Source organism: Vitis vinifera, chromosome 14 (assembly GCF_030704535.1).
Source record: "Vitis vinifera cultivar Pinot Noir 40024 chromosome 14, ASM3070453v1".
NCBI classification, from domain to species: Eukaryota; Viridiplantae; Streptophyta; class Magnoliopsida; order Vitales; family Vitaceae; genus Vitis; species Vitis vinifera.
In genome coordinates, this window is record NC_081818.1 from 15,915,537 (window position 1) to 16,059,715 (window position 144,179).

General features: G+C 36.3%; 4 protein-coding genes across 6 annotated transcripts in view; 2 read left to right on the forward strand and 2 right to left on the reverse strand.

Annotated features, from left to right (window-relative positions):
* Positions 1-5,428: 5,428 nt before the first annotated feature.
* On the reverse strand, positions 5,429-80,866 carry LOC100265647 (DNA repair protein RAD4). The gene is made up of 15 exons (XM_019225141.2): positions 80,688-80,866; positions 80,415-80,453; positions 80,207-80,328; positions 79,658-79,975; positions 79,465-79,557; positions 76,609-76,701; positions 76,399-76,500; positions 50,130-50,179; positions 45,760-46,533; positions 26,354-26,457; positions 26,088-26,257; positions 25,809-26,003; positions 25,513-25,665; positions 6,877-7,086; positions 5,429-6,371 (listed from the first exon to the last, which is right to left on the reverse strand). Exons 1-15 carry the CDS (start codon positions 80,728-80,730, stop codon positions 5,979-5,981), a joined length of 2,859 nt encoding a protein of 952 aa, XP_019080686.1. The 5' UTR covers positions 80,731-80,866; the 3' UTR covers positions 5,429-5,978.
* Positions 80,867-108,098: 27,232 nt separating this feature from the next.
* LOC100257009 (THO complex subunit 4D) lies at positions 108,099-122,711 on the forward strand. The gene is made up of 7 exons (XM_002276461.5): positions 108,099-108,429; positions 109,153-109,404; positions 110,229-110,369; positions 110,452-110,520; positions 111,209-111,399; positions 115,960-116,010; positions 122,310-122,711. Exons 2-7 carry the CDS (start codon positions 109,207-109,209, stop codon positions 122,467-122,469), a joined length of 810 nt encoding a protein of 269 aa, XP_002276497.1. The 5' UTR covers positions 108,099-108,429; positions 109,153-109,206; the 3' UTR covers positions 122,470-122,711.
* Positions 122,712-123,229: 518 nt separating this feature from the next.
* LOC100262118 (uncharacterized) lies at positions 123,230-127,933 on the reverse strand. The gene is made up of 5 exons (XM_002276350.4): positions 126,773-127,933; positions 126,596-126,654; positions 126,387-126,515; positions 124,854-124,989; positions 123,230-123,847 (listed from the first exon to the last, which is right to left on the reverse strand). The coding sequence occupies exons 1-5, from the start codon at positions 127,469-127,471 to the stop codon at positions 123,515-123,517; spliced, it is 1,356 nt and encodes a 451-aa protein (XP_002276386.1). The 5' UTR covers positions 127,472-127,933; the 3' UTR covers positions 123,230-123,514.
* A 16,172-nt stretch (positions 127,934-144,105) lies between these two features.
* The window catches only part of LOC104881541 (selT-like protein), a 6,920-nt gene continuing 6,846 nt past the window's right edge, over positions 144,106-144,179 (forward strand). For all 3 annotated transcript variants that reach the window (XR_009467698.1, XR_009467699.1, XM_059742815.1), the window contains exon 1: positions 144,106-144,179. This exon is cut by the window's right edge and continues 133 nt beyond it. Coding sequence is in view for 1 of the 3 variants with exons in the window: in XM_059742815.1 (XP_059598798.1) it covers positions 144,136-144,179 (44 nt within the window). In the remaining 2 variants the exon portion in view is untranslated.

The window sequence follows — 144,179 nt, forward strand, 5'->3', positions numbered from 1 at the left end:
AACCACTTCGGATACTCAACCGCTGATATAAATCCAACACTGAGTTGTTTCTGAATCTCCTCTTTCACCTATAGACTCCAACATGGGTGTAGTCACCTCAATTTTTGCTTAACAAGTCTAACATGTGACAGGATGGGCAGATGATGTTGAATTATAAAGGGATCAAGGCCTGGCATGTCCTCATATGACCATACAAAAACATCCAAGTATGACTTGAGTAAATGAATAAGTCTATCCCTCTCATCTGTGGATAGGGGTAAACCGATCTTCAACTCTCTAGGCTAATCATCTGTGCAAAAATCAACAATCTCAACATCCCCTGTAGCAGGTGAAACTCTCTCATTTATGGGATCGGAGTTATGATCAAAAGAGTCTCTATCTGAATTGGGTTGTGTAATTTCATCATTTATATAAAATATCTGTGAAGTGGGTGAATAAGGTGTAAGTAATGAAACATCATCACAAGAGACAGACGAATATTCGTAAATGCTCAAATTTATAATTGAATCATCAAAAACATAGTTAGAGCAGGTGACAAATCCCGATAGAATGTCAAATGAAAGAGGTGGGTCCTCATAGTCAGACGCTCCCTCAATTGGGCTAACAATGCCCTCATACATATCAACAATAGGAATAACAAAAGCAAAAAGCTCAGGAGCAAGAACAGTCCGATCCCCCTCAGCAATCTCGAATGACAAATACTCCAAAAAACTCTAATGGCGAGAAAGGCTCTCCCTGAACTGCGTCAAGAAACTGACTAATACCTAACATGTCCATCTCATCATGATACTCATCATGAGGAACTACTCCATCAATCATATCTGCAAGCTCAATGACTATCCCATAATCCGTAGTCTCATCTTGGTGAAGCACTTAGTCTAAATTAGGCTCTTGAGTGTGTAATTCAAGTTGTTGCTAGAAGCTGCACATTTTAAGTGTGCTTACTCAAGGTATAATTTGAGTTGGCATTCCCAAGGTGTAAAATTTAGGCTTAGCTCTTCTTAATGCACAAGCAATAGTGCACTCCACTTAAGTGCTCTTTTTGTCCCTGATGCATTGGAAGTGGGCTAAACATGCCTCAATCCTACAAAATTCTCACAAAACACATTAAATGAATTTTTCTAAGGTATTAACAACAATCTAAAGCAAAGCATGTCATAAGTGCCTCAAACACACTAAAATTAGCTCTCAAGGAGCCATCCTAGTATACTATTTTGAGTTCTCATCATGATATTGAGTCAATTTCGTAATTGGATTATGAAAGAGTCAATACTTTCCTATAAGTCCCAATGGTCGCCATTCGAACTTCCATTCCTTAATGACACATTTGTTAAGGGGTATTTGAGTTCTTTATGCACATTTGTGTAAGGAAAATCTAGTAAATATGCAAGGTGTTTTGCAAGTGCTTGTGAATGGTCTCTTTGAATAGGGCTAATTAATTTATTAGAGCCCAATAAGGTTAATGAATCAACTAGGACCCAAGTAGACTAGATTAAGTGACCTAAGTCTAATATGGGCTCAATCACTTAAGCCCATAAGAAGCCTATATAAACTCTCCTTATAGGTTTAGGGTTCACTCTTAATAGTTTAGTCTTCCTATTCACTCTAGAGAGAAAAGAGCCCTAGCCACCATCCTTTTATATGGTTTCCTCCACCTTAAGTTCCTATATTTAAGGAAGAGAGTGATTACGTGGAAGATATCCTAACCTACTAGATCCATATTCATTCTTCACCGATAGGAAACAATCTAAGAACATCCAAATCTAAGGTAAAGCACTCTAAACTTCCATATCTAAGGTTTTTATGCTTGTATGCTTCCGCTTGTTAGATCTAGAGAGCCTTAGGAAGTTTTTTCATGCACTTAATCTGTTGGGGGCTAGGAATGGAGTAATTCAAGGATTCTCAACATTCATAAGGGAGTTTTGATAAATATGCAAGGTTGCACAAGAGCTTATAAATGCTCTTTCTAATAGAAACATTAGATTACTCCATTCCTTGACCCTAGATCTCGTATGTGCATGAAATCTCATCCTAGATGTAGAGGAATATTATGGCAATAAAAATCATGACATGTTCTAGATGTTGATGTTAACATTACATACCTGAGATCTAGATTTTCCCAAACCTAATCCAATTGATTAAGAGAACTTTTTGAAGACGTGGTTGTTGTAATAAGTCTCACGAACCCATTGATCTTCTATCGCGATGACTCTCTCCTTGAATCTTAACACTAAAGGATTGGAATCATTTGGGAAGGTTAATAGCTAGGGTTCTCTCTCTAAATGAACAAAAATGTAAGACCAAAGCTCTAACCCCTAAGAAAGGTATTTATAAGCTTTCATTAGCTTAAGTGACTATTGTGAATCTCCTATTAGTTCTTTCCCTAACCCTAGATCTTGTAGGGTACATGCAAACTATCCTAAACTTCTTTAAATCTAATGTAGTGGGAACAAATGGCAATAAAAAAAAACCATTATTAACCATAGAGCTAGAGATATAGTACTCATATTTGTAATTTGGATGTTCCCAAATCAAATCCAAGCTTATGAAAATGTCGAAAGCACTAAAGAACTTGTCTAGTTAAGAGTCTTCCACCTAACCTCTCCTTTCATGGTTTCCAACAAAAGAAAAGGGTAGTTTCTTTCTCTTTCTAGAAGGTGGTTAGGGTTCCTCTCTCTTGAAACTAAAAAATGAGCAAGAAAGTTGAAGCCTTAACCCCTAAAAGGGGTTTGATTCACCTAATCCAACCCACTTAGGTCATAATTAATTAATTAGTCCTAATGGACTCCAATTGATTAATTAACTATTTCAAAAACTCAATTCATAAGATCTAGTGCAACCTTGCATTTTTTCCAAAACGACTTTATGCACACTTATGAATTATAAATACCTAAAATACCCTCAAAGCGTACCATCATGAAATAGGAGCTCGAGCAGGGCCTATTGGGACCCATAGGAAAATACATGTTCTCTCATAATCCAATGCTGAAGTTGACTCAACACTCTAATAAATAAAGTCAACCACACTCCAATATCTTATGAAATTACAAGCAAAGCTCAAATTCATAACCTACTATTCATTGTATGTGTCCCTATAAACCGATGTTTGTAATCTAATAGAGTAGTGTTATTAACCCGTCAACATTATCTCTCCAATCCTTAAGTTACAAATCCTACTTATTATATGATCAATTGATATACTTTAGCTCCAAGGAGCATATGTCAAATTCTACTAAAGGAATTACTACAACTACAGATTTCATGATCTCATGTCCTTTAAATCACCCAAGAGGAAACATTATCTCAATCCTATGAGAAATCATGTTGCCTTTATTAAGAATACATGTTGTCATCAATAGTTACCCAATCCGTAGGGATATAAGACCACTTTAAGGTCTTATCCATAGGTCAAAGCCTCCTATTGATTTCAACATAAACTCAATATTCTCTTAAGGTTGAGAGTTCGTGCAATATAGTATCTTGGTGAATCATGACAATTGATAGTCTTACGTCATGATTCCTCATAAGTCATGTCTAATGTGTAACCATACACATTAGTGCCCTAACCATGAGTAGAATGACTTGTAAGGAACCTATGACTTGTATCTTTTGTGCAATTCTTAATGCACCTAAGTCACATACAATGCAAGTGATATGAGTTGAATGATCAAATCAATGTTCATGCATAAAAGGGATTGCTAGGGGACAATGAAGTATAACTTTATTATATCATGTCTTACTTTTAAATGCTCAATCCCAATAGTGGCTTGTGCGTGCCTTGGGCTTAAGTCACTTAATCTAACCTAAAAAAAAGTCTTAGTTAATTAATAGCAATCAAGCTCCAATTAATCAATTAACCTAGTCTAGAAAGATCGTTCACAAGCTCTTATCAAAATATTTACCAAAATACCCCTATGCACACAAGTAACTAAAAACTCATACAACCTTCATAAAATCATGTCATCAAGGAATATGAGTTTAATCAGGGACTACTAGAACCCATATGAAAATACTAACTCCCTTAGAATCTAATTCTGAAGTTGACTCAATAGAGTCAACTGCACTCTAATATCTTATGTATACTACAACAAGACACCAAGTGCTCAAGTCCATGACCTGCTATCCATTATACACATTCTTCCTATGAACCGGTATCTATAATCTAACAAGGTGAAAGTTATCAACTTCTCAAGATTAACTCTACCCTCCTTGAGTTATAAATCCTCCTATTATGTGATCAACTAACATATCCTAACCTAGAAAAGCACATGTCGATTTCCACCTAAGGAATTACTACGATTACAAATTTCCTTATCACATGTTCTTATGATCACCCATGGGGTCATACTATCTCAACTTTCATGAGATATTATAGTACCTTAATATTAATATTATTCTTAAATAACTTACCCAAAAAAAAAATAATAATAATATATAATATAATAATTTACAAATTATTGTTTCATTCTAATAATTAAAAATATAATTTTTTTTATATTTTTATTAAATGGATTTCATAAATTCATTACTAGTTTTACAAATAAAATTATTAAGAAAATATTATAATTAAAATTTATTTTCATAACTATTAAAAAGCGAAATTAAGGCATGTCATAATATATCATGCTTTTAGCATATTTATATTGTGAGTACAATACATAAATGTTGTACCTACATTTTGTAACAAATCTAATAGCATTAAAAACATTGTTTTATTCTACTATATTAGTAATATCAATGCATTTTTGTCATACCTTTAACTTGGATATAATATTAGTTTTTTAAAAATGTTCATAATAAAATTAATATTATAAAACTAATATCATAAATATGAATGAGGTTTTAAAAATAATTTAATTAGTCTTTATAAAGCATGAAAGGCAATAATAATAATAATAATAATTTTTTAACAAAGTTTACAAGTCTTGAGAATTAAAAAATAAAAATTATCTTTTTTCTTTGTAATAATAATAAAAATCTAATAATATTATTTTTAATATCATATTAAAAAACATGAATAAAAAGGTGAAAGACTCAACTTTCCCAATCAAGGACTTAGCAAGAATAGATAACATTCCCTCTTAAAATTGTGCAACATTGGCTTTTTGTTCATATTCCAAGCAATGTTTCAATTGAATTCCGCTAACAAACAAGTATTTTGGAACTTGAATCAGGAGAGAAACATATAACATTTTTTTCTGCGCACCAAGCACATAAAATCAGATGACACATAGTATGTGTTTGGTATATGGGAATAAGAATAACAATTGAAGAGAAATGCAGGGAATTCATAATTTGATATGTGGGAATAAGAGTGAAAATTGAAGAGGAATGGAGGGAATTCATAATCCCATGAAGAAGATAAGAATCAAAATTCATGGCGATACATTTTTTAAATTCTTATTTTCTTAAAAACAATCCAAACATATGAATGAATAGAAAATGAAATTCATTCTCATTCTTATTCTCTATTCCATTCCAACATTCTAAATATGGCCATAGGGTAAAACACCACAGGGACAGTACAAAAAAACTGGAGGATAGTAAGGCTCAAAAGACGGGGCACCAAAACAATCATTCATCCAACTGATTCGGTTTTGTTAGGGCCCATACTGTGATTGTGTCACTTCAACCATTAATCTATCTAATAAAATCCACCCTTTTACCTCCATTCCAAACAACTAATACACCTGAGAGCATAAAAACTCTAATATACATATCAAGGACAAACAAAAAATGAAAAGAAATCATCATCAGCACATCAATTTTCTCTTTTGGTTCTTGCTCTCCCAACTGATCAAGTAGGATTATATACTCAGCTAAGAGAAGATGGCGAAAAAAAAAATAAACAAAAAAACAGCTTTCTTCTGTTTTTAACATGGCTGCACTAAGATAATATCACAAGTTCATGCTACCAACTACAGCTCAACCTTGGGCACCATTTTGATTTATAAGCAAACCCGTATTTAGTAAAGGTACTACAACTCCTCCACTTGGATTGAAAATCCACAACCACATCGCTTTGTCCGCACCAAGTTCTCTTCATCAAAACCCTCCTCTGCTATAAATACATGCTCATGGTCTTCTCTGAATACCATGGATGGAGGATCTAAATTAGTATCCTCTACGTACCCTTGCTGGCATTCAAGAAACTGTCTGTCATTGTCACGACCCTCAACCTGCCAAGACGATCTATTATTGACTTTTTTTATGCCATTGGAGGTATCTGATAGCAAACCATTCCCATAAGAGTTGTTTAGCCTTTGGCGGATTACAATAGATGAAAGAAGCTGATACCACCTAGAAACAGCATGTGCTTCAATCCCTCTCTTCTCTTCAGCCTGTCTTCTCTCTTCTTCATCTGCATATACCTAATAAATAATTTTGAATTCAGACACTTTTTTCAGGAGTAATTTGATATTTCACTTCATTAAAATAAAGGAAAATTCTAGAAGAAATTTGGGTGAAACAAAGGCCACACATCTTAAGAGGACAAAAAGTGGAGGCTTATGTTTCATCTTGTTATAGTTTGTGTAATTCAGGACACAGAAAATTATGTCAATATATGAAAGAATTCATGACATTCATCAACAGTATCCAAAATCATTGAATATGTGAAATGAAAGTACAGCGAGCTCTACATACTTGATAAGAAAAACAAGGAACAATTCAGATTTATATGCAAGAGAAAAAAAAGAAGATAAATTTCTTAAAATATTGCTCATTCCAGATCTTAATTTAAAAAATATATATACACGTCAAAATATATATATATATATATATCAAAAAGTCAAAAATCAAAATTTTCAAGAAACCTAATGCATTCAACAGTTTTGGCATAAGTAATGCACTCGCAAAGTTGCAAATAAATCTTACCTCTAAAATTGTATCCTTGAACTCAGCACATACCACGATACCATCAAATACAGGAATAGATCGACCATTTCTGAATTCAAATCCAACCATAGCAGGGGCAAAATCAATTTCCAGCTTCTTGGCAATGGGAACAACCCTTGGAACCCTCAAGTGCACGGTCCCTGGGGGAAGACACTTTTCTGACCATACATCCACTTGACCCCACTCATTCTAGAAGTCAAATCCAGTGTTCAGCAGTCATAATTTAAGTATGAATATACATAAAGAAACAAACCACATCCAAAGAGAAATGGTAAGTGAAGAATGTATTAAGTGAGCACTCAGAAGTTCCTTCCAGGTATCAGAATATCAGTAAACCAGATAACAAGATGAAGGTATTGAAAGTGAGAATATTCTTTATATAAATTGTTATATATAGATATGATCATAATAAAAATATAAAGTTCCCTCGTATATATACATATCTATACGTGTGCCCGTGTGTGTGTGTATAAGCCTCACATACCAGACAAGCATCATGTTGTCAAAAGTGCATATGGAACCAGATCAACTCCTTAACACACAGACATTTTTAAACAAAATATCAACTAGCAATGGTAGAAAAATAGCCAAATTACATGCAAACAATAACAATACCAACAGAACCAGATGTGATAACAAATGAAGAAGTTAAGGTTCACAACTGAGAACAACTTATGATGGTAACCCTGCTAACAAAACTCATTGCACACCTACTATTGGAACAACTTGACATAGTTAGAAAACCATGGAAAAGAAGAACTCAATATAATACATCTAGCCAACCATAAATCCTCCTGTGAATGCATTTCCTACAATGAGATCAGGAAGGTATACTTCTACTACAGAAGCAAGAAAGTTACAAATGCAAATTCATTGTAGGGATCAACTAGTGTAGATACTCTGAACAGCATAATCATACAACTTCCACTTAGAAGGCTCAAGCAAAAATTCTCCCCTTTCCACCCATGCCATGAGCTTTCTCCAGTCATAAGGAACAACCATGAGCTTCGTATTGAATTCCTTATGTATTGTACTCCCCATAAGTTTGCTAGAGTTGTCAAATAACCCTAGACGTGCAATTGTGCACACATGATGAGTCATTTACCAACAAGAAGGATTTGACTGATCTCCTCGGTTGCCTCCAGCTAATGGTGGAAGCCCCTTTTTTCCAAGGTTAATAAAAAAAATAATAGGTGATTTCAACAACTGTTATCTTAGGAAACCATGTTAAAAGAAAAAACAGCAAAAATAAATAAAAAAATAAATCAAACAAACAAACAACAAGGAAAATAAAACCGTGAAAGGTTTTTTTTGGATGAACTCTTATTTTTTGTTCTATCTTTCAGAACATAGGCTACATTCGTTTAAATAACCAGCATATAGATAATTCCTAGGCTAAAAATAAGGAAACTGAAAAACAAATCTGATTCTAATCCTAATCTGAATAAAACTTTGACTACGTACAAAAAAATGAATTCAAATAATTCCTCAAATCAAGGAACCTATCCATTCTAAAATTTGAGTCCAATTTGAACTAGTCTAACCAAACTAACTTTCCAACACTCCCCCTCAAGTTGGGGCATAGATGTCTATCATACTTAACTTGTCCACATAATTTTCAAAGTCTTCTCTTGGGATCCCTTTAGTTAAAACATCAGCAATCTGGCTTTTGGATGGCACATATGTCATGCATATTTTCCCTTGCTCAATTTTTTACTTGATGAAATGTCGGTCCACCTCAACATGTTTTGTTCGATCGTGGTGGACTGGATTGTGGGAGATGCTTATAGCTGCCTTGTTGTCACAATACATCATAGCTGGGGGATGAATTGTAATCTTTAGTTCTTCTAATATTCTCTTGATCCACAAGACTTCACAAATTCCATGAGCTATCAATCTAAACTCAGCTTCAGCACCACTTCTCGCCACCACATTTTTTTTTTTTACTTCTCCATGTGACGAGATTTCCAAACACAAATGTACAGTAGCTAGATGTTGACCTCCTATCTTCTATAGACCCCGCCCAATCTGCATCCATGAAGGCCTTTATTTTGAATTGGTCGTGCTGTCCAAAGTGAAGTCCTTTTCTTGGGATTCCTTTGAGATATTGCAGTATTTTATAGATAGCATTCATGTGTGCTTCATATGGAGAATGCATGTACAAACTAACTGTACTTACTACAAAAGCAATATCCGGCCTAGTGTGAGAGAGGTAGATGAGCTTTCCAACCAGTTGTTGATATCTTCCTTTCTCAACTAGATCCCCTTTTTCAGCCGGGTCTATCTTGTGTCTTGAATTGATCGGAATGTCATTGGGGCTGCAACCAAGCATCCCTGTTTCCTTGAGAAAGTCTAAAGTGTACTTTCTTTGAGAAACAGAGATTTCATTTTTATTTCTAGCAATCTCCATCCCTAGAAAATACCTTAGTGCACCAAGGTCCTCCACCTCAAACTCCTTAGCTAGGATCTTCAAAGCTTCAATTTCTACATGATCATTGCCTGTTAAAATCATATCATCAACGTAAACTATGAGAACAATTATTTTACCCTCATCAGTAGATTTGTAAAACATGGTATGATCCGAATGTCCTTGAAGATAGCCATATCGTTTTACTACTCTTGAGTCTTTCAAACCATGCCCGGAGCGATTGTTTGAGACTATAGAGAGCTTTCTTCAATTGACAAACTTTATTGGAGCTTCCTTGTTCAAGTCCTGGTGGTACATCCATGTAAATCTCCTCCTCTAATTCCCCATTGAGAAAAACATTTTTTATGTCCAGCTACTAAAGAGGCTAATCTAGTTTGCAACCAAAGAAAGAAGAATTTGGATTGTATTCAGTTTTTCCACCGGTGCAAAAGTCGCCTAGTAATCTATCCCATAAGTCTAAGTAAATCCTTTAGGAACCAATCTTGCCTTGTACCATTCCACCGAGCCATCAGATTTGTATTTTACTAAAAAGACCCATTTACATCCCACAGTTCTTTTACCTTTCAGTAGGGTAACAAGTTCCCACATTCCATTTTTTTCCAAAGCTTTGACTTCCTCCACAATCGCTGCTTTCCATCTTGGATCACCAAATGCTTCCTGTACATTTTTTGGAATTTCTATGGAAGAAAGGTGAGAGGTAAAAGCCAAAAAAGATGAGGATAATTTATGATAAGAGACAAAATTAGATATGGGATGAATAGTATAGGATCTAACACCTTTCTTAAGTGCTATTGGGAGATCTAAGTCACTAGGCACTGGGTCTACAGGAAGTGAGGAATGTGAGGTGGATGAAGAATTATCCAAACCTGATTCAGGCATTATCTCCGGTCTGGCTTCATGGCAAGGCATGAGTGCATCAGGTACTATACACCTCTTTGAGTAGACTTTGAATTGTGGTGTAGACTAGGCCGTTGGTGGCAATGCTTTATCTCCCCCTACATTTGACAATCCATCATGTATTGGAACTATTGTTGGGTTCAATTGAACAAAAGGAATGGATGGAGAGATTTGAGTAGACATTGGACTGGTTGCTGGGAGTGGACTGGTTGTTGGACTGATTGCTGAGAGTGTAGGCACCGAAAAAGGAGATTGTGGAATTTCCCATGACAAAGCTTCTCTAGAATTCTCCCCCTGAAGCGAAGTGTAATAGGGCTACTGTTCAAAGAAGGTTACATCTTTAGAGATGTACAGTTTCTGATTAACAGGATCAAAACATCTATATCCTTTTTTAGTTGCTGCATATCCTAAAAATAAGCATTTTATAGCCCTAGGATCAAGCTTACCATGATTATGTGAATGAACATGTACAAAAGCAATGCACCCAGAAATTTTAATTGGTAAATCTTGGCAAATTCGGGAATTTGGGAATGAAGCAAGAAAAACAGCAATGGGAGTTTTTAAAATTAAAAATTTTTGAGGGCATCATATTGATCAAATATGCTGCTGTAAGAATGGCATCCCCCTGATGTAGTTTTCTAACATTCATTGAAAATAATAAGGACGGAGCAACTTCTAAGAGGTGTCTATTATTTCTTTCGGCAACTCCATTTTGTTGTGGAGTATCTATCTACACATGATTTTTTATGAATAATCCCATTAGATGATAAAAATTCTCCAAGAACAACATTTATATATTCACTACCATTGTCGGTTCTAAAAATTTTAATGGATGTTTGAAATTGATTTTTGATCATTAAATAGAACCTTTTGAAGGTTTGAAAGACTTCAGATTTTTCTTTAAGGAGGTAAACCCAACAAATTCTTGAACGATCATCGATGAAGGTAATGAACCATTTTGCACCATCATTGTCCCCAAAGATCACTATGTATGAGAGTAAAAGGTTTAGAGGACCTGAAAGGTTTAGCAAGAAATACTAATCTGGTATGGTTCGCCATTTGACACACTTCACATTGAAAATTGGACAACTTTATTTTTGAAAAGTTTTGGAAACAAGAACCTAAGATATGGAAAACTAGGGTGGCCCAATCTATAGTGCCATAACATTATTTCATGATCAAAAGGAAAAGATAAAACATTGCTACCAGCAACAACGGCTTGTCCTTGCACAACTTCACGGTCATCAAAGCAGTATAAACCTTCACACTCACATGCACTACCAATTGTCTTCCCTGAAGCTAAGTCTTGAAAAACAATAGTAGTAGAAGAAAATTTAGCTACACAATTGAGATCTCTAGTGAGTTTACTAATGGAAAATAAATTACACAACAAATTTGGGACATGTAAGACTGATTCAAGAGAAAAAGTTTTTATCAAGGAGATGGTTCCTTTTCCAACTACTAGGGTATATGACCCCATCCGCAATTCAGACTTTCATATTACCAGCACATGGTACATATGTTGTAAATGAAGTAGATGACCCTGTCATGTGATTTGTAGCTCCGGAATCAATGATCCATGGTTTACAAGAATTGGCTAAGGCACTAAATGGGTATTGAGTTCTACCTGATTATGCTAGAGAGCAAGATGGTGAGGGATCAGCATTTGGTGAACCTGAGACAGAAGTGAATGCAGTTTGTGGATTAAGGAGATGTTGCAAGACCTCCAACTACTCCTTGGTGAATGGTGAAGTGGTTGTTTGGTTGTTGAGGTTCTCAAATTCACTGTGGTAGGCTTTGGAATCGCGGTCGGGTCTCGGGTTTCTCCCAGTAGGCGGCTTCCCATGGATTTTCCAGCATGCATCTCTTGTGTGGCCTCGTTTCCGACTATGGTCACACCAAGGACGATCACCCTTTTTTCCTGGTTGCTAGTCATTTTGTTGAAAAGTCTCCCCTCCATGAATAACCAAGGCAGAAGTCTCAGATTGGCTGGATTGTTGTTCTCCTAACATCACTTTTCGCCTACTCTCTTCCGGTCGCACCTCAGAGAAGATCTCTCTTATAGATGGCAGCAACTCTTTTCCCAGGATTCGACCTCGAACCTCATCGAGTTCCTTATTGAGTCCTACCAAAAAACCAAATTCCCTTTCTTTTTCGAGAATCTTGCAATAATAGGCACTATCTTCCGCACACTTCCACTCCATATTAGAGAATAAATCAAGTTCTTGCCATGCATTTTGAAGGATATTATAGTATTGTGTAACACAATAACTACCATGTTTAATATCTTTCAACTTAGTCTTAATTTCAAACATTTGAGCAGCATTACCTAGATCTGAATAAGTCTCTTGGACTGCATCCCATAGGTCCTTGGCAGTAGGAAGAAAGAGGTAGGTCTACCCAATAGCTGCCTCCATGGAGTTGATTAACCAAGCCATTACCATGGAGTTCTCAGAATCCCAGGTTTGGTACGCAGGATTTTTTGGATTGGTTGCTTTGTTGGCACCTGTGAGATAGCCCAACTTTCCTTTTCCTTTGATGAACAACTTCACCGGTTGTGACCATTGAAGAAAATTACATCCATTTAATTTATGGATCGTAATTTGCAGGGTTAGGTTCTCTGTACTGCCAGATTTGTTGCTGGAACTTGTAGTTGTGAATTCCCAGGCGGTGCATCAGATTCCTCCCTATGAATATAGCCTGTCATAGTAGTCTTCACCATCCTTTTTTTTTTTTTTTTTCCTCTGGCTCCAATACCATAAAACCATGAAAGGTTTTTTTGGACAAACTCTTATTTTTTGCTCTATCTTTCAGAACATAGGCTCCATCCGTTTAAATAACCAGTAGATAGATTAATTTCTAGGCTAAAAATAAGGAAACTGAAACAAACAAATAAATAAATAAATCTAATTCTAATCCTAATATGAATAAAACTTTGACTACGTACAAAAAAACTAGAATTCAAATAATTCCTCAAATCAAGGAACCTATCCATTCTAAAATTTGAGTCCAATTTGAACTAGTCCAACCAAACTAACTTTTCAACAGAAAAAAAAAACAAACATAAACTTTTGGGTAAAATTATGTCTAAGAGAACCTAAAAGTAAGAGCTACAAAAGTTGTGCAAGCATGGTAATAGCTGAAGTAACCACATGTGGAATCAAAATTGCTATGTAAGCCATTTGACCAATTGATAAAGCAAAAATACCAAGAATGCCATTAAATGTATGTCTAATTGATGTACAAGCAAAATACACTCAATGTACAAGACTCTTTCACTCAATGTACTAGGACTGCATGTGATTGTGGAATATGGTTACTAGTACTTAAGAGTTGCAGGATAGCCTCAATGACCCACAATCTAAATGCAATTTTAAAAGCAAGTGAAATGCATTTCTAATTGATGTTCGAGCAAAATACACTTAGTGTACAAGGTATTTTCACTAAACGTACAAGACCTGCAAGGCCTACAATTTTGATTGTGGAAAATGAACTAGAGGGTTTGTTTATGATGATCAACCAATTTTCCTAAAAGCTTAAACTTGTAGGATTTTGTTGAGAATCTCAATCATATCAGAATTTTTCTGATCTGGTTGTTATCTATTTTTTAGGAAAATATGTTACTGTTTTTTAGGGATAAGTTGTTGCTGTTTTTTAGGGATAGGTTGTATATTTTAAATTCACTTGGTTCCTAGAAATTGGGTGTACAGCTGTAGATTTAGTTTGATTTGTTGTAGTTTTTTTATAAAACGAAGTGTGTTTCCCTTCCTTATTCAATTAATATGACATTTTTTTTTCTTTGCTACATGGTATCAGAGCCAAGTTAATTGGCTATTCCCTTTCTTTTTCCTCTCATTCTTTCCAGTTCTATTCTTCTTCCCTTTTCATTTCTATTGCTATCTCTTTACCATGTCCAGAAATTTCTGAATCTACTCCTTCCATTACTATTGGTTCCAATTCCTCAAAATTACCCATATCCAATTCTCATTCCCACTCTATCTAGATCACCACAAATCGCCTTAATGAGAACAATTTTCTCAAATGGTCACAATCTGTTCGGATGTACATTAGGGGTCGAGGCAAAATTGGTTATTTGACTAGTGACACCAAAGACCCAACAAAGACAAACCCCAGCTATGCCACTTGGGATGCATAAAACTCCATGATCATGGCATGACTAGTAAATTCCATGGAGGAGGAGATTAGCTCGAATTATATGTGTTATCCTACTGCCAAAGCACTATGGGATAACATTATTCAAATGTATTCAGACCTTGGAAATCAGTCCCAAATCTATGAGTTACAACTCAAACTAGGTGATATTTGTCGAGGTGAGAATTTGATTACCAAATATTTTAATATGCTTAGGGGTTTATGGCAGGATCTTGACTTATTCAATGACTATGAGTGGAAAAATACGGATGATTGTAACTATTTTAAGAAAATGGTAGAAAATTCACGGATATTCAATTTTTTAGCTAGGCTTAATGTTGAGTTTGATGAAGTTCGGGGTAGAATCATTGGTTGGCAACCTCTCCCTTCTCTAGGTGAAGTGTTCTCTGAAGTGTGTCGTGAGGAAAGCCAGAGAAATGTTATGCTTGGGAAGAAGCTCTCTAAGCCTCTGGAAAACTCAACCTTATTAGGCACTGCAGCAGCAGCTTCTCGCAATCCTAATAACTAGCATCGTCCAAATGACAAGCCAAGAGTTCGGTATGATCATTGTAATAAACCATGCCACACTCGTGAAACCTGCTGGAAATTACATGGGAAGCCAGCTGATTGGAAGCCCGTTGAATGCAAGACTAACAAGCAAGGCGACTCTAATCGTTTCCCTGCTAAAGCACATGCTGCCTAGACACCCTCATTGAGCAAAGAACAATTAGACCAACTGCTACAACTGCTAAAACCTGCTCCACTGACTCTTGGTACTCCTATAGCATCTCTAGCTCAATCAGGTAGTCTTTCGTGTGCATAATCTCTTTCATTATCCGCACCTTGGATCATAGATTCAGGTGCCTTTGACCACATGACTAATTTATCTCATTTTTTTATTTCTTATACACCTTGTTCTCGAAATAAAAAAGTACGTAGTGCAGATGGAAGCTTATCTTCTATTGTTAGGCAAGGCTCTATTCGTTTGTCTGATAAGATTGTTTTACAATTCGTTTTACAGGTTCCAAAACTCTCTTGTAATCTCTTATCCGTAAGTCGTTTATCTAAGAATTCTAATTGTCGTGTTGTTTTTTGTGCCTCTCTTTGTGAATTCTAGGATTCGAACTCAAGGATGATGATTGGCAGTGCTAGATTGATTGGCAATCTCTACTATTTTGATGACAACTAGTTTGAGAATAAACAAGCTCAAGGTTTTATTGGTAGTATTCATTTAATCCTTGTGCATGATCAAATAATGCTATGGCATAACAGATTAAGACATCCTAGTCTTTTCTATTTAAAACATTTGTTTCCAGATTTATTTAAAGGATTGGATTGTACTTCTTTTGATTGTGAAACTTGTTTTTTGGCCAAAAGTCATTGCAATTCTTATAAAATAAAACTGTATTGTGCCTCAAAGCCTTTTTATTTGATACATAGTGATGTTTGGGGTCCTTCTAAGATTACTACTTTAACTGGGAAAAAATGGTTTGTGATGTTTATTGATGATCACACATGCCTATGTTGGCTTTATCTAATGAACTCTAAGTCTGCGGTTGCAAAACTCTTTCAGGATTTTTATTCTATGGTTGAAAACCAATTTCAAACCAAAATAAATATTCTTTAGAGTGACGATGAATGATTGTTTAGGTGCTGCTAGAGAAAGGTATTTTACATCAATCAACTTGTAAGGACGCTCCTCAACAAAATGAAATTGTAGAACGTAAAAACAGACATTTACTTGAAGTAGGTAGGGCTCTTAATATTTCATATGAACGTTCCTACACACCTTTGGGGGGATGCAATTTTAACAAGTTGTTATTTGATTAATAAAATGCCTACAAGGGTTCTAAACTATGCAACACCTTTACAAACTCTTAAGAATACTTTTCCAAACACACGCCTCACGTCAGATTTACCCTTAAAATTTTTTGGCTATACAGCATTCGTCCATGTGCCAACTCATCTTCAATCCAAATTTGATCCAAGAACCGAAAAATGTATTTTCCTATGTTATGCTCCTAATAAAAAAAGGTATAAGTGTTTTAATCCTACCATTAGGAAAATTCATGTTAGTATGGATGTCAACTTTATTGAAAATATTCTCTTTTATAACAAAACTACTCTTTAGGGGAGAGCTCTAATGAAGATTAGTTTTGGCAACAAGAACAACCAAAACATAGTATTTTTCTTCCTGAAATAAATCAAAAAACAGATGTTTTAATTAGTGAAAAAGGAGAAAATATTGATTTATCTATGCCAAATAAAACTGCATCACAAACAAGGAGAGAAACTCTACAACCTATGTCCACTAAGCTTCGTGTTTATACTAGGCGCAAGTTTAATTCTAATACTGGGAATAATCAAGTCAATCTTGAGTATGGTCAATCATCAGCTCCTAGTTCTCAAAATCTAGGTAATCTTCCTATGGACTCCACTCTTTTACCTATTTTTGATCTTGATATCCCTATTGCAATCCAAAAAAGAGTTAAGAATTGTACCAAATATCTCATTGCCAAATATCTATCTTATCAAAGACTCTTAGGAAAATATAAAGCTTTCACTTCAAATATCTCTCACTTATTCATTCCTAGAACTATACAGGAAGCACTAGGACACTCGGAGTGGAGATCAGTAGTTCAAGAAAAAATGAATGCTCTTTTGAAAAATAGAACATGGGATATTGTTGATTTACCTAAGGAGAAGAAGACAGTGGGATGCAAGTGGGTTTTCACAATCAAGTGTAAGCCCAATGGTAGCATTGAAAGATATAAAGCAAGGTTAGTAGATAAAGGTTTCACACAAACCTATGGAATTGACCACCAAGAGACCTTTGCAGCTTTTGCAAAGATCAATTCTGTTGAAATAATGCCAAAGTTAGGACTTTAATTTAGGAATAAAAAAGGAGAGATCATTTAAGATATTTCCTTATGATTTAGTTTCCTAATTTTAGGAGAGAATTAAGCTAGATTGATTTTTTTCTTATTCAGTCATTTGTGTATATATATGTGTATGGTGTGTACCGATTAAAGATCAATAAAGGAGTTCAGAAATTCTTCATGGTATCAGAGCCAGTTTTCTGAAACCCTAATCCCTTCTGGCCACCTCTTATTCAGGCCATCACTCCTTCCGGCCAAATCTCTCTGGCCATATCTCAATCCGATCATCTCTCTCTCTCTCTCTCTCTCTCATTCCGGTCATCAGTCCCTGTTCTCAGAGCCAAGGGAGAAAACGCTTTCCGGTCAGTCGAATCGTCGTCAGAAAACACTCACCGCCGGCAACTTTTCCGGCGAACTTCCGGCGAACTTTCCGGCGACGGTTTTTTCTACACCGCAAGGAGCGCCTGGAGGAGATCTCCAATTTGTCCCAAAGCACCGGAACCAGAAACCCATCCACGCGCAGCCCACGCGCGTTTTTCCGGCCGGCGACTGCATCTCACGCGCCGGCGCGTGAGACACTTTCCGGCGACGCGCTTCCTCCTCCAGGCTCGCCTGACGCCGACCAGCCACCCTTCTTACCTGTTTGTACAATCTGAGCCCTGCACGTGCCTCTTTTGGGGTTCTTTTGCTTCCGCGGGCCCTCTGATCAGATTTTCCGGCGTCCTCCGGCTATTTTTTCTCAACTCCAGTCCCTGCACGTGCCTTGGGAAGTGTTCTTCTACCTTTCCGGTCCATGACAAAATACGGAATGGCATCATCACAAGTATCCAGCGTCACGTCACCAGAATCAGGGGGCAGATCTGAAATTCCAAACCTTGGTGGCAATGATTCCTCTCCTATTCTCATCATAGGACACAAATTAAATGGTCATAACTATTTACAGTGGTCACAATCTGTGTTGCTGTTCATTTGCGGTAAAGGAAAGGATGAGTACCTCACTGGAGAAGCAGTCATGCCAGAAACTACAGAACCGGGTTTCAGGAAGTGGAAGATTGAAAACAGCATGATCATGTCATGGCTTATCAATTCCATGAACAATGACATAGGCGAAAATTTCTTGTTGTTTGGGACTGCAAAGGACATATGGGATGCAGCCAAAGAAACTTACCCAAGTTCTGAAAATACTTCAGAACTGTTTCAGGTTGAATCAGCTCTACATGACTTCCGCCAAGGAGAGCAATCAGTTACTCAGTATTACAACACACTCACAAGGTATTGGCAGCAACTTGACTTATTTGAGACTCACTCATGGAAATGTTCGGATGATGCAGCAACATACAGGCAAATTGTGGAACAAAAGAGACTGTTCAAGTTCTTCCTAGGACTAAACAGGGAATTGGATGATGTTAGAGGCCGAATCATGGGCATTAAACCCCTGCCAAGTCTCAGGGAGGCTTTTTCAGAGGTTAGGCGTGAAGAAAGTAGAAAGAAAGTGATGATGGGATCAAAAGAGCAACCTGCCCCAACATTGGATGCCTCTGCCCTTGCTGCTCGGCCATTTAATAGTAGTGGTGGAGATCGTCAGAAACGGGATAGGCCTTGGTGTGATTATTGTAAGAAACCAGGCCATTATAAGGAGACTTGCTGGAAGCTTCATGGCAAACCGGCTGATTGGAAACCAAAGCCACGGTTTGACAGAGATGGCAGAGCACACGTGGCTGCCAACTCTGAGAGCACATTTGTTCCCGAGCCGAGTCCATTCAACAAAGAGCAGATGGAGATGCTACAGAAATTATTAAGCCAAGTTGGCAGTGGCAGTACTACCGGTGTAGCCTTCACTGCTAATCGAGGAGGAATGAGGCCGTGGATAGTAAACACAGGTGCTTCTGATCACATGACAGGAGATGCTGCCATTCTTCAAAATTACAAGCTAAGTAATGGTCATTCATCCGTCCATATTGCTGATGGTTCAAAGTCAAAAATTGCCGGGACAGGTTTTATAAAACTTACTAAAGACTTATATCTTGACTCTGTCCTCCATGTTCCAAACTTGGATTGTAATCTTTTGTCCATTAGCAAATTGGCTCGTGATCTCCAATGTGTTACTAAATTCTATCCAAACTTGTGTGTTTTTCAGGACTTGAAATCGGGGAAGATGATTGGCAGTGCTGAACTGTGTTCCGGGCTCTACCTCCTTTCATGTGGCCAATTCTCAAACCAAGTCTCTCAAGCAAGTTGCGTACAGTCTCAGAGTATGTCAGAGTCTTTCAATTCTGTGTCAAATTCTAAGGTCAATAAAGATAGTGAGATTATAATGTTACACTATCGCCTTGGTCATCCTAGCTTTGTTTACCTTGCAAAATTGTTTCCCAAATTATTTATCAATAAAAATCCAGCATCTTATCACTGTGAAATTTGTCAGTTTGCAAAGCATACTCGAACAGTATATCCTCAAATCCCATACAAACCTTCGACTATTTTCTCTCCAGTACATAGTGATGTGTGGGGTCCCTCCCGGATAAAAAATATTTCTGGCACTCGATGGTTTGTGACATTCGTTGATGATCATACTCGGGTAATATGGGTTTTCCTTATGAAAGAAAAGTCAAAGGTCGGGCACATTTTTCAAACCTTCAATCTTATGGTTCAAAATCAATTCAATTCCAAAATACAAGTCCTCAAGTCAGATAATGCAAAGGAATACTTTACTAGTAGTCTCAGTACTTATCTTCAAAATCATGGCATTATCCACATAAGTTCTTGCGTTGACACCCCACAACAAAATGGGGTGGCTGAACGCAAGAATAGACATCTCTTGGAGGTTGCCCGGTGCCTTATGTTTTCCTCTAATGTTCCGAACTATTTCTGGGGGGAAGCTATTCTCACAGTTACCTATTTGATTAACCGTATGCCATCCAGAGTGCTTACCTTTCAATCCCCACGTCAACTTTTCTTAAAACAGTTTCCTCACACCCATGCCGCCTCTTCTAATTTACCACTCAAAGTATTTGGTTGCACGGCATTCGTTCATGTGTATCCTCAAAATCGTAGCAAATTTGCTCCTCGAGCAAATAAGTGCATTTTTCTAGGGTATTCTCCAACCCAAAAAGGGTACAAATGCTATTCTCCAACCAACAAAAGATTTTACACCACCATGGACGTCTCTTTCTTTGAACATGTCTTCTTCTATCCCAAATCTCATGTTCAGGGGGAGAGCATGAATGAACATCAAGTTTGGGAGTCTTTTCTTGAGGGTGTACCTTCTTTTCACTCAGAGTCACCAAATCCTTCCCAATTCGCGCCCACTAAGTTGTCCACACCCATGCCGCCATCAGTTCAGCCAGCCCAGCACACAAATGTTCCTTCTCCCGTGACCATCCAGTCTCTCATGCCTATTCAACCTATAGCCCCACAACTTGCTAATGAGAACTTACAAGTTTACATCAGGAGGAGGAAAAGACAGGAATTAGAGCACGGATCACAGTCAACATGTGGCTAATATATTGACTCCAATTCAAGTCTTCCTGAAGAGAACATAGGTGAGGATAGGGCTGGAGAGGTGTTAATTCCCAGCATTGATGATTCTACTTTGCCAATTGCATTGAGGAAGGGTGTTAGGAGATGTATAGATCATCCAATTGGGAATTATGTTACGTATGAAGGGTTATCACCATCTTACAGAGCATTTGCTACTTCTCTTGATGATACTCAGGTTCCCAACACAATACAAGAGGCATTAAAAATTTCAGAATGGAAGAAGGCAGTACAAGATGAGATTGATGCACTTGAGAAGAATGGGACATGGACTATCACAGATTTGCCGGTTGGGAAGAGGCCTGTGGGGTGCAAGTGGATTTTCACCATAAAATACAAAGCAGATGGATCAGTCGAAAGATTCAAGGCTCGTTTGGTAGCTAGAGGGTTTACACAATCCTATGGGATAGACTATCAGGAGACTTTTGCTCCTGTTGCAAAACTGAACACTATCAGAATCCTTCTCTCATTGGCTGTCAATCAAGATTGGTGCTTGCAACAACTGGACATAAAAAATGCATTTCTAAATGGGGACCTAGAAGAGGAAGTCTACATGGAAATACCACCTGGTTTCGAAGAAAGTATGGCAAAGAATCAGGTTTGCAAACTCCAAAAATCCTTGTACGGCCTTAAACAATCTCCTCGAGCCTGGTTTGATAGATTCACAAAAGCAGTCCTGAAGTTGGGCTACAAACAAGGTCAGGCTGATCATACTCTATTTGTCAAGAAGTCTCATGCCGGGAAATTGGCCATATTGATAGTCTATGTCGATGATATTATTCTATCTGGGAATGATATGGGGGAGTTACAGAATTTGAAGAAGTATTTTTCAGAAGAGTTTGAAGTTAAAGACCTTGGAAATTTGAAATATTTCCTTGGTATGGAAGTGGCTAGATCAAGGAAGGGAATCGTAGTCTCTCAAAGAAAATACATACTCGATCTTCTTAAGGAGACCGGTATGCTTGGATGCAAACCAATTGATACTCCTATGGATAGTCAGAAGAAACTTGGTATCGAGAAAGAAAGTAAACCGGTAGACAGGGGGAGATATCAGCGGCTTGTCGGGCGCTTGATTTATCTCTCACACACTCGGCCAGATATTGGCTTTGCAGTGAGTGCTGTAAGTCAATTCATGCACAGCCCCACTGAGGAACACATGGAAGCAGTCTACAAGATTCTTAGATATTTAAAAATGACACCAGGGAAAGGCCTATTCTTCAGAAAGACAGAGAACCGTGACACTGAAGTATACTCAGATGCGGATTGGGCAGGAAACATCATTGACAGGCGGTCCACTTCCGGATATTGTTCTTTTGTCTGGGGAAATCTTGTTACCTGGAGGAGTAAGAAGCAATCAGTTGTAGTCAGAAGTAGTGCAGAAGCTGAGTACAGAGCTCTTGCACAGGGAATCTGTGAAGGGATTTGGATAAAAAGGGTTCTTAGTGAATTGGGACAAACGAGTTCATCTCCAATTCTGATGATGTGTGATAATCAGGCAGCTATAAGCATAGCAAAGAACCCCATGCATCATGACAGGACCAAGCATGTTGAGATTGACAGACACTTTATCACAGAGAAGGTGACTAGTGAGACGGTCAAATTGAACTATGTTCCTACCAAGCACCAAACCGCAGACATCCTCACCAAAGCTTTACCTAGGCCTAACTTCGAAGACTTAACTTGCAAGCTGGGATTATATGATATATATTCTCCAGCTTGAGGGGGAGTGTTGAAATAATGCCAAAGTTAGGACTTTAATTTAGGAATAAAAAAGGAGAAATCATTTAGGATATTTCCTTATGATTTAGTTTCCTAATTTTATGAGAGAATTAAGCTAGATTGATTTTTTTCTTATTCAGTCATTTGTGTATATATATGTGTATGGTGTGTACCGATTAAAGATCAATAAAGGAGTTCAGAAATTCTTCAAATTCCATTCGGATTTTACTTTCTCTTGGAGTACATTTTAATTGGCCTTTACACCAATTAGATGTGAAAAACGCTTTCTTAAATGGCGATTTGGAGGAAGAAGTGTTTATGGATTTACCACTGGGTTTCGAAGAAATGCTAGAAAAAGGAAAAAAAAAAAAAAAAAAGGTTTGCAGATTAAAGAAGTCCTTGTATGGTCTTAAGCAATCTCCTAGGGTTTGGCTTGAGAGATTTGGAAAAGTAATCAGGCTTCAAGGATATATTCAAAGTCAAGCTAACCATACAATGTTTTATAAACACTCAAGAGAAGGAAAGATTGTTGTGTTGATAGTTTATGTGGATGACATTATTCTAACTAGTGATGACAGTCTAGAACTAGAGAGATTGAAGAAAGCTTTAACTCGTGAATTTGAGATAAAAGATTTGAGTCCCTTGAGATACTTTCTTGGTATGGAGTTTGCTAGATCCAAGAAAAATATTTTCATTTCTCAAAGAAAATATAAACTTGACTTATTAAGTGAAACAGGTTTACTTGGATGTAAGGCTATAGAAACTCCTATAAAACCGAATTTGAAACTCCAACCAGCAAGTCCAATAAAGGTGATTGACAAAGAGAAATATCAACGCCTAGTTGGGAGACTTATTTATCTCTCGCATACTCGTCCTAATATTGCTTTTGCAGTAAGCATGGTGAGTCAATTCATGCACTCGCCAAATCAGGGACACTTTGATGTAGTGTATAGAATTTTAAGGTACTTAAAGGGGACTCCAGGAAAGGACTTCTCTATGAGAACCAAGGACATCTCCAAGTGGATGTATTTACTGATGCAAATTGGGCAGGAAGTGTAATTGATAAGAGATCAACTTCGAGGTATTGTACTTTTGTTGGAGGTAATCTTGTGACTTGGCAGAGTAAAAAGCAGAGTGTTGTAGCTAGAAGTAGTGCTAAAGCTGAGTTTAGAGTTGTAGCCCATGGCATTTGTGAAGTTTTGTGGATTAAACAATTACTTGAAGAACTTAAGGCTACTAGCCCTTTACCTATGAAGGTCTTTTGTGATAATAAAGTTGTCATTGCCATTGCACATAATCCAGTACTCCATGATAGAACTGAACATGTCGAACTTGATAAACATTTTATCAAGGAGAAACTGGAAAATGGACTGATTGGTGTGCCCTATATACCTATGGTTGAACAAGTTGCAAATGTACTCACTAAGGGATTGCCAAAGAAGCAGTTTGGTGATTTAGTAAGCAAGCTGACCATGAATGACATCTTCAAGCCAGCTTGAAAGGAAGTGTTGAGAATCTCAATCATATCAGAATTTTTCTGATCTGATTGTTATTTGTTGCTGTTTTTTAGGAATAATTTGTTGCTGTTTTTTAAGGATAAGTTGTTGCTGTTTTTTAGGGATAGGTTGTATATTTTAAATTCGCTTGGTTCCTAGAAATTTGGGTGTACATCAGTAAATTTAGTTTGATTTGTTATAGTTTTTCTATAAAAGAAAGCATGTTTCCCTTCCTTATTCAATTAATATATGACATTTTTTTTTTCTACAGATTCGAGTTCACAATGTTCTTTAACACCCTCCCTAACATGCGGCATCATACCCACATGCGGAAAGATACACAAGCCCGAAGGCAAACAACTGCAAATAGCCCTTTTTAGACTTGCAAATGGGGAAACAAATATGCGAATTGCAGAGAAGCGGTTTGAACACATGACCTCCCACCTAATGAAGCTCTGATACTATATTGAACTACTAATTTTCCTAAAAGCTTAAGTTAATAGGATTTAGGCTCACAATGTATATCAAGCTCTTTAACACCCTCCATTATGTGCAACCCCATACCCGCACATGGAGAAATACACATGCTCATAGGTAAACATTTGTAAATAGCCCTTTTAGACTTACAAATATGCAAATGGGGAAACAAATATGCAAATTGTAGAGATGCGGCTCAAACACATGACCTCTTACCAAACCAAGTTCTGAAACCATGTTAAGCTACAAATTTTCCTAAAAGCTTAACCTTATAGGATTTTGGTTCACAATATATATCATACTCTTTAACCATGTTGAACTATCAATTTTCCTAAAAGCTTAAACTTATAGGATTTGGGTTCACAATATATATCATGCTCTTTAATAGTTTAAACATTTCATTATGCCTGGCCTTCATAACAATTTCCACAGTCACATGGCCTTTGTAAGTTTTACTTTCATGTTTTGTCTCTTAGACATAATTTTTCAAAAATCTTATGATACAAAAGGCCTAAACACTTCACCTCAGGGTTCGCCCTTCATTTTCCAGTTGTAAAACCATTTCTGGTATTGATTACCATATACATCAATAATCCATATAGAAGCAATTGAGCATTGTAGGGGTTCTCCCACAGCCAAACCAAACCACCACCAACCAGATTGCACCCCTAACCACCCCACTTGCTCCCAGAAAAATAACAGACAAAACAGACCAGCTTAGGACTGAAAAAGCGTAATGCATCTCTTTAACATTTTGAGATGAAGCTTTGGGTCTTGTTGAAGTTGAGCAAGACCAACAAAATAAGACAATAAAGCAGGATATTCTTTCTGTTTTAAATGTCATACTCCATATGGCATATACAAAAGCCCTTAAAGAATTCATGACCACACAAAGAGCAGCTATAAAACAAAGATTGTGAGAAAAGCAAGAATTGTAAACTAATAAATGCTTAGTCAACAGAAGGAAATGATGGTTGAAATTGAGCAGACATTTTTGCCAACTGAACTATTTTATGCACAAATTAGATTTCACCTTTGGCACGATCCCATTTACAGCACAAGGCAGACATAGTGGCTCCATTTGCCACCTCCCATAAAGTGCAATAGTTCCTCCAGGATCAGCATCACCATAATCAACAGCTTCCAAAGCTTGTACTTTGCTAAGCTTTGATGAACATTTCAACACCTGAAGCAAGAGGACCAATTTACATAGAAGAACTACAGTAAAGTTCAGGACCAAAAAGAAAAGAAAAAAGCCCTCAAGTAAGATGCTCAATAATCTGACATTAATGCACATGCTACCATCAGTGAGCCAGAGCAAGATCAGACCTTTGTAGGATGTTCATCTGCTTTAACTTGCAGCCCTTCTCGCAGCCATCTTTGTTTTGTCTTGAGAGTTTGGACACAAGTCCGAGGGTACACTGGATGACCAGAACAAAAACCCAGTACAGGACCCTTCGGATGAAGTATCTGATACTTGGTGAGCCATCTTTCCATAGCATACAGTTGATGGTTTTTATAGGCCTATATATATAAGAGCAAGTTTTGAATGAGAAACATTACATGAACACTAGATCGTGTTAATCCATCCATATCCATTAACTACACCTGCTGATTAGTTGGAAGAGGCTCAGTTAATGCCCTAGTTTCCAATTCCATATCCTCAAGAGAGTCTCTGGTAGCAACAAAAGCATTCCTATCTGAAGATTCTGCACGAACTTTTTTAACATTCTCTTTCAACACTTCAACGCCTAACTTTCCAGGACAGGTGACATGGTCTGAAAGGTACTTTTGAGTTAGATAACAGATATTCTCAGTACCTCTATTTTTTCATGCACATTTGAAGCATCAGCATAGTGCTTTTCCAAACATACCTCCAACAGCTCCTGCTTCCAACTCCTTCAATGGTGCCAGCACCGCATCCCACCAAGCTGAATTAATTCGTTGCGATGCTATCCTGTACCACTTCATACAATACCTGCAATGTAAGTATATAGTGACACCTCTGTGCAACTAGATAAATATTGGGTTGAAGTTATGTCTACCTTCAAAAATACTCCACCAGAATTGTAATATTGACAACAACTTTAAACAGAGAGCTTTTCACAAGTTCACAGAAAAACACAATCCCCATATCATGATGTCCATGCACAATAATTTTTCGCACAATACCAAAAACCCTAAAGTTGAATATGAAGTGGATAATTCATTTCTAGAAATTCTAACATCAAAAATTTACAGAAAATGGTGACATACAAAGAAGGATGGATGAAAATTTCTATAAATTTCGGTGAAATTTCGCCGAAATATCGTGTTTTGGTGGTCATGGAAGCGAAATGGGGGGTCGAAATGTCAGAGGGCAGAAATATCCAAAAAAATTGGCGTGTTTCACTGAAATTTCGGCATTTTCTGATTAATCGGCAAAGCAAGGAAAATATCTCTGGCTGCTAGCATTTTTTTGGTGAAATTTCGGCAAATTTCGGCAAAATTTACCAAAAAAAATCGCTGCACAGTCACTGCCAGCTGTGAGCTCCAACACGAGTTGGGTGAGGTCAAACAGGCTGTCCACATGGGTCAGGCACGATCAAAGCTCAAAATGCCTTAATTTCCTACCTGCAAGGGGACTCAAACCCCAAACAAAAGGTTTGGCATAAACCTTGCCCACCACTAAGGCAAGCTCGCCCCTTGGTAAATATATTGCACCATGATATATATATATATATATATATATATATATTAAATGTTATCATATAAACAAAATATTAAAAGAATATTTTAAAGAACAAATTACTCATAATTATTTTATAATTAAATGAAATTTTTTTATTGAATTAATTACCAAAAATATAAAAATTATCATGATAATTTTCTTCATAGTGTTTTTAATATTATTAATATATTAATTAAATATTAAAAAATCATAAATATATCATCATTTATTTTATATCATTTAATACAATTGAATTAAATATATAATAATTTTAATATTAAATATATTTTAAAATTAGACATGTTATAATCAAATATCATAATATTATTATCGGATAATATTTGATGTAATTTAATAATGAATATGCACTTACAAAATTTATATTTTTTATCGGCGTATACAATATTATTATCAAATATGATAAATTATATCATACATATATCAAATTTGTGAAGAGAGAGAGAGAAAAGGAAGAATCCCTAATTATTGTTATTGATGTAAAGAATACACATTGGACTTAGGTATATATATACATGTTAGTGGGACCCACAATACAATAAGGAAAGAAAAGGAAAAGTAAATAACCTAAATAACTATACACTATCTAACACTTCCCCTCAAGCTGGAGCATATATGTTATATGCACCAAGCTTGTTACAAATGTATTTAATTCTAGGGCCTCTGAGAGATTTAGTAAAAATATCTGCCAGTTGATCATTTGAATTGACAAAACTAGTCGTCACACATCCTGATGCGATCTTCTCTCTAATGAAGTGACAGTCAACTTCAATGTGTTTGGTCCTTTCATAGAAGACTAGATTGGATGCAATATGTAAAGCGGTTTGGTTGTCACAGATGAGCTTCATCTGTTCATCCTTTCCAAATCTCAACTCCTGAAGAAGATGTTTCAGCCATATGAGTTCACATGTTGCTAGAGTCATAACTCGATACTCGGCTTCAGCACTAGATCTGGTCACTACATCTTGTTTATTACTCTTCCAAGATATTAGGTTACCTCCAATAAAAACACAATACCCGGAAGTGGAACGTCTATCTGTGGGTGAGCCAGCCCAATCTGCATCTGTGTAACCAACAACTTGGGTATGACCTCTGTTCTCGTACAACACACTTTGGCCTGATGTGCTTTTGACATATCGGAGAATACGGATTACAGCATCCCAATGGCTATCACATGGTGACTGTAGGAATTGACTAACCACACTTACAGGAAAAGAAATGTCTGGACGAGTAATGGTAAGATAGTTCAGTTTACCTACAAGTCGCCGATATCTCCCAGGATCTCCTAAAGGCTCCCCCTGTCCTAGTATAAGTTTGACATTTGGATCCATAGGAGTGTCTACCGATTTACAGTCTAACATACCGGTTTCTTCCAAGATGTCTAAAGCATACTTCCTTTGGGAAAGAACCACACCGGAACTGGATTGAGCTATCTCAATCCCTAAGAAATACTTGAGTTTCCCCAAGTCTTTAGTCTGAAAGTGGGTGAAAAGGTGTTGCTTTAGTTTATGAATACCATTATGATCACTGCCTGTAATGACGATGTCGTCCACATAAACTATCAGATAAATACACTGCCCCGAAGAGTTATGATAATAGAAAACGGAATGGTCTGTTGTACTACGGAACATGCCAAACTCTTGAACAAAAAAACTAAAACGGCTAAACCATACTCGAGGAGATTGTTTCAAGCCATATAGAGAACGTTGTAACCTGCACACTAAACCAAACTCCCCCTAAGCAACAAAACCAGGTGGTTGCTCCATATAAACTTCCTCAGCAAGATCCCCATGAAAGAAAGCATTTTTAATATCTAACTGATAAAGAGGCTAAGAACGCATAGCAGCCATGGAGAGCAATAGACGAACAGAAGCTATCTTGGCAACAGGAGAGAAAGTGTCACCATAATCAGAACCATAAACCTGAGTATAGCCTTTAGCAACCAAGCGGGCCTTAAGGCGATCAACTTGACCATCAAGGCCAACCTTAATTGTGTAGACCCAACGACAACCAACTGTAGATTTACCAGAGGGTAAAACAACAAGATCCCAAGTGTCATTGGAGTGTAAAGCAGCCATTTCATCTACCATTGCCTGTCGCCAGCCTGGATGGGAAAGAGCCTCAAGGGTGCTCTTGGGAAGAGAAACAGAAAATATAGCAAAAACAAATGCAAAATAAGGTGAAGATAATCAATGGTAACTCAAAAAATTGTAAATGGGATGAGGATTACGAGTAGATCGATTACCTTTCCGAAGAGCAATGAGTAAGTCAACAGAAGGAGGCAGAGCCAAGTGTCACAAGATGCTTCAAATGACCCTCCCCATGGGCTTATATAGGAGGTGAGAAGCTTCTAGAGACCCTTGGAGACATCCACACTTAGCCACTAGAGGGAAGAGTGTGGAAGGTTCTAGAAATGCCTAGAGAAGTCCACACAACTCTACACTATGGTAGAAGGCATGAGAAGGGTCCAAAGCTTTCTAGAGAAATCTAGAAGTCTCTTGTATATAGGCTTGTACATAGAATAGTGTAGGACATTCTAAAATATTCATGATTTGTAAGGAACCCTCCAAGGTTCTAGAGAGTTCCCTTGGTGCCTATAAATAGGTGAGGGCCTCATTTGGCCAAGGCACCACCCAAATCACTTCCTAACCAAGCAAGTGAGCATCCAAGCACTTGTAAAGGCTTCTTTGAGTAATAAAGAGCTTCCATTCTTTAAGGAGTTGCCTACCAAGCTTCTTAAGCTTTCGAGTCGCGAGTGTCTTAGCCAAGCAAGCTAAGCATTGGGGAGCAAGGCTGACTTAGCAAGATCAAGCGTCTTGGCTTGTCTAAGTGCCGCACGAGCTTAGTGAACCACTAAGTCCGTGACAAGTGGTATCAGAGCGTGGCTACGAAGCGGGCATAAGGGAAGCATGTCGGGCTCTAACGTGGAGGAGACTAGCGAACAAACCCGTGGGAGGGAGGCCGAGCCTACTGCACGGGGCAGGGGCAGAGGTAAGAAGGATACATCTCGTGATGTTGTTGCCAACATGGAGGCAAGGTTAGCCAAGGTGGAGCTAGCCATGGCAGACACCCGGGAAGGGGTGGACTTGATCGAGCAAGGCATGGAGAAGGGCTTAGAGGATCTAAGAGAGCAGATCCAAGACCTTCGCGAGGGGGTGCTAGTCTCACAAGTTCAGCCAGTGTCGCACGAGGAGTTTGTGTCCTTCCAAGGAAAGGTCTTGAGCATGCTTGCTAGCATGGAGTCAAGGATAGAGGCCTTGGCCACTCGAATGGAGTCCCGAGACCAGGAAGTTAGGGAGGAGTTGGCCATCTACAAGGCTGCTGTGTTGGCACGGGTCATGGCCACACAAGAGGCATCTAGGGTGGAGGTGCCGAAGCCACATGGGTTTAGTGGCAAGAGGGATGCCAAGGAGTTAGATAACTTCTTATGGCATATGGAGCGATACTTCGAGGCTATCGCATTGACTGATGAGGCGGCTAAGGTAAGAACTGCAACCCTCTACCTTACTGACACAGCTACTCTATGGTGGCGTCGGAGGTTTGCCGATATGGAGAAAGGCATTTGCACCATAGAGACGTGGGAAGACTTTAAGAGGGAGATTAAGAGGCAGTTCTACCCCGAGGACGTGGCTTACCTGGCTAGGAAAAACATGAGGCGTCTTAAGCACACAGGCTCAATACGCGACTATGTCAAGGAATTCTCTTCACTCATGCTTGAGATTCCTAACATGATTGAGGAGGAGTTGCTATTCAACTTCATGGATAACCTACAAGGGTGGGCCGAGCAGGAATTAAAGCGCCGAGGCGTTCAAGACTTAGCCACCACTATGGCAGTAGCAGAGTCTTTAACGGATTATAGGAGGGGAGACTCCTCCAAGATTGAGTCTTTGGAGGATAGCCATGCCATGGGTGGGGGAGACGAGGTTCCAAGGGACCACAATGCTCCTAAAAAGGGATCAGGCAAGACGCCTAACGTCCAAGAAGGAAGGGGTAAGGCGGAAAGGAAGGAGTTCACGCCTAAAATCAAATGCTTCCTATGTGACGGACCACATTGGGCACGGGATTGTCCAAAGAGGAAGGCGCTTAGTGCCATGATTGAGGAGAGGGAGCAGGAGGACGAAGCACATATGGGCTCAATGCAGCTACTAGGTGCCCTCCAATTCAACCCGAAGCCTAGTACGCCTAAGACCTCCTTACTAGCAGGGGTGCAAGTAAAGGAGGAAAAAGGGGAGCGAGCTGAGGTAGCCCGCACACACATGGAAGAGGTCACCAAGGGAAAGGTGAACTCAATGGGTAAGAGGAAGCAGCACTCTAAGCATCGAAAGCGCACGGGTCTGCATCCATTTGAAGCCTCACGGGAGAAGGAGGTGAAGAATATCCTGGCTGAACGGGTCACCAAGAGACAAGGGATCCCTCCTGTGATAGAGTATCTAGTCCGATGGAAAGGACTACCTAAGAGGCAGGTAAGCTGGGAACATGCGGATGCCTTGAGAAAATTCTGGAAACACATCGAGAGGTTTCAGAATGAGGCAACGACGAGGACGTTGACGGCATCGGTGGGGGAGAGTGTCACAAGATGCTTCAAATGACCCTCCCCATGGGCTTATATAGGAGGTGAGAAGCTTCTAGAGACCCTTGGAGACATCCACACTTAGCTACTAGTGGGAAGAGTGTGGAAGGTTCTAGAAATGCCTAGAGAAGTCCACACAACTCTACACTATGGTAGAAGGCATGAGAAGGGTCCAAAGCTTTCTAGAGAAATCTAGAAGTCTCTTGTATATAGGCTTGTACATAGAATAGTGTAGGACATTCTAGAATATTCATGATTTGTAAGGAACCCTCCAAGGTTCTAGAGAGTTCCCTTGGTGCCTATAAATAGGTGAGGGCCTCATTTGGCCAAGGCACCACCCAAATCACTTCCTAACCAAGCAAGTGAGCATCCAAGCACTTGTAAAGGCTTCTTTGAGTAATAAAGAGCTTCCATTCTTTAAGGAGTTGCCTACCAAGCTTCTTAAGCTTTCGAGTCGCGAGTATCTTAGCCAAGCAAGCTAAGCATTGGGGAGCAAGGCTGACTTAGCAAGATCAAGCGTCTTGGCTTGTCTAAGTGCCGCACGAGCTTAGTGAACGACTAAGTCCGTGACACAAGGCAGGAGAAGCCGAAGGGATAGGAAGTGAGTCAACAAGTACCTCGGCCAAAGAAGGAGGAACAGCGACACGATGACGGCGATGATAAACCTGAAGTGGGCGAAAAGGCACTGCATCAGGTGGGGAGATGATGGGAAGGGGTAAGACTTCAGAAACAGGAAAAGACTCAGAAGTGGAGAAGAATGATGAGTCCTCAAAGAAAGTGACATCAATGGAGAGAAAATAGCGATGAGTCTCAGAGGAATAACAACGATAACCCTTTTGAAGTTTGGAATATCCCAAGAAGATGCATTTTGTGGCTCTGGCAGAAAGTTTGTCCTGTCCAGGAGTGAGAATATGAACAAAGCAAGTACAACCAAAAACACGAGGAAGAAGGAAATAAAGTAGTTGGTCAGGGAAAATAAGGGAATGAGGAATCTGATCGTGTAATACAAATGATAGCATACGATTAATCAAATAACATGTTGTAAGAACAGCGTCCCCCCAAAAACGAAAAGGAACATGACTATGGAGAAGGAGAGTACGAGCTGTCTCAACAAGATGTCGATTCTTACGTTCAGCTACCCCATTTTGTTGAGGAGTATGAGCATAAGAAGACTGATGAATGATCCCATGTTGGGACATAAATGAAGTAAATGGTGTAGAAAAAGATTCCCTGGCATTGTCACTGCGCAACACACGAATAGAAATATTGAACTGGGTTTAGATTTTAGCATAAAATTTCTGAAAAATAGAAAATAACTCAGCTCGATTTTTCATTAAAAATAACCAAGTACATCGAGAATAGTCATCAATGAAAGTGACAAAATATTGAAATCCTAAAGTAGACGCGGTCCGACAAGGACCCCAAACATCAGTGTGGACAAGTTCAAAAGGAGACTTTGCCCGATTATTCAAACGCTTTAGGAACAAGACACGAGTATGTTTCCCAAGCTAACAGGGACTCACACGCAAGCGACGACAAAGATGAAAAACTAGGGACCATTTTCTGGAACTTGGATAGACTAGGGTGGCCCAGGCGACTATGGATGAGAAGGGAAGCATCAGTGGAAATGCAAACTGTAGGAGTTGAAGGCGCGATGAGGTGATAGAAGCCTTGAGACTCATATCCTATGCCAATCGTCTTCCCCGTACTTCGGTCCTACAAGGTCACAAATTTATCAGAGAAAGTGATAGAACAGTTAAGAGTGCAAGTTATTTTGCTGATGGAAATAAGATTAAAAGGACACTCAGGGGCATAAAGGACCATATGGAGAGGAAAGGAAGGGAGAGGATGAGCAAAACAAAAACCTTTAGCCATAGTTTGGGAACCATTAGCTAAAGTAACAGTAGGTAAGGTAGAGGTAGTAGTAATAGAAGAGAAAAGATCCTTATTACCAGATATGTGATCAGAAGCGCCAGAATCTAGAATCCAAGGTCCAAGAGAAGATGTGTGGGTAAGACAAGCAGAAGCATTACCAGTCTGGGCAACAGAAGCTGACTTGGTGGCCTGATAGCGGAGATAGTCATCATACTCACTGTTAGTGAGGGAAATACCCTAAGATGTGGAGGAACTAGGAGGCTGAGGCGACTGAGGATCAGATGATTGGGCCACGTGGGCAGTGCGGGGAGGCCGCCCATGTAACTGATAACACCAATCACGAGTGTGGCCAAGCTTATTGCAATAGGTGCAATGAGGACGTTAGCCTCTACCTCGGTTACCACTACGTCCTCCTCGAGAGCTAGTTTGAGAAACTAACACAGAAGAATCTAAAGTGTTATCAGATGGCAAAGTCTGAGTGGAGGAGATACGGAGAAGGCGAGCAAACACATCATCCAAGGATGCAACGGAGGAACTGCCAAGAATTTGATCGCAGACGGTCTCGAGATCTGGACGGAGGCCAATAAGCGTAAGAACCATGAAGAACTTGTCAATCTGTGTTCGTTGATCCCCAACATCAGTAGTAAGAGGCATCACGGTCAAGAATTCCTCCTTAAGAGAGGCAATCTGGCCAATATAAGTAGATAAATCCATGTCTTGTTGTCTGACATTGACAATAGAAGAAGCCACCTTATAAAGACGTTGGATATCATTCGTGTATAGCCCTTTCGCCTGATTCCAAAATTTAAAGCATGTTTTGTAGGCCTGAAGATGAAGCAAAATCTTAGGATTAACTGATTGCCATAACACACTACATAACTGTGCATCTATCTTCCTCCATTGTACTCTATCAACCTCAAGGATATCCGTCTCCTGCGTAACAAGGTGATCCTCATAACCTTGACCCATAAACCAAAGCTCCATAGAGGCAGACCAGGACAAATAATTTTCACTCCCAATCAATTTCTCCGAAGTAATCATAGGAGATCCAGATATGACAGAGGAAAAAGTAAAACTTTTAGTAGTCATATCTACTTATCTGGAGAACGAAATACGTTTGGATCGAAGAAAGCCCTAATATGGCTTATCGCGGACTTCCTAAGACACGTGCAGGGCTCGAGGTGGAGAGGAAGTCACCGGAGGTCGCCAGAAAGGTGGTTTAGAGGGCTGGCGGAGACAAAAAAACCCCCAAAAAATGCACTTTTAGGGCTCAGATGACACAAGCACAGATGGAAGTGGCTAGACGGCGTCAGGCGAGGTTGGAGGTGGAAGCGCGTGGCTAGGATTCTTCCTCCGGTGCTTTGAGAAAAGTTGAAGATCTCCTCCTTGCGCACCTGATGGTATGGTCGGTGTCGAAAAAGGACTTCGGCGGAAAGTTCGCCGGAAAAGTCGCCGGCGGTGAGGGTTTTCTGACGGCGATACGGTTGATCGGAAGCTTTAGGAGATGGGAAAGGTGACCGGAATGAAACACAATCACTGAAAGATTTCCTAGAATGGATTCACGCATAAACCGGAAATAATTAGGGTTTTTTTTCTCCCTAGGCTCTGATACCATGTGAAGAGAGAGAGAGAGAAAAAGGAGAATCTCCAATTATTGTTATTGAAAAACTGTAAAGAATACACATTGGACTTGGGTATATATATACATGTTAGTGGGACCCACAATACAATAAGGAAAGAAAAGGAAAAGGAAAAGTAAATAACCTAAATAACTATACACTATCTAATAAAATTATTCAACAAAACAATTTTAAAATATCTATCATACTTCTAATTACATTTTTATGAGGTTTTTCTTACATTTCCATGAGTTTTGATGAATTTTAAGCTTATCAAAAAAATTTCCAAAATATCTGTCGATATATTTCTAATATATCCGATATATCCGCAAAATCAAAGTACTAATATATCTGTGATTACCGATATTTTCATCATTGGAAATAAGGGCTTTCAAAAATTACTTTTATTATGTCACATTATGATCATATTCAGTATAACCATATTCACTCTTGTCATGTCAAAAAAATTAATGCATATCAATACACTATGTTTGATGTGTGTATTCATGCCTATATAAGCTTATTAAGTGGATTTAACAGCTTTTGGATATGATATCCTTCACCAAAGAAGAAAACCATCCACACACACCTCAAAAAGAGAAAGCCAAAATATAAAACTAGCTTTTAAAAAAGTTAAGGACTATGGGCGACTATAACAAAAATCTCTATAGATCTAATGTCCCTCTGTGCCATATAGTAATCCGCTTTGTTAGATTTTCTAGGCCACCAAATAAAATAAGAGACAATGTCATTAGCTATCGTGAAGAAATCAGAATACTTGTATTCATTATAAGTGTTACAACCCTAGGTGATATATAGCATATTTAGTAGTTTACAACCCCTAGGCTAGAAAATAGGAGTAGATTTGTAAACCCTCCATTTTGTTCTTCTAGCACATGTCCTATTATGTGTTCATTTGGTACTTTACAACAATTCCTTGGTAACCTATTATTACTCATGTAGCTTATCTCTTATGAGCCACCTTGGAGACTCTAATTGAGAGATTTATCTAACCCCATTGCAACCCTTGGCAGCCCTAATTTAGACTTAGGCACTGTCCTAAACATCCTAGACACCTTCCAACTTGCACACATTCACCCTAGGTCACTTAGGCACGCTTTTAGACTCACTTATTTTTGCATGACTTGCATGATTGCATGAATTGCATGACTTTTGTGGCCTATGTGACTTTCTTTTTTTATTATTTATTTATTTATTTATTTATTTATTTTATTATTTTTGTTTTATTTTATTTTATATTAGTATATTATAAGTTTTCTAACTCATATTTCCTAGATTTTTTGCATGAGGAAATGGGTTGTCATCTATTTGGAAGGAGGATCACCAGAATTTTAGAGAGGAAAGTGACAACTGCATTTCTTTTTTTTTTTTATAAAGTTACCTCCACCATTTATATAAGGAAGACACGGCTACAAGGAAGAGGAAGAAGTTGCTGGCCATAGAAGAATATATGGAAACTTCCATACAAAAAGGAATTTTTGGAGAGACGCAATCTCCATGGACGGAGAGATGCATGGGAAGATTGGAGTAAAAAAAGGAAAAATGGGAGGTCCCCAAATTTCATTAGGGTTCTCATTATTCTAGTGCGGGAATGGTCCTATTGGATCTACGACGCCTGCCACCATTCAGTGCAGAGAATCAAAAAGTTACAAGGTGGTCAATTTGACCATGCTGATCGTCTCTTCAATAGTATAAGAGATACATGGTTAAATGCGGCTGGAAAGGGCAACACATCAGATGTGAAGGAACCAAGTCCAGAATTCTTCTACATGCCAGAGTTCTTGGAAAATCGTTTCAATCTTGACCTGGGAGAAAAACGATCAGGAGAAAAGGTCGGTGATGTTGCATTACCTCCTTGGGCCAAAGGCAGTGCCAGAGAGTTTATCAGGAAGCTTACAGAAGCACTAGAATCCGATTTTGTTTCAGAAAATCTGCATCATTGGATAGATCTCGTCTTTGGATACAAACAGAATGGCAAGGTTGTATGTTGAATGAAGAATGGTGGACAGTTCTGTTTGGGGCAAGAAGGGTGGAGAACCAAGGAGAGATCCACGCTGCTGGTCTACAGGGGAAGAAACCAGCTGCCATGTTCACAAAGATCCACGCACGCACATGGAGGCGATGAGAGTGACGGTGATGGAATGTGGACTGTTTGGATGCTGAGGAAACCCTTCCAATTCGATCATTCTCGTCTCCAAATCTGGTGATTCTGATATTTTTTATCGCTCTCTTTTGAACAATTCATCAACTTTATTGCAATCATTGTGTGATTGAGTTTTTCACTGATTGCTGAATTTCACTTCGGGTTCTGGGTGCTGGCTGTTAAGTGCTACCTGCTGTTCATCAAAGCTGTTTTGGTGGTTCAATGGAGTCTACAAAAGTCATCAAGGTTAAATATGGGAACACACTAAGGCGTTTTAATGCATGCGTTGACGAAAATGGACAACTGGATCTTGATATCAATGGATTAAGAGCAAAAGTCATTACTCTCTTTAATCTTGTGCCTGATGCTGATCTTACACTGACACATATTGATGAAGATGGTGATGTGGTAACACTTGTTGATGATGAAGATCTGCATGATGTGATGAAGAGCCTTGTGAGGAGCCTCCTCCAACAATGATGGAAGAGGAAGAAGCAAAAGCCATTTGGCCACCGTCTAGACCAGTCGGTCGTCAACTGCATCGCCGCCGGAGAGGTCATCCAGCGGCCAGTCTCCGCCGTGAAGGAGCTCGTCGAGAACAGCCTCAACACCTACTCCACATCCATAAATGTCATCGTAAAAGACGGCGGCCTCAAGCTCATCCAAGTCTCCGACGACGGCCACGGCATCAGATACGAGGACTTGCCCATACTCTGCAAGAGGCACACTACATCGAAGTTGTCAGAATTTGAAGATTTACAGTCGATAAAGTTGATGGGGTTCAGAGGAGAGGCGCTGGCGAGCATGACCTATGTGGGTCATGTTACAGTCACCATCATTACTGCAGGTCAGTTGCATGGTCACAGGGTATCTTATCGAGATGGTGTCATGGAGCATGAACCAAAGGCTTGTGCTGCTGTAAAGGGAACTCAGATAATGATTGAAAATCTATTTTATAACATTACTGCCAGGAGGAAAACGCTGCAAAATTCAGCTGATGATTATCCAAAGATTATTGACCTGCTAAGCCGATTTGCCATTCATCACATTAATGTCAACTTCTCTTGCAGAAAGCATGGAGCTGCCAGAGCGGATGTTCATACAGTTGCCACATCTTCGAGACTTGATGAAATTAAGATGTGTCTTTGGGGTCTCAGTTGCTCACAATCTTATGAAAATTGAAGCTGCAGATGATGATGTTTCTAGTTCAGTCTTTGAGATGAATGGTTTCATCTCTAATTCAAATTACATAGCAAAGAAGACAACAATGGTGCTTTTTATCAATGATAGATTAGTTAAGTGCACTGCACTAAAGAGGGCCATTGAAATTGTTTATGCTGCAACCTTGCCCAAAGCCATAGTTTTAAAAGGCTCAAGGCGCACCAAGGCGCAAAGTAGTCCTGGAGCTTGAGGCGCAAGACGCGCGGCTTTAGTGAAGTGAGGCGCACCCTAATTTACATATATATTTTTATATAATATAATCAAATTTAACAATCATTTATTTATCCAAAACACATAAATCATCAAATATCATCCAAAACTTCAATTTAATCACATCATTTCTTCACTTCTTCTATTTTTCTCCTATTTTTCCCTTATTTTTCTTCTTCTTCTTCTTCTTCTTCTTCTTCTTCTTCTTCTTCTTCTTCTTCTTCTTCTTCTTCTTCTTCTTCACTTCTCCAGCACGGCTGAGGGTAGGGCATGGGAGTGGTCTCAGGTTGAGAAAGACCAGAAAAGGGAGCTAGAAGGGAGGAACAGGTCAAAACGGCATCATTTTGGCCTTCTTTTTTTTTTAAAGGAACAGGCTCCAAAACGACGTCGTTTTGGCCCGTTCCTTTAAAATTAATAAGGGCCAAAATGACCCCGTTTTGGACCCACCAAATAAATAAAAAATTAGGGCTCAGTCCAGCCCTCTGCAACCCTACGAAAGAAGAAGAAGAAGGAGAAGGAGAAGGAGTGCGTATCTGGTTGGAGGCAAGTGAGGCGACCGCGTCGCGTCTTGCCAGAGGCGAGAGCCTTGCGCGCCTAAGCGGCACCTTTGTGAAGGGGTGTCGCCTGCCTTTAGGCGAGGCACCGGAGGGTGGCGTCGCGCCACCCCGAGCCTAGGCGCACCTTTCACAACTATGCCCAAAGCATCAAAACCATTCATATATATGTCAATTGTATTGCCATCTGAACATGTTGATGTAAATATACACCCCACCAAGCAAGAGGAGTAGGGAAGGTATGGAAGGCATGTGGGGTCACATTGAGATTGATATTTGGAAGATGGGATTTCCTTGGATGCATGGTCATGGGATGGATACCATATTGAGATTGAAAGGTAGGTGTGGACGTTTTGGGAAGAGTCCTCATTAAGGGAGGTAAGATCATGGTTTTAAGAAGGAATCCGGGCTGCATATAAAAAGTGGGCAGATCACGGCTGAAGGTAAGGAGGAATTGGGGAATTCTTTAAGGGACTTTTCTCCACGGATCAAAAGGAGGGGCAGCTTGCAAGGTGGAGAACCCATATGCAGCACGCATGGAGATGGAGGATGAAACAAGTGGAATTAAAGAAAAAAAAAAAACAAAACACCACATGCAGCAGCACTATCAAGAGATTCTCCATGTTATCACGCGTAGCCAGGGCACGCTGCCATAAGCAAAGTGGTTGCATCCTTGAAAGAGCTCATGCACAAACAAGGACTCACAACCCATTGGAAAGAATACCACATAAACAGGCTGCCACTTGGAAAGACTCTCCATGCACACACCAAGGGTGAGAGGATAGCTGCATAGCCCACAATTTTAGGATCTCCATGATGGCTGCATCGTTGAGAAACAACCTACCGCATCAAGAAAAAGATAGGAAGCACACACAGCCACCGATTCCAAGAAGGTTGCAACCCATTGCACTTTGCCAAAGATCATCACTCCATGCACTCTCATAAGGGATCCCACAAAGAGGCAGCATATAAGAAGAAACAGTACACCCAGTGTCCACATACAGCCAGTCCACATGTCGTTAGGAAAGGTAAGTTAAATCTTATATCTTTTAGTGTTGATTCATTACTTTGGATTAAAAAATTAGAATTTTGTTTAATGTTATTTTAGTTCATTATTTTGGGTTGAAAGTTGGAATTTTGTTTACCTTGGTTTCGATTCATTGTTTTAGATTAAAATTTTAGAATCTTGTTTAGTTTTGATTCTTTATTTTGGTTTAAAAAATTAAAGATTTGCTTAGATTGGCTTTGATAGTTTTGATTCTTTGTTTTAGTTTTAAAAGTCAGAATTTTGTTTAGTTTATATGTTTTCATAATTTTAGGTTTTTTTTTTTTTATAAATAAAGAGATTGTATTTAAAAGCCACCAAAGCAGTGGCTAGAATTACAAGAAAATAAAAAAATTAAAAAAAAACCCTCACACCCTAGATGAACGCCAAGGCCCTAGGAGCAACCCAAAAATCACCCTTAACGGGAGGCCACCCAATCAACAAAATCAACTAAGGTCGAGGGACCATCTTTTATAAACATCTTTGTCTCCGACCAAAGAAGATAAACAAAAGAAGACTTAAGCCTTTGAATTGACAGCTCTATTTCCTCAAAAGCCACTTTGTTCTTTGTCTTCCAAACCGTCCAAAATAGGCACAACAGACTTGCTTTCCAAACACCCTTCCTCTTCTTACCCACAAAGGTCTCATTCCACCCCAAAAGCATCTCCTTCACCGTGGCTGGCAGCACCCACTGCACCCCGAACAAAGAGAAAAGCAACACCCAAAGTTCATAATTTTAGTTTATTAATATAATGGATTCCATGTGATAAAGTTCATTATTTAATTTTTGTTTTGACTAAGTTTTGATCCATCTTATTTAGTCTATTTTAATTCATCCCTTTTAGTTCATGAGCTTTTAGAATTTAAGTTGATTAGTTTAATTGGTTTCATGTCTTTATTTTCATCTTTTAAGTATATCAATTTTCATTCTTGGTTGATCATTAGTTTAGACCATGTGTTTTTCTAAAATTTTGATTAATTAGCTTAATTGATCTTATGTTAGTTCTTGATTGCTCATCTCAGTATGTGCTTGATTGATCCTTGTTAATTCTTGATTAATATCTTGTTAGTTTTATCTTATCTAAAGTCATTTAGTTTATTCCTTTGTTGATTATTTGTTAAATTTGACTTTTAGAGGTCCTTAGAAAATAATGAAGATTGACCTCTATTCTCACCATATTAGTTTGGTTAGTTGTCAAACATTTTACTTTGTGATTTTGTTTTCCTTTGGTTTGCTTGTGTTTGATCCTTGTGTTCTGTTATTTGCAAATAATTTCTTTCTTTTTAAAAAGAAACATGTTCCTCAAAATATTCCATATAAAAGTTCATTTCAAAAATTCATCTTTGGGTCCTTAGGGTCAAAATCCATTTTTAAAAAAAATTATGCAACCATATTTCATTTGGTTTGCATCATTTTTTTTTAAAATAAAATTTTGGTTTTAAGTAGAACATGAATCCAAGCTTGTGGTCCCAAATAAATGAGATAATTATAAGCTAGATTTGTGTATATCAATTGGGGAATTGGTGAAACCCCTACATAAAATCATTTTTCAAAACTCTTCCTTGCTGCCAGTTTTCATTCAATCACCGACCCTTTTACCTTTAAAATTCATTTCAGTAACTTCAAAATATTTTTAAAAAATTTCCAAAACTTGTATGATTTTCCTCACTTCTTGAACTTGAACTTAAAATTTTGTTTGAGTTAGAAAGCAATCCTGGAATAAAAGATATGAATGAGTTTTTAGGAGGACTCTGTTTTCACCCAGTTCTGGACACCCAAAATCTTTTTATAAAAATAAAATAATAGATGACTCTTTGAATTTGAGTCGATATTTTTCCTTAATTTTAGACTTCTTGAAATTGATCTTAGACATATAAAATATTAAAAAAATATGCATTTTGAGGGAGATATGATTTTTCAAAGTCATACCTACTGTACATGATGGATTCTAGACATCTGATTAATTGGAGTGTTTTAAAAATATTTTTTAGTACTACCCGACCCTGAATTTATTTTTCCTGTGATATAGACACCTTGAACAATGTGTGTGATTTTTGGTATGATTTTATATGATCTCTTATTATTTAAAAAAAAAAAATTGTTTATGCATGTCACTATTTTTTTACCTAATCTGGACCTTCTATAACTTTTGGGTGTCTTTGCTATAATTTGTCATTCGAATGAGTGTTTGGCTTTTGGTATCTTCTTCTAGATGTGTAGGTGTTGTTTCCTGAAATTTTTGTAATTAAATTCAACTCCAAGATATTTTTTTAGAAATTGTTTTGTGATGCTCCTTTCACTAATTGCATGTTGGTGGTCTTGTACTTTACTTAAATTTGTTAATTATTTTTGGAGTCGTTTGACTTATCTTGGCTCAATTTTGGCTTTGGTATTGTATATTAGACATAATGAATATGTTATATAATTTATACTTATCCTAACCACTCTAGCATTTTTGGAGGAGTTTTATAAATTATGCATGCTATCTAGGTACGCTCTCTATCACTTACTTTTCGGAATTTTATGAACATGCATGTTGTTGTGAGCTTCATTTATGTTTGATTCCATCCTTGGGTGCCTAGATGTTTGTTCGATTTGCTTTGATTAAATATATGTCATGTGTTATATTTCTGTGCTAACTTTAATGTTTTATGATAGCGCTTAAGAGGCGGTCCAGGTACACATCCAAACCTTCCTTTGCGATTATGATTTGATTTCTGTTTTGGCATGCTAATTTTGAAATCACCCTTGCCTACCTAAGTACCTTCAATCAATTGATTAATTGTCACTCTTCCCTCAACTTAATCATTAGAGACCTCTTTAGGGCTTAAAGGAGTGTTACCTCTTAGAAGTACCTTCCCAATAGGTAACCTGATCCCCAGACCAAGACTCGGGTTTTTCAAGACTTGCTTTTCCAAAACTATGAAGTCACTTCTTTAGGGTTTTCTTTCTTGTTTTATTTTCCCTTTAATAAGTGGCGACGCCAACTTTTCCAAAACTAATTTTTCACCAATAAAAATCAGTCTTGCTATGGAGTCCACGCACGTGAAAAATGTGGATCCACAAGATTCTACCCCATCTAGAATATTAAATCCCTATAATTAAGGAATTGATTCTATCCTAATTTGAATTCATAAAAATTAGGGATTACTTCACCAATGAAATAGTCTATTCTAGGTTAACAATATTTACAATTACAGGCAATCTCCTATATGTGAAATCAAGTTTTCTCACAGCCACAAAAAAACTAATAAAGGAATCTCTTTTCACAGCAAGGTTTGCCACATGCAAAGACTAGAATCCACGTTTAAACCTTCCTAGAGAAACATCAATCATCCCAATATGTGGTAGATTTTGAAGCTACTGATAACTTTGTTTCTTGTAATGCCTAAAAGCCACCCAACCCCTAGCTAAGTTAGCCTAGTACAAGCATAACAATCTAATTTGAAGAAATCATGAGAAAGGACCAAGAGAAAAGAATACTCATTTTCCTCAAGTTAGCTAAACAAGTATTTTTTAATCCAAATATATGAGACCAATAGAATGTCAAGAAATCATTTGCTTACTAGCACCTAAAGGGATATGAGGAAAAAACATTTTCTAACACAGCTTATCTAGGAGTCCAATACCTTCGTACAAAATTTTGCAATTTGCTCTAAACATCGAAATAAAAACAGGATTCCCATAGTGCCATAGAACTCTACTCCTTGTGCTCTCACCAAAATCCTCAAACAACAAATCAGCATGTTATAAAACTATACTTAGAACCCAAGGATTTTAGCCAAAACGAAAAGCCTTTGCTATAGCTCATAAACAAGGGGCAATGGAGAAAAGTTTCAATGTTTCCCCATAAGTCATACATAGAACATCCCTACCAAGATCAACAGCTCTCTAAACTCTGAAACTAAAGCAAGACATGGGTATTAACCTTCTTCTGTACCACTAGATATGTTGAGGCTTTGAGTTTTGGTACGGCCTTTTGTTTTTCAAGTAAAATTTTATTAGATGGGAAATGGTGATGTCATCAGTTGTGATGAGGTACTTGAAGATAGAGTTAGAAAATGAAACCCCGCTTCTATCCAGAAAACTCAACCAAAATAGAATTGGACAAATGGACCCTATCCGGTGAATGGAAGAGAAGCCACAGCACTCTGATTTTCTCCTTATTGAGTTTCTGCATTAGTTCCAACAAGAAGAAGCCGTTCAATTCAAGAGAGAAGTTTAAGTAAAGTGTTTCTCCATCATGAAATTTCTAACATGTGAGGAAATGTTAGAACTTGTGAAGAATCATGGAATTGTATTTGTTGCATTGATGGAGGAATTTACAATGAATATATATATATATATATATAGGGTTTACAAGGAAAACAATAAAGGAAAATAATCCTAGAATACATCAAAATGTAGACACCATTAATCAACTATAGAAACAAGGAATCCCTAATTTATAGCTCTAATTTATCATTAATTTACAGCCCTAATTTATAGCTTGTATAAGCTGTAAATTTCAATCACAATCAGCCAACAGAACCGTTCCCAGCAATGATTCTTAAAGGTGATAAAAATGATGGTAGCTTTCTTTTGGCAAGAACTTTTCTGATGACAACAATGAGAAAAACCAGTTGGAAAATTAGTATTGCAACTGTTATTTTGCAAACCATACCTGCTTTTGATAATCAGGTACCATCAAGAAGTTTGCTCCTAAGGAAATCCCCAAAACTATTGACCAATGAGAGCCTTAATTTGTAAAGAAAAAACCATGACAACTACCCCCAGGGTGTAGGATCTCAGACAATCTCCCAATTGATGAGAGATTCCTACTAGACCTGACCTCACAAGATGAGAATTGCAGTGTCTCCTAATTGATGAGATGCTCTCTTAGATAAGCCCCATATCTGTAGTGATGTTACTTAAGCTATTTATACATGAAAACTGTACCAGAAATCCAAAAAAGTTATCATAAATTAGAATTTAAATAAAGATAAACAATCAAGTTGCTGCTATGCACAAATCAGTTTATTTTCAATAAATTAACACAAAATTTTATTTAAGCTCAAAGAAAGTTTCATCAAATGTAAGTTGGCTTATATTCAAAAAGTAGTATTTCATTAGAGACTAATCAATTCATTATCTAGAAATCATTCAGAAGCTGATGCAGAAAAGAAACAAACTCACTCTCTTGTTTAGCAAATTGATAATATATATTTAAAACCATCAAACTCATGTCTCAATTAAAAGGTAAGAATGTTTGTAGACATTCAGAGCAGAAGTAAAAAATGCAGAGAATGCAAACCTGCGTGTCACGTCTTTAGCCCCATTCCCAGAAAAGGCAACTACATATCTCAAAGATGTTTTGCATGCAGCAGCTGCAGCTTCTACTTTCTCCTCTCCATCAATAATTGCATTAATAGCATCAATATGCACCCATTTTCCTGTCAAGTTCTCTCCAGTGCAGAAGACTTCTGCCCAATACAAAGGAGCTCCTATTTTTCTAGATCCAACTGCAGTAGAGATCCCCTGGGAGGGGGTTGGATATTCTTCAATTTTGATTCTTTTCACCCTTTTTAGAGGGGAAGAGAAACTTGATGATTCACTAAATAATTCTTTCACATTTGAACCTCCATTACTCTCATTGATCCCAACTGCTGTGGCAGAAAGAGCCATTTCCAACTGCATCTTGAACTCAAGATCTCCTTTCCTCTTTGACCCCTCAGGTTTATCAGTAATGCAGTCTTCAGAGATAGCAAATTGTTCCTTGCAAGCTAACGAATCCAACATTCTATCATTTAATTGATCAGAAATTGGAGAATCGGTGGACTGAGCAGTTTTTCTTGTTGATTTCAGATCCTTATTTGTGCATGCATTGTTTTGAGAAGGTTCACAGACGTTGCCCTTGACATGGCATGAGGATGATTTAACAGGAGAGGAGGAAACCTGATTTTTTCTTGCCACCATCAGTGTTGAATTATCAAATATCCCTCCACTTGCTCTGTTTGCATTTTGAATAGCTGATTCAGATTTGTCAGCACCTGGTTTCAAGGGAGCCACATCCAGAATGGATACAAACCTGAGAATAGATATAAAGCTTCAACACATGATATATGCCAAACCAAAAAATCCAGACCTAAGAGAAAAAATACCTAGTCTTTGTTGAACCTAAGTGCAATATGACCTTTTTCAATCACTAAATATCATTACACAGAAGAAAACAGAATAAAGAATAAAGAATAAAGAACATATGATCAGAGAGGACCTATGTATACACCTTAAGAAGAGCATGTGCTATAGAAGAAGTTCAAGAAATAAAGCATAAGAAATCAATATAGTGCACATTACAATATATCACTAGAGATGCTCCGCTGAGGCCTGTGAAACTTGCACCTTGAGAAACAGCTCAAGTACATGTCTGAGGCTCAATCACAATGCCTATACACCTTAAGGTATAAGGCCTGCATGACATGTTAATCATGTAGAAATCAAGAACTAAAATATCAAAAGGTCAAAATTCATCTTTTTCTTTCATCACTTATTTCACTATTTTACCAGACTCCTAATAGATTATATTTCAATGTATTTTAAGTTGTGGGACTTCACATGACTTGCAAACATGGAAGGGATTTGGAGCTATTGATTCATTGTAAGATTCATAACAAATTACCTTACAATTGTTTATTCAAATGAAAGTCCATAACATAAATTACATAATTTCCCAATAAAGATTACATTTTCCCATGCCTTCTTTCCAAATTAGAAGTTGAATTTCGAATACTATCATGCTGAAATGAAATCCTCAAAGGAAGGAGGAGATAATTTCAGAAACCAAAGGAAAGTTGATGAGAAGGAGTCTCCAAAGTCTTCTAAAGTTTCTATATGAATCCTTTTTAGAATCTAGAAAGTCTTTTTTCTTCAAAATTCTTTTTATTACAAGAAGTTTTTAATAAAGTTTGAAGTTGCTAACTTTAACAAGAAAGTTTCACTTTTCTTTCAATTCCATTATTTGGAAGTTGGGAAATTTAAGAGTTCAAAAGAGAAATAAGAATCCTATTGAGCTACTATATAGGCTAGGTTTGTTTTTTCATGGTTTTATTTAGTTTTACGGTTTTCTAAAGTTTATCCATAACACTAATTATTGTAAAATGAGATTAATAAAAAAATGATGAACGATTAATAACATAAATTTGCTACAAGCCTTTCAACGTTCGAATGGTGAGGCTCCATCTTTTCTTTTCTAGGTGAGACTCCAATAAGGCTTTAGCCAAACTCTAAGACTTCCTATCTTTCTTCTTTATTTATTTTTTCTTCTCTATATTTTATTTTTCTTTTCCCTACCATCATAATTTCACTACTTGTTCCTCTCCTTATATCCTAAAAGATTTAAGCCTTAGCCATTTTAGTTTATTGTACACCTATGGTTATCCTACACCAATATTGGTATTAGAAGCTTTTGGCTTGAAAATGCATTCCACTTGAGGAGTGGAACAATTTGTGCAACAATAATTGAAGGCTATAATTTTTTTAATGCAATTTTGGTGACTAAACCAAAGGCAAACAAAGAGGGGGATTGGAGGCATACTAGCATCTTCTAACTTGTGTTCCTTGCTAAGGGAGACTATTTGCTATGATTATTGATAGAGGCAGTAGTTCCAACGTAGCTTTAAAGACATTTTTTGAGAAGTTTAATCTAAAGATAGAGAATCATCCAAATCCCTATCAAATAGCATAGGTAGATGACCCCTCTATTTCAATGAGTTCTCTTCGTCTAGTAACTTTTAATTTTAATAATAATTTTGAGATATCTATATGGTGTGATGGTTTGCCAATAAAATTTGTCATATTATACTTGGAAGATTGTGGGTTTTTTTATGAAAGAGTCCAACATCATAAGAAGACTCTCCATCCAATGAAGGAAATTCCACCATAGAAGCAACCAGAGGAGAACAACACCCTTGAAAACAGAAGAACCATCAAATACTTTCACTAAGAGATAATTCAAAGCTGACAGCAAGGAGGAAGGAGTTGTCTATGATGCGCCGGTAATGCTAATCATATTGGTGTAATGGTGTTCTGAATTCAAAAAAGGCAAAGATCGTGGATGGGGTAGCAAGGCCTATTCAAGGTCAATTTTGGAGTTTCAATATGTGCAGGGGTTTGGTCCAAACTTGAACAACTACAATTGCACTCCAAGCATACTGGAGAGGCATCTTGCTCAAAAGATGCATGCAACAAAACAAGAGACTGCTGTTTCTATTTTAATACAAACTATTGTCAAAAATGGCTATTAAGAAAGAAGCAGACGGATGCCACTTGCCACCACAATTCTGATGAGATGGAGGATGTGCAAGGCTCACTCAAGTTCCTGTGACCAAGTTTCAGTTAGAGAACTACAATGTTGATGGAGGCAAAAGCTAGCAACAAGATAGCTCCAAAGGCCTAAACAAGAGAGTAAAGAAGCGGATTTCCTGTGTATGGCAAAGGATAAACTTGAGAAGCAGTTGGAAAATACTCTTTTGCCTCCCTCAAATGCGAACCTTGGTTAAAGGTTCAATCCTGCTCCTGAGGAAAATCAATGCTTCTTGAAATATCCAAAGTTTCTTTTTTAAAGTTTTTACTTGAGTTTAGAATCTAGAATCTCTTCTTTATTAGAAAATTTTATTATAATAAGTTTTTATAAAGCTTTAAATTTCTAATTCTAAAAAGAAGGTTTTTATTTCCTTTTCAATTCCATTATCAGGAAGAGAGTTTTAGGAAACAAATAAGAGTCCTAATAAGTTCCTATAGAGGTTAGGTTTATTTTTTCATAGTTTTATTAAGTTTTTTTTTTTTTTTTCCCTAAAACTTATAAATGGGATTAATAACCGAATGAATGATGAATAATATGAATTTTTCAGCAAACCTTGCAATTTCCAATGATAAGACTATTGTTTTTGTTGAACTACCAATTTGCCTAAAAGCTTAAACTTGTAGGATGTAGGCTCATAATGTATATCATACACACTAACACCCTTGTAGCCTCCCTTTTTGAGCTTACATATAGGCTTAATAAATTGGGTAAATAAACATGCAGTGGTGACGTTCAAACACTTAAACTTTTACTAAACAAGGCTCTACTACCATGTTGAACTACCAATTTTCCTAAAAGTTTAAGCTTGTAGGATTTGGGCTCATAATGTATATCATGCACTCTTAACAATTTTTCTTCTAGGTGCAACTCCTAGGAGGTCTTAATGAGATTCTAAGGTTTCTTATCTTTTCTTCTTTACTTATTTCATTTTTTATTTTTTATTTTCTTGTCCCTACTGAAATAACTTCATTCCTTGTTCTCTTCTTAAATACTAAAACATTGGATTCCTAGCCCACCTAATTTGATTGGGAGGTTTGTCCCACATCACAAGGTTGGTCATATTATTGAAAACTTGGGGGGAGACTTTTGACATTTAACCTAAATTTTTTGTTTGAGAAAAATAATGGACTTGGTGTGTCTAAAGGGTAGAAGTACTCATGCCTCCAAATAAGTTATAACTTGTAAGGAAAAAAAAAAAACCTAATATGCTCCACTTTCAATAAAAAAACAAGGAAAAGTATTTATCATAAAACTGAAAAATACTGCTCAAAAAATAATAATAATAATAAAATACTGCTCTTAGTTTCATCATAAGGCCATACCGAGTGGTAAGATTCAAAGCTCTGAACAGTGCAACAGACAATGCAGCAACCTGCAGGAAAAATGGTCTTGTAACTTTTACTCAGAACATTATCCAGAAATATGTATATCTACATAGTTATGTTCTCCCATCAACACAAACCACCCTAACTGCAACATTATTGTGTTCAAACAAAAATTGTATTATGGAAATCCAATCCAATATCCAAGGGAGTGAATGACAAAACATTGATCAAAGAAATGCCACAACCATTTTGTAAAGCCTCATGTTAAAATTTCATCCAACCATTAGCATGGGCAAACCTGGGCAAAAGAAATCAGAAAGTCATTTGAAGTGAAGCAGCTTAGATCTTTTACCACAGCCATTTTACAAATTTTTACTTTTTAGATGCACTTTCCACTTTAAATTAGTTATCACAATTTAAACTGCAATTTTTATACTCATCCACTTAAAATCGGATCGAACCGGCTAATTGGACCAGTTAAACCTCATACCAATCACATGCCCAGTTCAATTCGCATTTTCGACCATTTTACCTTTAAACCAGAATTGAACCGCCAGACTGGACCAGAGATTCCTTCTTTTCCTTTCTTTTTTTTTTTTTGTTGTAACCTTGTGCGGCCCACTTTTTAAAAGGTCACCTCACCCCACTTTTCAAAGTGCCAATTTTCATTTCAAACTTCTGCTTTTTGCCAGCTCTTTAAAGTGAGTGAGCCCATGAGTTGACTCTATTTTATATATATATATATATATATATATATATATTTTATTTTTATTTTTTTTGATCAGAAACGAAGAATATTATACTAATAAAAGAACAAATACAGGAGAGAAAAAAAGAGACAAAAGAAAGAGAAAAAAACCAAGGGAAGGATGAGAGGTCCTTCCTACACAAGTATCAAGGAAAAACACCCAACAATAAAACTCTAAAAACAAAAGAAACTCCATCAATCTTCAAACTCTTGAAACGCAAACCCCAATCCAATTGAGTTGTAGAATGCTTAGAGGAACTCCTCTAAAAGCTTCAGTACAAGAAGCCCATAGAGAAGAATAAAACCGGATCAAATCCCAAATCATCTCTTCCGTTCTCCCTTTATCCTCAAATATCCTATTGTTCCTTTCTTGCCACACCACCCAAATCAAAGTAAGGCAAGCAATTTGCCAAAGTGTCTTACCTCTTAATGAGTTCCCCAAGCCTTTAAAAGAAATAACCAACATATCCTCAAGGCTCCTTGGAGGGACCCAAATCGCACCTACTAGATTGAACAACCTGTGCCAAAGTCCAATGGTAACGGGACAATGAAGAAAAAGGTGGTCAATCGACTCTCCATTTCCTTTGCAAAGAATGCACCATTGAGGACAGAGGGCTTTATAGGGTCTTCTCAATTGCAACTTGTCATTAGTGTTTACCTTCCCATGTGCTACTAACCAAGCGAGGGCCTTAACCTTTGAAGGGACTTTTGAGCTCCATAAAAACTTGGCTGGAAGGAGCATTAAGGGATTTGAAACTTTTGACAAGGCATAGAAAAAAGATTTCATTGAAAACGAGCCTGACAAAGACAAAGACCACACTCTTGAGTCTGATGAAGAAGGGGAAAGAAGCACAGAATTAAGGGAGGACATTAATCTTTGAAGGAGATCAATTTCTGAATCCGTTAGATTGCGGCGAAAGTTAAAATTCCAAGACAATGGTAAGGAATTGCCAAGGACATTTGAGACAGTGAGGTTTTTCATAGAAATAACTCTGTAGAGATCAGCAAATTGAGAACACAAAGTTTGGTTTCCCCACCAAAGATCTTCCCAAAACCGAATTCTCTCCCCATTGCCCACTACTAGGCGGACAAAAAGAGAGAACTCCTGGAAAACTTGAGCAATAGCCTTCCAAGGACATCTGTGAGACCATCTAACCACCATGTTGGTGTCCCATCCATTAGGATGTGTCCCATATATACTCGCAATAACCTTATGCCAAAGACCGCTCCTTTCTCTAGGGAACCTCCACAGCCATTTCCCTAAGAGGGCACTATTTCTCATAGAAGTCTTCCCAAAGCCCAAACCTCCCATCTCCCTTGGTCTACTAACAACCTCCCATCTGATTAAGTGATCTTTCTTCCCTTCCCCGGCCCCAGACCAAAGAAATCCCTTTGCATCTTCTCAATCTTTGAAGCTATAGATACAGGGATTTTAAAGAGGGAGAGGAAGTAGCTAGGGATGTGAGACAGACAAGACTGAATTAAAGTAATCCTCCCTCCCAAAGACAAATAGGCCTTTTTCCACCCATCCAGCCTCCTCGAAATTCTCTCAACCACTGGATCCCAAAATCCTATTGTCTTTAGGTTCCCTCCCAAAGGAAGGCCTAAATAAGACAAAGGTCACTCTGACACTCTGCACTCCAAAACCAAAGCCAAACTAGACAACACCTCCTGCCTAGTGTTAATACCTGAAATTGTGCTTTTTTCTAAGTTGATTTTTAAACCAGATACTTGCCCAAAAACCAAAAGGATAATCTTAAGGTTTTGAAGAAGATCCAAAGAGGCTTTAGAGAAGAATATGGTATCATCAGCAAACTGTAACAAGGACACTCTAGTCCTATCCCTCCCCACAAGGAAACCCTCAGTTATCCCAGTTTCCTCAGCTCTAATCATCAACCTACTTAGAACATCTGCTACTAGAGTAAAAAGGAAAGGAGAAAGAGGATCTCCCTATCTCAAACCTCTAGAGGCCTTAACCCAACCCTTTGCATTCCCATTAACTAGGATAGCAAAACTAGAAGAAGATAAACAGCCCCTCATCCAAGATCTCCATTTCTGGCTGAACCCCTTCCTTTGAAGCACATGATCTAAAAAGCCCCAATCCACATGATCATAGGCCTTCTCAAAATCAATTTTGAAGACTACCCCTTCCTCTCCTGACTTTCTTTTCTCATCCACCACTTCATTGGCTATCAATACTGCATCCAATATTTGTCTCCCTTCCACAAAGGCTCCTTGAGAGCCAAAGATTGTTTCATGTAGAACTTTGCGTAAACGCCCTAATAAGACCTTAGCAATTATCTTATATAAACTTGTAACCAAACTAATAGGTCTATAATCTGAGATTTTAAAAGTTTGGCTTTTCTTAGGCACCATAGCAATGAATGTCGCATTTGTACTTTGATTTATTACCCCTTTAGTGTGGAACTCAAAAAACACCCTCATAAGATCCTCTTTTATCACATCCCAACAGTCTTGATAAACTGCTATAGTAAAGCCATCAAGGCCAGGGGCCTTTTCCTTATTCAATTGGAAAACTGCCATTCGAACCTCCTCTTCCGAAAATAGTCTATCCAACCAAATTGCACTCTCTTCAGAAATAGGGGCCCAATCAATCCCTTCAATCTTCCAAGAATCACCTTCGGGTTTGGAATAGAGATTCCCAAAGAAATTTACAATCTCCTCAGAAATAATCTCAATGTTATTTAAAGTCTCCCCCCTCTCAGAAATCAGAGACTTTATGAACTTCCTGCTTCTTCTTCCAGTGGCCACTCTGTGAAAAAACTTAGAGTTGCAATTCCCTTCTTTAATCCACTTAACCCTAGATTTTTGTCTCCATTGTACCTCTTCCTTCAATAACAAATCCTCTAACTCCTTCCTTCTTAAGGTCCTTTCCGAAACCAGATCAAGATTCAAATTCCCTTCTTGTTCAATTCGATCAATTCTGCCTAAGTCTGTAAGAATATGCTTTTTCCTCTCTCTTAAATCTCCAAAGACCATTATATTCCACTCTTTCAACTTTGATTTAATAAACTTTAGTTTCCTCATAAACTTGTGACCTTCCCAACCTTCAACCGTACACTCTTGCCACCAATCTCTAAACTTCTCTTTAAACTCAGGATGGAGCAACCACATATTCTCAAACCTAAAAGGAGTCGGCCCCCATTTAAAAGGATTAGTTTCCAAGCAAATTGGGCTATGGTCAGAGGTCCATCTAGGAAGGGCCTCTTGAATATTTTGAGAGAAAAAAGAATCCCACTCAGAAGAGAACAAAAACCTATCTAACCTCTTGCAAATAGAATCGACTTGCATGTTTGACCATGTAAAAGCCGCATTCCTAAGAGGTTATATATATATATATATATATTGATATATATATTAACGTGGGCAGGCTTTTCTTTTAATAAAATTCAAACAAGCTGTAACAAGCCCTCCCTAAAAGGGAAGAGGTAGTAAGTAGTTGGGCTATGTCCTTTTCTTAATTGTAATATCAGTTACAATGACATATAATATATAGTGACTAGTTACTACTTAGAATTTTACACATGCATGTTTATACCAAAACCCAATAACGAAATCATAAAATTATAGTATTAATGAAATTCATATAAAATTAATAAAATAAGCAATAAAATTATATTTCACTCTTTGATATATGATTTATCTTCTTAATAAGTAAATATTATAATTTTGTTATTTCAACAAATAAAAAATATTAATACATTTATATGTAACCTTATCATGATTTAAATTGGTAGTAATTAAGGTAAAAAGATGAAATATTTTAAGTTTTTTAATTATTTATATATATAATTTTAACTTCTTATAACTATTTTTAATTTGATAATATATTTATCATGTTATACTGAAACCCAATGCAACCACGATTCAACCATCAATTTGACCATTAAACTATGACCTGGTAACTTTTTCGATTCAATAACCGATCTAATTACGAAAACATTGCAAATTCAATTCTTTGTGTGTTCATTAGGATTGAACATCCACGTCATTACTTGAGTGGACACATGAATTGCACATAACAACTTGCATAAAGTGCAACATTTTGTTGTGCATAGCCATATTACGTGCACACACACCTTAAGTAGGGTACAACCATTTGGAATAACTAGAAGTTGAGGCAATTGAAAGGTTAATTGTTGTAAATGTGAATGTTTGTTGGAAAGTAGAGAATATTTCTTTTGACTTTATTCTGATTTAATTATGGACTAAAATCATCGGATTGAATAGAAAATCAATTCAGATTTGTATATTTATAAGATGGGAAAGTTAGAGTAATTATAGAAATTTGTTTTTAATTCCTTAGCCTATTTCCTTTATTTTTTATTATTTCCTTAACATATTTCCTTTTTTCCTTCACTGTACAGCTTGTATAAATAGGTTGTAAATCAATGGACTTGGTGTGAATGAATCATTCTAGCTTTCAGCTTTCATGGAATCAAAGCCAAAAAAAAATTTGGCAAACTCTTATTCTTCTCGGCCTCCATTGCCATTTTTCTATTGAAGTTTTTTCTGATTTTTATTGCCAATTTGTTTTTTCCTTTCATTGATAATGTCAAAGATCTCAAATAACTCCAGGTCTAGTTCCTATTCAAATCCACCCAAAATTGCTACCAGTTTTAAAAAATCCCACACTTCAAATTACAACAGGAAAATTAAATGGAGAGAATTTTTTCTCATGGTCCCAATCTACCATGCTTTTCCTGAGAAGTAGAGGGAAGATGAAATATGTGCTTGGAACTGTCAAAGAGCCTAAAGACTTGGATCCTAAATTCAAGATATGGGATGTAGAAAATTCAATGGTCATGCCATGGTTGTTGAACTCTATGCAACCAGAGATTGGGAAACCCTCTCTTTATCTCTCAACAGCTAAGAATGTGTGGATGTGGGATGTTGTGTCTCAGATCTATTCAAAGAAGGGAAATGTTGCCGGCAACTATGACTTGAAGACAACTATTCATAATACAAAACAAAGCAATCACTCTATGACAGTCTAATACAAAAAATTGTGGCAGGAACTAGATCTCCTTCAACATTTTGAAATGGTAGCTCCCGAAGATGCAGCAACCTTGGCAGAAATTTAGGAATGTGACAAGAGTGTTTGATTTTTTGGTCGGCCTAAAACTAGAATTTGATGAGGTAAGGGGTAGACTCCTTGGAAAAGAACCTATTCCTTGTCTTAGTGATGTGTTTTCTTATGTGAATACCGAGGAAGGTCGAAGGAGTATTATGATAGGTACAATCTCCCAAGAAGCCTCAGCTTTGAAGACTGAACAAGATGGAGGCTCCCAAATCATTCTAATCTCTCTAAATCTTAGTAACAAAAGAAATTTGGAGAGAAGGATACTTGTTGGTGTGATTACTGCCAAAAACCAAGGCATACAAGAGAGACTTGCTAGAAGTTGAATGGGAAATTATCTCTTGGTGATAAAGGGAGCAAGACACCCTTCAAGAAAGCTTTCCAAGGGATCTTTGCAAATGATCTTGAACCTAAAACAACCTCTCAATCATCAGATAAAAGTCCCTTCAATAAGGATCAACTACAGCTATTGTACAAGATGTTAGGCCAATCTGGATCTCCATTTCCTCTTATTTTGCCAAGTCAACTAATATTGATTATGCATTACATGCATCTAAAAATATTTCGTCTAATCCCTGGATCATTGATTCAAGAGCCTCTAATCATATGATGAATGAGTCAAAGTATTTCTTTTCTTATAGTCTATACTCAAATGATGGTAAGGTTTTTTAGTTAATGGTTCATTTATTCCTATTAGTGGAGAAGGTTCCATTTCAGGTTCTCCATCAATTACTCTTAATTTAGTTCTTCATGTTCCAAAAATTGCTTGTAATCTTTTGTTAGTCAGTAAAATCACAAAATCCCTCAATTGTTGTGTAAAGTTTTATCCAACTCATTGTGTTTTTCAAGACCTGATTACGGGGAAGAAGATTGGCAATGTTGAGGAGAAAGGACTTTATTACATAACTCCCAAACTGAAATAGAATGCAAAAATTGAGAGGTTGCAAAGGGATTTTTTTATGGTCAGGGATTGGGGAAGGTAAAAGAGATCATTTAGTTAGTTGGGATGTAGTGTGTAATCCAAAGGCAAAAGGGGGATTGGGATTTGGGAAGATTTCTCTAAGGAATCTCACTCTCTTAGGGAAATGGTTGTGGAGGTACCCTAGAGAGGGTTCAGCTCTATGGCATCAGGTCATCTGAAGCATTTATGGATCACACTCTAATGGTTGGGATGCTAACACTTTAGTCAGATGGTCACATTGTTGTCCTTGAAAGGCTATTGCATGAGTCTTTCAGGAGTTTTCCATGTTTACTCAGTTTGTGGTAGGAAATGGGGAAAAAATTCGATTCTGGGAAGATTTGTGGTGGGAGGGACCAATCTTTGGGATCCCAATATCCAAGACTATTTAGAGTAGTCTTGGATAAAAATATTCTTATTTTTTCAATTCTCGGTTCTACTCGTCCTTTCTCTTGGAACTTTAATTTTCGCCGTAACCTTTCAGATTCTGAGATAGAAGATTTAGAAGACTTCATGGGGTCACTTGATGGTTTGCATCTATCACCTTCGGTTTCAAATGCCAAATCCTGGCCTTTATCTTCTTCAGGGCTTTTTTCAGTCAAATCTTTCTTTCTAACCTTATCCCAATTTTCTGGTTCTCCTCCGATTTTTCCTTTTAAATTCGTTTGGAATTCTCAAGTCCCTTTCAAAGTGAAGTCCTTTGTCTAGTTAGTGGCACACAAGAAGGTAAATACTAATGACATGCTACAATTGAGAAGACCCTACAAAGCTCTTAGTCGTAATATATGTATTCTGTGCATGAAGCATGGGGAATCAACAGATCATCTTTTCCTACATTGCTCTTTAACGATGGGGTTGTGGCACAGATTATTTCAATTAGCCAAAATGGACTGGGTCCCCCCGAGGAGCATCTTTGACATAATGTCCATCAAATTTAATGGTTTTGGTTCATCTAAGAAGGGGATAGTTTTGTGGCAAGCTACGAGCATCGCTTTAATTTGGGTTGTGTGGCGGGAAAAAAACACGAGGATTTTTTAGGATAAAGCAAGGAATTCAGAGTATCTTTGGGATTCTATTTTTTTTCCTTGCTTCTCTTTGGGCTTTCTATTCCAAGGTTTTTAAGGAGAGTCCCCTTAATGTGTTACAACTTGACTGGTCAGCGGTGTGTAATTCCTAAGGATTGGTCTAATCTAGAGTGTTAGCTTGTTTTGTTGTGTACTTTCTTGTTTTTGTATTCTTGTAGTTTAGTTTTCTTTGGTGGAAAGATTTTTCATCCTTCTCTTGTACTTCTTTTTTTCTATCAATATATCTCTTTGTCGTTTCCTATCAAAAAAAAAGTGAAATAGAATGCAAGGGTTTTGGTTTCTAAAGCTTTTGAAAATAAAAAAGCAGAGATATGGTTGCTGCAGTTTCGGTTTGGACATCCAAATTTAATGTCTCTTAAATTAATGTTTCCAAACTATTTGTTGGAAATGAACCTTCATATTTTCAATGACAAATTTACGAGATGTCCAAGAGTCATTGTGTTCCACATCCTTTGAGTAATAAAAGATCAAAAGTTCATTTTGCTATCATTCATAATGATGTTTGGGGTTCCCCACAACTCCATCCTATTCCGATTTTAAATGGTTTGTAAGTTTTATTGATGATTGCACAAGAACCACATGGATTTACTTGCTAAAAGGAAAATCTAAAGTTAACCCCTTATTAAAAAAATTTCATAAAATGATTGAAACTCATTTTCAAGCAAAAGTACAAGCTCTCATAATTGATAATGGAAAAGAGTATTTCAATTCAATTTTAGGGACTTATCTTCTTGAAAATGGCATTGTTCATTTTTCTTCGTGTAATGACACACCTCAACAAAATGGGGTGGCCGAGAGAAAGAATAGACATCTTTTAGAAGTGGGAAGAGCTCTAACGTTCACAAAAAATGTCCCAAAAATCTATTAGAGTGATGTTGTTCTAACAGCCACATATTTGATCAATTGCATGCCTTAAAAAATTCTTGATATGAAGGCTCCAATTGATTTGCTAAAAACAATGTTTCCACTAAAAATATTTAAGTATGTTGCTTATGTTCATGTTCACAGTAGAGAGAGGCCCAAATTGGATCCAAGAGCTCTTAAGTGTCTTTTCTTGGGTAATTCTCCAACTCAAAAAGGTTTTAAGTGTTTTCATCCACCAATCAAGAAAAAATAAATCACAATGGATGTCAATGTTTTTGAAAACCTTCCCTAGTTTTCTCAAACAACTCTTCCGGGGGGAATTTAGGAGTTGAGGACTTATCATCGTCTTTATCCCTACCTAGTCCAGTTTACCCTACCATATATGATCTCATCACTAACCCTAAAATTGAGCCTGTGACTCCATAGAATAATAGCAATAACGAAATGAATGAGAAGTTGTTGGAATTCAAAAAACTCACTTAGTTTACTCAAGAAGAAGAAGGGAGAATGTTATAAATCCTACCTCTCTTCCCTATTGTCAATCCCCATCTCTAGAGAAAGGTATTATTCTCAATCCTTCAACTCCATTGCCAATAGGAAAGGTGTTAGAGCCTGCACTAAATATCTCCTAGCCTATTTTGTCTCCTACCATCATCTTGGCCATAACCATAAAGCCTTTACCACTGCCTTGTCATCAGAAATCATCCCAAAAAATATAATAGAAATTCTAGGAAATCCTAAATGGAGGGATGTCGTGTTTGAGGAAATGAGAGCACTCCATAAGAATGAAACTTAGGAATGGTTGATTTCCCTAGTGGAAAGAAATTTGTGGGATGCAAATGGGTTTCACGATCAAATATAAAGCTAATGGCTCCATTGAGAGATACAAGGCGAGATTAGCAACTAGGGGATACACACAAACCCTTCATATTGATTACCAAGAAACATTTGCTCCAGTGGCTAAGATGAATTTGGTTAGAATACTTTTATCTCTAGTAGCTAATCTTAATTGGAACTTATTCCAATTCAATGTTAAAAATGCCTTTTTGCATGGAAACCTAGAGGAAGTGTATATGGATTTTCCACCTGGATTTGAAGTGATATCCAACAATAAGAGGGTGTGCAAACTAAACAATTCATTATATGGTCTTAAACAATCCCCTAGGGCCTGATTTGAGCGATTTACTAAGTCATTAAAAAAATATGCCTTTTCACAAAGCCAAGGAGACCACACTATTTTTAAATGCCCACCACTCATGAAAATGACCATTCTCATTGTCCATACTAATGATATAATTGTCACAGGTGATGATTTGGAGGAAACCCAAAGTTTAAAGATGCTTTTGGCAAAAGAGATTGAGATAAAAGATTTGGGGACTTTGAGATATTTTCTCAACATGGAAGGAACAAGAACCAAGCATGACATAGTTGTCTGCTAGATAAAGTATGTACTTGATCTCTTAGAAGAAACTGGGATGACAGGATGCAAACCTGCTATTACACCTATAGATTAAGGGAGATCCAATTGATAAAGGTAGGTACTAAAGACTTGTTGGAAGGCTTATTTATTTATCCCATACTTGGCTAATTATAGTTGTTGAAATATTATGTTTTTTAATTAGTTTAAATTCGTGTTATTTAATAAAAGATCAAAGTCAATTGTTGGTACAATTGCGTCCAGCTGTCGGTACAGCTATGTACAACTGTGTCCAGTTGTGATGTACAGCTGTGTACAACCGTTTGTATAGTTGTCAAATAGTTGTGATTTATTTTGTATAGTTGTCGATTATTTTGTATAGTTGGCTATCCTAAAATAGCCTTGTGTATCCTATATAAATACCCCTAGAGATATATAATAATATTCATTCATCAATTTATCAAGTTGGTATCAGAGTGAAAGTAGAGAATTTCGGTTGCTGCCTATTCAAAACTTCTTCCTTCTTTTCACCTTCTTCGTTACCATATAATGTCTACAAAAACAAAAGTAGGTATTTCTAATAGCAAAAGTAGGTATTTCTAATAGCAAAAGTAGGTATTTCTAATAGAAAAAGCAGGTATTTCTAATAGCAAGAATTCATCCATGATGACCATTCATGAGACTGCCTCTCCAACAATTTATATTAAGTTGGATGGTACTAATTATCGTGTTTGGTCTCAAATTTTGGAGATGCATATTGCTGGCAGAAAGAAGAAGGGACATATCACAAGAAGAAATGTTGCACCCGTAGAGGATGATTCAAACTATGATGAATGGAACGCCGAAGACGCTTTAGTCCAGTCTTGGCTCATTAATTCCATGACTGACCAGCTGATGTCACACTTTATGCAATGTGGAACGGCTAAGGAGGTTTGGGATGCAGTCAAGAGGAGCTATCTTGATGTCTTTGACTCTTCTCAAGTATATGAAATCCTTTCAATCACACTAAGGTGATTGTCCTCTTACAAAATACCACAATGAGTTAAACTCAATATTCATGAAGTTTGATTATCAAAGGCCCAATGATATGACATGTAGCTAATATTGAGAAACAAAGGAAGCATGCTGCTAAGGATCAGGTTTACATATTTCATGCAGGTCTTGATCACAGTTTGGATCAAGTTAGTGGTTGTATTTTGGCCACCTCTGCTTTACCAAGTCTAAAGGAAGCCTATTCATTAGTCCGTCATGAAGCACAAAGGCAGGTCACCATGAGAACAGAATATCACTCTGAGGCTTCCGCAATGGCCATCCATAAGAATAGCACACGGCCAACATCTTTTACTCCTACTGACTCCTCTTCTCGCTTCTGCACTCACTGCAACAGCACCAAACATATAGCAGATGTTTGCTAGAAGAAGCATGGTTCCGGAGTGGTACAAGCTTAAGCAAGATGAAAGAAAGAACAATCAGCTCAGGTTGCTATTACTGACACTACTCCTCCTGCTTCTACTTCTTAGGTTTCTTGATTATCTTCTCAAGAAGGTAATTCTGATTTCGCCCTTATTTTTGTTGCCTTTAACACTTGGGTTATTGATTCAAGGGTCACTGATCATATGACTAGTTATTCTTTCCTTATTTGACTCTCTAATGCCCTCACCTATTAAGTTTGTTCAAATTGCTCATGGGACTCTGATGCCGAATTCAAGAGCCGGGAATGTCTCACTTTCCTCCACACTCACCATGTCCTCTATCTTGTGCCTAATCTCTCTAATAGTCTTCTTTCCATTAGCAGGATTACCAAACATCTTAATTGTTCTGTAACCTTCAATTCTACTCACTATGTGTTTTAGGACAATCTTACGAAGATGACGATTGACATTGTTGAGGAAAGGGGAGGTCTTTACTAATTGGAGGGGGCAAGGCAGTTACAATTTGAATCTAACCGTGTTTTTCAAGTGGCAAAAGAGACGTCTAATAAAGAAAAAATTCTTTTATGGCATTGTCAATCAATGCATTTATGCTAAGAATCATCATGTGCCTTTCAAAACAAGTCTCAATAAAAGTCCAATTCCTTTTATCCATGTTTTTACAAATGTTTGGGGTCCTTTTTCTACTCTTTCTGCTTTGGATCATAAATACTTTGTGTCTTTTATTGATGACTGTACTAGGGTGAGTTGGGTAAATCTGCTTAAGTCTAAGAATGATGTTCTATATGTCATTCCTCGATTTTCCAAAATGATTATCACACAATTTAATACCCAGGTTAAGGCCTTTCACTCTGACAATGGTTGTGAGTTTGTGAATCAATCCCTTGCTGATTTTTCTCAAATAAAATGGAATCCTCCACCAAACAACATGTACAAACACGCCACAACAGAACAGCATAGTAGAGTGTAAAAACCGCCACATTTTTTTGGTAGCCCGAGCTTTATGCTTTTCTATGCATGTTCCAAAACGTTTTTGGGTTGAGGTTGTCATGACTGTTGTCTTTCTCATCAACCGAATGTCTGCTCGTGTCATTGATTATCAAACTCCTTTGTGAATGTTATCACGGTTTAACTCTATTCCTTCTACTTTGAATCTTTGTCCTAAAGTTTTTGGTTGTGTACGTTATGCTCATATACACTCTCATCAAAGGGATAAGCTAGATCCTTGTGCTCTTAAATGTATTTTTCTTGCTTAATCTAATTCCCAAAAGGGCTATAAATGCTTTCATCCTCCCATAGGCAAATACTATGCCTCCATGGATGTTCAATTCTGTGAAGGGGAGTCTTATTTTTCAGGGAATGTGTCTTTGGTTCCTCTTTAGAGGGAGATTAATAGTAAGGAAGAGGAAAAGTTATGGTTAGAAGAGAAAAGGGTATGGATTTCAGGCCAGGGGTAGGATTCAACTGACTTAGGGTAAGGAGGAGGATCTTGAATTTGAATATGAGGAAAGAAGGGATGAAAGACCAACCAGATTATTCCAACAAGTTTATACAAGGGTGGGCAAAGTTGCTAATGTCGTACCCCCTCTAGACTCCAATACTCCTCTTAATGATATTGCCATGCCATTAGATGACTCCTCCAAGACTAATCCTGAGATACATGCTTCTTCACCTTTAACATTAGACAATGCCACCTTGAATCCACAAGTTGGCGAGCAAGGTAGGAGATATCCTCTTCATGATCTTAAAGAACCTAATAAGTTGGGTTTCTCAAAATCATCTTCTAATATTGTCTATCCCATTTCTGATTATGTCTCCTATCATCGTCTATCTAAGACTCACCTTGCTTTTGCTCTTCAGTTGTCCTCTATGTCCATTCCTAATCATTTTCAAGAAGCCTTTGAAGATCCTAAGTGGAAGTTTGCTATGGTAGAAGAAATGAAGCCTCTCCAAAAGACTCTGCTAGGGAGATGGTCGAGCTCCCTCAAGGAAAGAAGATAGTGGGATGTAAGTGGGTGTTTTCAATAAAGTACAAATCAGATGGGATAATTGATAGGTGCAAAGCTAGACGGGTTGTCAAGGGATACACCAGGACTTATGGAATTGATTACCAAGAGACCTTTGCCCCTATGGCCAAGATGAACACCATTAAAGTCATACTTTCTCTTACGGTCAATTTGGACTAGCCATTAAGACAATTTGATGTAAAAAATGTCTTTCTCCATGGTGATCTATTAGAGAAGGTGTACATGGACCCCCCTCCGAGGTTTACACCAAAAGGAGGCAAGGTATGCAAACTAAAAAAGGCTTTGTATGGATTGAAGCAGTCACCAAGGGCATGGTTTGGCAAGTTAAGCTACTCGATGAAGGAGTATGGTTTCAAACAGGCGATGGCAGATCACACTCTATTCTATAAGAGAGATGGTGATGATATTACTTTGTTTATTGTTTATGTTGATGACATGATTGTTACAAGTAGTAACTCTACAAAAATAGAGAAGCTTCAAAGCTATCTAGCGAAGGAATTTGAAATGAAGGACTTGGGTCCTCTAAAATATTTCTTGGGTATTAAGGTATCTCGGACCAAGCAAAGACTCTTCCTCTCACAACGGAAGTATACATTAAATCTCTTGGTTGAAACCGGTAACTCCGCTTGCAAATTTGTAGATACTCTCATTGAGATAAATCATAGTTTGTCCATCTACCCTAATCAGATTCCAACAAACAAACAAAGATATCAAAGACTAGTGGGGAAATTAATCTATTTGACCCACACTAGACCTGACTTGTCATATGCAGTTAGTGTTGTAAGTCAATTCATACATGATCCAAGTGACCGACACATGAATGTAGTAAATCGTATCCTGGCCTATCTGAAGTCCTCTCCAATCGAAGGTATTATCATGGATGAAAATTTCGAAAAAAAATTGCCAAAATTTCATGTTTCGGCGAGGGACGGTGCAAAAAAGGGGAAAAAATATCGGAAAAAATTGGTGAAAATCGCTGAAATATCAGATTTTTATTGATTTATCGGCGTTTTTACCGATATTTCAGTTCAGTCAACACGCAGTGGCCTGGTCAACAAGCCGTCAAACGGTCGAACCCTCCAAAATATCAAATTGCGGTGCAGGCGCTAGGGCTCAAACTTGAGCCCAAACCAAAACCAAACAACCCCAATCGACCACTTGGCTAACTTGTCATTTGTTAATATATGAGCACCAGATAAATATATAATAAAACTATCATAAAACAAAATATTAAAAGAATAGTTTAATAAACAAATTAATTCTAATTATTTTATTTTTAAATTTCATTTAATTAATTACTAAAAATATAAAAAATGTCATTATAATTTTCTTAACAATTTTTTTATATCATTTATATATTAATTAAATATAAATACTAAAAAAATTTATACATATATCATCATTTATTTTATATCATTTAATACAATTGAAATTAAATGGATTATAATTTTAAAATTAGATATATTATAATCAAATATCATAATATTATTGTCGAATAATATTTAATGTAATTTAATAATATATATATATTTCATATTTTTTATCGATGCATACGATATTATTATTAAATATGATTAATTATATCATATGCATATATCATTTTTTTTATAAAACAACTTTAAAATGTTTATTATTGTTTATCATATCATTTTTAGATTTTTCTCAATATTTTCACAAGTTTTAATCAAATTTAGGCCTATCAAAAAAATTTTCTAAAATATCCGTCAATATATCTTTGACATATCCGTAAAATCGAAGTACCGATATATCCGTAATCACCGACATTTTCATCATTGAGTATTATGTTCTCCAAACACAAACATCTAGATATTGAGGATTACGCAAACTCTAACTTTTTCGGATCTAAATTGAATAGAAAGTCTATTTTAGGATATGTTTCATTTGTAAAAGGAAATTTGGTGATTTGGAGGAGTAAGAAACAAAATGTGGTTTCATTGTCTAGTGCAGAAGTTGAATACCATGCGCTTCATCATGCAACTACGAAACTTACTTGGCTAAGAATCCTCTTAAGCGAGCTTGGGTTTGCTCCAAAGAAACCTATGGTGCTCTTTTGTGATAACACAACAACTATTGATATTGCAAATAATCTGGTACAACACAATCAAACTAAGCATTTTGAACTTGATAAGAATTACATCAAGGATAACCTAGAGTCTAGCATGATAAAGGTTCACTACATCAAGAGTGCAGATCAGTTGGTATATATGATAACTCATGTTGTTACTAGTGGTCCATTTTATGTATCATTATTCAAGTTGGGCATGTGTGATATCTATGCACCAACTTGAGGAGGAGAGTCGGTTGTCAATACAATTGCGTCCAATTGTCGATACAGTTGCATCCAATTGTCGATACAATTGCGTCCAATTGTCGATACAATTGCGTCCAATTGTCGATACAATTGCGTCCAATTGTCAATACAGTTATGTCCAACTATGATGTACAGTTGTATACAACCGTTTGTATTTCTCATAAAATGAAGGGTGGTTTAGGGATTAGAAATTTTTCTATTCTCAATAGGGCCCTGTTGTGTAAATGGAATTGGCGCTTTGTGGCTGAAAGAGAGTCCTTTTGGAAGCTTATTATCAGTAGGAAGTATGGGGAAGAAGGTGGAGGGTGGATTTCTCGTGAGGTTAGGGAGGGCTATGGGGTGGGGTTTTGGAAGGAAATTAGAAAGGAAGGCGTCCTGATGTTTAAAAACGTTTCTTTCACTGTAGGGGATGGTAGAAGGGTGAAATTTTGGAAGGACATTTGGTGTGGAAACATTCCCCTTTGTGAGGCTTTTCCTTCTTTGTTTGCCTTTGCGGTCTCTCAAAATGCGTGGGTAGCGGATTGTTGGGACTCTATGGGGGATGCGGGGGGATGGTATCCTTGTTTCTCTAGACCCTTTAATGATTGGGAGATGGAGGCGGTGGTGAGTCTCCTTTCGTTCCTTTAAGGAAAGAGGCTTTTTGTTGGGATGGAGGATAGAGTGTTGTGGAATGCTTCTAAGAATGGGATTTTCTCTGTAAAATCCCTTTACAATACTCTTGATTCTAGTGGTGTAGTCCCGTTTCCTTGGAGAATCATTTGGAGCCCTTGTGTGCCTACAAAGGTGGGTTTTTTTGCTTGGGAAGCTTCTTGGGGGAAGGTTCTAACCCAAGATCAACTCAAAAGGAGGGGCTGGATTTTAGCAAACAGGTGCTTCTTGTGTTGTGATGAAGAGGAGACAATAAACCACATCCTTATTCACTGCCCCAAGGCGAGGGTATTGTGGAATCTTGTGTTTTCGTTGTTTGGTGTTAATTGAGTCCTTCCGCTTATGGTTAGAGACACTCTCCTTGGTTGGTCCGCTTCCTTTGTGGACAAGAAGCGTGGAAAGACTTGGCGGGCAGCTCCTGTCTGTTTATTTTGGACGATTTGGAAAGAAAGAAATAAGATAGTTTTTTATAATGAGGCTTTGTCAATCCAAAGATTGAAAAACTCCTTTGTTTGTAATCTTTTCTCTTGGTCTAAGTCTTGTTTAGATGGATTACCCCGTTCCATAATTAACTTTGTTGATTGGTTGGGTTCTAATTGAGGGTTGGTGAGTGTTTGCTTTTTTGTGTTTTTCTGTCGAGGGGTTTCTCGTGTATACTCCTTGTATGCTTTGGGTTGCCTTCTTGCTCCCTTCTTCTAATAAATTTTCTATGATTTATCTATCAAAAAAAAAAAAAAATAGTTGTCAAATAGTTGTGATTTATTCTATATAGTTGTTGATTATTTTGTATAGTTGGCTATCCTAAATAGCCTTGTCTATTTTGTATAAATACCCCTAGAGATATATGAGAATATTTATTCAGCAAGTTATCAAGTCATTTGTTTGTTAGGCAACTATCTTATCTGATCAGGTTGTTTATTTTAAAATTTATTTTTCTGTTCTTAGATTTCAGGTAAGCCAAGAGGTTATCTTCGGCTTCTGTTTTAAGTATCTTGTAACTCTATAAATTAGAGTTTTATGTAGTGGAAAAATCAGGTTGAATAAAAAAACATCTTTTCAACTCAACATGGTATCAAAGCACTCTTTAATTTCCTAAAAAAAAAATTATTATCCATGGTTAAAACAGCAATGACTGGCCATGCTTGTGACGGAACCTCTGAAGTATCCTCTGAGACAATTACCCAACCATCCAACTTTGTTTCTCCCAGCAATATTGATGAATCTCACACCCTACAGATAACCCAACATAAATTAAATGGGACCAATTATTTGGACAGGTCCTAATCTGTCCTTCTCGTCATTCGCGGTAAGGGACAGCTAGGCTACTTAATAGGAGACTCTCAAAAACCAGCAGCAACTGAACATGGCTATCTCACATGGGAATCCAAGAATTCCATGGTGATGGTTTGGCTAGTCAACTCGATGGAACCTAAAATAAGGCGGTATTATCTCTCTTACAGGACGACGAAAGAGATTTGGGACACTGCCAAGGTTATGTACTCGGATCTTGGCAATGTCTCTCAACTCTTTGAACTACAATCTGAACTCAAGGAGAAGAAGCAAGGTGATTCCACGGTAATAGATTATTACAATACCTTGATTGGTTTATGGCAGGAGTTGGATTTTGGATTTGTTTGATGAAAACACTAGGGTTTGCCCTGATTATAGTGTAAGATATACCAAGAAACTAGAGAAAGAAATGTTGGTTGCTTTTTCTCCATGGTCTTAACAAAGACCTAGATAAGGTCCGTGGACGTATTTTGGGAACAAAGCCCTTGCCAGGGATTCAAGATGCCTTTGCTAAAATTAGACGGGAAGAAAGTAGAAAGCGAGTAATGCTTAAAACCTTCAAGGATCCATTAGCCAAATCCTTGCTACAAAACTCTACTCTTGTCACAAAACATAGTAGTTCAGCCTATAGAGAGCAACGTCCAAATTATGGAGAGTAGCATTTAAATTCTGGTTAGCGGTGTTCAACTCCTGACCATTGTGGAGGCCAACAGAATAATCGTGTATGGTGTGATCATTGTCAACAATCTAACCATAGTCAAGAAAATTGCTGGAAATTACATGGGAAACTAGAAAATTGGCAACCAAGGCAGCAAGGTGATGGTTGAGGATACCAAGCCACAGTAGAGGACAACAAGCCACAAGGAAATTCTGTTTTAACCACTGTGCAGATGGTAGAACTGCAACAACTTTTCATGCTGGCACAATTCCAACAACACAATACTTAACCTAGTCCTACTCCCTCTTGTTCCATAACCCGAAAAGGTAGCTTATTATCTGCCCTAACCACAAAATCAGCAATTGTTCACTAATTATGCACTATGCCCTAGGACTTTTAAGATTCGAATTGTTGATGGCTCCATGTCATCTGTGGTTAGCAAAGGAATAGTGTCCATTTCACCTAATAGAACACTACACTCAGTTCTCCATGTTCCTAATCTCAGTTGTAATTTGGTTTCAATTAGCAAATTAACTAGGGATTTGCAGTGTGTGGTGAAATTTTTCCCTTCTTATTGTGAGTTTCAGGATTTGCATTTGGGGAGGATGATTGGAAGTGCCAAGGAATGTGATGGTTTGTACCACTTAGAGGATCACAAACAAGTCGTGAATAAACAAACTCAAACTCTAGGTAGTGGATTTGTTCCGATTTCCATTTCTGTTTCAAATAAGATTATGTTATGGCATAAAAGACTAGGGCATCCTAGCTTCTCTTATCTAAAAAGACTATTTCCCTCGTTATTTCAAAATAAAGATCCAAATTTATTTTAGTGTGAGATATGTCAATTAGCAAAGTATACACAAGTTATATATCCCATTCGACCTTATAGAATGTCCAAACCGTTTTCAATGATTCATAGTGACATTTGGGGACCTTCAAAAGTAAATAATATCACAGGGGCTAGATGGTTCATCACCTTTATAGATTATCACACATGCCTATGTTGGGTCTTCCTACTTAAGGAAAAATATGATGTCAAGTCGTGAATACTTTAACTCTATCCTTGGGACCTACCTTAAAAATAATGGAATTGTTCATCAAAGCACTTGTGTCAAAACCCAACAACAGAATGGCATAGCTAAATGAAAAAATAGACATTTACTAGAAGTTGTATGTGTCATAATGTTCACAAATAATGTCCCTAAGTTATTTTGGGGAGAAGTCATCGTCACTGCCTCTTATCTTATAAATTGTCTTCCATCTAGGGTTCTCCAATGTCAAACTCCCTTACAAATCCTACTCCAAACCCATCCTCACACACTATTAATCCAAAATCTTCCCATAAAAACCTTTGGTTGCATTGTCTTTGCTCATGCCTCCACTAATACCAAGCTTGATCCCCAAGCCACAAAATGCCTTTTCCTCGGATATTCACCATGCCAAAAAGAATACAACTGCTACTGTCCTAAAACTAGAAAACTGTTTGTTACCAGGAATGCTACTTTCTTTGAGAACCAACCATACTATCCAAATCCTTCTCTTCAGGGGGAGAACTTAAGTGAAGATTGTCTTTGGGATTTCTCAACTATTCCTCTTCCGGTCTCAAGCGAGTCACCAAATCTGTCCAAACCTCCAGCTAAGTCAATTATGTCACTAACAATTATGAAAAATATAGAACCAAAGTTGGAAACATGAGGAGATCTGCCTAGGCTTAATCACCAACCTAACCTCTGTGTTTATTCACAAAAAGCAAAGCATCAGGCTCCTCAAGAAGTACCTGTTGTCACACTTCAAGAGCATTGTCAAGAGACTGAACTAGAAAGAAATCCCAAATGTGAAAGAATCTCAGGTTTCCCAAGCAGTCAACAAGAAGATATATTGCAACAACAAAATGACTTGGACATGCCAATTGCAGTCAGGAAAGGTATCAGATCATGCACGAAGCATCCAATATCCAACCATGTGTCCTACAGCAACCTATCTTCATCATATTGGGCTCTAAGTGAAAAAATTACAAATGTAGAAGTACCTATAAGCATTCATGAAGCTCTAAAAATTCCAAAGTGGAAAGTTGCAATTATGGAAGAGATGTAAGCCTTAAAAAAGAATGATACTTGGGACATTGTGGAGCTACCAAAAGGGAAATACCTAGTGGGCTGCAAATGGGTGTTCACCATCAAGTACAAATCAGATGGCAATATAGAAAGATACAAGGCTCGACTAGTGGCCAAAGGTTTGACCCAAACCTTTGGTGTGGATTACAATGACCTTCACTCCAGTTGCTAAGCTCAATACCGTTAAGAGTACTGTTATCACTAGCTACAAACCTCGATTGGCCACTTCATCAAATGGACATGAAGAATGTTTTCCTTAATGGGGAACTTGATGAGGAAGTGTATATGGACTTACCCTCGGGATTTGATGGGGGTTATGAAGGTAGAAAAGTATGTAGGTTGAGAAAATCTCTCTATGGGTTGAAGCAGTCACCAAGAGCTTGGTTTGATCGCTTCACAAAGTTTGTAAAGAAATATGGATACAACTAGTGCCAGACAAATAATACATTATTCTTCAAGCACTCTTAAAATGGGAAAGTGGTTATTCTAATAGTGTATGTAGATGATAATATCCTTACAGGAGATGACTTGGAGGAATTAGCACGACTAAAAGGATTTTTAGCACAAGAATTTGAGATCAAGGATCTAGGTCAACTATGGTACTTCTTAGGCATGGAAGTGGTTAGAACAAAAAAAGGGGATTTCTATATCCCAAAAGAAATACATAATTGACTTATTGAAGGAAACAAGCATGCTTGGTTGCAAACCATCTGAGACACCTATAGAATGGGATGGTAAGCTAAGAATAAAGATAGGTAATCCAATAGATAGGGGGAGATACCAGAGATTGGTTGGAAAACTAATATACTTTGCTCACACAAGACCTAACATAGCTTTTGCAGTGAGTTTAGTTAGTTAGTATATGCATGACATGAGAAAAGGGGTGTGGAGGCTTATACAAATACAAACTGGACAGGTTATGTTAATGATAGAAAGTCAACAATAGGATATTGCACTTTTGTATGGGGAAACCTAATCACATGGAGGAGCAAGAAGCAAAATGTTGTGACCCGAAGTAGTGCAAAAGTTGAATATAGAGCACTAGCACAAGGAACATGTGAGCTAATCTGGCTTCAAAGACTGTTGGAAGAACTCAAGATACTAAGTGTGAAACCTATGAAGCTTTTTTGTGATAACAAAGTTGTGATTGGCATCGCCCACAATCGAGTTCACCATGACCGCACAAAGCATGTAGAGGTGGATAAGCATTTCATCAAGGAAAAGATTGAAAATGGAGTGATCTGCATGACTTATGTACCAACCACGCAACAAATAGGAGATATACTCACCAAAGGACTATCCAGACAAAGTTTTGAAGATTTGATAAACAAGTTGGGAATGATAGATATCTATTCACCAACGTGAGGGGGAGTGTTGAAAGAGTACATTTTTTAGTTAGTTTAAATTTGTGTTATTTACTAAAAAATCAAATTAGATTTGTTTGTTAGGAAACTATCTTATCTAATTAGGTTGATTATTTTTAAATTTATTTTTCCATTCCTATATTTCAAGTCAGCTAAGAGGTTATCTCTGGCTTCTGTTTTACGTATCTTGTAACTCTATAAATTAGAGTTGTATGGAGTGGAAAAATCAGGTTGAATAAAAAAATATCTTTTCAACTTGATAATAGCCTATGCAATTAGTGTTGTTAGCCAATATATGCACTCTCCACTAAAGTCTCATCTGAAAGCAGTTAAAAGGATTCTAAGCTACCTTAAAGCCACCCCAAGTAAGGGTCTATTTTTTAAGAAGAATGATCATCTTCTTGTGGAAGCTTACATGGATGCAAATTAGGTCGGTTCAATCAACCGACAAAGATTGACGACAGGCTATTGTACTTTTGTGGGAGGTAACTTTGTTACTTGAAGAAGCAAGAAGCAACCTATTGTAACACAAGCAAGCGCTAAAGCTGAATTTCGTGCATTAGCCCAAGGAATTTGTGAAGTATTATGGCTTAAAAAGCTATGATTGGAGCCTAAAGGGCCAGCAACTATCCATTGTGACAATAAGGCTGCTATCTATGTTGCTCACAACCAAATCCAACAAGATAGGACTAAGCATGTGGAGGTGGACAGGCACTTCATAAGGGAGAAAATTGAGACCGGATAGATTGTAACTCTTTTTGTGTCTACTAAACAACAACTAGAAGATGTCTTCACAAAAAGACTCGTAAAACACCATGTTTAATCCTATAATAGACAAGCTGGGAATGAATAATATTTATGCACCAGCTTGAGGGGGAGTGTTGGAAAGTCGAGAATATTTCTTTTGATTATGGACTAAAATCATGTGAATAGAAAATCAAATCAGATTTGTATACTTGTGGTATGCAGGAATTTGTTTTTATTTCCTTTACCTATTTCCTTTATTTGTTGTTATTTCCTTAGCATATTTCCTTTTTTCCTTCACTGTACTTGTATAAATAGGTTGTAAATCAATGAAATCAATGTAGATGAATTATTCAAAATCCTAATTCTAGCTTTCAGCTTTCAATATCATCTGTCGGCAATTTCATGATAACAACATTCATTTACAATGTAAGCTTTTAGGATAATGTTTCATCATTATGACTCCTCAAGATCAATCATATGATTATATCATCACATGAAGACCAAACTCTCGATGATCAGTCAAAACACAAGTTCATCACATTGATAACAAAGCCAAAATTAAGAGTTGGTTTTGTCCCAAGACTTAAAACAATACCAGATTGCTTTGGTTCACCATTTTAGAGACTTTAGAGAGAGCCTTTAAAAAGCCCCAAGGTAGTCCAAGTGTCTTGATCTATAGGTCAAACGTCGTGAAAAGTGTCAAAATTGAACTCTAGGTGAACCTTCACTACTAGCCAAAATGACAATTCACAACCAGCCAACTTAAAAATAGGAATAAAGCCTCTAGAGTGGGGCGCGCTATCAGCAATATTGGCAAAGAGAGTAGATTGTCTGCAGCATAGTCCACTACCAACCAACCCTGAAACAGAAGGTTGATTTTTTTAGTATCTCTCTGGAGTCCAGTTCACCACTACAGAACATAGGAGTTCACTACTAGCGTACTTAAAACCAGAAAAGCGTTTCTGCTATGTTTTCTTCCTTATTTTAAAAGGTTAAAGGCTGGTGCTTCTTCCCATCATTTTAAGGAATTTCAAAGAGATATCAGAATTGGCTACCGGAAATAATTCAGAGGAGGATTGGTTAATGTGAGATCAGCTCAGAATCCAAAGTGAGACGCTTCTATATTGGAGAGATACCGGTTCAGGTTTGGTGTGATTTCAGATGGGTTTGTTAAGACATCAAATATCCTTCCATCAAGATCAGTTGCAGAGAGATACAACACAAGGAGTGTGATTATCAGTGATGATCTCCAGACTCAGATTTGGTAAGATGATTGATACAATTCAATCTTAGACTATAGTGGATTTGCTAGCTGTGTTAAGACCTGAATTGGTGTAATTAAAGTTGCTCTGTCCCAGGTTAATGGGCATATAAACTAATTTTGCATTGGAGATCTTAGTAAGGTTTATCACAAGAGATAATACAAGGTTTTTCAATTTGAAATTAGAGTAGCTTTATTTCTCAAAACTGATTTTCAAATCTAATTTTAAAATTAATCCAAATTATGTCTTAAAATGGAATCTCAACAAGAAGGCACATCTATAGCACATCCACTTGCTTTCAGAGGAAACAATTATACTCACTAGAAACTTAAAATGAAAGTTCTCCTTAGGATGCAAAGTGAGAAAGTTTGGGACTCGATTTAGTTTGGGTATACTCTCCTCTAATGATTTTAGACCTTGAAGGTAAAATCTGCTCGTATTGAGAAACGAAATCTAAATTGGGATCACAATGAGAATAAACATAGTGAGAATAATACAAAAGCTTCTTTTTTTTTTCTGATAGGCAAAGATCAAAAATATTAAAAGTGCCTAACAATAGCGCATGCAAAAGAAGACGTAGCGTATACAAAAGCACCAAGAAACCAAACAAAGAGGTGAGAGACACAAGAACAACTCCCTCTCTCTATTTAGAGCTCAGCCAATCAATTAAATCCACCAGACATTATAGAATCTCCTATGTACACTTTAACCGACTCCAAAGAAATTATACATAAGGGATTGTTTGATTGCTTGATCTGTTTTTTTAGTATTTTCAGATGTTTTCCTATTCCTCTCCTTCCAAATGGTCCTAAGCAAGCACAAAGAATTTTGTCTCCAAGCTTTTTTATTTTATCATAAACAATTAGATGTATTAAATTAAGGATAAAGAAATACAAAAGAAGGATGAGGAATCCCCCCAAAATACAACAAAGTAATCAAAAAGTATGCTAAAGCATCCGAAGTACTATGTAAATCTATACAATAATAAAGTACCATATGAGAATATACAAAAAACAACCCATAGCTCTAGTAGTTGACTAATTTCCTTCCAAGTAACCTCTCCTTACTATCTCACACCTTTCAAACTACAAATTTCTCTCAAAGCTTGCTTCCTCTTCTTTCCAACAAAGGATCCATATGCAACCTCAAAATGGCACTTCTTACCAAGGAATGCATCACCCACTTTATGCCAAATAGGACGTAAAACAACCACCACAAGATCACTGCTTTCGTACAAAGAAGCAAGATGTGATTAATTCTCCCTTACACAGCATCTATTCAGCAACTTTCATCCCCCTTTTTGAGTTGGTCCAACATCAAGATCCTTACTCATGCAGCTTCCCAAGCAGAAAAGCAAGCCCTCAACAGAACCCAAGGTTCCAACCCATGTGAAACTAGGCAAGCTTCACAATTTTTTGCTCTTCTTCATTTCCCTTCTCTTTATATTTTCTTCTCTACCTTCCCGCTAATCTTCTCACTTTGGAAACACATGCTGAAACTTGCAAGTTTTATCCACATACTAAGATGGGTCAACAGATATGAAAACCACGGGGGCCCAACTTCAAAGATAAAGTTATGGGCACCCAGCCTGTTATATTATATTTCATTTTTATTTTTCTTTTATAGAAAACAAAAGTTTACTAATAGAGATGAAAAAGCACAGAGAAAGAAGAGAGATCCTTCCAAGAGATACAAAAATATGGAAGAAGGAAAAGAAGCAACACTGAAGGAATCAGATCCCATAAAAAATAATTAATTAAATAAACAAGTAAAACCTCTCACAAGACTGGATAATAACTCAAGAGGTAAGAAACCCCCTAACACACCAGAATAGGCTTCCCTCTTACATCCACTGCATCCTAGTTACCTAACATGGATCTCCATGCAAAGAAGCAGCCCACAGCTACAGAAGATCCACAAGGCAATAACCCTTCCATTTATTGAAGAGCAGATTTCATCCTCTGTAATTGTTAGGAGTACAACAATTTAGAGATTTTTCTTTTGTTTATATTATTTATTTATTTATTTATTTATTTATTTATTTATTTATTTATTTATTTACTTTTTGCTTTGGTAAAGGATTTTCTAAGATAAGGAGCAGAAAGAATTCATTAGCAAAAGGAAAAGCAAGGAAAAAAAAAGGATGAGAAATCCTCCCAAGGAAAAAAAAAGTCTCATTCAATCTTCTAACGAATTTAAAAACAGGATCTGAAGAAGCTACCTCCTCTGGAGTGCCTTCATGAGCCTCAAGAGCAAAGGCCAATGATGAATGAAGCGGTCTCTCTACACTGCTTGGGCTTCTGACACGGAAGTTATCATGAAACTGAAAGTTTTACGTAATACCATCAAACAAGATAGAGCATGCAATATGTCATGAAACTATGAGACATACAACGGGTTTCTATGCAAGAAAATGAGAATAAATCCATACCCAACGAACAAGCAGGGTGAAAGCATTTGCAGTCAGCCTTGGAATTTCTGATATTTTCAGCAGGTCTGCTGGTAGAAGCGAAAGTAAGGAAGCCTGAAATTGATGTCAAAATTCTTCAAATTGAATGAATCATGCTCATTTCCTTCCATATCAATGACAAGAAAGAAGATGAAATAAAACAAGAAAAACCAGATAAGCAAAGAATATGAATGTTCAAACTAAGATAACCAAACATGGATTTTTAATTTTCTAATTCTGGAACATAACCTTTCAAAAAGTCAAGGTAAATAAGAGATGTTAAGCTATGAAATTGATCCAAATGCTTAAGTTACGTAATGTCAACAATGTATATCAAGTCAACTTACTTGGACTAAATTCTAACACCCCACCTCACAAACAGCCTGCTGGCTTGCATGTGGGCTAAATAACTGAGGGGAATAAACACTTGTGGGATATGAATTATGGCTTACTGAAAATCTAGGCTCAAATACCATGTTAAACTACCAATTTAACCTAAAAGCTTAAGTTATTAAATGGTGGACCAACAATGTAATCAAGCTACTTGCATTGTACATGACTTGGGTGCATTAAGAGTTGCACCAAAGATCCAAGTCATAGGTTCCTAGCAAGTTGATGACTCATTCATAATTGATTCATAGACTTAGGCAATCTATTTAAGGTTATAATGCACTACCTCCTAATCGAAGGAATGACTTGTCTTAGTCATCAGGATGAGTTTCTCATTATGAGTGCTGTAATGTATATGGTTACATATTAAATAGGACCTACAGTAAGTCATGACATTGGTTATCGAGTAATCATAACTTGACCAAGTTATTGTGTTGCTTAAACTTTCAACCTTGAGAGAATATTGAATTAGTGTTAAGGTCTTTAGTGGTTTTAACCTATGGATAAGACCCTAAGATGGTCATATATTCCCTATGAATTGGGTCATTATTGATTAAGGCAAGTGATAATAAATATTTTCAAGATAGGACCTATGATATCTCATGAGTTTAAGACAGTGTATCCCCTTGGGTGATCCTAAAGATTTGTGATCATGAAATCTATGGTCATAGTATTTCCTTTAATACAAATTGATACATGCTCTTAGTAAGCTAGAGTGTGTCAATTGATTACATAATAGAAGGATTTGAGACCCAAGGATTATAAAGGTAATCTTAAGAGGTTGACAGTGTTCACCTCGTTAAATTACAGACACTAATTCATGGGTAGTTTGCATGTAGTCGTTAATAGGTCACGGACCTGAGTTTTCTATCTTAATCTAATATCATAAGATATTAGAGTGTAGCAGACTCTCTATAATGGGATATTAAGTCAACTTTAGAATTGGATTCTGAGGAAGCCAATACTTCCCTCTAGGTCCGATTGTTTCCTGCTCAAGCTCATACTCATTAGTGTTAAATTATTTGAGGGACATTTTTGCTTTTTATTCATATGTGCACATAAAGGCATCTTGGTAAATAAGCAAGGTTACACAAGAGCTTATAAATAGTCTTTATGGATTGAGCTAATTAATTAATTGAGACTCAATAGGGTTAATTAATTAATTAATTAAGCCCTAATAGGCTAGATTAAGTAGCCCAAACCCAAGATGAGTTGAAATCACTTAAGCCCATAGGTAAGCTTATATAAAAAGCTAATTAATTAATTGGAACTCAATCGGGTTAATTAATTAATTAATTAGGACCTAATAGGCTAGATTAAGTGGCCCAAACCCAAGATGAGTTGAAATCACTTAAGCCCACAGGTAAGCCTAAATAAAACCCTTAAGGGTTTAGGGCTTACAGTTTTTTCAATTCAATTTTTTAGAAAGAGGAACCATAGCCTCCATCCCCATAAAGAGGATTCCACCATCCTCACATGTCAAGGTCTAGGAGAAGGCCATTGGGCAGAAAATCATGAGTTATTCGAGATCTGTACCGCCCTCTTCACCGATTGGAATTGATCTGGGAACTCCAGATCACATGTATTTTTTTTAAGCACCTAGATCTAAGGTTCAAATTTGTGAATGTTTTCATTGCGTAGATCTAGAAATCCCTAGGATAGTCTTGCATACACCCCAACATCCAAGGCTTTGAATTGAGTAATCCAAATATTCCAACAAATATATCATTCTTCTAGTGGCAATCAAGTTGTATTTAGTAATGTTGCATTCCCGTAATGACCTATGATTTCCTCTACACCAACTTAAAATGCCCTCACCCAGATCGGTGGAGGTGTCTTTTCATGTAAATGTAGGATTAAGATTTTCATTATGAGGATAAGACTATGACACTAGCTCCATACAGAGGAGAGAGTTACATAAATCAAAGTGGAGGACCAAAAAAGGTAGTTGATTCCCTGAGTGGGCCCAATGGGGAATCATAAAGTGTGGTAGGAAACAGTAAGAGGTGCACAAAAAAGACATAGTAAACCTAGGGCATAATTTGAGAGAATATCAAGAGGTGTAGTGCCTTCTACACTTTATGTCAACTGCTAAAATCCAAAAATTTTCTTTACTAGCTAGCACTGTACCGAACAAACATGCATTCCCATTGTGGGATTTTATAATCACATAGACAAACATAGCCTAGGTTGTAACATCCAACCAAGTATTGTGGCTAACATGGCAACCTCTAAGAACTAGAATATGAGAGATGTGTCAATATCCAACAGACATAGATGATACAAATGGATGAAAGACTAAGAGCATCATTGCTACATAGTCATTATAGATCCATGAAAAAGTATCATCACAAGTCTTCAAAGCAACAAGATGAGAGAAATAATAAGGAAACATACATAAAGAGAGCATTTCATCATGGTACAAAATGAAGTGATACTAGAAATAACCTGAACAAGAGGATCATTGCAAGCACTATCGATTAACCTTCCCCGTGCAAGTAAACAAAGCAAATGAACCTTATGAACAAGCTCAGCCAATTCCTGAGGGAAAAATGAGACTTTTGAACCGTTTGGGCATGAGGGCAAAAGTCACAGTCAAACATATTATGAATACATCATTACTTAAAGATACATAGTTTACCTTATCTTCAGCAGAAGCTCGACGAATAGGCTTCTGTTGAGATGAATCCAGTAACCCGCTAAGCTCAATAGTCACCTCCTTAATCCCAGCATTTTGATGATTATCAACAGAATCCAGAGTGGGAATTGACCCCTCTTCCCAATCTGATTCATTTATGTCTTCTCCACTGTTTAAATATGTGTCCTGAGAACTTTTCTCATCAACTTCCTTTTCCAATGTGCTTCGTCCTATTGCACTTCTGCCACAACCTTCACTATCTAAAGCATTCCATGTGACCCTTCCACCTGTATCTAGTATCTCACTTCTTTTTGACCCGATCTTCGGTTGGGAAAAGGAAACAAAACAAAATAAAAATAACAAACTTGGGAAAAGGAACATTTAACCTTTCTTTTGATGGCTCCAATTGGGATAACTCAAAAATCAAAATCTAAAGAATGAAAATTCAGTTTAACATGTAAACTTATTGGACAAAGCTTAGCCTGAGTACAATATCGAGCAGGATCCTTAATAGTATATATAAACAAGGAAGATAAGGTTGACGGGACTAACCAAGCCAGTAGATTCACATTGTTGGGAGCAGCTATCTAGTTTCCTAATCCCTGATGAGCGGCGAGGGTTGGCTCGTCTTAGAAGTTTCCCTACAGCTTCCCGAGATATTTCAGCAAGAGTGCCTGAAATCGATTGTTAATTAAATTCTTAACTGAGAACGACATGAGCGAACTAAAGCAAGAACAAACATTGAGGCATCAAAACAAACCACTTTCATCATTTAGAGCCTTCGCTGCATCGCTGTTATCTGCCGAAAACCACCCATGAATGATAGCAAAACAAACCCATTGCAAAAAAAAAAAAAACAGAGATAATGAGTCAAGATAACATGAATTGGCCCGCCTCGGAGCAAATAAATCGATTTAATTAAGTTGCTCCGTTTTTAATACCCTTTTAGGTTAAGTTTCTTTTCTTTTCTTCCTAAGTTTCCGAGCAACCAAACACAAAGCAGGAAGAACGATGCGTATGGTTAGGTTTTTACCGGACGAGTGGTTTTTCTGCTTGCACTGATTTCTGGTTCGCATTTCCCACACAGAGAGGAGGCTGCAGAGAGGAACAGAGAGTCGCTCCGATCGTTGGCGCCAGTTGGCTGTTGAGAGCTAGTTCCTAAGATGGTTCCGGTTACTCCGGTTACCAAACAAAAAGGAAAAAAAAAGAGAAAAAATAAATAAAAATAAAAGCTTAGAGGTGGATTAAAAAAAAAATCTTAAAAAAGAATTTCAATAAACGATGACGATAAACACCTATATATCGGTATTTGAATTATGATATAGATAGATATTTTGATAAAAATACCAATGACATGAAAATTGTTCAAAATTTATAAAAATATTTAGACAAAAATATGAGATAAAAATTGTTTAAAATTCATAAAAATACTTAGAAAAATTTTAAAAATTAAAATTCATAAAAATACTTAGAAAAATTTTTAAATTTAATAAAATAAATAAGAATACATAATATTAAAATTATTTTATAAGTGTAATTAAAGTAGGTATAGTCAAATATAATATTTATAAAAAAATTAAAAAATTATCTTAAATTCCTTTAATATATTTATATTCATTCATTTTAAAAATTAAAAACTATTTTTATTGAAACATGTGTTATTAAATTTTCCATAAAAAAATTAAATCCATTTATATAAAAAAAATTATTTAAAATTTAATTTCTAAAATTTTATTACTTGTGGTGAAAACTTTCTATTATTGAAATTAATTTATTTAAATAATTAAAATTATAAAATAAATTATATTAATAATTTATCTTATCAAATTAATTTTAATTTATAAAATATTTGAACTTCATAATTATTATTTTTATATTTTAGTAATTTTTGAATTAATTTTTATTTTTAATATTTTTAAATTAAAATATTCAAAATTAAATAAAATTAAAAGGATAAATAGAAAGAAAAAAAAGTGAAATGATAGTAATTTTTAAAAATATGATTAATGAGATAAATGATAATACATGTGAGAAAATAAAAGTTAATCTTAAAAGAGAAAACACTCGAGAGGAAGATGAATTGGGATTAAAAAAAAAAAATCTTTTTCAACAGAACAAATTTAAGCACAAGATGAGCAAATAAAAAGATATAAGGTTAAAGAAATCAAATTCAGATTTTATAGTAGTTTAGCACTTCCTTGTCTACGTCCACTCTCTTCAATCTCCTAACTAAGTGAGGGTTTCACTAACCTGAAGCTTCAACTAAGCTTCTAATCACCTTTACACTTGGATTCCAGTTTCAATGAACTCTTACACAATCTCTTCAAGTCTCAACTTACTTGAAGGCTTTGTCACTCAAATAACAAGTTTAAGTCTCTCAACCTAACTCAACAATGGTTCAAATACAACTCAATGTTAGGATGAATCACAAATGTGCACTAAAGAATATGCAAATGGGGATTTAATGCACTAAGAAAAGAATGAGAGTTTTTAAGGCAAGAACAAGTGGGTAAACAAATAAATATAGGTGTTATCTTTCTTATAAATGAAGTGGAGCTTTCTATTTATAGGTTTCCAATCTCGGGAGCCAAAAAAACCAAAAAACAACCTCAATCGATCGAGTTGGGGGGCAACCGGTTCACTAGTCGTTGAAGCATTTAATGCTTGGTAGGTGACCATTACCCTCAACCGGACCTCAATCAAGAAGGCAAATACCTTGACCAGGAAAGAAATGTTATTGGAAGAAAAAAAGTGTTTTTTACATCTCTTGACCAGACCTTGACCGGGAAGGGGAATCAGTCAGCCAGTACCCTAGTCGGTTGAGCCGGTTTGGATAGTGCCTCGACCGATTCACCATTTTTTGCCCAAAAACCTATCTTTTTCTGGTCTTTTTGCTTCTAGCACTTTGGCAAGGTTTTTAGGTAAAATTATATGTCAATTTTGAAACGTTTTGCCTAAGATTCATTTGATAGATCTCGGATTTTGATGGAAATGTAACTTTAAATCATAAACCGAGTTTTTCAAAGATACATGAAATGATATGTAAATCTTAAGTGCACCCATGCATTCATCTTACACATGTTTCCTACGAGTAAAGGTCTTAATCTTGCATCCATTAGGTCTTTTGATGAAATTCCAAATTAATACCTGAAATTCTTTATAATTCAAACCAATTAGTAACTTAATCACAGTTTATTATCATCAAAACATGATTAGGAGAATCCTTGGGTTAACAATCTCCTTTTTTTTATTGATGACAAACCTTGGTTATCTAGGAGAAAAATAATCTCCCCCTCAAATCAATCATGGGTCAACAATCAAAATTTACGAAGTTAAAACCAAAATAATTAAGACATGCTAAAGAGAATTTGCAATAAGAAACAATGTAAGTCATCAAACATATATGCATATCATATATAAGTCAAATGTATTAATATCCAATATGTACGATCCAAGTGATGATATGACAATGATATGCATGTAAGTCTCCTATAGTCTCCTAGATCCTAAAATATCTCCCCTTTTTGGCAACATCAGAAAGGAACAAAGGGGGTCTCTAAGGAATCAAGGCTAAAGAGGTGGGGGTGGAAACACAAAGCGCACATAAGCCATCATCTCCTCATGTTGATGCTCCAAGTGATCCTTAATACGCTCAATTCTTTGTTGGAGATACTCAAATTGTGAAGTGAAGCCAGCTTGATACTGATCCATACGATCCTCCATGGAGTATAAATGAGTATCACTGGCCACAGCAAGCTCTTCCATGCAAGTGTCAAGAGAGTTAAGCATATAAATCCATCCATGGAGCATGGTTAGGAACGAGAGGTGCCTGGGGAAATGGTATCTCAATGTGAGAAAGCTTAGTGAATGTAGGTCCAAAGGAAGGCTCAGTGTATGATGGCTGAGTAGATGGACCCGCTGTAAAAGTCGGCTCAGACATCATCGGCTTAGAAAAGGTAAGCTCAAACTAAACACCCTCTAACTAGAGTGGAGGAATGTCAAGCTCGGGCTCTCTCTACCGATAGCCACTCTGAGGGTCTACCCCACCCTCCATCTCTCTAATCTCTATCTCCTCAACCCCGGGATGTGCATGTCCTTGTCTCTGAGCCTATGTTGGTGCTCTCTCTGCTCTCCTTACCCAAGAACCATCTGAGGTCTTCTCAAATTTCATCATCCCCATTGACTAATCATCATACATATCATAAGTGTTGGGGGCCTCAAAGTCCGTCTCTCTGCTCAAGTCAACGTCGGCATCCTTGAATACTCTGGTAAGGAAGCAACCATAGGGGAGTATGTGAGTCATGCTCTCACAACATGAGATCATGTGCATCATCATCAAGTACCCCAAATGAATCCGTCTCCCAGTCAAAATTGAGTCAATAAGGAATGCCTCATAATAAGAGACCTTATTGCGGTATCCACCCCGTGGTAAAAAGATAAAGCATAGCATATGGTGTAGCACTCTGTTGATGACCGTCAAACTATGTGTTGAGGGTTTGCCCATCCCCTAGGCATTTGGAAGTCCATAAATCCTCTGAATGGCCTCTCTAAGCTCAAATCCTAGCATAGTGGGGCCACATCTTGGACTCATATACTCTAAGTCCAACAAAGCAATATCGAAAATACAACAGGTGCTTTCCAGGTCTAAACGAATCTCAACTCCTCTAACAGTAGAAATGATCAGGCCACCATGCCATAAGTTGCCTTCAAGTAAATAGCTTACCCCAAAGTCGAGAAAACTATATCAGAAACAGTAACCATAGGCAACCATCCCTTCCTAGTGAATAGACCCTTGAATCCGAAGTGCTGAAGTTGGGGAAAATTAATATTTCTACCGAAAACTACTTGTCTCTGAGCAAAATGTTGTTTGTATTGTTTAGTCCTCCACGGAACTGAACAAGGCGGTGTCAAACCTCGCCTTTCGGTGTGCCTCAGGCTAAGACGACTCAACTGGGCGCTTTCCTTATGCCCTAGAGGCAGCAGACTCTCGTCTAGGAGTCATATGAAGAATGAAGCTCGAGCAAGAAAGGGAGTAGTGGTTGGTAGAGAGAGAGAGAGGCTCACACTTGAAACCTTGGGCATGCGGAAATGGAGAGGAATCAAAGTTGAAGTTGACTGTGACACGCAAGAGAAAGAGAAGGTGACCCAAATCCGAAACCTTAGCCTCTAATTTTTCCTAAAATCCAATCCAAAGGCTTTCAATCTGCTATAATGACCCTAAAAATCACTCCTTGAACACTGAATCAGTGAAGCTCTTACTAACCAGAGGAAACCGATGAGAAAATGAAGCGTGAGGGTCCTTTAATATCCCAAATCCCAATAAACTGGTCGACCGGTCCTAGTCCGGTCGACCGCCTTGTCAACGTGGTCAATATTTTGACTTTTCAAAAATTGTGCACTTTTTCATTTTGTGATCCTCTCTTTGCCCTTTTCAGTTGAAATCCTCAATTTTTTATGCCCAATGCCAAGGGAATTTTGATTTTTTGTCAAAATTTGACCATTATCTAAGTATATGCCTATATGATGCATATGACATGAAATTGGTGCAATAAAAAGGTATATTCATCAAGAATTCATTAAGCAGACATTAGATCATTAAGAAATCACCCCTAGTTGTCTTCTAATATCAACAAATTGTTCTTCACTTAGATGTTTTGTAAAGATATCGGCAAGTTGATCTTTTGTGTTTACAAATTCAAGTGTTATGTCACCCTTTTGTGCATGATCTCTAAGAAAATGATGTCTAATCTTTATATGTTTAGTCTTAGAGTGTTGCACAAGATTTTTGTATATACTTGTGGCACTCATATTATCACATTTAATAAGAACATGCTCAAAAGATAAATCAAAATCACTAAGTTTTTGTTTCATCCAAAGGATTTGTGCACAACATAAATCGGTTGCTATGCATTCAGCTTCCACTGTTGACAAAGTTATCGAATTTTGCTTCTTACTATGCCATGAGACAAGTGAGTGTCCTAAGAAATGACAAGTGTCACTAGTGGTTTTTCTTTTAACCTTATAACCAGCAAAATCGACATCCGAAAAACCAATTAATTCAAAGTTATCGCTCTTAGGATACCATAAACCTATATCCATTATCCCTTTCAAATATTTGAGGATTCTTTTTACGGCACTTAAATGAGATTCATTCGGACATAATTGAAATCTAGCACATAAGCATACATTATACATAATGTCAGGTCTACTAGCTGTCAAGTATAGCAAAGAACCTACCATGCCTCTATACATAGTAGAGTCAATGAATTTACCTTTCTCATCCTTATCAAGCTTGATGGATGAGCTCATTGAAATCTTCATTGTTTTCGCTTCCTCCATGTTGAACATTTTTAGAAGATCTTTTATATATTTTGCTTGATTGATGAAGGTTCCTTCCTTTACTTGTTTGATTTGAAGTCCAAGGAAAAAGTTGAGTTCTCTTGTCATGCTCATTTCAAACTCACTATGCATGCACTTAGAAAATTCTTCACAAAGAAAGACATTAATAGCACCAAAAATGATATCATCAACATATATTTGAACTAAGAGCATATCATTTTCTTTGGTTTTTATTAAAAGAGTTGTGTCGATTTTTCCCATTTTAAAACCTTTTTCCAAAAGAAATTTACTCAATCTTTCATACCATGCTCTAGGTGCTCGTTTCAAACCATAAAGTGCCTTTTTTCAGTTTAAAAACATGGTTAGGAAAGTTGAAACTTTGAAAACCGGTTGGTTGTTCAACAAATACTTTTTCATTTATAAAACAATTTAAAAAATCATTTTTCATATCCATTTGATATAAACACAAAGTCTTTAAAACATGCAAAGGCAAGTAGCATCCTAATGGCTTCCAACCTAACTACAGGGGTAAAGGTTTCTTCATAATATATCTCTTCTTCTTGCTTAAAACCTTCGGTTACCAACCTTGCTTTGTTTCTAACAATTATGCCATTTTCATTCATTTTATTTCTAAAGACCCATTTAGATCCAATAACACTTTGATTTGAAGGTCTTGGTACTAATTCACATACTTCACTTCTTTCATATTGATTTAACTCTTCTTGTATAGCAATCATCCAATTTTCATCATCTAAAGCATCATTTATATTTTTAGGCTTAATTTGAGAGATAAAAGCTAGATTATTACAAATATTTCTAAGAGATGATCTACTTCTTACCCCACTAGATGAATTACCTATAATTTCATTTTATGGGTGATTGATAACAAACTTTCATTCTTTAGGAAGGTCTTGACTTGATTCACCTTGCACTTGTTGAGGAGGGGGTAGTGTTAATGGTGATCCTTCTTTCTTAGGATCCTTTCCATTTTCTTCTTGTTGTCTTCTATCTTCAATTTGCAATCTTCTCATGGAGGTCTCCAAACCTAAATCATCATCAACACTCTCTATTTCTTGGAGAAAATTGTTAGATTCATAAAAAAAAATAACATGGATGGACTCCTCTACAACCATGGTTCTTTTGTTAAAAACTCTAAGAGCTTTACTTGAAGTTGACTAACCAAGGAAGATTCCAACATCCAATTTTGCATCAAAATTTCCAAAATTGTCTTTGGTGTTTAATATAAAACATTTTGCATCCAAAGACTTTGAAATAGCTAATGTTGAGTTTCTTGTTTCAATGCTCGTAGGAAGTTTTCTTAAATATGGGCCTTAATAATACTCTATTCAAAACATAACAAGTAGTGTTAACTACTTCGGCCCAAAAATATTTTAGTAAGTTGTTTTCATTTAACATGGTTCTTGCCATTTCTTGAAGATTTCTATTTTTCCTTTCAACTATCCCATTTTTTTTAGGAGTTCTAGGGGCCGAAAAATTGTGGTCAATTCCATGCTCATTGCAATACTCTTCAAAATCGATATTTTCGAATTCTCTCCCATGATCACTTCTTATACAAGTAATTGCAAAACTTTTTTCATTTTGAACCTTATTGCAAAACTTTGACAACTCATAAAATGCTTCATTTTTTTTACTTCAAAACAAGACTCTTATGTATCTAGAGAAGTCATCCACAATAACATATGCATAAGACTTTCCTCTAAGACTTGATGTCCTAGAAGGACAAAATAAATTCATATGCAACAACTCAAGTGACCTAAATGTGGAAATGAAGTTTTTGTTTTTAAAAAGTTTTTTATTTGCTTTCCCACTTGACAAGCTCCACAAAATTTATCTTTTTGAAAATTTATTTTAGGAAGGCCTCTAACAAGTTCATCTTTGTTGAGTTGGGAAATCAGGTCCATGTTAGCATGTCCCAACCTCCTATGCCACAACCAACTTTGATCATGCATGCTTGAAAATCATCTATCATGACCATCATATTTTGAAATATTTATAGCGTAAACATGATCACATCTATGACCCATGAAGATGGTTTTATCATTTTGAATATCCTTGATGATGCAATGAGATGCTTCAAAACTCACTTTAAAACCTTTGTCACAAAGTTGACTAATGCTTAAAGGGTTATGTTTTAAACCATCTACTAATAAAACATTTACAATGAGAGAGGATGTGTCATTACCAATGTTGCCTTGACCAATGATCCTTTCTTTTGCATTGTCTCCGAAAGTAACATATCCTCCATTTTTTTTTTGAAAGAAAAGCAAACTTGGATTCATCTCCGGTCATGTGTCTTGAGCATCCACTATCTAGGAACCATTTATCCTTCTTTGAATCCTACAACATAAAACTCAAGTTGATTTAGGTATCCATATCTTTTTGGGTCATTAAGGGTTAGTGACCTTATATTTTTCAATCCAAATCTTTTTAACTTTTGCATTTGAATTTTTTTGAGAACCATTTCTTAAAGGGAATGTACTATTAATGAGCCCTCCTCTTCCACAAAAGTTGCAAGTAGTGGAAGGACTTGCACTTGTGGATTCCTTTACAAAATAGTTTTTAAAATACTTTTGATTTTTTGAAGATTTGAATCCTAAACTTGTTTATCAAAAACACATTTTTGGCTAGTTAAAATCATTTCAAAAGATTTTTGTCTACAAGAAAATATTGAAAGAGAGGAGGTCAATCATTCATTTTTCTTTCTTAGAATCTCATTTTTTTTTTCAAGATGAGTTTTAGAAACTTCGACATTTGAAAATTTTTCTTTTACTGCTCCAAGTTCTTTTTCAAGTTGTTGAACTTTCTTTTTAAGAGAAATATTTTTCAAACTAAGTATTTCAAAATCCTCATACAATTCTTAAAATGCATCATGTATATCTTCATCACTAAGGTTAGAGTTTACCTCATCAAGTTCATCTATTGCCATGAAGCACATGTTTGCCACTTCTTTCTCTTTTTCTTCTTCAAAGGATTCATCTTCACTTTCACTCCAAGTGATCATCATTGTCTTCTTCTTTCTCCTCTTGACTTCACTTTTGTAGAGAGGACAATCATATTTAATGTGTCCCAGTTTCTTGCACTTGAAACACACCAAGTCTCTTTTCTTTTCCCATCTCTCCTTGTCACCATGAGATGAAGATTCCTTTTTAGAAAAGTCTCATCTAGAAGTGAACCTTCTTCCTTTAAACCTTTCACCCCTCATAAATTTGTTAAACTTTCTTGTGATGAGGGCTAAATTTTCATTTTCTTGAATTTATTCTTCTTCCTTAGTTGTAACCTTGAGAGCTATGCTCTTCTTCTTTTTATCTTCACTTTCTTGTTGCTTCTTTGCCAAATTGATCTCATATGTCATCAATGACCCTATGAGCTCCTCCAAAGGTAGCTTGGTCAAGTCTTTGGCTTTTTGAATTGCGGTGACCTTGGTATGCCACTTTGATGGAAGTGACCTCAAGATCTTCATCACATTTTCAGATTCCTTATAGCTCTTTCCCAAGGCTTCAAGACCATTGACAATGTCGATGAACCTAGTGATCATCTCAACAATAGTTTCATTATCTTTCATAAAAAACAATTCATAGCTATGAACAAGTAAATTGATTTTTGACTCTTTAACTTGATTTGTTCCTTCATGAGTTATTTCAAGTAATCTCCAAATTTTTTTAGCTGATTTGCATTGACATATTCCATTATATTCATTTCTATCCATAGAGCATTGCAAAGTATAAAAGACCTTAGCATTTAATTGAAAATTTCTTCAATCACACTCATCCCATTCTTGCTTGGGTTTTGGAACAATGACTTCATCAACTAGTTTCGAAGGAAAAGTTGGGTCATCTTCAATGACGTCTCATACGTTTAAATTGGTTGATTGTAAAAACCAAGTCATTTTAGTTTTCTAATAGGGATAATCGGTTCCCGCAAAAAATGGTGGTCTATTGGTTGCAAAACTTTCAATGTGAGATGAGCTTGATGGATTAGTCATTTCCTCTTAGACGATTAAGTCTTAAACAAGAGGCCTAGCTCTGATACCAATTGAGAAAATAAATGCTAATCTTAAAAGAGAAAACACCCAAGAGGGGGGATGAATTGGGATTAAAAAAAATTCTTTTTAAATACAACAAATTTAAGCACAAGAGGAGCAAATAAAAAGAAATAAGGTTAGAGAAATCAAACTCAAATTTTATAGTGGTTTGACATTTCTTTGCCTACGTCCACTCTCCTTAAGTTCCTAACTGAGTGAGGGTTCCACTAACTTGAAGTTTCAACCAAGCTTCTAATCACCTTTACACTCTGATTCTGGCTCTAATGGGCTCTTACACAATCTCTTCAAGTCTCAACTCACTTGAAGGTTTTATCACATAAATAACAAGTTTAAGTCTCTCAACCTATCTTGACAATGGCTCAAATACAACTCAAGGCTAGGATGAATCACAAAGGTGCACTAAAGAGTATGCAAATAGAGATTTAATGCACCAAGAAAAGAATGAGAGCTTTTAAGGAAAGAACAAGTAGGTAAACAAATAAATGTGGGTATTCTCTTTCTCATAAATGATGTGGAGCTCTCTATTTATGGTTTTCTAACCTCGGGAGCAAAAAAAAACCAAAAAGCATGTGTGGACCCTCCTTTAATCCACCAACCAGTGCAACTTGCGATTAAAATTAATAATATGTGGAGAAAAAGTGGTTTTCGAGTTTTGGAAATTGATAATCAGAACAATGATGCATACTTAAGGTCTTTAGCCATGCACTGTGGAAAATGGTGAGTCAATAAGTACAATCACACAACATATGCAATCACCAAATCTACTAAAATTTAGTCGTATTTCTACTTGAATTAAGAGAATTGTCATCCATGAACCAACCTTATATATATAACTTGTAATCTACACCAAACGACCACCAAAATGCAACCATGAAACTTCAATATGTGGCTAAAATTTAGCTATCCCAATTCCATTTATTTTCAACTAAGAATTAACATTTTTTCCACTTGAATTTCATTTACTAACAACTACAAATTTCATAATTCTCCAAGGTGTGCGGGCTGCCAAAGATCAATTATATGGTGGCCTTAAGGGTGGCCATGGGTGCATGGTGGTGGTGAGTAGGCCATGGGTGAGTTGTGGTGAGATGCGGGCTGCATGGGGTGACTTTGGATGACCCGTAAAGGCCATGGGTGAGCTGTAAGGTGTGCGGGCTGCATGTGGGTGAGCGTGTGAGGGTGAGGTGTGCATGGGTAACCCGTGGGCTGCATGGGTGAGTTGTGTGGGCTTTGTGAGTGCATGAAAGGGAGGTACATGCTGCATGTGGTGGTGTGGTGGCCGTGTTTGAGTTGTGAGGGAGGTGCGCGCTGCATGTGGTGGCCATGGTGGCCATAGGGTGCATGTAGACTACCTATGGGTTGTGTGTGTGCTGTGAGGGAGGTGCGCGCTGCATATGGTGGCCATGGGGTGTGTGTAGACTACCTATGGGTTGTGTGTGTGCTGTGAGGGAGGTGCGGGTTGCATGTGGTGGCCATGGGGTGCATGTGGACTACCTATGGGTTGTGTGTGTGTTGTGAGGGAGGTGTGGGCTACATGTGGTGGCCATGGTGACAATGGGGTGCGTGTAGACTACCTGTGGGTTGTGTGTGTACTGTGAGGGAGGTGCGGACTACATGTGGTGGCCATGGTGGCTATGGGGTGCATGTAGACTACCTGTGGGTTGTGTGTGTACTGTGAGGGAGGTGCGGACTACCTATGGGCTATGTGTGTGAGGAATGGTTATGGGTTAGTTGAATTTGGTGGTTGTATGGAGACCTTCTTTGGTGCAATTCCTTGTGGAATGGCAACATTTGGTTGTTTTCCTTTCCATTTTGATGCTAATTTCAAAATAAATAAATAAAAACCTTCACGAAAGATGTCGAAAACTTTATCACTTCTGAGTTTAAGAAACCAACAAGCCCTAGTTCATTAATTCTCAAGACATAAAACCAGCTTTTAAACCATTCTCCTGAATTGATTCTTGTACCTGACAACCTGACTACCAAATCCATGTTTCCCTCAACATTCTTTCAACCCAAATTCTAATAGTTTGAACCCATTCCAAAAGTACATATGCCTCACTCCTCAATACTTCAAACCTTGACCCATTGCCATTGATCCCATTAGACGAATTCTCAACATTCCAAGTAATAGTATTACAGCCTACTAAATGATTTCAACTCCATTTATCTCTTTGCTTAGAACACGCAACTTACTCAAAGAGGACCCATCCCCTTCAGACATGAAGTAGTAAGCACAACCTTAATGTGCTAAAAAAAAGTTCTTCAGAAAATATAGGAAATAGCAGAATCATGAATAAAGGAGGATCCAAGGAAAAAAAAAAGAAACATAAAAATAAATAAACAAATAATAGAATAAGAGAAAAATTATATTTCATTATCTTGTCAAAGAGCTTGAAAACTAAGTGAAATAATCAAAGCATATCCCATAGAAATGAGAATAGCTGCAAGTCTTTCGGATGCTACACAATAAAGCTTGGGACAGAGTCATATTATTCTCCAATCAACCCAACAAAGTGAGAAATGAATCAACGGATATAAGCCCATCAGTAACCCAAAAATCAACAAAACAAACCTATGACTTATAACATCTACATATAAATAAGCAAGTTATTCCCAGAAATCAATAGAGAATGAACCAAATAAATGAAAAAAAACGTGAAGCTTATAGTTGCCATACCGGGAAAGGTCCTCTCAAGCAATATTGCTTGGCTTCAAGTGAGCTGTATCTTCTTGCAAAAAATAGACAGACCTAAAATGAGCTACTCTTCTTCACTGCTTTTTGCTTCCTCATCTCTTTAACTTCTGCAGACCTACTCTAACCACTCATTTCTTGTTTTTTTTATTCTTTTTTTTTCTCCTCTTCTCTGAATTCTTTCCCCCCATTTCATTCGTCACCCTAATAAAAACTCCCACCCAAAATTTCCAAAAACCTCATCACTTACTCTCTTTGAAATGTCTTTTATACCAAGAACCCCCCTCAACATCTACACCACCTCATTTTTATTCCCCTTTATCTTTGGAACCCTCACCATTAGCCTTAGAATTCCAGCTTATTGAACTCCTCTCTCAGTCATGAGATGTGGAGCTGCCCCTCATAAGTCCACCATTGCTTACCTGCCGAGAATCCACATGGATTCAAGGCAGGTTGTAATTAACCCGAAAACTAGTTCATCCGGTTAAGAAAAATTCTCAAATTTTTACATAATGTTCCTTGAAGAGTAAGGAGAAATGACTAAAACAGGCCAGAGTGCTCCAATTTGGATGGGCTTCAGCAAGCTGCCTTGATAAACCAATTGAGTTGGCTTCAAATCAGCTGAGCTAGTTGAGAAAAAATCTCAAATTTTGACATAATGTTCCTTGAAGCGTAAGGAAACCAAAAAAAAAATGGTGCACAATTCTAAGCTCAGATGAGGAAGAAATGATTAAAACAAGTCAGAGTGCTCCAATTTGAACAAGCTTCAGCGAGCTGCCCCGATGAACCGGTTGAGCCGATTGAGAAAAATTCTTAAATTTTGAAAGAATATTTCTTGAAGAATAAGGAACCCAACAAAAAAAATGATGCACAATTATGAGCTTGGATAAGGAAGAAATGACTAAAATAAGCCAAAGTACTCCAATTTGGATGGGTTTAAGCGAGCTCCAACTGAACTGAAGTTTTTGAGGACACCTTAACCCCTACCCCGTAGCATGATATGAACCAAGGAATTGGCCATGACAACATTTCATAATGGACCAAATGCTCGCACTAAATCGAACTATAGGTGAACTCACGTGAAGTCCAAAAATCGATTGAGTCCAACAAGGGCTCCATGGCCATGACATACAAAAATTGGGTGCGGGCGACACCCCCAAGATACATGCAAGTGTCAAGGGACAAAATTGAGAGTCTACAAATAGAATTGATCATGACAATATTTCATAATGGACCAAACGCTCGCACTAAATCGAATCATAAGTGAACTCACGTGAGGTCCAAAAACCGATTAAGCCCAACAAGGGCTCCATGGCCGTGACATACAAAAATTGGGTGTGGGCGACACCCCCAAGATACATGCAAGTATCAAAGGACAAAATTGAGGATCTACAAATATGCTTCCCTTCAATCGAGTGAATAAACGAATGGTTCGTGAACATAAAGCGCAAACGATGAATGAGTAGAAATGAACTTTAGTGAAGAAATCAACGGCTAACAATTTTGTCCCCGCACAATAATACCAAAGGCCAAAAGAGCTGGGTTACAATGATTAAGGACTAAGGGATTCGAGCACAATGTCAGAGAGCTGCCGAGAAGATAGGGGATCCGGACACGATGACGGAGAACCGCTGAAAAGATAAGGAATTCAGACACGATGCCGGAGAATAGTTTAAAAGAAAGGGAGTCCAGGCACGATGCTAGAGAGCCGCCGAAAAGATAGGAGATCTAGACACGATGTCGGAGAGCCATCGAAAAGATAGAGGATCCGGGCATGATGCGAGAGAGTCGTCGAAAAGATAGGGGATCCGGACACGATGCTCGAGAGCCGTGGAAAAGATAGGGGATCCAGACACGATGCTGGAGAGCCGTCGAAAAGATAGGGGATCCAGACACGATGTCGGAGAGCCACCGAAAAGAAATGGGATCCAAACACGATGCCAGAGAGTTGCCGAAAAGATAGGGGATCCGGACACGATGCCCGAGAGTCGTTGAAAATATAAAAGGATCCAGACACGATGCTTGAGAGCCGCCAAAAAGATAGGGAATCCGGACACGATGCCGAAGAGCCGCTGAAACGATAGGGGATCCGAACACGATGTTGGAGAGCTGCTAAAATGATAAGGGATTCGGACACGATGTCAGAGAGCTGCTGAAAAGATAGGGGATCCGGACACAATGTCGGAAATCCATCGAAAAGAAAGGAGTTTCGGACACGATATCGGAGAGCCGTCGAAAAGAAAGAGGATCCAGACACGATGTCGAAGAGTTTCCGAAATGATAGGGGATCCAGATATGATGTTAGAAAGCTATCGAAACGATAGAGGATCCAACCACGATACTGAAGAGTCGTCGAAAAGATGGGGGATCTGGACATGATGTCGGAGAGCTACCGAAACGACAAGAATCCAAACACGATGATGGAGAGTCGCCGAAAAAAAAAAAGGATCCAGACACGATGACGAAGAGTCACCGAAACGATGGGGGATTCGGACACGATGCCAAAGAGTCACCGAAATGATCGAGGACTCGGACACGATGCCGGAAAGCCGTAAAAAAGATAAGGGATTTGGACACGATGCTAGAGAGTCGCCGAAAAGATAGGGGATCCAGACACGATATTGAAGAGCCTTTAAAAAGATAGGGATCCGGACACGATGCCGGAGAGCCTACGAAAAGAAATGGGATCCAAAAACGATGCCTGAGAGCCGTCGAAACGATAAGGGATCCAGACACGATGTCGGAGAACCGTTGAAACGATAGGGGATCCAAGCATGATGTCGGAGAGCCACCAAATAAGAAAGGGAATCCAGACATGATGTCGGAGAGCCGTCGAAACGTTAGGGGATCCGGACACGATGTCGGAGAACCACCGAAAAGATAGGGGATTCGGGCATGATGTCAGAAAGCCGCTAACGGACTTGGAGAGCAAACAACTCAAAGGAAGAGGGGGTATACCCTAGTATGGAATCTAGGAAATGCCAATAAATGACTCGAATAAGTAAGAAATCAGACACCTAAATCAAGATGAAAAAAAGGGGTATGCCCCTACAAGACGATACGCAAACATCAGAGATCGATGGGAAATGGAAAGAAAATGGGATGCCTCAGCCTAGGATATTAGTACCATGTCAGAAATGGGGTATGCCCCAATCTAAGATATCAATACCATGTTAGAATCCCGTAACTGCACATATGGTTAAAATTGAAGAGCTGAAAGCATTCCACATTATCATCCATAACAAATTATGCACTATTTCTCTCAACATCTAATGTCCACAAAACTGTTAAGGGGAATGTCCTTGGATGTACATCTGACATATGTATTTCTTGGTGAACCAACTACGAAAACGCATCCCCGAAGACCATCATCTATCTGAACATGCAAATATGACAATGCATGGGATATGCCCCAGTGTACACTCCTGCTGGGTCAATGAATATGGATGAATCTGATCTTGAGCAAGCCCCGAAAGCACTCTACTATATGAAGAATCCAGGCTAAATGTGGAGTATGTCCAAACATCGATGCCAAACATCTCCAAGTGAAATGGACTGCATGTGTACATGTAAGAATTGATGTCATCATGCAAAGGTAGGGGGTATGCTCTAGTATGAACATGTCAAAGCAGCAAGCAAAGGTGTCCTCGATAGTCCCAATTCTTTACATCATCTGTCTCTGATCGTGGACCAGAGGCGAGGAGATTGAATGGAGAAAGCATTATGCGATTCCTTTATATCCTTAAGAAACGGAGGTTGATCGACATCCCGTACTTCAACCAATGACGGAGCCTTTCCAAATGAAATATGTCGAAGCAAACACAAGATCTCGTGTCCTCAAGGTGGTTTTACAACTCGGACCATAATGAAGGTCAGAGGTAAAAGGTAAATGAAACGATGAGAAACAAGACCCAAATACCCAAAAGATAATACCAAGCCTTTGAATGCGCAATGTCAAATATCAGAGAATTGTGTGAGCCTAATGAATCGACCTACATACAAATAAACAATACCAAATGATAGGTTATAAATGTTAAAAGACATGTCGTTCAAGAAGCAAAACGACGATCAACGAGGGTAGAAGAAAATGAAAAGGGATGAGACAAATGATGAAGAAGTGCAGAAGAAAATAATGAATACAATTGGGATAGAAAACATGGCAACATGTGATAATAAAAAACAACTCACCCCAATAATGACAGGTCGAAGTAGGCCACTATAGGATGGGAATAGTGATGTAGATAATGATCTAGGGGACCCAACGCTAAGGAAACCCAATTATGAGGGAGAAATGACTAAAACAGGTTAGAGTGCTCCAATTTGGACAAGCTTCAACGAGCTGCCTTGATGAATCGGTTAAGCCGGTTGAGAAAAATTCTCAAAATTTGAAAGAATATTCCTTGAAGAATAAGGAACCCAAAAAAAAAAAACGGTGCACAATTATGAGCTTGGATGAGGGAGAAATGACTAAAATAAAACAGAGTTCTCCAAATTGGATGGGCTTCAGTGAGCTCCAGTTGAACTGAAGTTTTTGTGGAGACTTTAACCCCTACCCCGTAGCATGATATGAACCAAAGAATTGGCCATGACAGCATTTCATAATGGACCAAACGCTCACACTAAATTGAACCACAGGTGAACTCATGTGAGGTCCAAAAATCGATTGAGCCCAACAAGGGTTCCATGGTCGTGACATACAAAAATTGGGTGCTGGCAACACTCCCAAGATACATGCAAGTGTCAAAGGACAAAATTGAGGGTCTACAAATAGAATTGACCATGACGACATTTCATAATGGACCAAACGCTCGCATTAAATCGAACCAGAGGTGAACTCACATGAGGTCCGAAAACTGATTAAGCCTAACAAGGGTTCCATAGCCGTGACATACAAAAATTGGGTGCGGGCGACACCCCCAAGATACATGCAAGTGTCAAGGGACAAAATTGAGGGTCTACAGTAGCCTTAACCGATCGAGCTAGGGGTCGACCGGTTCACTAACTGTTGGAGCATTTAATGCTTGGTAGGTGATTGTTACCTTCGATCGAACCTTGACTAGGAAGGTAAATACCTCGACTGGGAAAGAAATGCTATTGGAAGAGAAAGAGTGTTTTTTGCATCTCTTGATTGGACCTTAACCGGGAAGAGTGAACCAGTCGATCAGTACCCTAGCCGGTTGTGCTAGTTTAGACAGTGCCTCGATCAATTCACCATTTTTGGTTTGCAAACTTATCTTTTTCTAGTCTTTTTGCTTCTAGCACTTAAACAAGGTCTTTAGGTAAAATTATATGTCAATTTGGAAACGTTTTGCCTAAGGTTCATTTGATAGATCTCGGATTTTAATGGAAATGTAACTTTAAATCATAAACCGAGTTTTTCAAAGATGTATGAAATAATATGTAAATCCTAAGTGCACTCATGCATTCATCTTACATATGTTTCCTATTATTAAAGGTCTTTATCTTGCATCCATTAGGTCATTTGATGAAATTCCAAACTAATACCTAAAATTCTTCATAATTCAAATCAATTAGTAATTTAACCATGGTTTGTTATCATCGAAATATGATTAGGAGAACCCTTGAGCTAACAACATGTATGATTTTTTTTTTTCATATTTATATTTTTTTATATTTAATTATCATATAAATGATATAAAAAAACTTGTTAAAATAATTATAATTATGTGTTGACCCCAAAATTTGTTTTTACGTTGATTTTGAGCCCAATTTTGTCCTTAGATTTTAAATCCCGATTACATATGATATTTTTGGCCCACACATCATTTAATTCTTAGTTTTTATTATTTTGTATACTGTTTTATTTTAGTATTTTTATTATTTTATTTTTATTTTTATTTGTATTATGATTTTGAGCCTAACATGTATGATTTTTTTTCTTCACTTCTTTTCCCATTCCCAAGGTAATCGACTCCCCCTTTTTTTTTCTTCTCTCTCCTAATTCCCACACACCTGCCGGGGGGTTCTTCATTCCCTCCCTCCCTCCCCCCTCCCCCTATTTTTTTTTCATTTTCTTCTCCCTGCAACCCAACACTCTCACACCAGTCGACCCTATTTTTATTTCCCTTTTCTTCATTTCCTCTTCTTCCTCTACACACCCCCTTATTTTCTTTCTTCCATTTCTTTTGATTTTTTTTTTCATTTTCCATTTTTTATTTCCCAAAAACCCATCAATCCTTCACCGTCATCGGTAGGACCACCAACCAATCGTTACCTCCGAGCCACTATCGATCGGTGATCATCTTCCATTTTTCTCTCATTTTCTTTTTTTTTCCACAATACTCAACTCGACTCCAAAAATTGAGTTAAATTTTTTATTTTATTTTTTTTGTTTTTATTATTATTATTGTTGTCATTATATTTATTATTATTTGATTTATGCAGTGGTGGTTTGGGTATTTTGAGTTTGCTTAATTTATTTATTTATTTATTAAATTGTGTTTGATTTTGATTGTAAATTGAGATTAGCATAAATAGGGTTGATTTTGATTGTGGATTTAGGTTTATACATTAAATTAGGCTTGGATTATGGGATATTAAGTTTAGGTCTAATGGAATTTTTTTTAATTTATCATGTTTTGGGTTTGATTAATTGAATTTATATTTTGGCTATTAATTTGGAAATTTTGGATTAGGGTATATGACATACGAGATATTTTTGTTGGGTAATATTTACTAAGTTGGACCCATCTTGATTAACGAAATTTGTTGGACTAATTTGAAATTTAAATTTGGGTTTGAATATATATTGTGAATTTTATAAATTTCTAGATATTTACATTTGGACTTTTTTTTTTTTTTGCATGGGTCTATTCTGCAATTTTGTTGGCTGAGTACGAATTTATGACACATGGAGCACGGAATTCATGGAAGAAAGTGAGAATCAAAAAATCGTAGGAAGATATTGAACTTGTTGTAAGCTCGTTTGAGTACATATTTGATTTCCTACTTATATTTGGTTTTATTTTTATTGGTTTCTGTAAATATTTATCTGTGTATATTTACTTGTTATGTACAAAATTAAATATCGAACAAATCAGAAATTTTGTTTAAATAAGAATAATAATTCAGTAAATGTTTTAATAAAATAATATTTTTAAAATATTCTTCTTAAAAGAAGAAAGTTTTTTTATTAATAAAAATTCAAAAAAAAAACTTTTAAAAAATCCCCCCCCAAAAAAATATTTTTAATAGAATTTGAAATTTTATTTTTAATAATAATTGTCCAAAAATTTCTTTGTTTAATAATAATTGTCGAAAAAATGTTTTGTAAATAAAATTATCCCAAAAATTAATTTTTAATTAAAAATTCTTTAGTAAATAAAGTTATATTTTTTTGAATAATTTGTATAAGTTATTTTTCTTAAATACAACAAATTGAAATAGTTTTGTAAATAAAATTGTAAACATTCATTCTTTTCTAGTAAAAGCAAGTAAAAATAATTTTTGTGCCCAAATTGAAATTTTGTAATAAATTCTTTTGTTACAATAAGTGTAAATAACTTTTTTTGAAAATTAAATACAAATGAAATTGAATCAAATCACTTGAAGAAAATGTTTTGTAAATAAATAAATTGAAATCACTCATTCAAAATTGTTTTTAATAAAATCCTTTGAAGTTTTTGGAAAACTAATTTTTTTCAAATATTTTTTTTAATTAGTTCAATAAATTCTATTTGCAAAATTCTATTGTCATTTATTTTGTACATTTTTGTAATTTTATTTTGTCATCATCTTTGTGTATATTGTTTAGTTCCTTTAATCTTAGTATTTATGATTAATTAATTAATTGTCACAATTTCCTTCATTCATTTAGTAGAGACTGTATGTATACGGGCTTAGAGGGTGCTACGACTCATCACCGTACCTTCCTAATAGGGTAACTTGACCCCCGAACCCAGACTCAGTTTTTCACATACCTGTTTTTCTTTCGGGAGTCACACTTAGGGTTTTTTTTTTTTTTTTTTTCCCTTTTAAAAAATAAAGCATAAATAAGTGGTGATTCCAAGTTTTAAAAAAAAAAAATCAATTTTTCACCAAATAAAAAGCAAGTCTCACCATTTGAGTGGGGGCATACATGAAAAATATGGGTCCACATTATGATTTTAATATTTTTAGTAATCAATTAAATAAAATAAATAGAATTAATATATTTATTAAAATATTTTTTTAACAATGAACTTTAATATATTAATATGCATAACTATTAATAAGGACAAACTTGCCCCATGGTGCCCATCTTTAAGCCCAAGCCTTTTAGCCTAAGTTCAAACACCCATGTCGCAAGAAAAAAATAGTGGCAATAACTTGAAAAGATGTGTGAAATTTCTTCCATAATCGAAATATCACCGAAATTTCGGCTTTAGCATAACTAGTAAGTCCACACATGCAATGTAAGTGAGTTTTTCTATTAGATTAAATTTTAGTATTCAAATAAAAAAAATTAGCATTTAAATTATAGAAGAAAAAAAAAAACAACTTTTTGCCAATATTTTGTAATATATAGTCCATAATTTCTTTTTCTTTTTTTTTTTTTTAAAAAAAGGAAGTTATTTTAAATATTATGTATGTTCAATGTCTTGGATTAGTAATAAAACTCATCATAATTTCATACGTAAACTAATAAATTAAAGCATCAACTATATGGATCCTTTAAGGGGGGAAATTAGGGTTTATAGATCTTTTAATAACTCAAAATTTTCATTATGTTTTGGATTGGTAATAAAACCCATCTTGATTCCATACTTAAAATAATGAAGGAAAATACCAATATGTAAATCCTTTAAGGGAAAAATAAAATAGGGTCGTTTTCAAGATCCTTTAGGCTATGTTTGGTTCTTGAAAATTTTGAGGGAAAACGTGAGGGAAAGAAAGTAAAGAGGAAAGGTAGAAGGAAAGAAAAAATGAAAGAAAATAAAAAATGGAGTTAACATCAATAAATTATTTTATATGTTACTCGAAACTCATTTCACTTATTTTAATTATTTGGTATAAAGATTAAATAATTTGAAAAAGTATAAATTTCTAATTAATTTTGATTATATTGGATTTCTTTGATATTTTCTTCTGGACAATCAAATATGAGATTTTCTCTAACATTTTTTGTATTTCCTTAGTACTTTTCAGGAACCAAACATAACCTTAACAAATCAACTTTTTAATGTCTTGGATGAATACCCAACAAACCAAATATAAAAATTATAGAAGGTACCATCAACAACCATAACATTCCATGGATTGGGTCTTTGGATCTAAAGTCATCATCTATATAATTTAGTGAGAAAAACAAACAAGAAATGGGTAAAGTATGAAGCAAATTTTATACTTACACTTTATCTAAATCCTTCATTTTGCAATTTTCTAGCATTAAAGAAAAATTCAACATTATTAGAATTATATTGTACATTATGAATATCTTAAATTCATAAATATCTTAGAAATTAAACAATTTCACATGAAGGATAAAGAATAAAATATAGCTAAGGCAGTAGGGAGATTAAATACAAAATAAATTAGAAATAAAACCTAGCAACTCAAAACTTCAAAATCAACTAAATTTGTTGCAAAGTAGTCACAATAAGAGTTTTAGATCCACTAGCATTCTTTTAGTTCTAGCATAGATGAAGAGAAATAATATATCGAAGATAAAGTTTTGCTATAGAATAAACAAATTTATCTGATCATGTTTTGTCAATATTTTTTAAAATATAAAAACTATAAATTATATAAATATATCTTCATTCATTAGACAAGGTGAAAAAAAGTATGTTCATCCATAAAATTGACTACCTAATCCAACTAATTTGAAATTGATTTCAAATGTTTAACAAAAAGTAGTCATTATATAAAGAACAAGCTAACGAACAATAAAATTTTGTTTAGATGTAAGAGAACCACAAAAATTCATCTAACCAATTAACTTCATATCAAAACTTATGTCCACAATTTTCTTTGGTTAAAGAACTAATAGGTCCTAATGCTCTATAAGTAAGGCAATGCATATGGAAAGTGGTAAAAAAAAAAGGCACTTACTCTTGGACTTGAATCTTTAGAGTCAAATTTAAAATCATAAGAATTACAAACCTATCAAATACAAAAAATAAAAATGAAAAATACCACTATTATGACCCCAACCCTTAGTCTTTTTAGCCACCCAAATCAATTATGCAGAAAATCAAGAAATCCTCTAAGATAAGGTCACCTAACACATCCTAATATCTAAGATTTATAAAAAGCTTTGAAAGAAAAGAAAAGAAAAGGGAAAAAATAGAGTATGTTTTATCCTTACTACATAGCATATAATAATACCTAAGAAAGCTAATGTTTTCTTGTGTTAAATACTTTCAAAGGTGGCTAATCATAATCTAATAAAGTTGAGAATTTGAGGGAAAATGTGTAACACAAAAAACAAAATCCATGTTTTCAAAATTTACAAACCATTCCAATAGATAAATTAAGGGATCTAAGATCGAGTTGACAAAATCTCACAAGTTGTTCCATTTGAACCGGGCATGGAATTATGCTTATGTAACCTAATTTAAAACAATAATAATGAATTGTCCCATAAAATGAAAATCAAGTGCAAAGAACTTGGTTATTCAAATGACACATGTTCAAAATCCTAGTATATGAGAGAGGAAGTGTTTCCAGAATGATAGTCCTAGATCATTGAAAAGATTCAACAAAAAGAAACAAATATGAACTTTGTTCAATCAATGTAGTTTCCAAAAGAGGTAAATAAACTCCAAAGCACTCCATAACAATAACATTCAGAAAGAAACAAACTACTATCATAAGACGAAGGAAATTACAAAATGGCAATGAAAAGCACATTTGTTTCTAGCCATCAAGTTTCACTAAACCCTAAACAACAAAATACACACATTGATCAACAAAACCTTCATTTTAATAGCATATAATTGTGACAATGAGAATTAGAGCAATTAACATAATCAAACAAGGAACTAGAAAAAAAGTGAAGAAAGCCAACATTTTAAATGAAAATATGAAATACAAAAAGTTATCAATTTCCATCTTGAATTTCTTTTTAGCAAGAAGTTTGTCATCAATACTGATTCTAATGGTGTTTATGTCTTCTTCTAGGTAAACTTCATCTGTAATAAACCTTGTTGATGGCTAAGATGTGTCATTGATTTCATTATTATTCATAAGTAACATGTATAACTTCCCATTGCAATAGATTAATCCTTTATAGAACATACTATTCATGCTTTCTTAAAACACCAAATTGACTAAATTAGATAGTAATTTTTTTTCCTTTCTTAATTTATTAGAAGTAAAAAACATGGTACCTTTTTTTTTATTTGATAAAGTGAGTTACAAGACACCTAATCAGTTTTTCAACAACATCGAATAAGGTTAAAGTAGCTTGGTTGTTCCATCAACAATTGTAAGTTTGAGCATATACATATATCAATATTAAGGTGAATAAGAAAGTTTGAAAATTCTAATAAATATCACAACTGAATTTAGTAATCAATATATGTAAAATGATATTACCTTGGGTAATGATTTGTTGTAGTGTTGCAACATTTCATAAATTATGTTCCTTCATCCTTTAACAACACTTTTTTATTGCTTCTTGTCTAAGCATTGTACCAAGGTTCATTCATATTATGAATATGAAGTATTGTTGTTTTAAAAGAACAATACATTTTCTACAAATTTATATAAATAATATTAATATTAATTTGACTACTGTAAATAATAAAATGCAAATATAACACTTTTTTATAATATCACAAACCTGCAATTCAGATAATGGTATTTCTATCAAATTAGAAAGTGTTATTTGTTTAGAGTTAATAAAATTTAATGAATTGGAAACCCCTAACAAACTTGCATTTGAAATAAGTGTTAACCTAAAAATTAAGTTTGTAGCAATATTAATTTTGGTGCTTAACAAAAAGAAAATGAAATAGCTATTTTTTGAAGCATATCATTCTTTGAATTTTTAGCTTCTCTAAGATTTGGGATAGTGTAAACCATCATGATCAATAGTATAGAAAGACACAAATTCCCTAATTATCAATAGAATATTTCAATGGTTGACAAAGCAATTATAGGTTTACAAAGGAGTTGTTTTTCTAGTAAATGTTTGTTTCTTGTAAGGTCTCCCTACAGTTTTAATGCAATTGTATCGTGACTGTAAAGAGAATGAATAAAAAAAAGTTTTAAAGCTAAAACTATAATATTGCAAGGACTAAAATGAATTATTTTTTAAAAAGGAAAAATTGTTTTAAAACGAATAAGATAAGTACAATGAGTTTAGGAGTATACTATTATGCTAGTAGGTGTCACCAAGAGCTCCATTTTCTTTTATTAAAATAAGTAGGTCAACCTTCAAAACAATGGTGTTATCATCTTAAAAATGATATATATATACTAATTAAATTATTAGCCTTTAAATGATACTGAAAGTCCTTAAGCTCGATGAAACTATATAGAGCATGTGAGATATCAATGTCAAATATAGCCTCCATAACTTGACTATGGACAAATAACATCAACTCAAGGGTGTCAACAACATGGGTGTCAACAACATTTAGAAAATTGTGGTTAACTTGTTTCACCAATCCATTTGAATGAATTATGTTTTTTCATTTGATATATAAAAGCATTTTTGAACATGTCAATCATATCATTGAATAAGATAACTTGCATTTATGTATGCTACAAGAAGATAAAAAGATATTTAACTTAAAATTGAAATATGCAAGGAGCACAAGCACTTATATGCTTTAATGACAAATGTTGGAGGCTAACTCTCTTTCTTTCAACCTAACTCCTAAGGGGGTATTTACGGGGTTCCCTATTAGGCTTAACTGACTTATGCCCACTAAGGGCTTAAGTTACTTAATCTAGCCCAAAATGAGTCCTAATTAATTAATTAACCCAATTGGATCTGTTAATTAATCAATTAACTCAATCTAAAGACTATATTTATTTATTCCCATGTAACCTTGCGTAATTACCAAAACGCTCTTATACACAAAATTGAAGTAAGAGTCAATTCGACCCTCATAACTTATGCCAATAAGGTATATAAGCTCGGTGTAGGGGCCATTAGGACCCATTAGAGTATTGGTTCCCTTATAATCTAATTCTAAAGTCGGTTCAACATCTCAATACTATGAATCAATTAAACTCCAATATCCTATGTAAATAACAATGAGACATCATGAGCTTAGATCTATGACCCGTTATCCATTGTGGTTAGTCTTCCCATGAACTGGTGTTCATAGTCTAATAAGGTGAAAACTATTAGTTTTTCAAGAATACCTCTACCATCCTCGAGATACATATCCTCCTATTATGTGTTAAATTGACATATTTTAACTCTTTAAGAGTTAGTGTCAAGTTTCACTTAAGGAACTACTATGACCATAATTTACATGAACACACCTCCTTAGGATCACCCAATGAGACACTCTATCTCAATCTTATCAAATATCGTGGTGTCTTTACTGAGAATACCTATTGCTATCGACTTTCATCAATAGTGATCAAATTCATAGGGAATATATGATTAACTTATGATCTCACTTGTAAGTCAAAGTCATTGTTAACTTTAGTACAAACTCAATATTCTCTCAAGGTTAAGAGACAACATAATGAAGCAACTTGGTGATCTCATGACTACTTGATAGCCTTAAGTCATGACTCACTACAAGTCCTGCCCAATGTGTAACCATACACACTAATGCACACATCATAAGAAACTCATCCTAATAGCCAAGACCAACCATCTCTCTAATTAGAAAGTGATGTACTACAACCTTTATTGCATCGCCTAGACCTACAAACTGGTTGTGGATAAGTCATATATTTTGCAAGGAACCCACGATTTAGATTTTCCATGCAACTCCTAATGCACCTAAGTCACATACAATGCAAAAGATGCAAGTTAGAGTACTTACAAGGTATAACACATGGAAATATGATAGATAAAGATGAACTAGAACTTTGTTAAATAAATAATAAACATCCACCTATTTATTACATCATGTTATGTTGTTAAGGGTCTTATCCTAACACATTAGGACCCATAAAAAAATATTGGCTCCCTTATAATCCAATTCTGAAGTTAATTCAACATTCCACTAAAGTGAATCAACTGTACTCTAGTATCCTATATAATTACAATGTGACAAAACTTGAGTATGTGTCTTATTATTGATCACATGTGGACTCCCCATGAATTGATGTTCGTAATCTAAATAGGTAGTATTATCAACCTATGAAGATCACATTTCCAATCATTGAGCTGCAAATCCACCTATTATGTGATCGATTAACATACTCTAACTTCAAAGAGACACATTGCCTCAATTCCATGAGATATCATGATACCTCTATTGAGAATATCTATTGCTACCAACCTCTATCAATAGTAACCTAATCTATAGAAATATATGACTACATTAAGGTCTCATCTATAAGTCGAGGCTTCTTGTTGAATTTAACACAAACTTAATATCATCAGAAGGTTGAGAGTTCATGTAGTAACGTAACTTGATGAATCATGACAATTGATAACCTTGCATCATGATTCTCATAGGTTCTACCCAATGGGCAAATGGAACACATTAGTGTACTCACCTGGGAAATCCACCTCGATTGCCAAGATAGGTCATCCCTAAAATTAGGAGTGGTGCATTACAGTCTTTACTAGATTGCCCAAATCGATGAACTAAATATGAACAACTAATCATCTAGGAAGAAATCTCTATGCCTTGTGTTCTCTATGTAACTCATAATGCACCAAATTCATGTATAATACAAGTGAAATGAGTGTGTTAAAATAATAAAAAAATATCTTAAAATAATAAACAGTTATTTTAAAATAATAAGAAAAATATACTACTTATATGAATTATAGGTTGTTTAATTTAAAATATTCATATATCACGGGAATTAGGACTTAGTAACGAAGCAATCTATTTATAATCTAGTGACATATGACTTATTATTTTTAAAATATATACAATAAGAGCTTTAAATAAAATATAAGAATTTTTAGGGAAAAAATCACAATTATCTTATATTCATACAAACTACTTTTGAACATTTAAAATAAAAAAAAAATTATACTGCTTATATTTTTTTTTGAATATTTTTTTAAATTTAATAATTTTAAGATAAGTTTCTACCATTTTTATTGAAGTTTTGTTTTGTATTATTTCTAGTTTTAGAAATAAAAAATAAGGAGCCAATCATGAATTGAATATGGTTAATGTTATAAGCATAAAAAACAAAAGTATCTATTCATTAAAAAGGAGAACAAAAATATCTCACAATGATGAGGTGGATGTATGTAATTGGAAGTTTTGAGTGGGCATCCCAACAGAAGAAGTCTACTCAAAAAGTAACGCGAGTCTTCCTTCCCAAAAAAAAACCGACTTAATTCCTGAAACCCTAAAAAGAGTGGTAGTGGCGAATTTTCGATCCAACTTCCTAACCCCAAACCCTAGAAAAATCTCCCCAATTTCGATCCAACTTCCTAACCCCAAACCCTAGAAAAATCTCCCCGATTTCGATCCTACTTCCCTAAGCTTTCTCTCTCTCTCTCCCCATCAACTCTCTCTCTCTCTAGACTTTTCCTTGTGGAGTGAGCAGCGCCGTGATCTGGTCCCGGTATTTTCACTCTGCTCCCTATCCTTTTTAGTTTCATCTACCCGTCTTTGTTTCTGTATTTTCTTTTGTTCCCTTTTGATTTATTTATAGAATGTGAATGTTAACTGTTCTGATTATGAAGCTGTTGTGTGGAAGTTTGATTTTTTTCGAATTTATTTAGCCGCGAATTCATATATATTTTTTTCCTTTCTTCTGCCTCCCCCAAATTTTGCGTGCCCATATATTTCCTAGTCATTGCCCTCTTGTTGAGAAAAATCTAGGGGAATAAAAGAAATCAAAGTTTTCTACCTTTTATTTTTATTTTCTCAAACAAAAAAAAAGAGAAAAATTATAAGCTGAGTGTGATTTCTATCACATATTATTGTTATCGAGTGAGTTTATCTTTCCAAAACATATTGCATTGTTTCTGTTTTATGGGAATATTATCTTTCCAAAATGGCATGTATATTTTTAACCATGCATGTGCATGAAGTAGGGACTTGGACCTGAGTTCTCATCTCAATGACATTGAGATATACATGGTCCAGTAAGAGGCAAGTTTCCATCTAGTTGGGATATGGTAGCAGAGTAACCCTGCTGGCCTACCCCACACAGAAACTATGCTACTTCCATCTGTACTTTTCAGGTGGATGTGTGTTTGAAACTTCTGATTGATCACCTGTATGATTTTGATGCTTTTTGCTGTTGATGTCATTTACGAATTTTATTATGGTTCTTTGGCAGGTGTATTTATTCAACATCATCTACAAGCAGTGCTTGCTTATTCTGAAATTCTCAATGGCTACTTCCTTGGATATGTCACTTGATGATATAATAAAGAGGAGTAACAGCGAGAGAGTTAGAGGACGGGGTAGAGCTCGCCGTGGTCGAGGGCCAATAGGAGGGTCTTTTAACGGTGGAAGAATGTCAGGAATTCCTCCTCGTAGAGGTCCTCTTAGGGTGAATGCTCGGCCATCATCTTACGCAATTGCCAAGGCAAGCTCAAAACTATGGATGTTTAATGAATTTGTTTGAGAATCTGATTTACTTTAGACAGTCAAGCACAAGAGGATCTGTATCCCTGCCTAGATACTCGAAACAAGAGTGGATATGTTAATTTGTACATGGGAAAGCTCACCTTGGCCCAGCCACTCTAGCACTATTGCCTTCCGGTGCATCTATACCATGATCCCCAGGCTTATCTGTATTTGTGGTGTTTCTGGGACTTTATGATGGATCCTACCGATCTATGTGGAAGTTGGTGGGCGCATTAAGTTAGAATGCTACTTCCTATCATTTTATTCAAATAGCCTTCACTATTTGAACTTCTGAACTGGAGCTCTCACCAGTAGTGTAACATCTATTAGCAATTTATGGGTCGATTCTCTATACCCACCTATAATCCATTTATATAGTTGCAATTGCTTTAGTATTTGAGTACTGGTCGTTTAGACGGGGAGTTTATGATGGATCCTCTTGCTATGTGCGGAATTTGTTCGGTGCAAGATTTTGAGATACTGTGCTAGTGTTATGGCGTTTTTGCAAAGGAGCTTCCTTGGCTGAACTTCAGAACTGGAGCTCTCTCTTATAACATAGCACCGGTTAATATGCAGTGGGTCAAATCCTCAACTCCCATCAACTATACATATAATTTGTCATTCCAATATAATTGCTTTTTTTCTTGTTAGTGATTTCTTTTATGTTATGAAAATTTGCTGATTTCTTACTGAATCTTAAAGATGGTATGTTATCCTTTTTTCCTGGTCCTATGCTGACATGTTCATATCTATTTGGATCCTTTTCCCATATGTGTTGGTCAGTCATCCCGCAGAACCAAGATTCCATGGCAGCATGATCTGTTTGAAGATAGCCTTCGAGCTGCAGGGTTGCCAGGTTTAGAAGCTGGCACAAAGTTGTATATTTCCAACCTGGACTATGGTGTGACCAATGAAGATATAAGGGTACAACTTGAGCTGTATACTTCTACTCTAAGCACTCTTTGTAACTGGTTGTCTTTTATCTGACGTATAACTTGTGACTCAGGAACTTTTCTCTGAGATTGGAGACATAAAAAGATATGCAGTTCATTATGAGAAAAATGGACGCCCAAGTGTAAGTGTGTTTTTATTTTTTTAAACAAGCTTTTTACTAATAGATCCTATTGTTTTGTCCTCCTTGCAGTTTATTCTGTTCTGTTATTGGGCTTGATCTATTTTGTTATATTGGTGCCTTTGTCTATTATAAGCTATATATGGTATGCATATCTGATTTGCAGTTAATCTGGTGTCACTTGCATTTATGCATCCAATTGATGGAATACACAGAGCTTCTAAAAAAATCTTCTAAAAAATAATAATAATAGCAGCTTGGAAATAATCTAATTGGCATATGCTTGTTATCTAGCGAGCAAAAATTTCTTGAACAAAGTACTCTGTAATATTCTATCCTTGTCTAGCATGACCAACAGTTCATCATAGTGTTCTAACAAGTCATATGTCTAATTTTCATCAACTTCAAACAGGATCTATTCCTCATTTATTGATTTAGGCATGATGTGCAACTAACATGACTGGAAATTTGTCAGACATTATCTGAGCATGTCCAATGTTAAAATAATGTTTTTTGATGTTGTAGAAAACATCAGTTGGTGCCTCTAATTGTGACTTTTTTATTTTTATTTTCATGGGGTTACATTTCCTCAAATGTCTGGTTGCTTATTACAGTACTTGTTTGCCTTACATCTCACTTCCCTGGTCATTGTCCCATGAAGACAGCCCTAATCTTTGTTATTTGGTTACAGGGTTCAGCTGAAGTAGTTTATACCAGAAGAAGTGATGCATTTGCTGCTGTTAAACGATATAATAATGTTCTTTTGGATGGAAAACCTATGAAGATTGAAATTATAGGAAGTGATTCAGACATGCCTGTTTCTGCTCGTGTGAATGTAATTGGAGGGGTAAATGGAAAGAGGAGAAGGACAGTTGTTATGACGTATGTTTTCTCACTCTTTTAGTTGTTATGTGTGATTTCTGGTTTTTTGGTCCAGATTTTCTTGTGATATTTGTTAGGCTGGTTAATGATATGATAATGGATTTATGATTCACTTTGTTCTTATTGACATTTAAGTAATTTTTTATTATTGTTGATTAAAGTTAAGAGGATGTTGTCCATGATATTAAAATTCTTTCAAGTCTGAAGGTCCCAAGGCTTTCTTGAACACATCACTTTTCTGCTAAATTTCCTTTTAACATTGTCAAGCTGATGGGGATGAGTCTGTAAGATCTTTCAAGAAAAGGAAGAAAACAGAGGAAAGGAAAAAAATGAAGGGAAAATTATTTAGGGTCAAGTCTGCTACTAGTTGGCTATCTGACTCTCATTTAGATATTATAAATTTTTCTTTAAAAGTTCCCTATTGTAATAAGTTCCTATATTAAAACTTTCCATTTTTCTAAGTACTACTACTATTATTATTGTTAAACTTCTAGTTTTAAAGTTTAAGAACTCCTATTTTCTAAAATTTCAAATTTTAAAACAGTTTGTTTTCTAAATTGTCTATTGTCCTAGAAGGCATCAACGAGATTTTTAGGTTTTCTATTTTTTCTCTGTCTTTTTCTTTTCTCACTGCCATACTTTTGAGTTTCCTTATTCCTCTCATTTTTTTTGATAGGTAAACACAGATAGAAATATATTAGAAAAAGGGCACCTTGAGGTTGACCCAAAAGCATACGGGGGTATACAAGAGGCGCCAAAAGGCACAAACAAAAGAAGAGGGGATACAAAAATCACCAGCCCTCAACTAGCTCCTAGCCAATAAAAAAAACTGAATAAAGGAAAAGGACCTTCATTTACAACCGACTTAGTCCACATCCAAAGATTATATACAAAAGAATTTTTCAACCTATGAATCGAAAGTTCCTCATTATCAAATGCAATCTTATTTCTTTCCTTCCAAACCGCCCAAAAAAGACACAAAGGGGCTTCCTTCCACACCTTAGTACGATTCTTGTCCATATTAAAGCCGCACCATCCAAGAAGGGTTTCTCTAACCGAAAGAGGGAGGATCCAAGTAACGCCAAAAATAGCAAACAATAACTCTCATAAAACTCTTGCCTTGGTGCAATGAATAAGAATATGATCAATTGACTCTTCTTCCTCACAACAAAGGAAGCATCTATTAGCTAGAATCCGCCCCCTCTTTTTAAGTTGATCCAAAGTTAGCACCTTACCCCAAGAGGCTTCCTAAGCAAAAAAACCCACTTTGGTAGGAACACATGGACTCCAAATAACGCTATTTGGGAACTGAACAACTCTTCTTGAAACTAGAGCACTATAAAGAGATTTGACTAAGAAAATCCCATCCTTAGTCTCTTTCCACAACATTCTATCTTCCAAAAGAGGATTGAGCCTCCTTCCTCGGAGCCTTGAATGCTAGGGGAGTAGTTGGAGGGGTGGTAGTTTTCTGGGATAACAAAGTGTTGGAGCTGGTAGGGATGGAGGTGGGTCTTTTCTCCATTTCCTGTCGGTTCAGGAATTGTGAAGATGGTTTCAGATGGATTTTTTCGGGAGTGTATGGTCCTACCATGAAAAGATGTAGAGAATTATTTTGGGAAGAGTTAGGGGCCATCCATGGGCTTTGGAATGACCCTTGGTGTATTGGAGGAGATTTCAATATGATCAGATTTCCTAATGAGCGTAGAAGAGGAGGGAGGGTGTCTCCTTCAATGAGAAGATTCTTAGAGGTGATCGTGAAACCCTAGCTTTGATTGTAAGCAACCATCCTTAGTTGTCTTAAATAACATGCTGCAATTAATTTGGGAATTTGATGAGAAGTTCGATTGTTGTTTTAGGGTTAAATGCTTGTTGGGCCATTGATTAAAAGTAATGTTTCTAATTCATAATCTAACTCTACTTTGCTAGTTTGAAGTTGCATGAGCTTGTTTGAAGACATATGCTCTTAAATATGTTGTTATTATGCTTGAATTCATTTCTATTCCTCTGAGCACTCTGTATTGTTGTTTTTAAAGGCATTCCTCTCAATGTTATTCAACTTGATTGGAACTTGGTGTGTAGAAAAAAGGGTGTGGTTAGCAAGGAGAGGAACATTGATTAGGGCTTTATTGGTTGGAGATGAGATGTACCCTATGGAGTGTTCAGTTGCTTTTTGTATATTCCCATGCATTGTAAAGGTCTCTCGAGTAGTGGAGAAGTTTAATCTTAAACTTTATGATCAGTTTTTGTATTTTTGGAGAGGATTCTTCATTCTTCTCTCATTGTTTTAAAAGGCGCAAAAGTCTTCTATGGCTTAGGTGCAAGGTGCAACTCAAGGGACACGCCTATGACCTAAGATGCATATTAATTTTATAAAAGATGATTCAAAATCTAATCCAATTAATAAAAAAATTAAGATTTCAAATATTTAAAATAAGTGTTTAACAAAAAAGTAATGAAATTATATAAATTTCAAGATACAATTAGAAATTTCAAGAATAAAAGTGTTTAAAAAAAAAAAGGAAAGTAGACAAGGTGCATGTATTGACAAGCAAGGAGCTACAACTAAGGAGTGGTTGTGCCTTGGGCCTTGGTACGCTTTAAGCATGCCTTTTAAAATTATGCCACCTCTTGTACTTATTATCATATTTAATACATATTTTGTTTCTGATGAAAAAAATATGCTTAAATTCACTATAAGTGAGGAACCTAATAAAAAGAACACCCTAACTTTGTAGTAGTATGAGAATCTTGGTGAAGCCACCTGTCAAATCTCCATGAGCCTCTTCGTAGTTTCCCAACAAATAATAGAAGTGGAACCTATCATTAGAAGATTGAAAATGACCCAAGCTTCACTTGCACAAGGCCTGTCCTTCATAAGAGCTAGAATCTTAGCCTCAATGGTGAAACAATCTCCTGTAGGTTTGGAGTATGCCTTTATCATTGTGCCCTAATGATCTCTAAGCACTTCAACCTGCAACTTCCCTGGAGGAGAACATGCATCAAAATTTAACTTAAAACATAACCTTTAGGAGGCAATGGAAATGTGTAAAATATTTTGGAGATGCTTTATATATTTTGTGAACTTTGGAAAGGGGAGTGTGACCCTAGTCGGCAGGGGGTTGAGTGTCAACCACCACACACTGTGATGTTGTGGTGTAATTATTATGAACACATGATATATGATATTCTGTATTAAATGTTTATGATACCTAAGTTGGAAGAAGCTAATGATCTTGGTTAACCGGTAAGAGTCTAAAGATGTTGGTTATGGGTAAGACTCTAACGATGTTGGTACTGACATGCTGTGTGATCTTGCAATAAGATATGATTTGTGTTTGAACCATGTGACTGGAATAAAACACATTTAAAAACATATTTTTCTTACAGTAATTCTAGATACTCAGTGATTTGATGGACATGTGATATATGTTTTCTATAATGCTTTACCTGCAGACCATTATTTACGAATTGTATGTTTAAAAAATAATCAGTATCTTGCTATATTTTTTCTTATAGTCATGTGGGCTTACGATGGGGTGAGGCGTGAGGAGGCTAGAGCATTGAGCTGAAGGAATTGTGAAATTTTAGATTATTTTTCTACAAAAATGTTTTTGATGGAATCTGAGAATTTGTTGGGTTTAGTTTATTATTTTCTTCTAATACTAGCTCTTATTTACCTATCAAAAAAAAGTTTATTATTTTCTTGGGTGGTTAGTTGATCTGTGCTGGGTTTTATAGGGTAACTAGTTTTGTATTACTATATTCTAGGGCAGCTGGTGGCAAAGTGTTATATTTTCAGGTTCTCATTATCTTTTTTATATTTTTGAATTAGGCCTTTCGGTGCTGATTTGAGCTTTAGCATGGGATATCTGATAAGATTCCCAGGGTGTGAGCTCCTGGGGTCAGGGGTTTTGGGAGGGGGGCGGTGTTGCACTTGCAAAGCTTCATAACAGTAAACAAAATTTTGCCAGCTTGGGTTTTTGTCTGGATATAAATGCTGCTATTAAAGACGAATATCTGATGCCTTTACAGAAATGAACTTGAGATGCATGTTTTTTTTTTTTTTTGGGATAACCATGAGATGCATGTTCTAAAAGACCTTTTAGTTTGATCGAGGTTAATGTTATCGTCTCCATGTTAACTTGCTCTTAGTTTCTTTTGAAAGATATTATTGATGTTTGCCATCTAAAGACTAGGAATTATGCCCAAGAGTCTGATTAGACAGTGATAGATGCTTTAGTTTCAATTTCCTTATGACATAGTTTTAGTTGCTGTTTATTTATTTTTATCTTTTTATCTTTTTTTTTTTTTGCGTTTATTTTCTTGTTTTCTTTTTCTTTTTCCTGTCTACCACCATTTTTTACTGACCATGAGAACCTATGCTCTAAACCTGTTTCATTTATGAGCAGTAGGCATGATGAGCGTTTTTTGTTTGGGTGACCATTAGAGGAAACTATTTTAATTTAAAGTTTCTAGTTGAGAGCTGATACTGTTGGATTGTATTCATTGGTTATTTTGAACATTGTGGCAAGCACCATACTGAAACTTGAAATTGTGCAGGCCTGGAGTGGGTCATGCCAGAGGCTCCACTGCAATCAATCGTAGTTCTAGGTGAGTTCTTTCTTTGCAAATAGTGCAATCTTTCTTAATTTACTCTAGGATGTCATTGCTATTGTATTCAATTTTGAACCCTTCAGAACATGCTTGTCAATGTTTTCTTAATGTTGTCTGTGCCAGCTTAACATACCTTATACATCAGTAAGGTGAAATATTTGAAAGTATGTAGTCTTGTTAAGGCCCTCAAGGGACATTATCTTATTAAGTGTTTTTGAAAATTTCATTTGATTAATTTATATGGGTGCGAATGAGCTGAGTCTAGCTGAAGGCAGTTTGTGGTACTGGTTATCCAGTACAGTTGTGGTTTATTAGGACAATACGTCTAAGGGCATCTTGGTTGCTCTGAGCTGATCTTGAGCTTGGCTTGTGCTTGACTAGCCTTGTTCCCGCTTGGTTGGGATAGTTGAAGAAGCTTAGGATTTTTCCCAAGTCTACCTGAGCATGTTTGTAGCTTAGTTTAGCATTCATCTTTTGTGCAGAGTTCAACATCTGCCCCGATGCAGATTAACATCTATAATGTCTTCTAAAATTTACTCTGTTTTCTTGGCCACTTCAAAGTTTTCTTTTGGTTCATGTTTGGAACAATGGAATAAAGAATGAGAATGAGAAATCCATTACATTTCCCATTCATTACTGTGTTTGGATGACTCATTAGAGTGAGAATAAGAGTACAAAAATCATTCTGATAGAAATCAAATCCCACTTTTGTCAGTATTTTGATTCCTCTCTTTTACATGATATTGCGATTCACCTCCATTCCCAGTCCTATTCCTACTTCTAGTTTCAAATATAAAATCACCCTCGAATGTTTGTCTAGATAACTTTCTTGAGGGTTTATGCAACTACCACTACATAACACCTGATTTATTAGCTACTTGAATCCTTGAGCTGAATCTTGTGTTATTTTAGGTTGGCTGGTTATGCAATTCGTATTGAAACCTAAACTTGACCTTGGCTCATTTACCTATTATGGTTTTCAGCAATAAATTTGTCTATGGTTGGGTGCTTTGTCCTGGTCCAAAGATCACCATGTCATTGATGATTGAGTCATTAGCTTACTTGGGGAAATTGAAGAGTAGCTGACACATGGGAGAGAGAATTTGAGAGATGCAGTTCTGGTAGTTTCCAATCAACTAATTCAGATGCCTTGATCCAAAAGGTTAAGAGGGTGTCAACTTAATGACTTGATAACTTAATTTAAGTCATTAAGTAGACTAAACATGTTTGGTAACATAACTTAATATTATTACTTAAAGTAAAAAATAACTTTTAAGTATTAAGTTAAAATGATTAACCTATTCTTAATCTTAAATATTTTCTTACCTCATGTGCCCATGCTTAGTGAGGGCATTATACGACCACGACACATTTAGAACTCATCTTTTATAGTAAGTATTTTTTAATTATCTTGTACATCTATAATAAATGTTTGACAAATGTTTGATAAATAAATTTATTACTTAAGATTAGTCAAGTGAATATTAGTTAAAATTGATGAGGTTAAGTATGTCAATTTGATGATTTAGAATAAAATTTAAGTTAGCTTTACCAAAAAACCTTAACGCTTAAAGTAAAAATGAAGTTAAGTCAACAATTGAAGAATAATTTAACTTAAAATTAACTTAATTTATTAAGTAATAAATATTAAGTTTTACTAAACACCCCTCAAAGTTAGAATTGTACCATGGAAGGATAGAAAAAGGAAGGTGGAAAAGTGACATAAGGAGGGGACTTTCCTACAATGTGGATGGTAGGTAGTGATATTAGTGTGATCTATGCTCAAATGAGAAAATTTAGTTGACTGAGAATTGTTTGATGCATATGTGAATTTGATAGTTCTATTTTTTTGATTTTGTGCTTATCAACCCACTGTTTAAAGATGTCACCTTTATATACATGTGCGTGCGTGTGTCTTTATATATAATGAAACAGATTTGTATGAGAATGAAAATTCTCCGCCGTGTAATTCAAATGGATTTTTCTTAAAATAGTTTATTCATTGCAGTGAGTAAATTTGATTGTGGGTGGTACAGGAGAGAGAAATTTGAAGACAAAAGTGAACCCAGGCAATGTTAATAAAGAGAAGAACTAGAAAAGTTTACAATTCCATTTCCATCGAGAAAGGATTCTATTTTTTATTTTATTTTATTATTGTCAAATCCTGCTTATTAATATTCTCTTTTGGATTTTCAATATTTTATGGGAGTCTGTGTATTGAGTGTTCTACTGCTGCTTGACTTTTAATAGTAGTATAGATATTCAATTATATTAATGAATTAGGTAGGTTATTGTTTTTTAATTAGTTGGAGGATAGTTTGTCCAACATATTTTTGAAGATTCTATCTAGAGTGGCGTTAGATTAGTCTAATGATGGTTGAGTCAAACCTTATTGAGGCTGAATACCATTCTGGTTCAAGAATGTGGACCAAACACTGCTTTTTCGCATCTCACCATTAGGAGGAATCGGTATAGGTTTGATGAACAGGAGGTTCATAAGTTCTTCCTGTCGTGGAGGATTTAAGGGAAGGAAAGGTTATTGTTTTAAGACAACATTGAAAGCGTGGATGCCATTTAGGGCTTTGGGCATATGATGGATCAGCTGGGAGCTTGTAGAGCAAGTTTGAAACATTAGTTGGAATTACCATTTTCAAGAGGAAGTTACTTGGGAAAAGCAAAATTTTTTGACTAGAAATGATGTAATTGGATATAGTTTCTCTCTCTTATATTAACTTTGTGGGCCTGATCAACAGGGAAGCCTGTGGTAATCTTAAGGTCTCACAAGGGCTTGCATGGGTACATGTTATCTCCTCTACTTTAGAGGACAAGGGCAGGAATTTAAAAGAGGGTGGGCTAAGAAGAGGGGCTGAAGGAGTGGGCTGTGGAAGGAGGCCCATGGCAAGGTGATCAAGGTGTGTGAGGGCCGGGTCAAGTCGGGCTCTTTGTGTGGGCTGGGCAGGGTAATCCCATTGGGCAAGCAATTTCTGGATTGGGTCATCAGGCTGTAGGCCTTAGCAAGTCTGTTAGCAGGTTGGGGGTGCAGGGAGCCAAACCCATTTGAGCTTAAAGTGATTTAAGGCTCCTTTTAATCCTGAAGGCCTCCTCCTTAGTGGAATGTCAAGCCATGGGAAGGAGTCTGAAGCCTTCGTGGACTTGAAGCTCTCTCAACCAATGTTTCAACCCACGAGCACTGATGAGGCCCTCATGGTGGAAGTAGCAAGACACCTTGGTTTAACCTCGCTCTCGGTTTCTTCTTTTGAAAATCAGGCAGCTTCTTTTTCTTCTCTTTCTGGGGATTGTCTCTTTTTGAAAGGTTAAGTGGGCACTGAAGTTGCTTCCTTGGGAGTGGGTTGTGAACCTTTAAGAATGGTTTTGTATATGACACCTGGGTGGAGTTTGAGGCAAGGCTGAAAGATGCCTCAGAGAGTGGGACAACTAGGGAAAAGGAGCAGGTCTTGGTTTGGTTCTGAGGGAGGAGGTGCCTCTGGAGGATTGTGTCCTCAAGCAACTTAGCTGCCTTTAGCAACTGGTTGGGCTTGCTGATAGTAGGTTTCAAAGCTGAGATTTTAGCTTTCCTAAGTAAAATGAAGGCTAGAAAGGAGGTGAGGGACCGGGAGGGTGGGAAGAAGAGGAAGCACACTCCTTCAAAATTTGAAAGGAAATTAAAAAAGTTGGAATGTTTTGTGAATTATAAGAGAACAGAAGGTAAACAATCAGCAAATTGGGAAATTGCTGCAGTTGGTACATGATGCTAAATTTCATCTCGTGTAAAGTTAAGAGGGGTGAGGAAGATTACCTAGGCCTTGGTTAGACTTCGAAAAGCGACTTGGTATGTCCACAAGAAGATTGAGTGGGGGCATTATGCTTTTCTAGGTCCAGGGAAATTGGTTTTTGTTTAGGAGGGTGGTTTGTTGTTTCTCTTTTCCTTTTGCTCACCTTTCTATTTGTATACCGTGTGTGTGTTTTGGTGCACCTTTATCAAGCTCTTTTAATTTACTTGCTTTTTTACCTATATATATATATATATGATCTTTCTTCCTTTTCATTCTGGTGGTTAATGTTTTGAGTAGGATGCTTTGTCGGGGTAATAGCTTAGGTTAAGTGGAAGCATTTGAGGTGGGATGTGGTTATGGTTGTCTATGCCATACTCAATTTGCAATGATACTTATTTGAATATGAGGGTCCTAAGTCTTGAACTAAACTCATGGTATTTTTGGAGACTCAATATATATAGAGAGATTGGCTTACAGGAGAAGCATAGACTAGGATCTAGATAATGGGTTAGAATTTTTTGAATATTAAATAGAATATAATGGTAATTGGAAAGGCTTTGTTTGGAACATAGAAAGTACATGCTAGGGAAAGGAAAAAGTAAGGGAGAAATTCAAAATGTCTTGTTTGGTTACCTTGGAAAATGCCGGTGAAAATAAATATTAAGAAAATTATTTAGAAATTTGTACATTTGACATCTTTATTCTTTTTTTTTTTCTTGATAAGCAAAGAAACAAATATTAAAAGCGTCTAACAAAAGTATACAGGTTGTATACAAAGGTGCCCAAAAGCCTACCAAAGTTGAGGGATAATAAAAAAACAATTCCCTGACCTCACTCAGAGTACAACCAATCAAGGAAGTCCCAACATGGACAAAGAGCTATCACCTATGTACACTCTCACCCACCCTTAAAAATATACATGTGAGGAGATCACTTGATAGCTTAATCCCTTTTTTTCAATATTTTCAAAAGCTGTACTGTTTTTTTTCTTTCCAAATGGTCCAAAATAAACCCAAAGGAGCAGCTTTTCAAGCTTTTTTCTTCTTCTTCCTGACAAAAGATCGATGTCAGCCCCAAAGGGCATCGTTTTCTGTGGAGTGTATCACCCATTTGATCCCAAAAAGAGCAAAAACAAGCTGCCGCAACATAATTGTTTTTGTGTGGTCAAGGAGGATATGATCAATTGTTTCTTCTCCTTTGCACATATAGCATCTTTATTCTTTATATTGGGGAGAAAAGAAGATAAATAAGTTTGAAGAAGTATTTCAAAATTTATTAAGTTAAAGCTTTTATTTTTTATCTTCATTCACTCCTCTTCTTCCATTTCCCTCTAGTTTTTTTATCCCTCTTACTTCCTCATGAACTTTCCAAGATCAAAATTTTACCTTCAGCTGAGAGTTTCTTCTTTATTATCTTAGTTCCAGATTATTATACACCACCATTGCTTCACACTTCCTTTGCTGGAACTGTTGATTCTATATGTTTGGAAGGCCTTGCATGAGTTCATTTGACAAATTCCTTTATGTATAGCCTTTTATTTACAGGGGCAACTGGGCTTTATTTAGAATTTTTAAAGAGGAAAAAATAAGATGGGGGATGTGGGCAACAAAGCAGAACATGCTTCAGGAAGAACATGATTCATATGGGAGACTATTAGAGTTGGAAATGTTTTTGAAAATAGTTTTTTGTTCTTTAGAACAGAAAACAATTTTCTAACTTAATTGACAGGTTTTTGGATGAATTATTATTTATTTATTTATTTATTATTTTTATTTTTTTGAGAATTTATTATGGAAACAGGTCATTTTTTAAAACAAAATTGAGGTGTTTTGTTGTAGAATATTCTGAGAAATAACTGAAAATATGGAGAGCACTTTGAGAGTTTGTGTTATTCATGATTGCACTATACTTTAACGGAAGATAAGCTGGGAAAATTGTTCTTCATATTTGAGTTTTCAAGCAGAATTTTGTTTATGAAAAAAATTGAGAACTGTTTTTAGGAGTTCTCAAACACTTTTTTTTTTTTGAGAACTGTTTTAAAAAACAGGGCTAATATTCTCTTAGTTTCTGGTTCTCTACAAAAATTCCTTTTCCTAATCATAGGAGGCTCACATGGAGGCTAGGAATACATGTTAGTGTATTCTAGAATACAAGATAGCAGCTCATGCAACATGTTAGTGTTAGTAGATTTGTAGGGGTGAATGGTGAGGAATTAAGGAATGATGACTATTTCCAACAATTGTCAACCTTTGATGTGCAATGATAAAAAATCAATCAACAGTAGGATTCCTTTTTATCTGCACAAGATGGGACAGAATCCTTCTGAAATCCTATCCCATCACTGAATCTAAGCACTAGTGAAATGTCTGAAAAACAATAACATAATCATTGATGTCCACACCTATGTGAATAAATAGCATGCTGTGTTGCATTGACTGGCACAAAACATGCTTATGGTGTTTAATTTGGATTGCATCTTGAATTGTGTGATTAGCTGACGTGTTTATTTATCTTGTGTAATAGTCGAAGGGGTCGTGGGGGTTTGAGCAATGGCCGTGGGCGTGGCCGTGCTGGTAGTCGGGGTCGTGGGCGTGGCCGTGGGAGGAAGCAACCTGTTGAGAAATCAGCTGTTGAACTCGACAAAGAACTGGACAATTACCATGCTGAAGCCATGCACACTTGATAAAAACTTTCAAGCTTTGGGAACTGATATAAACAATATTAGTTGAAGTTGGGAATGTTTGGTTTAGAAAATGTTAAGATGGTCACTGCTGCACTGGTATTTGGTTTCCTTCACATTTTGTTGATTTTGGTCCGATGGATGCTTTAATAACTTGCATATTTGCTAGCGTACTGTTTCTTATGCTCCTTGGTTATGAATTTTCAATTGACATTCAGCTGGTGGGCCGGATGTAAGAAGAAAAATATTGTGCTTTTTTTTTTTTTTTCCTCCCCTTCCGAATCATCCTGTAACTTGATATTGCTTTAGTTTCACTAGGTTAGGTGTAGAGAACTTTGATGGATGAAGTTAAATGCTTTGGTCTCCGGATTGCTGGAATTATTCTTTCATGAATGCTGGAAATGAGGCCTTCAATTTGTAATTGAACATGTCAAAGTTAATGCTCCAATGGAAATAGAAAACCAATTTTGTAGGCTGGGTTTGTTGATTTTTATGATGACGAAGTCTATTAAGTAGAAGATAATAGCAGGAGCAGCACAAGAGGCATGCCGAAGACGGCATCAAAATCAGAATCGCTCATAAATAAATAATGAAATGGAAAGGCACACACCACCACCTTCACAACACCCCATCATTAGGCTCATGGGCTGCTTTCAGAGAGTGACATACGGGTGATTCATTCCTTGTGATGGGAGGCACCCCTTTTGATTTGCTTCCTTCCTGCAGTTTGGGGTTAGTTTCTTAAGAAAAATGAAACGAAAAATCATATCAATATAAAATTTTATTTTTGAAAAACAAAGGGGCTCTTTTTTACATTAACGTATTGCATGCAATCCTGACATTATTCTTTACAGACCACCAGAAGAAATACACAGGAATAGTATTCCTTCAAACTGCAAACCAATGGTATACCTCCATGAAATAAATGTATTTACAGGTTAGATCATAAAATAATAGTTTTTACCAATTATATTGAACGACCAAGATTGATTCTCTTAATTCTAATGTACCCCCGGTAGAATGACCCTATAATTGGTAAAAGGGGCTTTTATTTGGGGGCGTCTGTATCACTCTTTAGAAGTAGTTTCCCAGACTCATTTCTCTTGTAAAGCTTTTTAACCACTTCATCCCAGCTGGTTTCTCTACCAGTCTCTGCTGATTTACTTTGTGAGGCATCTTCAATCTCATCCTGGCAAGCTTCTGCACTCTTCTCCAGTGAGCTTTCCTCCTTATCTTCTATGTCGGTCGTGGCATGAGGTATTTTCAAACTCACAGCTCTTTCCAATGCATCCTTGTGTTCTTTTTCAATTGTCTGTAACCTCTCTAGTTTCTGTATTTTTGGAGCAGTTGTTCTGGTCTCGGAGCTCATCTCCTTCATTCTCTGGAAAAAGGTATACAAGGCAACTTACGAACAGAAAATTTTTAATGGTAAGCATTAGCAGTGGATGGTCTCAAGATCCATTCCCTCTGTTTTCTGTTCCAGAAATTCACCTCTATATGCTCGCTCAAAGAGAGAGAGTTCATGAATTCAGATGCATGCCAGCAGTAAATCTTTAGGACATATTATCATGATCAACACTGGTAAAAATCAGTAGTTATGAGCTTATTTACATTCTGGATTGAAGCTTGGATGCTAGTGTTAAATGCATTCACCTCTTCAAAGTGGGTGGTGGTCATGGAGGTTGGGTTTTGGTTTTGGTGTTTTTTGAACGATCAGTGCAGTGCACTAAAGATATGTGCATGTGAATGCAGCCCAACACAATGTTCCATACAACAATATTGGAAACCTGATCATATATAGAAGTTCTTGAATCATTCTACACAATTGTAAACAGGAATTTTATAAATATATAATAAATTTGCAATGATATGATACTGGAATGCTCAAAGAAAATTTTTAGATTGTGCAGTCACATTATCTCATCAGGCTATAATCAAGCGACAGAAATGGCTTTTTCCAACCAATAAAAAGGTAAATAGCCAAGTTGATTATGGATATGTACATTTGTGGTCCAAAGCAGCCTATAGCATATAGTGATGGGAGACAGAAAAAACAAAAGATATTCTAAGCTTATGTTGACAACTACCAAGGTCTGTTAATTTAGTATTGTTCTTAATTGCAAATAATTTCTGATCACCTGATATTAGATGTACTTGTTGACTAATTTTAGGTTCTTCATCCACTTAATCACAGTGGGATGGATGAAAATAAGCAGTTTGATCAACTAATAATTAATTGCTGCTTTAATGGATATGCTGAGTGGCCTATATGAGCAAAACTAGTAACCTAGTAGCCTAATAACAGCACATCTGGAGAAACTGAGAAAACTTAGGAATGAAAAAGCATCTAGTTTCAATAGTAGGATACAAAATTTCTCTCCACTTACTTGTAAAGCCTTATCTGCTTCTCTTTCAATCCAGATAATTCCATGATCAGATGTGGCATTGCATGATAAAACGATTTGCTCAAACCTTCCATCAACAGGAATGGCAGTTCTGACCTCTGGTGGATACCTTCCACATCTATGATCACAAGCAGCAAAAAATTCAGTTTCAGAGGAAGTATAACTCTTTTAGTAGATGACACTATCAATCTCCTTTCATAATAGAGGACTTTTGCAGGAAAGTTAAAATATAATAGAGAAAATGTACATAGTACAGGGGTTGTTTAAAAATGTAATATTTCTCTAAAAACAGCAGGAATATTTTCCCAAAAACTAAAATCCAGGTTAGAATACTTGCTCAATATTTTCCTGAACACAAGAGTCAAGGTTAATAACACTGGCCGACACAACCGGGTTTCATCTGGCTAGTATATATATCCAGTCCCAAGTGTATTTGACTATTGTTGTTTGAGTCAACCCATTTATAACTACTTTCAAATGCATTGTTATAGAGCCAGGGGCCAATAAAATGCATGCATTAAAACTATGAATCATCTGATAAGCAGACCATACCCATTTGGTAGCCCAACTATGTGCTTGAAAAGAACCAGGGACTTCTTATTTCTAAGCAAGAGCACCTGCCAAGAGAGCTGCATGAGGGAGCCTCTTTTCTTTCCCTTTTTTTTTTTTTTGGATTCATTCTTAGGACGTTCTTCATTCACATCGCTTATCATTAGCGAAATAGACCATGATTAGTGGTGTTTGAAGAGACCCAGACATGAACCACATTTCTCTATCAACTTGATTTAGGTGATAGATGAATCACATTTTAGGAGTAACTGCTTTAGCATTCTGCATTCAGCTGCTTGCTTAACTATAAAAGTCTATTGGGGTAAGTCCAATAAAACAAGGATAACTTGATCAAATACTATGAAATGTGGCACTTGGGTATGGTACAGATAGACACAAGTATGAAGTTCTGTTTGGTATTTCAAGGCTCAATGTATTAGGTGCCTGAAAGGAAAGAGTATTAGAGCATTTATTACCCTACGTGCATCAATAACTCCCTCTCCTCTAGCACAACCAATTTTTGATCCCCTTCAAAGTTCCCCTCTATCACTTTGTTAGTTAATCTTCTAAGGGCCTTCCTAACCAAAATAAGAAGAGGTGAGAGAGGATCCCCTCACCTTAAACCCCTTGAACTAGAGAAGAAGCTGGAAGGAGACTCATTAATGAATATATAGCATGAGGTGGTTGAAATGTAAATTTCTACCTCTATTATTCGTCAATCTATGACCAAACCCCATTCAAAATTGAAAATATACCATATGAGCTCCCAATTCACATGGATATATGTATGCGTCCTCTACATGAAACTTCAAAATTAGCACAGAATACCACTTCTGAATATAGCAGAGAAATAACCTAAAGTAGGCTAAGGGAGGGAACTTTGGAAAAATTGTAACAATCCGTAGAGATAGATAGTCCATTAGAAACAAAAATGGAGGTAGTTTGGATTTTGGATGTAGGTATCACCTGCAAAACTTTCTTTCTACAATGTGATACATGCGGCCAGGTGCAAATAGTCTTCTGGGATCTCTAAGCTTCCGACCTTCTGGAATAAAGGTATCCCTCAGGCAAACCCCAAATAATAAGCAGGGCAAGCTGTGGAAAGGACATTAAGGCATGGCTTAGAATAAAAATCAAATAATAAGGGAGAGACAAGTAGAAAGAAAGGAAATTACCAAAAAATTGACTTAAAAATATCTTCCAAGGGGGTGGGTGTCCTTGGTAAGAAATCGTCCTGGATCAGATCCATGTAGAAAAGGGCAGGCTCAGATAATTGATTGATTGATGGATTGATGTGGAAGGAAATGGAATGGGATGAAAAAACACCTTAACAAATAAATGAAAGAATGAACCTGCAAGATGACAGAATGAATAACATCGGCGTACTTGACGGCCAAATTGAGGGACATACATCTGGCGGGGGCCAACGCATAGCAGCTTACGAGACTCCTGGGAACATCTCCAAGGCGGTCGCGGTGATTGACCACGATCACCGTCAACAAGGCCGCCACGCCCGACCCCAGTGAGTGTCCCGCAAACACCATCCTGTAGCAACGCCCATTGTCCACCCACAAACGCTCTAGGGTTTCGGATTCTTGGGCGAGCAGCCAAGTGGCGGACTTGAGGAGGCCGTGATGAACATAGCCCCCGTCGAACATCTGCATACCCAAGCGGTTGTCAAGGAGGAGCTTGTAGTCGCTCTCCTTGACGAGATTGAGACCCCGGATGGCCAGCACGATCTCATGGTTGTCGTGGTCGGCGTAGATGAGGTAGGGAGGGGCGTGGCCCTGGGTTTGCTCGTAGGTGACACGCTTCACAACCCACTCTGGTTTCACCCTGTACCCCCCTGGTGGGGAGTACTGTGGGTGGTTGAGGTCGGATTCGTAGACGGCCAGGATGAGGCGGCAGACGCGAGGAATGGGCTCGAACTCCTCCGGGGTGGCCAGCGGCCAGCTGCTGCTATCATCTGACCCTATGTAGGTGCAGCGCTTCCATGCCCAACGGCTGCAACCTACCAGCAGCACACACTCCACCCCACAAGATAACGACATGTTATTTCTTCTTCTTCTTCTTCTTTAATTTCTATACCCTTTGCTCCATTGCTTACTAGTGTTGTTGTGTATGTGGTACCGGAGAGAGAGAGGGGGATAACAGAGCTTTTTAGATTTTCAGACAAGAACTAAAATAAAAAAAAGACAGACAGGTGCCAACACGCTGTCAACCAACTGTCCCTGGACCCTTGCGTTGCTCCGCTTATTTTTCTGCTTCTTGTCTCAATGTCCAATGTCCAAACCCTCCTCCACTTTTCTTCTTCCTCTTCACTATTTACATAATTTTTATTTCTGCATTATCCCAGTAGTATGTTTTAAATTTAACAAAAAGAAAAAGAAGAAATTTACCATATGGCTTGAAACATACAAAACTAAAATGGTCACATGGATCCTACTTTGAATAATAGAAAGAAAGCAGCTGTTAAAGCGTGAAGGAAGCCAAAGCAAAGAGGGTGTAGGATTCCCATAATTGAGAATACCCGGCATTTTCTACTTATTTCGATTGCTTCTATTCTTATTCGAACTTTCTCGATTTTGGAGGCGTGTTTACTCAATCCACCTTTCCTGCGCATGTTTCATTCCTCCATCCCTCGCCCTCCTCACGTGCCCCACCAACTCTGTTTTCATTTTTCATCTGATAAAATATTCCTTTCAAATTATTTTTATTTTTTATTTTTTATTTTTTAATCATTTCAATTCCAATATTTCTTTTTCTTTTCTTCTTTCCAGTCTTTTATTTCAACCTGAAATACTTTCAACCATTGTATACTTCTCATCTCAAGCAATGCCTGGCGGATATTTGGTTCATGGAATGGGAGTTTGAGATTTCCATTTTTCTAATTCCCTTATTTGGTTCAAAATTTTGACAACTCATCTTCTCGGAGTATAATCTTTTACAATATATATATATACACACTAATATCAAATTTTAAATGTTAGCAAATGGCATGGTGTTGATGATTGATGCATTTGGAAAGATTTTGGTTATTTTGATATCATGAACAATTAATTAAAATTTTGTTTTACAAGTGCCATGCAAGGAAGAGTGGATAAGGATGATATTGTTTTCCTAATTTAACCTATTTTTCTAATTTAATTTTTTTCAATATTAAGGGTGCATATTCATCTTTAAAATTTTCACTTTCTAAAATAATAAATTTATTTTATAAAAACTAAAATTTACACATGCATTTATTTCTTATTATCATATCATTTTTTCAACTAAATTGTTTGAAAATTAATTTTAATTATTATTTTTAATAATTAGTAATGATTCTTATTCTATTATTTAAATTGTCATTATTCAATGTTTAAAAATTAATTATTATTATTATTATTATTATTTAATAATTAATTATGATTTGTATTATATTATTTAAATTATTATTAGGAACTCCGAATTACTCCATTTCTTGGCCTTGTATCATATAGGGTGCATGCCATCTACCAAGGCATCTCTAGATTAATTCAAAAGGAAAAAATTATATAAAAAACCATAAAATAACTTAAATATAAAGATATAAAAAACATACCTTCAATTTGGATGTTCCTAAATCAATTCTAAGTCGATGAAGTTATTGAGGAATATTCCAAAACCGTAAAAAAAAATTGTGAAGCTTATTTATTTGGTGTTCTTCCACTTGATCACTTTTTTGGGACTCCAAATTACTTTGTTCCCAAGCCTTTATCCATATAAGGTGTAGGCTATCTACCATAGGCTTCTCCAGATCTAATCAAATAGAAGCATGACACTTAAAAACCATAATAATAAGCAGATTTAGAGAATAAAACAAACATACTTGGATTTAGATATTCTCAAATCATTTCCAAGTTGATGAAAATGTGGAAAACAACATAGAACTCATTTACCCGATGTTTTTTCACCCAATCTTTTCTCATAATGGTTCACCAAATCCTTAAGGATGGCTAGGGTTCCTCTTTGGAAGACAAAAAAATTGACAAAAGTTTAAAACCTTAATCCCTAAGGGGGGTATATATAGGGCTCCTTGTAGGCTTAAGTAACTTGAGCCCAAATCGGACTTGAGTCACCTAATCCAACTCACTTGGATTCTAATTAATTAGTTAACCCTATTAGGTTTTGTTGGGAACCTTGGATCACTTCATTCTCATGCTCTAGATCGTGTAAGGTGCATGCAAATATATCCTAGGCTCTCTAAATCTATCGTAGCTGACAAATAGGTGTTAAAAAAAAATGGATATACCATAGAAAATATAGATTTAGAGAATAATGTCACATACCTTTGATTCAGATGTTTCTAGATCGATTCTATAGATAACTCCAAAGTTGTAATCGATCTTGCAAACACCATAATCTTCTACCTGATGACTCTTTCTTATGTTTAGACATTGAGATAGTGAAAATCTCAAGGGTGGAGGCTAAGGTTCTCTTTCTAGACTGTAGGGAGAAAATGACAAGACATGGAAACCCTAACCTCTAAAGGGGTATTTATAAGCTTCCTATTGGGCTTTGACTTAAGCCCACCATGAGTTTGGGTCACTTAATTTAGCCCAAAAAAGTTACTAATTGATTAATTAACCATACATAACCCTAATTAATCAATTAGCCCAATCTAGAGATACCACTCACTTATCCTTATGCAACCTTATATAATTACTAAAATACCCTTATGCACAAAAGTAAACTAAAAACCTATCCAACCCTCATAAACCATGTCATCAAGGAATATGAGCTAAGAGTGGGGACTACTAGGACCCATAGGAGTATTGACTTCTTTAGAATCTGTTGACACCTTAGATCTAAGCAATGGAAGCAATACCAATTTTTTTTTAAAATTGTTTTTTTAGGGTTAAAGTATTAACCTTTAGGTTAGGATGTTCACAAACCTCAAAATCCAAGTGTTGAAGATGACCTTCAAGTTGTTGGAAGTCTCATAAACCGACGATCTTCCGCCCAATGACTCAACCTTGTTCTTGACACACTTTCAATTGGGAGGAAAGGAGGGTAGAGACTATAACTCTCTTTCTTTCTAGATGATGGAATACAAAAGTTATGGAAACTCTAATCTCTAGGGGGTTAGGCTTAAGTGACTTTAGCCCACATGGGCTTGGGTTACTTAATCTATTCTAAAATAGGTCCTAATTGATTAATTAACCCAAATAGGACATACTAATTAATTAATTAGCCAAATCCAGAGACCTTGTTCACTTACCCTATGCAACCTTGCGTAATTACCAAAACACTCTTATGCACAAAAATGAACTTAGAGCTAATCTGACCCTCATAATCCATGCCAACAAGGTATATGAGCTTAGAGTGGGGACCACTAGGACCCATAGGAGTACCGGATCCCTCAGAATCCAATTCTGAAGTTGATTCAACATCCCACTATAGAGAATTAACTGAACTCTAGTATCCTATGTAAATAACAATGAAACATTACGTGCTCGGGTTTGTGACCTGCTATCCATTGTGTTCAGTGTCCCCATGAATTGGTATCTGTAGTCTAACAAGGTGAAAACTATCAACCTTTCAAGACTATATCTACTATCCTTGAGTTACAAACCCTCCTATTGTATGTTCAATTGAAAAGTCTTAGCTTTTAAAGAGTATATATTAAGTTCCACTTAAGGAATTATTATGGCCATAGTTTCCATGAACACACCTCTTTAGGATCACCTAAGAGGACACACTATCTCAATCCCATGAGATATCATAATGCCTCTATTGAGAATACCTATTGCTACCAACTTCCATTAATAGTGACCCAATCTATAGGAAATATATGATCGACTTACGATCTCACTCGTAGGTCAAAGCCACTACTAACTTTAGCATAAGCTTAATATTCTCTCAAGGTTGAGAAACAACACAATGAAGTAACTTGGTGAGGTCATGATTACTTGAAAACCTTCAATCATGACTCATTGTAGGTCTTGTCCAATGTGTAACCATACACACTAGTGCACTTATTATGGGAAAACCATCTCAATAGCCAAGACTAACCATCCATCCAATTAGGAGGTAGTGCACTACAACCTCTAATGAGTTGCCTAGACCTATGAACCGATTGTGAACAAGTCATCTATTTGCAAAGAACCCATGAATTAGATCTTCTTGCAACTCTTAATACACCTAAGTCACGTACAATGCAAAAGATGCATGCAAGAATTCTCATAATGTATAATACATGGAATAAGGATCTATAAAAGTGAAACTAGAACATCATTAAATAACTGGTGAAAAGGTTTCTTGTATTCAAAACAATGTTTTGATCTATAAAATTTAGCTATAACCTAGCCACATAAATATCAACTTTTCCATTTACTCTATTGTTCCTCTTGTAGACCAACTTACACTTATGGGTTTTATTCCTTTAGGTGTTTCTACAAGAACCCATACCACATTAGAATAATAAGGATTCTAACTTTGCCTCCATAGCATTTTGCCAAAAAATGTGTATACACATCGCTCATTGTATCATTGTATTATATGAGACCGATCTCATGTTCCTTTAGAATGACCTCGAAAGACTTTCCCAAATACATGAATCCGTTTGGTTGTTTAACAATCCTCCCACTACAACAAGGCATCAGTGTACTAGAAATGGGATGGTTGGTACTGGATCCATAGTATGTTGTGCATAGTGGGACTATCTTCTAGTATTCTCCAATCTATATCATTATTTGCCTTATTACATATCATATAGTCTTTATAAAAAATATGGTATTTATAACAACAGACACCTTCTAATAATCTTGACTATAAAGTAATAATCCTAAAATCCTCTTGGATATCCTATAAACTGATATGCCTCTTTAGAAAAAGAGGTATTATACAGTCTTCAAGATATATCCCTAAAGAATATGGGAAGTAATTAGGAACCAATCACCGATCTCACTTTGTCTATCAAAGTTCAATATCTTCTTTCCATTACTCCATTTTGCAATGGAGTCCTTGGTGCACATAATTGAGGTATGATCTCATCTACATATGGAAAGAATAAAACCTACTAGACAAACCACCTCGATCCAATCGAAATGCCTTGATGTGTTTACACAATAGGTTATCCAATTTTGCCTTAAATTCAATGAGATTATCCAAGGCCCAGATTTCCTATCTACATATCCAAAGTTAGAGTATTTATCAATAAAATGATCAAATACCCATACTTTCCATGCATAAACACAAAAAGGTTCATACACGTCAGTATGTACTTGCTAGCCTAAGGGTTCTACTAATCATGTTTTGATGATAACAAACCATGGTTAAGTTACTAATTGGTTTGGATTATAAAGAATTTAAGTGTTAATTTGGAAATTCATCAACAGACCTAATGGATGCAAGATCAAGACTTTTAGAAGACCTTTAATCATAGGAAACATATGTAAGATGAATGCATGGGTGCACTTAGGATTTACATATCATTTCATGCATTTTTGAAAAAGTTGGTTTATGCTTTAAAGTTACATTTCCATCAAAACCCAAGATCTATCAAATGAATCTTAGGCAAAACGTTTCAAAATTGGTATATAATTTTACCTAAAGACCATGCCTAAGTGCTAGAAGCAAAAAATGGTGAACCGGTCGAGGCACTGGCCAACCGGCTCAATCGGCCAGGGTACCCGATCGACCGGTTATCCCTTCCTTGTCGAGGTTCGATCGAGAGGTGCAAAAAGTAAACTCTCTCTTCTAATAGCATTTCCTTCTTGGTCGAGGTATTTGCCTTCCTTATTGAGGTTTGGTCAAGGTCCGATCGAGGGTAATGGTCACATGCCAAACATTAAATGCTCCAACGACTAATGAACCGGTCAACCCCCAACGCGATTGGTCGAGGTTGCTTTTTGATTTTTTGGCTCTTGAGGTTAGAAACCTATAAATAGAGAGCTCCACTTCATTTAGGAGCAATAAAGCACCTGCATTTATTTGTCTACCCACTTGTTCTTGCCTTACAAGCCCTCATTCTTTTCTTGGTGCATTAAATCTCCATTTACATACTCTTTAGTGCACCTTTATGATTTATCCTAGCCTTGAGTTGTATTTGAGTCATTGTTGAGCTAGGTTGAGAAAATTAAACTTGTTATTTGAGTGATAAAGTCTTCAAGTGAGTTGAGACTTGAAGAGATTGTGTAAGAGCCCATTGGAGTTGAAATCCAAGTGTAAAGGTGATTAGAAGCTTGGTTGAAGCTTCAAGTTAGTGGAACCCTCACTTGATTAGGAGCTTGAGGAGAGTGGACGTAAGCAAGGAAGTGCCAAACCACTATAAAATATGAGTTTGATTTCTCTAACCTTATTTCTTTTTATTTGCTCCTCTTGTGCTTAAATTTGTTGTGTTTAAAAAGATTTTTTTTAATCCCAATTCACCATTCTTCTTGGGTGTTTTCTATTTTAAGATTAACCTTTATTTTCTCAATTGGTATTAGAGTTAGGCCTCTTGTTTAAGACTTAATCGTCTAAAAGGAAATGGCTAATCCATCAAGCTCATCTCACATTGAAATTTTTGCAACCAATAGACCTCCATTTTTTACGGGAACCAATTATCCCTATTGGAAAACTAAAATGACTTGGTTTTTACAATCAACCGATTTACACATATGAGACGTCATTGAAGATGACCCAACTTTTCCTTCAAAACTAGTTGATGGAGTCATGGTTCCAAAACCCAAGCAAGAATGAGATGAGCATGATAGAAGAAATTTTCAATTAAATGCTAAAGTCGTTTATACTTTGCAATGCTCTATGGATAGAAGTGAATATAATAGAATATGTCAATGCAAATCAGTTAAAGAATTTTGGAGATTGATTGAAATAACTTATGAAGGAACAAATCAAGTTAAACAGTCAAAAATCAATTTACATGTTCAGAGTTACGAATTGTTTTTGATGAAAGATAATGAAACTATTGTTGAGATGATCACTAGGTTCACCGACATTGCCAATGGTCTTGAAGCCTTGGGAAAGACCTACAAGGATTTCGAAAAGGTGATGAAGATCTTGAGGTCACTTCCATCAAAGTGGCATACCAAGGTCATCGCAATTTAAGAAGCCAAAGAATTGACCAAGCTACCTTTGGAGGAGCTCATAGAGTCATTGATGACATATGAGATCAATTTGGTAAAGAAACAACAAGAAGGTGAAGACAAAAAGAAGAAGAACATAGCTCTCAAAGTTACAGCTAATGAAGAGGAAGAAGTTGAAGAAGAAAAACAAAGTGAAGAAGATGAAGATTTAGCCCTCATCACAAGAAATTTCAACAAATTCATGAGGGGTGAAAGGTCTAGAGGAAGAAGGTTCACTTCTAGAAGAGACTTTTCTAAAAAGGAATCTTCATCTCATGTGACAAGGAGAGATGAGAAGAGAAAAAAGACTTGGTGTGTTTCAAGTGCAAGAAACCGAGACACATTAAATATAATTGTCCTCTATACAGAAGTGAAGCCAAGAAGAGAAAGAATAAGGCAATGATGGCCACTTGGAGTGAAAGTGAAGATGAAGCCTCCGAAGAAGAAAATGAGAAAGAAGTGGCAAACATGTGCTTCATGGAAATAGATGGACTTAATGAGGTAAACTCTAACCTTAGTGATGAAGATATACATGATGCATTTGAAGAATTGTATGAGGATTTTGAAAAACTTAGTTTGAAAAATATTTCTCTTAAAAAGAAAGTTCAACAACTTGAAAATGAACTTGGAGAAGTAAAAGAAAAAATTTCAAATGTTGGAGTTTCTAAAACTCATTTTGAAAAAGAAAATGAGATTCTAAAAAAAAAAAAAAGAATGGTTGACCTCATCTCTTTCAACCTTTTCTTGTGGACAAAAATCTTTTGAAATGATTCTAGTTAGCCAAAAATGTGTTTTTGACAAACAAGGGTTAGGATTCAAATTTTCAAAAAATCAAAAGTATTTTAAAAACTATTTTGTAAAGGAATCCACAAGTGCAAGTCCTTCCACTACTTGAAACTTTTGTGGAAGAGGAGGGCACATTAGTAGTACATGCCCCTTAAGAAATGGTTCTCAAAAGATTTCAAATGCAAAAGCTAAAAAGATTTGGATTGAAAAATCCAAGGTCATTAACCCTCAAGGACCCAAAAAGATATGGGTACCTAGATCAACTTGAGTTTTATGTTGTAGGGTTCAAAGAAGGATAATTGGTTCTTGGATAGTGGATGCTCAAGACACATGAATGGAGATGAATCAAAGTTTGCTTTTCTTACAAAGAAAAAGGGAGGATATGTTACATTTGGAGACAATGCAAAAGGAAGGATCATTGGTCAAGACAACATTGGTAATGACACATCCTCTCTCATTGAAAGTGTTTTATTAGTAGATGGTTTAAAACATAACCTTCTAAGCATTAGTCAACTTTGTGACAAAGGTTTTAAAGTGATTTTTGAAGCATCTCATTGCACCATCAAAGATATTCAAAATGATAAAACCATCTTCATGGACCATAGATGTGATAATGTTTGTGCAATAAATATTTCAAAATATGATGGTCATGATAGATGTTTTCAAGCATGCATGATCAAAGTTTGTTGTGGCATAGGAGGTTGGGACATGTTAACATGGACCTTATTTCCCAACTCAACAAAGATGAACTTGTTTGAGACATTTCCAAAATAAATTTTCAAAAAGATAAAGTTTGTAAACCTTGTTAAGTGGGAAAACAAATTAAAAACTCTTTTAAAAACAAAAACTTAATTTCCACATCTAAGCCACTTGAGTTGTTGCATATGGATTTTTATTTGGTCCCTTTAGGACACCAAGTCTTGGAGGAAAGTCTTATGCATATGTTATTGTGGACGACTTCTCTAGATACACATGGGTTTTGTTTTTAAGTCAAAAGAATGAAACCTTTTATGAATTTTCAAAGTTTTGCAATAAGGTTTAAAATGAAAAAAGTTTTGCAATTACTTGTATAAGAAGTGGTCATGGGAGAGAATTCGAAAATATCAATTTTGAAGAGTATTGCAATGAGCAAGGAATTGACCACAAATTTTTGGCTCCTAGAACTCCTCAACAAAATGGGGTAGTTGAAAGAAAAAATAGAACTCTTCAAGGGATGACAAGAACCATGCTAAATGAAAACAACTTACCAAAATATTTTTGGGCCGAAGCAGTTAACACTTCTTGTTATGTTTTAAATAGAGTATTATTGAGGCCCATACTTAAGAAAACTTCCTACGAGCATTGAAAAAACACGAAACCCAACATTAGCTATTTCAAAGTCTTTGGATGCAAATGTTTTATATTAAACACCAAAGACAATCTTGGAAAATTTGATGTAAAATCGGATGTTGGAATTTTCCTTGGTTACTCAACTTCAAGTAAAGCTTTTAGAGTTTTTAAAAAAATGAAACATGGTTGTAGAGGAGTCCATCCATTTTATTTTTGATGAATCTAACAATTCTCTCCAAGAAAGAGAGAGTGTTGATGATGATTTAGGTTTAGAGACCTCCATGGGAAGATTTCAAATTGAAGATAGAATACAACAAGAAGAAAATGGAGAGAATCCCAAGAAAGAAGGATTATCATTGACACTGCCCCTTCCTGAACAAGTGCAAGGTAAATCAAGCTAAGACCTTCATAAAGAATGGAAGTTTTTCATTAGTCACCCATAATATCAAATTATAGGTAATCTATCTAGAAGGGTAAGAACTAGATCCTCTCTTGGAAACATTTGCAATAGTCTAGTTTTTATCTCTCAAATTGAGCATAAAAATATAAATGATGCTTTAGATGATGAAAATTGGATGATTGCTATGCAAGAAGAGTTAAATCAATTTGAAAGAAGTGAAGTATGGGAATTAGTACCAAGACCTTCAAATCAAAGTGTTATTGGAACTAGATGGGTATTTAGAAATAAAATGGATGAAAATGACATAATTGTTAGAAATAAAGCAAGGTTGGTAGTCCAAGGTTTTAATCAAGAAGAAGGGATAAATTATGAAGAAACCTTTGCCCCTATAGCTAGGTTGGAAGCCATTAGGATGCTACTTGCCTTTGCATGTTTTTAAAGACTTTGTTTTATATCAAATGGATGTGAAAAGTGTTTTTTTAAATGGTTTTATAAATGAAGAAGTATATGTTGAACAACCACCCGACTTTCAAAGTTTCAATTTTCCTAACCATGTTTTTAAACTTAAAAAGGCACTTTATGGTTTGAAACAAGCACCTAGAGCATGGTATGAAAGATTGAGTAAATTTATTTTGGAAAAAGGTTTTAAAATGGGAAAAATCGACACAACTCTTTTCATAAAAACCAAAGAAAAGGATATGCTCTTAGTTCAAATATATGTTGATGATATCATTTTTGGTGTTATTTATGTCTTTTTTTGTGAAGAATTTTTAAAGTGCATGCATAGTGAGTTTGAAATGAGCATGATGGGAGAACTCAACTTCTTCCTTGGACTTCAAATCAAACAACTAACATCAATCAAACAAAATATATAAGAGATCTTCTCAAAAGGTTCAACATGGAGGAAGCCAAAAAAATGAAGACTTCAATGAGCTCATTCATCAAGCTTGATAAGAATGGGAAAGATAAATCCATTCACTCTACTATGTATAGAGGTATGATAGGTTTTTTGCTATACTTGACCGCTAGTAGACCCGACATTATGTATAGTGTATGTTTATGTGCTATATTTCAATCTTGTCCTACAGAATCTCACTTAAGTGCCGTAAAAAGAATCCTTAAATATTTGAAAGGGATAATGGACGTAGGCTTATGGTATCCTAAGAGTGATAACTTTGAATTAATTGGTTTTTTGGGTATTGGTTTTGTCGGTTGTAGGGTTGAAAGAAAAAGCCCCAGTGACACTTTTCATTTCTTAGGACACTCACTTGTCTCATGGCATAGTAAGAAACAAAATTCGGTAGCTATGTCAACAATGGAAATCGAATACATAGCAACTAGTTTATGTTGTGCACAAATCTTTTGGATGAAACAAACACTTATTGATTTTGATTTATCTTTTGAGCATGTTCCTATTAAATGTGATAATACTAGTGCCATAAGTATATCAAAAAATCCCGTGCAACACTCTAGGACTAAACATATAAAGATTAGACATCATTTCTAAGAGATCATGCATAAAAGGGTGACATGACACTTGAATTTGTAAGCACTAATGATCAACTTGCCAATATCTTTACAAAACCTCTAAGTGAACAACAATTTGTTGATATTAGAAGACAACTAGGGGTGATTTCTTTATGATCTAATGTTTGCTTAATGAATTCTTGATGAATATATCTTCTGATTGCATGAATTTCATGTCATATGCATCATATAGAAATATACTTAGATAATTGTCAAATTTTGACCAAAAATCAAAATTCCCTTGTCATTAGGCATAAAAAATTGGGGATTTCAATTGAAAAGGGCAGGGAAGGATCACAAAATGAGAAAGTGCGCAAAATTGAAAAGTCAAAATGTTGACCGTGTTAACCAGGCGATCAATCAAACTAGGACCGATCGACCGGTTCGTCAGGATTTGGGGATATTAAGAGACTCCCGTGCTTCATTTTCTGCACTATTATCCTTTTTTTCTTTAGGGTTTCTCTGATTTTGGCTTCTAGAGATTGATTTTAGTGCGTTTTGGATCAATTGAAGCCTTTGGATTGGATTTTAGGAAGATTAGAGGCTAGGGTTACGGATTTGGGCCACCTTCTCTTCCTCTCGCGTGTCACAGTCAGCTCCAGCTTCATTTTCTCTTCATTTTCACATGCCCAAGGTTTCACGTGTGAGCCTCTCTCTTTCTCTACCAGCCACCACTCCCTTGCTCGAGCTTTTTCTTTCATATGGCTCCTAGACAAGAGTTCGCTACCTTTAGGGTATAAGGCAAACGCCCAGTTGAGTCGTCTTAGTCAAAGGCACGTTGAAAAGAGAGGTTTGACACCGTCTTATTCAGTTTTGTGGAGGACTACCAACGGTACAAACAACATTTTGCTCAGAGACGAGTACTTCCCAAGAAAAATGTTAATTTCCCCCAACTTCAGCATTTCAGAATCGAGGGCCTATTCACTAGGATGGGTTAGTTGCTTGTGGTCACTATTTTGGAGCCGATTTTCCCAACCTTGGTGCAAGCTTTTTACTCGAGGGCGATTTATAACATGGGTGACCTGATCATTTCTATTGTTCAAGGAGTTGAGATCCGTTTGGACCCGGAGAGCATATGTTGTATCTTCAATATTGCTCTGATTGGACTCAGAGTATACAAGTCCAATATGTGGCCTATTGTGCTAGGATTTGTGAACTTCTAGACGCCTAGGGGATGGGTAAATCCTCGACACACAGCCTGATGGTCATCAATAGAGTGTTACACCGTATGTTTTGCTCTATTTTTTTTTTACCACGGGGTGGACACAAAGATGAGGTCTCTTATTGTGAAGCATTCCTTATTGACTCCATTATGACTGGAAGACAGATTCATTTGGGGAACTTGATGATTATACACATGTTCTCATGTTGCGAGAGCACGACTCGTGTACTCCCCTATGACCACTTTCTTACTAGAGTATTCAAGGATGCTGATGTTGACTTGAGCAGAGAGACGGACTTTGAGGCCCCCAACATTTATGATATGTATGATGATCAGTCCATGGGGCGGATGAAATTTGCGAAGGCCCTAGATGGTTCTTGGGTAAGGAAAGTAGAGAGAGCACTAGCACAGGCCTGGGGATAGGGATAGACACATCTCGGAGTTGAGGAGGAGGCAGAGATTGGAGAGATGGAGGGTGAAGTAGACCCTCAGAGCGGCTATCAGTAGAGAGAGCCCAAGATTGACATTCCTCCACTTCAATCAGAGGGTGTTTAGTTGGCTACCTTCTCTGAGTCGATGTTGTTTGAGCTAAATTTTCCAGCCGGTCCATCACTTAATTCTCATTCATTGAGCTTTCCTTTGGACCTACATTCATTGAGCCTCCTTACATTGAGATACCACCTCATCATGCACCTCTCGCTCCTGACCATGCTCCATAAATGGATTTATCTGCTCATATTAGCTCTCCAGGCACTCGCATGGAAGAGCTTGCTGTGGTCAGTGATACTCGTTTCTACTTCATGGAGGATCATATGGATCAATATCAGACTGGCTTCATTTCACATTTTGAGTATCTCCAATAGAGGATTGAGCGTATTGAGGATAGATTGGAGCATCATCATGAGGAGATGATGGCTTATCTACGCTTTGTGTTTCTACCTCCACCTCCTTAACCTTGATTCCTTAGAGACCCCTTTTGTTCCTTTTTGATGTTGCCAAAAAAAGGAGATATGTTAGGATCTAGGAGTCTATGGGAGACTTACATGCATATCGTTGTCATATCATTGTTTGGATCATACATATTGGATAGTGATACATTTGACTTATATATGATATGCCTATATGTTTCATGACTTACATTGTTTCTTATTGCAAATTCTCTCTAGCATGTCTTGATTATCTTGGTTTTAACTTCATAAATTTTGATTCTTGACCCATGATTGGTTTGAGGGGGAGATTTTTCTTCTTCTAGATAACCAAGGTTTGTCATCATAAAAAAGGAGGAGATTGTTAGCCCAAGGGTTATCCTAATCATGTTTTGGTGATAATAAACCATGGTTAAGTTACTAATTGGCTTGAATTATAAAGAATTTTAGGTGTTAATTTGGAAATTCATCGAAGGACCTAATGGATGCAAGATCAAGACTTTTGGAAGACCTTTAATCATAGGAAACATATGTAAGATGAATGCATGGGTGCACTTAGGATTTACATATCATTTCATGGATCTTTGAAAAACTCGTTTTATGCTTTAAAGTTACATTTCCATCAAAACCTAAGATCTATCAAATGAACCTTAGGCAAAACGTTTCAAAATTGGCATATAATTTTACCTAAAGACCTTGCCTAAGTGCTAGAAGCAAAAAGACCAGAAAAAGATAGGTTTTCGGGCTAAAAATGGTGAACCGGTAGAGGCACTAGCCAATCGGCTGAACTGGCTAGGGTATCGGTTAACTAGTTACCTCTTCCTGATCGTGGTTTGGTTGAGAGGTGTAAAAAACACACTCTCTCTTCTAGTAGCCTTTCCTTCTCGGTCGAGGTATTTGCCTTCCTGGTTGAGGTCTGGTCGAGGGTAACGGTTACCTGCCAAGCATTAAATGCTCCAACGGCTAGTGAACTGGTCAACCCCTAACTCGACCGGTCAAGGTTGCTTTTTGATTTTTTGGCTCCTAAGGTTAGAAACCTATAAATAGAGAGCTCCATTTCATTTATGAGTAAGAGAACACTTGCATTTATTTGTCTACCCATTTTTTCTTACCTTAAAAGCTCTCATTCTTTTCTTGGTGCATTAAATCTCCATTTACATACTTTTTAGTGCACCTTTGTGATTCATTCTAGCCTTGAGTTGTATTTGAGCCATTGTTGAGAGACTTAAACTTGTTATTTGAATGATAAAGCTTTCAAGCGAGTTGAGACTTGAAGAGATTGTGTAAGAGGCCATTGGAGACAAAATCCAAGTGTAAAGGTGATTAGAAGCTTGGTTGAAGCTTCAAGTTAGTGGAACCCTTACTCGGTTAGGAGCTTGAGGAGAGTGGACGTAGGCAAGGAAGTGCCAAACCATTATAAAATCTGAGTTTGACTTCTCTAACCTTATCTCTTTTTATTTGCTCATCTTGTGCTTAAATTTGTTCTGTTTAAAAATATTTTTTTTAATCCCAATTCACCCCCTTTCTTGGGTGTTTTCTCTTTTAAGATTAGCCTTTATTTTCTCAATACTAATTCTAAACATTCCTTGGTTTCATGTCTTTTTAGAAATAAAAGGGCCTTCTAGCCATCTTACCATTTTTACAAGATTCACAGGCTGAAAGATCCTATAGAATAAAAGTGTCCTAACTTGATCAGTCTTTGGATCCTATTTAGATTAATATGACTTAGGTATTAGAAGCCAAATGTTTGATTAGTGCTAGGTTCTTTCTTTTAGTGAGATCTTAGTACTCTCATTACTTTGAAAAACGATAATGGAGTTTCACATAAAAGAGGTAATACCTCCCACTAACTTGCAACTAAAGCTAAGGTAAGTACAATCCCATCATGTGACCTTCTCACTTGTTGATAATGGGCCTAAAATCTATCCACCACAATTGGTGAAATCCACCACTATGTATTTAACAACGAGAACATGTTGTGTACTTGCCTATCCTTAGGCACTCCAAGAATTCCTTTTCTAGTGTTCTAAATGGTCACAAAGGAATTACTGCCCCTGAGTTTGCTTTCTCATTCATTTTCTTAAACTTTCCTTATTTGGTGTTGTTTTTCTTCTTCTTGGTAAAAGAGCCTAAAGAACCTTGACTTCCATATGAACACCCGCCCACTCTTTGAGAATCTTCTTACCCATCCTAAAGGAATCAGGTAAGATCTCTAAGATAACATGATTCCTGATGTTCATAATAGTCCTAAGGGAAACTTGTTTAGTTGACTTACCCTTATCACCAAATAGCCCTTGCAACTTTAAAATGAATATCATAGACCATGACAATAGACATGTGTTTCTTTTGCAACGGACTATCTAAAGACCCAAATATGAAACATTTAGTCTTCTAATTTGTCTTATGCCACATTTGATATGCTTCTCTTACTTTATGATAGGTTTGTTCAAAGGAAATAACAAACTCTACCTAAATTAGCTTCTATGCAATTAATGCTATATCCAAATTATTTTTAGTCTATAATTAGGTCCAATTTAAACAAGAGATAAAAGGTGACATGTTAAAGACATGATATCCATAATAAATATAATAATTCCATGCATTAAAAAAAAGAACTAAGTATTCAAGGCAAGTTGGTAATTAATTTAACAAAAATATAGTGCTCTCAAACTACATGTCCTTTTGCAAGGTATCCTAGTATCATAAGAATCAAGCCTACTTTAGGTAGGTCATGACTCTTATTGCTAGGGTAGAGACCCTTTCTAATTGATCAAATTGCCTTAAACTATAAAAGTTATCCTAAGGCATTGATCAACATACCTTTATGTTTAGCCCTTAGCCTATGCAAGTGTGACCATTTTAGGTGATTCTACCACTTCATGTCTAAGTTAAGTGTGTAACCAAGATCCTTGACATCAATGTCACCAAGTGAAGAGTTCCATCTTTAGAATTGGCCACTCCCACTACAAACATATACAGTCTTGTCCATAAAGGATAGTTCATATCCCTTGATTCCTTAGGCCATCCATTCTTTAGGATGGTGATGCACCCAAAATCAAGATGGGCTCAATCTTGGAGGCTATGGGATTGCCCATGGCCCTCTCCCACTTAATCTTTTGAAAATAGAGCTTTTAAAACATTAGTAATTAGCTTGATGAATAAACTATCATCTTTGAGAATTTCCAAAAATATTTATTTCATAATTGGAAGCCCAGTGTTATAAGAGAATCTCCATATGCAAAATTTAAAATTTCTATGAGAGTGTTTTATCCAAAAATGAATTTTTATAAAATGTCTACTCTCAAATTTTAAAATCTATTTTCATAAAAAAATCTCCTTCTTAACACAATTCCAATTAATAAATATTTTGTCTAGGAAATATTTTCAAAGAAATTTATTTCCATTAAATTACTAAATATCCTTTTGGTATCAGAAGGCCTACAAAACCAAAAAAATTCATTGTCTCATTCACTCGATCACCCAACCTTCTTTTCCAATGGATCAAGCTCAGTTTCTTCTGGTAGGGTTACCTCTGTTTCT

Coding starts and splice junctions, on each gene's coding strand:
- LOC100257009 (XM_002276461.5), top strand. CDS start 109,207: ATGGCTACTTCCTTGGATATGTCACTTGATGATATAATAAAGAGGAGT. Junction 109,405..110,228: donor CATCTTACGCAATTGCCAAG/GCAAGCTCAAAA, acceptor TGTGTTGGTCAG/TCATCCCGCAGAACCAAGAT. Junction 116,011..122,309: donor GCAATCAATCGTAGTTCTAG/GTGAGTTCTTTC, acceptor CTTGTGTAATAG/TCGAAGGGGTCGTGGGGGTT.
- LOC100265647 (XM_019225141.2), bottom strand. CDS start 80,730: ATGCGAACCAGAAATCAGTGCAAGCAGAAAAACCACTCGTCCG. Junction 80,329..80,414: donor GGCTCTAAATGATGAAAGTG/GTTTGTTTTGAT, acceptor AATCGATTTCAG/GCACTCTTGCTGAAATATCT. Junction 6,372..6,876: donor TCAAGGATACAATTTTAGAG/GTAAGATTTATT, acceptor ATTATTTATTAG/GTATATGCAGATGAAGAAGA.
- LOC100262118 (XM_002276350.4), bottom strand. CDS start 127,471: ATGTCGTTATCTTGTGGGGTGGAGTGTGTGCTGCTGGTAGGTTGCAGC. Junction 126,516..126,595: donor ATTTTTAAGTCAATTTTTTG/GTAATTTCCTTT, acceptor TCCTTTCCACAG/CTTGCCCTGCTTATTATTTG. Junction 124,990..126,386: donor GTAGAAAGAAAGTTTTGCAG/GTGATACCTACA, acceptor TTGTGATCATAG/ATGTGGAAGGTATCCACCAG.